Source organism: Xenopus tropicalis, chromosome 4 (assembly GCF_000004195.4).
Source record: "Xenopus tropicalis strain Nigerian chromosome 4, UCB_Xtro_10.0, whole genome shotgun sequence".
NCBI classification, from domain to species: Eukaryota; Metazoa; Chordata; class Amphibia; order Anura; family Pipidae; genus Xenopus; species Xenopus tropicalis.
Window position 1 is genome coordinate 107619844 of NC_030680.2, and position 118264 is coordinate 107738107.

At 38.2% G+C, this 118264-nt stretch overlaps 5 protein-coding genes across 7 annotated transcripts; 3 read left to right on the plus strand and 2 right to left on the minus strand.

Moving 5' to 3' along the window:
• The first annotated feature begins 7774 nt into the window (after positions 1 to 7774).
• Positions 7775 to 17675, plus strand: LOC100492603 (dimethylaniline monooxygenase [N-oxide-forming] 2-like). Its single transcript, XM_031901008.1, has 9 exons — positions 7775 to 7864; positions 9998 to 10143; positions 10951 to 11139; positions 11612 to 11774; positions 13092 to 13234; positions 13407 to 13606; positions 14957 to 15306; positions 15965 to 16037; positions 17134 to 17675. The coding sequence occupies exons 2-9, from the start codon at positions 10012 to 10014 to the stop codon at positions 17477 to 17479; spliced, it is 1596 nt and encodes a 531-aa protein (XP_031756868.1). The 5' UTR covers positions 7775 to 7864; positions 9998 to 10011; the 3' UTR covers positions 17480 to 17675.
• Positions 17676 to 25066: 7391 nt separating this feature from the next.
• Positions 25067 to 42206, plus strand: fmo1 (flavin containing monooxygenase 1). Of its 2 annotated transcripts, none has more exons than XM_012961090.3 (10): positions 25067 to 25122; positions 26324 to 26448; positions 30010 to 30147; positions 31401 to 31589; positions 31849 to 32011; positions 34538 to 34680; positions 36280 to 36479; positions 37772 to 38124; positions 39028 to 39100; positions 41491 to 42206. In XM_012961090.3, the coding sequence occupies exons 3-10, from the start codon at positions 30016 to 30018 to the stop codon at positions 41855 to 41857; spliced, it is 1620 nt and encodes a 539-aa protein (XP_012816544.1). In that variant the 5' UTR covers positions 25067 to 25122; positions 26324 to 26448; positions 30010 to 30015; the 3' UTR covers positions 41858 to 42206.
• Positions 42207 to 46073: 3867 nt separating this feature from the next.
• Positions 46074 to 61939, minus strand: fmo3 (flavin containing dimethylaniline monoxygenase 3). Its single transcript, NM_001015707.1, is given in 9 exon segments — positions 46074 to 46699; positions 47532 to 47604; positions 48478 to 48833; positions 50427 to 50626; positions 52572 to 52714; positions 54266 to 54428; positions 56268 to 56456; positions 60722 to 60866; positions 61895 to 61939. Coding segments are annotated over 8 exon segments (1605 nt in total). The 5' UTR covers positions 60860 to 60866; positions 61895 to 61939; the 3' UTR covers positions 46074 to 46356.
• Positions 61940 to 70117: 8178 nt separating this feature from the next.
• On the plus strand, positions 70118 to 90018 carry fmo2 (flavin containing dimethylaniline monooxygenase 2). 2 transcript variants are annotated; one of them, NM_001030424.1, is made up of 9 exons: positions 70144 to 70225; positions 72349 to 72487; positions 76640 to 76828; positions 79931 to 80093; positions 84955 to 85097; positions 85358 to 85554; positions 86516 to 86871; positions 87716 to 87788; positions 89573 to 90018. In NM_001030424.1, exons 2-9 carry the CDS (start codon positions 72356 to 72358, stop codon positions 89913 to 89915), a joined length of 1596 nt encoding a protein of 531 aa, NP_001025595.1. In that variant the 5' UTR covers positions 70144 to 70225; positions 72349 to 72355; the 3' UTR covers positions 89916 to 90018. The 2 variants fall into 2 exon arrangements, with proteins under 2 accessions (XP_031755987.1, NP_001025595.1); XM_031900127.1 differs by lacking the exons at positions 86516 to 86871; positions 87716 to 87788; positions 89573 to 90018 and adding an exon at positions 86400 to 86509 and having other exon boundaries at positions 70118 to 70225.
• A 4306-nt stretch (positions 90019 to 94324) lies between these two features.
• MGC89174 (protein) lies at positions 94325 to 116151 on the minus strand. The gene is given in 9 exon segments (NM_001005050.1): positions 94325 to 95340; positions 96007 to 96079; positions 99339 to 99694; positions 102654 to 102853; positions 103669 to 103811; positions 106155 to 106317; positions 110309 to 110497; positions 112809 to 112941; positions 116087 to 116151. Coding segments are annotated over 8 exon segments (1605 nt in total). The 5' UTR covers positions 112935 to 112941; positions 116087 to 116151; the 3' UTR covers positions 94325 to 94985.
• Positions 116152 to 118264: the final 2113 nt, after the last annotated feature.

The following is a 118264-nucleotide window of genomic DNA, read 5'->3' on the forward strand; positions in this document are numbered from 1 at the left end:
AAATAATTCCCTTTAAGTTTAAGTTATCAGGAAACACTCTACCAACCATTGTAATCTAAGTGAGAAAGAAACTAACACTTTATATCAGTTGAAAGCTAATGCTTATATTATTAAAGGCAGTAGCATAGTTTTTTAAGCAAATTACAATATACAGCTATTTATCCTACCCTTTAACCAAGTTTAGTCAGTAATTTGAGGGCCCTGGATGACTTTGATATTTCCTTTGGGCAGTGGATGTGGGTGATTGTCAGGATCTGTGGGGAACTGAACTTTGGACTCTGATGAACTTCATCAACCTACTAAGCCACAGGAGGCTATTTGAGCAGTGTTTGGTCAGTTGTGCATCCAGCATCTCCTGTCTTGTAAGTGCATGTGTTGTTCTAGCAATTAGGGGCTTTTATAAACTTGCTCCTTGAACTCCCAATTCCTCAATCATCTTTGCTCCTGAGCCTGATCTAGCCAATAATTCTGTGATTCATGTTTCCTGCGTGCCCTGCCTGGTTTTCATGTTCTTGCTTGGTTCCTTGCCCCTTGTTCTCCTGTCCCTAACCGGTACCCATCTTCTGTGGATTCCCTGGTTTGACCTGTTTGCTCAACCTTGCTTGCCTGCTGCCTACAGCTGACATTGGCCTGCCTTACGGACCTTGCTGTTTTTTTGCCAGAACTTACCAATTTGCCTGATACCAGACTCTGCTTCATCTACAATTTACCTCACCACAGGCTTGTATTTGAACTTATCCAGCCATTAAAGGGGTTGTTCACCTTTGTAAAATATTCAAAAATCTACTAGTTCACCCCTAGTTATCCCTTTGCTGATCCTTCACTTCTACACGGACCCTGTGCTGGGGTTGGGGGGGATCAGCGACCCCTATTAATGCTACAGTCGCTACTTCATTTCCTCATTCAATGTCACACCATCACACATAGGACTGGCAGTAATGTCTTCAAGTTGTGCACTGATTTTCACATCCTATCTCCTATTGGCTGTGCATCCTTCCTATTGGCTGTGCGGGCTGCAACAGTACTTGTGGAATTTGTACACGTTCGGTGTGTGTGGGGGTGGGGGAAGTTAGTGCGGGCGGTTTGTGTGTCCTGCCAAACTGTCTCTGATCCATCATCTGCCTTTGCTTCAATGTGCCTATGGTAGATGCTACAGTGAGGGTGCATACATTAAACTTTTGAATGTCTAAAAGCTGTTCTTTTTTTTTTTTACGATCTGCTATGGCTGCGTGTGGGGGGGTGGTCAGGGCTGGGGAAATGGGATGCAGAAGAGATAATTTTATGAGTGACGCACTTGTACACATTCAGGTGGGGGGGGGGGGGGAATGCGGGCAGGCTGTGCTGGGGAAACTTGAGGTTGTCCAGGGGAAAATTGTACATGTTGGGGGGGGGGGGTTTGCTGGCAATTCTGGCTGCACTTGTTGAGGAAGGAAATTTTACATGAAGAAGGGAAACCTGGACACGGGGGTGCAGGCAGGTCTGATTAAACTTTAGGTCCGGATGATTATACAAGCAGTTAAATTGCACAAGTAACCAATAAATTACTAGGGGAAGGGCAGTATCAATGTCCAATAGGGAAAAAGTAAGGGCAAAGCTTGGATGTGATGATGTAAGCATGTAGGATGTCAGGTTCAAAATAAGCCTCTCCCATCCCTACAGAAAACTGATCAGAGAGACAGAAGGACTGATTTAACAGGTATAAAAGTAGTTTTTACAGTGGCATTTTTACTTTTCTTTATGGAAATGGAATTTCTTACATGCTGAGAGCATTGATGGTGGTTTAATAAGATTCACTGAAGGTGAGCAACCCCTTTAATGGTAGTTCCCTGGGTTAGTCAGCATATAGGCTTCTACCTGCTGATCACTCACCCCTGGCCAGACCTGACAGTGATCTCATCTGAGCTGGTGCTTTTACATCCATTTTCCTCCACCGTCCTAAAATCCATAAGCCTTTGTATTCCCTAAAGAGCTAAGCAAAAGTGACCAGTATAGGATCCTATAGTGAGGGCCTTTCAGACTGAATCGGGTGAAGTCTTCAACCTTTAGTGAAGAATCTAGAGCCTTACTTAACATAACCATTTATTGAACAAGCATTTTTGAAATATGTCACTAATCATTATACATGTTAAATTGTCATATTCATCATTATAAAGGCATAATAGTGTTGTTAACATGTTTCTCAAAAATATCTTTTAGATTTTATCAAATCTTATACTTTAACCTTGCCCAAGTTTTTTTTATTTTGATGTCTCTTCCCCCAGAGGTGTGGGGCTAATACAGGGGCATCATTGGCACTCTTATATGCCATCTCTACATGGGTAGGTGGGATCAGTCTGGAATATATAGATATGATACAGGGCCTATATAAGCCAATACAAGGCAGGTGGTGCGAGCATGAAGGGGGGGGGGGGAGCAGTAGATGCAAGTGTAGGAGGAGCAAGCGCTGCCTTGGGGTGCACCACTTCAAAATCCATCCCTGGCCAGGCCCCCTCAGAATATTTTTTTTTTGGGGGGGGGCAGTATGCCCAAGTCACGCTACTGACTAGAGGGCAGACCCAAAATGCTGGCCACTGGCCTGCTCCTGTCTTTTAAGAATGGTTAAATAAAGTATCTTATTTCATCCTAAGTGATATTATTACTTTAATTGACACACTGCAATGACTATACAGTTACTAGTTTAGTCTTAGCATACAAGCAAATTTGTCCTTTTACGAGTGGCGTATTGCCTGTAGGCCATAAGATGAATAAAATATCATCTACTGTATAACACAGAGCCATATGTCTGTGTTGGCTGTGTAGAAAACTAAGTCCCTTGCAAACACTGCTCTCACCACCTTAGGAACAGATAAGTATAGTTGAAGGCAGATTTAGCCCACCACAGCTGTTCCTGAAACTTGAAAAAAGTTAGTTACGATGTAATATAAATGCAATAATTCAGAAAGAATCAGTTTATTTCTCTAATAATTCAAGCTTTTCATGCATTCTTTTTTATAGAAAATGCATTGTGCAAGGGGCATCTTGAAATATATTCAAATTAAGCAATTAGGCATTTTCATAGGTTTTCCTCTTTAATTGAACAGGTTTGACCATAACAATAAAGAAGAAAGAAAGTACACATTCTTATGCAATTTGTTTTGTATAGTGCACAGCTTGGAGTGGTAGGGAGAGAGCTGAAAATGCAAATAAGTCTTAAAGGCATAGTCTGCGCATGTGCTGATTACTGAAAAAAGGGGGGGTCCTCTCAGCTAGGGGTATTTTTGTGTGCTTTTTTTTTTTTAATGTAAAGGCACTCAAAGTCTTGTCCCCTAAAGTTGCTACCTTAAGCAAGGGCCCTTGGGTGCCTGTGTGGTAAATACACTCCTGTTCTTGGCTTCTTGGCTTCCCAACAAATGGAATTCTGACAAGCTAACTATATAATCAATTTGTAAATATCTATGTCTTGATATAGCTTTTAACTTAAAAGATATATATCTACTGAATAAATTTTTAAATCTTGTATATCTTATAAATTAATCTGCACCGCTTTGACCTCCCTGACATTCTCTATTTTTGACTTCTTGATTGCTGTTTTACAACATTTGTAGTAGTATTCATATAATTCATAAATAAGTATTCATAATAAGTATAGCCACATTAAGTGGTGTAACTTTGGGTTTCCAGACCTGCACAAAATCATGGGGGTCACCCACAAAGTACAACAAATAGCAGGTCAGCCACAGGGCAATATGACTTCCTCTTTAGTTACGCCACTTCTATTCCCCATTCATTAAGTAATGATTCTATTTCAGAGACAGCTACTACAACCTGAAAATCAACTCAGAGAATTTCTTCTGAAAACAATAGTGAGACAAGAATCCAGATCCACGGAAATAATAATGTTAAAATTGTATTGTGATACCTACCAGAAGGTACCTCATGTGGTTCTTGAAACTCCAAACACTCTACATTACATGTATTATTGTTGATTCACACACAATACAAAGCTTTTTCCCAGAATGCAAGCATAACTGTGGCCGCAAGCAGCTGCTGCATCTGATCCAAAATGGATGCAACTTTGCGTGTGCTTTGTCCATTCACATTAATATTTTAGAAGTCTGTCTAGTGTCATTTCCTGTGTTCGTTCAGTTCCAGTGAAATGCCTTCACCAAATTCTCTAGGCGGAACTGCACTGCAAAGGAGAAGGAAAGCTACAATCACTGGGGGTGCCAAAATGCACCCACAATGATTTTAATTACTTGCCTTATACCCGAGCTGGTGCTCCTGTTAACAGAAAACTGCATGGGTAGCTGCGAGTGAGAGATCCTCTTCCTTCTTCTGGCTTTGCACCACTTGCGCATGCACAGTAGAGTTAAAAGCCAAACTTTAACAAAAGAGTCAACTTTTTCACTTTACTGAGCATGCACTGGCCCTGGGATTCAGAAGATACACAAGAGAAGGAAGAGGATTGCTCGTTCGCAGCTACTCAATTCAAAGCACAGTGCAGAAGCCTTCAGGTATTTGTACAATGCCCTATAAGGTAAAATTAAGCACAAATATGCTACATCTATTGCTGCAACCTGCTAAGGACCCCTTGAATTACTGCCACATTTAGGGTGGTAGTAGCTTCGGGGTTCCCTAGCATCAACAGAAGACGCATTTGCACACGGTTCAGAAAAAAAATGCAAGATGTATAGCACTTTGCACACCTGTATAAAATTTAAAAGTGTTTGGACGTATGTTTAATGAACAGCATCAGTAAATGAAATATTTGTTTCCATTTCAGCATGACTGCACTTGTGGATGAGTTCTTAAATTGGGACCAATTATCCCCAACAATCAGGCAGTGGTTTAAATGGTGGTTTGAGAGACAGGAATTAGAATATAAGAAGGTCTGAGTAGAAAAATGAGTAATACAAATAATAAAATTGTAGCCTCCCAGAGCAATAGGCTAAAGCCTCAGTAACCTCCATTTGGATCTTGTGCAGAAAAACAAGACAAATGATTCTAAAACTAGAAAAAAATAAAAATGAAGACCAATTAAAACCACTCACAGTTGGGAGTGGTTGATATTTTCCCGCTCACGGCCAAACTGTTTCCCTAGTTGTTCTATATTTGTGAGGAAAGATCTGTAATAACTCACTCATGTAACATATGGGGGACACACAGGGGAACAGCTGGGGACAACTTGGGGGGAAGCTTGCTGGAGTCAATTTTCCATGGGTACATGGAATGTTAAATAGGGTCAGTCCCCTGAAACTGAAAGAGTCTTAAAGTAATCTTACTATAGCAACCAATTATTGATTAGGTTTTTGAGCCAGCAGCAGTTGAACAATCAAAAATTTGATTGGTTACCATGGGTTTCTTCTCAGGAGCCAATGTGCCTCAATATACTCCATGTGAAATGTATGGCTGCAAGTTTTACAAACACTTCAGCAAGAAAGGGCCTACATTTTTATATCTTGCATGTGAGCCACATTGCTCAGATCATTTTTCAGATTTTAAACATGAATTCTTTGCTAAAAAAGATAGGTGGCAGCAAATAACTAAAAACATACAGATATAGTTCTTATCTACAATCATTTTAAAAATAACTCCAAAGTCCAGCTTCTACTTACCCTATTATGTTTGCTTGCAGTCAAATTTATTTTAAGGCCATTTACTAGATTGGCCACAGTTTGTCTTGTAAGAAAATGCTTGTGAACATCTGACAAGCATGAATTTTCCATAGACGTCCACTGAGAATTTTTGTGATTTATAAATGAGGCAGTCAGGTAGTCTAACGTAGACCTTCATTTGGCAAATCTATTGGCTGGTGCAGGACTTTTCCAGGGAAACATAATATTTAGGTATGCTACTACAGATCATTTTGAATAACAGGAGAGATGCAGATCAATGTATATGTCTAACATAGTGTAAAATATGACATTTTATTATACTAGTGCTTTAATTTTGGGTTTGAAGTAATATACATTTTAATGTAGCAATGCAGTTCATCTAGAGAAGTGTAGGACATCATAGATTGCAATCTTTATAGTATTTACTGATTAGGTATATTACTGAGGGCAGTTCATGAGCATATTATAATGTCTGATTTGGTGTTTTTTTTAATTATGTAATTGCTTGTGGTTTGCTCACTTGTCATCAAATTTTGCTTGTACAATCTTCATTAAAGGGGTAGTTCACTTTCAAATTAGTATGATGTATACATTGATTTTCTGCTATCTGGTTGATTTTCAGCTATCTGGTTGTTAGGGTGTTATTTACCCTTAGCAACCAGGCAGTGGCTTTAATGAGAGACTAAAATATGAATAGTAGAGATCCTGCGTAGAAAGATAAGTTTTAAAGAATAATGAAACGATGCCTGGCGAATCATTTCGCCCATCACTAATGAAAACCAATTGCAAAGTGCATTTTATATACCAAATGTTAACATAAAGGTGAACTACATCTTTAAGAATTTATAAACACTAGTCCAATTTCCACATGGGCTGTAGCCCATAACAAACAATCAGTGACTGGCTTTTTTTCAGCCAGCTGCAGGCTGAACAATGAAGGATTTAATTGGTTGCCATGGGTTACTACCATGGTGCAAATTTGCCCACTGCTTATAAATAGCAAAAAAGGGTAGCACTCACCAGATGGGTTGAACTGCAACTAGGTACTCTGCAACGTCTCAAACACGCCCCCGATCCAGGCAAAGCTCAGTGAAACATAGATAAATTGTGGATGGAGCACAGGAACATCCTTCCATAAAATATCACTTTTATTCAAACGATTAAAACCATCACGGAGTTAGGCACCCACAGCTTATAAATGATCCCTAGTAATAAGAATGATACTGTTAGTATATGCTGGTGCCCCATCACAACGTTCAGTAAGAGAGGAGGAGATGGCTGATACCTGTGCACTTAAAATTGACAGCCAATAGTCAGTTGCTCTGCTAAATACTACTAGATCAGTCAAGGAACAATTGTGCATGAAAGCTTGTTTGCTCTATTAGATGTTCTTGAAACTATTACTTAGTAATTAATATAATGATATGTTCCTTTATACATAGGTAAATACATGTAAATTCTGTAGGGAAACCTTACCAAAGATTGTTCCTTCAAGAGGGGCTTAAAATTAAGTTTGGCAACCACTGTTTTAATCTGTAGACTAGTATGTTCTTCAGTGTTTAAGTGTTTTATCTTTCCCACTGTATATAACAACCCTGTTTGGTTTGGAAATTGAGCATAAGCCCCTATCATGTTTGCCCTATTTAATTTCTAGCATAGGTATAGGACCTGTTATCCAGAATGCTCGGGACCTGGGGCTTTCCAGATAAGGAATCTTTCCGTAATTTGGATCTCCATACCTTAAGTCTATTAAAAAATAATTTAAACATCATTTAAACCCAACAGGATTGTTTTGCCTCCAATAAGGTTTAATTATATCTTAGTTGGGATCAAGTACAAGGTTCTGTTTTATTACAGAGAAAAAGGAAATAATTTTTAAAAATTAGAATTATTTGCTTATAATTGAGTCTGTGGGAGATGGCCTTTCTGTAATTCAGAACATTCTGGATCACGGGTTTCCGGATAAGGGATCCTATACCTGTAATGTGATTATTATTTAAGAGCTTAATGATTTATTGTTTGATTGTTTCATTTTCTCGAATTTCTGTTGGAGCTCTTGCACCAGTATTGACATATTCTTTGTTGTTGAGGTCTGTGAAACAAGGCCATATATGGCTAAATGATTTGATTTATTCTGATAGCAAAGATAAGTTTCCTTTTACTATGCTATTACGACAGTATAAAAATTACTTATTAACATTCAGCCTGAGTGCTTCCTATTGCTGAACTAATGGAAAAGAGTAACGGAAGGGAACTCAGCATTGACAAAGGTACAGTGTTACAAATTTTAGGGACAACGTTAAATCCTATCCAGATGATTTATGTGCAGAGCATTGTTGCTTATTTATATAATGTCAGGAATAGTGCTTTAAGCTGTATCGTTACACTATTGCTAGCCAAAGATAATATCATGATGGGGTTTTATAGCACTAATGCTAGCAGAGTCTAACCATTTTCTCTTTTTTCACATAAAAATGATTACAATGAACATGAAATGGGCATGGGGCGATGAAATCTTTTTTATTTTTCTTGGTGGGTTATATCTATTTTAGGCAGTGCTTTTGACCTCTTTCTTTGTTTTTTTTTTACACTTCCATGTTAGGGATTGCAGTTTGAGTCAGTTTAGTTTAGTCAGTCATTTTGTTAAATTGTATTACCGTATCTTGTTTTGATCAAGGCTGGGTTGTATCTGCAAGTACTACAAGATCATTGTGCGCCTTTCATGAGGGCATGCCACGTGCTTTCAAAAGATTGTAGCCATGTGAAAAAAGATGAAATTGAACCACTTATTTCTGTGAACGTCTAACAGAGTCACGCACACTAGTTTATTCAATGCTATATCTGGGCATGAGTGAGAGCATGTTTTAACTTTGTTCTGACTGTAAATTATAACGCCCTGCCCCGTGCATAGGACTATAGTGTATAGAACCAGATGGTCTTCTGGGTCACTTTTCCCCTCCACATCATTGGGGTTTATTTTATGGACAATCACCAAAATAAAGAAAGAAGAAACCCGCGCACAATAATGTATTCATGGGTGCACAAAGTGTTGACAGATTAAATCAGTTAAACTACAAAGAACACATTTTTTTGATGGCACATCTACTGTTAAAAATTAACTTTTATTTGTATCTTAAAATCAACTATTAAGAACGAAAAAAAAACCCGACCTCCTAACTCCAGCCTCTCACTATAATGAGGTATAAGAAAAACCAAAGATAACAGGGTTACTTTGTAGCAGCTATGTGTCTCTTCCTCATATTTGAGGCGATGATGCTTAACTTGTTAAACAAGAAATTGTAGCATGTGTGTGGCGATTCAGTCTTTATTTGTCTGAGAAGAAGCTGGTTATTGGACTGAACTACTTCACTTAAAGAACCCCATTCTCATTCATAAATTAAACAGGTCCCCGTGGATTCAAAATTAGGTGGTTGATATCCCGATATCACAAACTGAAGTTCCTTCCTACAGGGTTTGTATCACAAAATGTTAGTTAATAGCCCAATTCATTAGCCATCTGATGTCAAAAAACCCAGAACAAGGTCACAGCTCACACTTCTGCCTATAACAGCTACCTTTTGCTTTAGGTGGAGCCCTCTGCTACTCTGGTGCCACCAGGTCTTAAAGTGAGAGGACCAGGGCAAAGGTTCTGGGTGAGCATAGGAACCAGACCGTTTGAAGAAGACTGAAGGAGCTTACTAGAATCAGAGTCAGGCAGGCCAGGTCAAGTAGTGCAGTACAAAATCAGGATCCAGAAGAGAAGTCAAACAGGCAAAAGGGTCAGTCCAGGCACAGTTCACTCAAAGTCAGGATTCAAGAAAGGGCCCGAACCAAATACACAGAATAGCAGCACACCCAGGAACTTTGCAAGAAAGACCTATAACAGTCCATGACTGAGTTATATAGGCAGGATGATGGTTAACACAGAGAACCTGTGATCAGGTGAAACTAATCATACCGACATGAATATACAAGGGTACCATACCTGCAGGTCACAGGTTCAGTTCCAGTCAGGATGTTACATCTCCCTTGCTGGATACACATAATGCATAGATCTTTATGTACTGTCTACTTCTCAGCGCCACACTTGTGTGAGACCCAGTATAATTACACTTACGCTATTCCCCATTTAATTACCTCGGTAGGGCTATCATTTTATATAATTTATAATTTTCTGTTTTTTTTTTCATTTGTAATGGTTGATTTTAAGATACAAATACAAGTTAATGTTTTACAGTAGGTGTACCATCAAGAAATGTGTTCTTTGTAGTTTAACTATTTTATGGACTATGGCATTACACTTCCCACTTGTTAAAGATTATATGGTGTAACATCCTAGGCTATAGTGAATAAATAGAATATAGCGACTGTTAGTTTTACAAATCTGCCTCTTTTATTACCAGTGTTCTAGGTGATCATGGTTAAACGAGTGGCTATAGTTGGGGCTGGCTGCAGTGGACTGACGGCAATTAAATGCTGCCTGGAAGAAGGTTTGGAGCCCACATGCTTTGAAAGAAGTGAAGACATTGGTGGACTCTGGAGGTTCACAGTAAGTATAAAACTGGATCATTCTTATAAAGATACACAGTAATCCACTTCATGGAAAGAAGCCATCAGTGCTGGAAAGAATAATCCAAGGTTTGACTTTTTATTACATGTAAATATTAAACAATTTATCACAGCAAAATACACATATAAGGACAAAGTTGAATTTTAGTTTGTATTTACATTCAGATGTGTAGTAATAGAATATTGGCCTTGTTTTACTTTAAATGGCAAAATATTATAAACATCCAAACTAAAAAAAAACAACATTCTAAGGGAATATATATATATATATATATATATATATGGAAAAACATATTAAGAAAAAACAGCATTTTTTATTGCCAAGTTGGTGAACTAACGTTTCGGCTGTTACACCAGCCTTTGTCAACGTTGCAACAACCAATGAGAAACAGCCATAAATACCGTGTATGGTGGGAAATTCAAACAAAGAAGTGAAAAAAATAAACGTGACTTTTTTTCATTTTTTTCACTTCTTTGTTTAAATTTCCCGCCATTAATGGTATTTATGGCCGTTTCTCATTGGTTGTTGCAACTTTGACAAAGGCTGGTGTAACAGCCAAAATGTTAGTTCACCTTCTTGGCAATAAAAATGCTGTTTATTCTTCATAAGACCTGAGTGTGCGGCTTCTGAGTTTTTTCCTTTCGTATTTTTTACCGAACTCTGCACCCAGGCATTCCTAATTTTTGATTTTGTGTGTGCCGGCAGTCCCTATATATATATATATATATATATATATATATATATTTAAACTCCATCACTGACAATAAAGACATGTTACTTCTGCAGAATAACACTGAAGAAGGAAGGGGAAGTATATATAAGTCTGTGGTCACTAATACTTCCAAGGAGATGATGTGCTTCAGCGACTTCCCTATGCCGGAGGAATTTCCCACATATCTGCACCATTCAAAGGTCTTAGAATACCTTCACCTATATGTAGAACATTTCAGTCTGATAAAATACATCCATTTCCAGGTAATATAAAGTTCTGAGACAACTTATTATATTTCAAACATATTTGGTGGTAAAAATATGTGTTGGGTGTGGGTCTGCCCAGCTAGAGCTGCTCAGGTCTCTGGTTCTGATTCTTGTCCTGTATCAAATGTATATACGATTAGTAATAAAGGGGTATTTTCTTACTAACACAAAAGGTATTAGTGTATGCAATGCAATAACACAATTGATATATAGCTCTTGACAAGCATTCCTTTATAATCTGCTTCCAATTTGCACACTGCACTTGCATTCTTAAAGGAGAAGGACAGTTACAATCACTGGTGGGTGCCAAAATGTTAGGCACCCCCGAGTGATTGTAATCACTTACCTGAAACCCCCGGCTGGTGCTTTTGTTAGGAGAAAATTGCATATAAATTGCTATAAAGATTGTTAAGAGTAATGATCATTTATATGATGCAGTAACGCATTTTTTTATGTTTGACCTGCTTAGACTGAAGTCTGTAGTGTGAGGAAACATCCAGATTTTAATTCCACTGGACTATGGGATGTAGTAACACAAAAACAAGGAGAAAAGACAGTGGCCATTTTTGATGCTGTACTGATCTGCAATGGGCATTTTACTGACCCTTGTTTGCCATTTGAATGTTTTCCAGGTGAGTATCTACACCCTTTAAAACTTTTTTTGGGTGAGGTGCAAATTCCAGCAAAAAGCTTCAGCATAGAATCCATGCCATATGGGCATCAGGCCGGGTTGAGCATCAAACAAGTACAATACAAGCATTAATAATGCTAAGAATAATTTTTGGTTTTATTATTTGGTTTTTCTGTCACGTTTATTTAAATGTGAAAATAGAGTTTACCACATATCACCAAATGTCAGGGAACCTGGGGCCACTATTGAACCCCTTGGTTTTGGCAAAGAAGAACAACATATCAGCAGACACAGGGTTGGGCAGAATGAAGACACTGGCACAATTAGGGCAGGCAAGACAAGATACATACTGTAATGCTATAGTAGTAAGGCAAAGCAGGGTGAAAGTACTTGCAAATGCCATACAGTCTAATGCAAAGTATAGCACAAGTTAGCAAGGCTAATAGTTCAAGCTGGGCCCTCACCCTGTTGTCTTCTTGTAGCCCCTTACTTTGTAAAATGCTGTAAGAAGCAATAGCACTATATAAATGTAATACATTTATTTATACATTTTTTTAAAATAATGCAGCCTTTTTTCCCATAGTTCAAACCTAATTGCAACTGCTCAAGGGGTTGCGCCTGATGCATCAAAATAAACACAACTGGGCATTCATGTGGTTGCTGATTGGATGGATGTTGCAGCTTACATTTTTGGGAGGTGGGATTGTGTCAGTTCTAGTACTCTGGTACTGATATTAATACATATGATTCTTTTGGCACAAGTCTGCCATGCCTATTGATGAAACCAGAGGTGGGAACTCTGGAATTGGCACCACATTCATAACGAGGGAAGCACCAGGTTTTCTCTTTATCAGTAGGTGCACATGATTCAGCAGAATAGGGATGGACACAATGGTACTTGAGGCAACTATATGGAAGTATCTTTAATAGAGTCAATAAGCCCATTATTTGCACCCATTTTAGCACTGCTACACATGTAGCTATATTTGTGAACAGAGTCAGACTGAGGCTGCCACCTCAGGACCCCACCCCATCATGAGGTCACTGTCAAGTCCTTTGAAACAATATACAACAGTGCAACCACACCTCCCTCCATCGCACATACCTTGTAATATCTGATATGGCAGTGATCTGGAGGGAGGTCAGAGGGGAGCAGGTCTGGGTCTGTGGGGCAGCCAGGGCTCAGCTGGATTTTTCCCAGTGCCATGCCGGCCCAGTGTCGGTTTGTAAACAAGGCCTATTATAATGCCTTTTCTGTTTAATTCCTCATAACTGACAACATATGTGTAATTTTGTTTGCATCCTTCTTTGTTTACAGGAATAAATAATTTCAAGGGAAGCATCATCCACAGCAGAACTTATAAGACCCCTGACAGTTATAATGGGAAGACAGTACTTGTGGTGGGAATAGGGAACTCAGCTGCAGATCTTGCTGTGGAACTTGCCCATATTGCAAAACAGGTTCAGTATAAACGTTTTACACTTGTGCATGAGATGTGTCCAATTATCATGCTTCAGATCAACTTATATTATTTAGATTTTTATTAATAATATAATAACCTTATAATGTTTTTTAGTTTTTAGGTACTCCAAGAATTTTGTTTAATAGAATGCAAATATCTTTATTGTGCAGGTTTTTCTCAGCACCCGGGAAGGCTCTTGGGTTCTCAGCAGGATCTCGCACAATGGTTTTCCTGTAGACATGGTACTATCCAGGCGCTTTACTCTCTTGGGTGTACATTTACTCCCTAAGAAACTTGCAGCCATGCTTAATGAGAAATTAATGAGCAGATGGTTTAACCATGCCAACTATGGTTTAGAGCCAAAGAACAGGTAATATTGGGTAAAAAAAACTTTCATTTTGCATATCTTTCCTAAAGCTTTTATCTTTGTTGCAGTGTTTATGATATTAAAGTAGTGTTTTATGATATTTGTTTCACAGCACAGTTTCACAGTCTTTTGAGGGAAGGGGATTTGCAAATATTATATCACATGGGGCCCTCTATATCCTGATGCCATGCCATTTAATTGCAGCCATGCAGAAATCACCCCAATCCATCCTTACAATACACTGTATTGGGCATTGGTTCCTAGGAACTCAAGCAGAAAGGAAATAGGTGGCAAATATACTGAACTGAGTTGTCTATTATACGCAGGTTTAAAACACAGGGAAACACTGCAAGAGACCCTATTTCAGTTCAATAAAAATCCAAAGTAATTCTAAACACAAGAACAAAGTAATAATGGAGTAATAATGGTCACAAAGAGGTAAATGTCGTACATTGGCAAAGTTAAAGCCTTAATCTCAGACCAATTATGCCCAAAAGCACTGACATTTTTAGTGGCAGTCAGTGACCCCCAATAGATAGCTGTAGAGTACTAAGGCAAATAATTTAAAAACTATAAAAAATAATCAAAATCAATTGCAGAGTTGCTAGGAATTGGAGATTTTATTACACAACTAATGTTAATTTATTTATGAACCACCTCTTTAAACCAATAATTTAAAGGGGTGGTTTAATAAAGAGGCATCCATCTCCTTGGACCCATATATGTGCACTGAGGTTTATTTGGGGGGTTGATCTTGATGGACTTTGGTCATTTTTCAACCCAGCTTAACACAACTTTGTAAACATGACGTATGACAGAAATGCAAAATGAATAATGTAAACATTATTTGTGAAAAGGTGCCCATACATTGGAACAAGTCAGCAGCTTACCTGCCTGTGTATGGAGCACTCCAATGGGCCTACCTGAGCCATATCTGGACCATAATCAGGCAGATATAGATCAGAAAGTTTTAAAAATCTTGTCTGACTAGCAGCTCATTAATGCGATCCTCACCCCGATGGCCTGTTTCCTGTTATTGTGATCCGATGGTTTGGCCCTAGGACTGCTATAACTTTACATCTGGAAACATTTGCCATACGGTGCAAAAACAATTTGTGTTTGTATGCAGGAAGCTTAGGAAGGCTTGGGTCTTTGATGACTGGCTCCTTCTTCCCAACTCAAATTTACAGGCATTTAAACATTTCATAAAAACATTGGGAAAATTTTTGCATGCTAGCAGCATATACAAATATTAAAGACTAATATACAGGCATGCTAAAAAATGGTAGCACCAGTATAATGTTATAGAAATAATAATAGAAAACTTGCTAATAACTCAATTCTTATTATTAGGATGAAGATTCCTATTGTGAATGATTATCTTCCAAGCCAAATCCTACAAGGAGCAATAAAAGTCAAGCCTAACATTAAGGAATTCACTGAAACCTCTGCCATATTTGAAGATGGGACAGTAGTAGACAATTTGGATGCTGTTATTTTTGCCACAGGGTACAATATGACTTTCCCCTTTCTTAATGACTTTTCCTTAGAGATGGATGAAAGCAATGCACCTTTGTATAAAAATGTCTTTCCAGTCCAGGTGGAGAAACCAACAATAGCCTTCTTGGGACTTATCCAACCTCTTGGCCCTATCATGCCAACTGTGGAGCTGCAAGCTCGATGGGCCACAAGGGTATTCAAAGGTAAGTAGGAATACAGGATCTTCTATTGAACAAATAATCAAAAAGACATGAGCTATGAGGTTGTATTGTAGTAGCCTACAAGTCAAGGCCCATTAGAAACAATTTTCAGCAATTCTGATTTGGGCACTATCTGTAAGGAGTTTGCTCTGTCTGTCTGTATTTATATCTTTATTTATAAAGCGCTACTTATGTACGCAGTACTGTACAGTAGAATATGTGGGTTTGCTCAAGCAATCATGTTCCTCACAGAGGCAGACAGAAACCTTTGTTCGTTATGCCATAATACCCAATAAAATGTTAACTGTCTTTGCTACTGTAGGTTACAGGCCCAGGAAACACCTTGTCTGTTCTTGAGTGTAACCTCCAAGAATATTCTTTTAAAATTAAGATACCTGTTTATCTGTCTGTAGCCTTTGTCAAATCCCTTCCAGGATTGTGAAAAGGAGACGCCAAAAAAACCCAAAAATAAACACAACAGTAATTTTCTTTCAAGGAATAAAAAATATGCCTCTTAACTACAGAGATCAGGCCCTAGTGTTTTAAACATTATATAACTTTGTGATATTTTGTATAGGCAAAAATCTACAATTTATAGAACAACCATTGCTGAATTGCTACAAGCAACACTAATTTCATTTTACTTCTTATTTTATAATAGGTGAAGCTCATCTGCCTCCAAAAAGAAAAATGGAAAAATATATTATAAGATCAATGAAAACAAAGAGCAAATGGTAAGAGCTAAAATGAGAAACAACAAAACTGATTTGGAGGCAGGGATATTATAATTTAAGCACTGGTGCCTTGTTTAACCCCCCCAGAGTCCCATTCCCGCTGTATACTCTATGTTGCCAGCTTTGTACTCCCTGTTTACTTTTTCCATAGCAAAAGGTCCCATGGTGGGCTACAGAGAAGCACTAATTATTAAGGATGTGCCAACTTCCATACCAAATCCAAACCCTACACAAACTTGCTTTATCTCTGAACAAAAATTTGCTGCCCTGAGCTGTCCAAAAGCTGCCAAAGACAGGGGGCACTGTATTCATGGGATTAACGTAGGTCCACACTTCCAAACAAAGCCTAGAGACCTGTGATAGTTCTGTTACTTGCAATAGCCTAACTGGATTGACCTAAATATAATTCAGGACACTATTGTTTGTCTTCCCATGTATAGAATGTGCTTAATGACCTTCCTTATATGATATTTCAAGTTCAAATTTGTCACTTACCCCATCCTGGTTTTAGTGCAGATGCAGAGATCAGCGGTAGGGAGAAAGAGTCAGTGAGGACAGACCAGCATTAAGCACTACTGTGCATGTTGATCTTTTATCATTTATTTACATAGCGCCAATCCTGTTGGCTGGCATTGTATACAAATGATTGGGGAAAAGACTGGGCATGTGGATGGTGCTGATCTTTGTGTGTGCATGACAGAGGAGGGGCTTGACAACTCCCTCATTCAGAGGGGTTACCCAAGCAGAAATATAAGGGCATATATTTTAAAAGTTTATGTGAGATAAAGCAGACATTGTGTTTATCCTGGGAAAGTGCATCTGCTGCAAAGACCAACCGTGTTGATAGTAGGTATTCATCACCTTTACAACATCTAACAGTAACTTACAGTATTTATGGAAAACCTTGCGGTGAATGGGGTCCGCAGTATATTTGGTTCCCTATATAATCTAATTGCTGTAGGTCCACTAGAGTTGATAAATCATGCAAAATCAGCTTATCTGGCAGTCTTTCCTTGCATAGCCAGCTTTAGAAACCATAGTTAGACCTATATTTTCAAAGAATAGGATTAACATTCATTTTGCTTTCTTTCTTCAGGTTTGGAATTACCAAAAGCCTGTCCCTGCAAACACATTATATTGACTACGTCAATGAGTTGTCTGTGGAAATTGGAAATTGCCCAAACCTTATGTACCTTTTCCTCACAGATCCTAAATTAGCCTGGGAAGTGGCGTTTGGTCCGTGCACACCTTTCCAGCACCGTCTGTCTGGCCCTGGCAAATGGCAAGGAGCAAGAAAAGCAATTCTCACCCAGTGGGAAAGAACACTGAAGCCAAATAGGACACGCATTGTACAGAAAAATCAGGATGCCATGCAGAGATTACCCTATAATTTGATTTTAATCTTGAGTGCTATTATTGTGGGTATCTGGTTTCGTTCATAGTATATCCCATCAACAAATTAATTTTAGGCTTATCGGTGTCCTGTGCTGATATAAATTTTACTGTAGCAATGTCTCTTATTCACAGCCTTTAGCTAGGCATTTGCTTTGTGTTCTTTGGTGTTTATCCCATACCAGGACAATAATGGAAAATATTTCTCTATGTAAGCCAAAAAAAATTTTGTAATGTAAAAAAAAAGTTTGTTGCAAGACTATTATTTATTATACACAACTTGAATTGAGTCTCTTAAAAAATACTAGTAATGTAGAGCACAATACAAGTATATGCTGTAAAAACATTTGGTCTTAAGGGGATTCTGCTACAGGAAAACATTTTTATTTTTAAAAAATACATCATTTAATAGCCCTCCTCCAGCAGTACCTGCACTGAAATCTGTATTTCAAAAGAGCAAACAGATTTTTTAATATTGAATTTTTAGATTTTTCATGGGGCTAGACATGTTGTTAGTCCAGGTGCCCACAGCCATGTGCTCTGATAAATTTCAGTCATGCTTTACTACTGTGCTGCAAAGTGGAGTGATGTCACCCCCCCCCTCCCAGCAGCCCATCAGTAGAACAATGGGAAGGTAGCAAGACAGCAGCTACTTGACACCTGCATTGCTAAACATGCTTCCATGCCCCACCTAGTGGTGGATATGAGAATAGCACTCAGTAGAAAACACTCAATTCCAGCTTATGACTCAGTTTCACTGAGTAGGAGAAACAATAGGTTACCTGAAAGCAGTTGGCTCCGTCTGAAGACACAGAATCAGACACAATGCACTGAAATGGCTGCCTACACACCAGTATTACAAGTAAAAAAATACATTTATTGGTTAAAGAATAACATTTTTAATGGTAGAATTATTTACAATATACACCGTGTAGTTTATTTATAAAAACAACATCACGACAGAATCCCTTTAAGAAAAATGGTTTGAAACCAGATGTTTTTTTGATTCAATACTTTATTGAGTTTACAAATAAAAGCAACATAAACTGGGTTGACATCTGAGTTTGTTCTGTTTATACAATGTAAAAATTGTTCGTATTTTCGAGGCACATTGCTATGTTTTTTGTATTTGCACAAAGTTTTATACATGTTTCATAAAAAGGGTCACGTAATGTAACATAGGTTGGTAATGCAAGACACCGTGGTCGTTCGGAGAGGTTTGGCTTCTATATAGTGGGTGTTTGTGCATGATAGTTCTCAGTGTGTTGTTGTTCGGGGATTTTCGAGCCATGGGCCCCAGACTTTGTCGTATTTGTCTGGGTGTCCTCTATTTTTATAGGTAATTTCTCTGTAGGGGAGTGCTTGGTTTACGAGTGTCCTCCAGCCATTTAGGGTTGGGGATTCAGTTGATAGCCATTTACTCGTTATGTGTTTGCGGGCTATGTGGAGGAGTTCAGTTATTGCTGTTCTTTTGTATGTGTTTGGATATAGGTGTTCAAGGATGGCCAGTAGGCACACCTTAGGGTCCAGTGGTACTGGGGATCCCATCACGTCATGAATGAATTGTGTTATTTGTTTCCAGTAGTCTATGAGGATTGGGCAAGACCATATTAAATGGTAGAAGTGGGGGTCATCTGAGTGACATCTGGGGCATGTTGCATTTGTGTTTTGGCGAAAGTGTTTGAGAGTTAGAGGTGTCAGATATGCTCTATGTAGTATATAGGTCTGGATTGTTCGTTCCCTTGTATATGGGGAGACATATTTAGGGGATTCTAGGGCTTCTTCCCATTCTTCCTGGTCTATCCGCCCAGTGTTGTCTTGCCAAGCTGTTCTGGAGCGGTTTGTGTGTACAATAGTATTAGGGCTAAGGAGTATATTATATAGTTTGGATATCATGCCTTTGGTGTATCCTGCTTGTATAGCAGTAAGATAGGGCTGGATTTCAAGGGTTGGGTATCCTGTAGGATATTGTGTTGAGAGAGCATGTCGTAGTTGTAGGTACCGAAATAAGTAGTGGTTGGGGAGGTTGTATTCTTGTTTTAGTTGTTCAAATGACTTGATGGTGTTGTGATCTAAAACTTGACCCAAGCACCAGATACCCTTCTCTTTCCAGAGCACAGTGTCTTGCATTGTACAGCATTCAGGTAAAGTACGATTTTCCCAGATTGGAGTGTAGTGCTCTATCACTCCTGTTTTGTGAGGCACAAGTTTGTTAGCTTTGTCCCATATTCGAAGTGCCTGTAACATGAGTGTATTAGTTTGCCTAGGGGTGGGGCAGCCCGAGTATCCTTTGAGCAAGTGGTATATCCTATCCCTTGTAGGTTCTGGGCCAGTGAATCCCATTCGTTTGGCGCTATGTTGGCTCTGTGTGTGGAACCAGTGGGAGATTTGCGTTAGTTGGGAGGAGATGTAGTATAAATGGAAGTGGGGGAGAGCTAGGCCTCCTGCTGTAGTGGGGTTCCGTAGTAGTGCTAATTTGAGTCTGGGTCTAGTTCCCTTCCAGATTAGCGTGAGGATATGAGATGTGATTATTTGGAATAGTTTTTGTGCCAAAAATGCATGATTATGTACAGTATTTTGGGGAGTAGTGACATTTTCACTAGGTTCACCCTGCCAGCAATTGTGAGAGGTAAGTTTCCCCAGGTTTTTGTTTTGTCTCTTACATATTTTATGAGGGGGTGTATATTTTCTTGTATATAGTCGCCTAGGTCTCTTGTGATGTTGATGCCTAGATACTTGAAAGTATCGACTATTATTAGTGGGTGATCTAGGGGTGGTCTATGTTCTCTGTCCCTTTTGATGTAAAAGGTATTAGACTTGGTCCAATTGATACGCAACCCGGAGTATTGGCCTATTTCTTCAATTATTGTGAGTGCTTGGTTCAGGGATCGGGTAGTGTCTTTTAGGAACAGGATCATGTCATCAGCATATAGGCCAATTTTGTCTGTGTATTCTGCCACTCTCATTCCCCCTATCTGGTTGTCTGCCCGAATTTTTATTGCCAAGGGTTCGATAGCCAAGGCATATAGGAGGGGCGAGAGTGGGCATCCTTGTCTTGTTCCTCTGCTTAGCAGAAAGGGTTCAGATGTCCACCCACTAGTGGCTATTCTGGCTTTAGGGGAGCAGTATAACAGTTTAACCCATTGCACAAATTCTGTGCCGCTGCCTATTTGTTCCAGTACCGCCCATAGGAATTTCCACTCCACAGAATCAAAGGCTTTGGCCGCGTCCAGCGAAACCAAGGCTTCGTCTTTTGCATTTACCTGGTGTGCCTGGATTATTTCATAAACCCTTCTTATATTGAGTGCCGTGGATTTTCCAGGCATAAAGCCTGTTTGATCGGGATGGATGATCCTGTGTATTACTAAGGACAGTCTTTTGGCTAGGATTTTTGCCAGGACTTTAACATCCGTGTTTAATAAAGAAATAGGTCGGTAGGAACTGCAGTCTAGTATGTCTTTTCCTGGTTTTGGTATCAGTATGATTAGTGCCTCTGCCATAGAGGGTGGTAAAATGCCTTGCATTTTGGCTGTGTTGTATGTCTCTAGGAGTTTCGGGGCCAAGTAATCTACATGTCGTTTGTATATTTCAGATGGTAGTCCATCTAGACCTGGGGTTTTCCGATTGGGCAGTAGGGATATAGCTGTCTTGACCTCTTCCAAAGTAATAGGGGCATTAAGTGTTGCCCTGTGTGCTGAGGTAAATTTCGGGATGTGTATTTCGGATAGAAAGGCCTGGGTTTCCGTTTGTGAGAAGGGGGAGTTGGTACTGTATAATTGTTGGTAGTACCGTTGAAACCGTGCATTTATATGCTGTGGATTTGTTAGTATTTGTCCTGTCTCATCCTGTATCTGAGTAATTACTGGGGGTGTACCATTTGCTTTGGCTATCTTTGCTAGCAGGGTTCCTGTGCGATCACCATGTTCTAGAAAGTTTTGTTTTGCAAAAAATAATTTGCGCTTGGCTTTTACTTGTAAATAGTTATTGTATTCTCTTTCTCGTAGCTTGAGCTGCTCGTAGTTGTGGGGGGTAGGGGTCTGAGTATGAGTCGCCTCAGCTTGGGTCACCTGGGAGCTTATATGGAGCTCTGTAGCTGTGGTAGTGCGCTTAAGAGCGGTTACTTGGGAGATTAGGGAGCCTCTCAAGTGCGCTTTAAAGGTTTTTGAAACCAGATGTTTAGATTAAAACAAAATTGATTTATTTTAAGAACATTATTATTCATATTAACATAGGTGCTCAATTGCACAAGTACAATTGCGAATAGCACCAATCAAGCATTATCTTAAAACAGTCTATGATAAGTTAGCCAAGAAAGCAAAGATCTGATTGCTTGCTATGGGGGACTGCCCTGCTGCCATTTATTACTTATGTTTGGATATCAGCCCTATGGTTTCCAACGGCTAGCTGCTGCCTTTGGTGACCTAAAGCACCCAGTCCAAAAACAATTCCTGTATCCTTGTTTATTTGCAGCAGTGTGGCTCAGCGGAGTGTTAAATGCTGAGTATAACCCCTTGATTTACTTATCTTATGGGTTACTGCAGAATGTTGCCCACTTTGTCACATGGAACAGCATGTCAGCACAATTACATTTATGTTGTATATATATACTGGGAACATATACTGTACAGGTATGGGACCCATTATCCAGAATGCTTGGGACCTGTGGTTTTCCTGCCTTAAATCTACTAAAAATATCATTTAAACATTAAATAAACCCAATAGGATTGTTTTGCTACCAATAAGGATTCATTATATCTTAGTTGGGATCAAGTACAAGGTACTGTTTTATTATTACAGAGAAAAAGGAATTCATTTTTAAAAATGTGAATTATTTGATTAAAATGGGGTCTATGGGAGATGGCCTTTCTGTAATTCAGAACTTTTTGGATACTGGGTTTCCGGATAAGGGGTGCGATACCTGTACTATGTATGTTGCAAACATATTCTACTCTGTCATGTGACAGGGACACTAGGAGCTTCTCTCCAGTGTTTGGAGCGAGACCCCAAAGCAGCACAGGATTTGGAAGACAGAATCCTGTTTATTGTATACTTTTTTTAGCATTTTCAAGAGGGGCACGCCCTTTGTCAAATCTATCAGAACGAACATTGTGAAACCCTCTGCAAGCAGAAACTAGCAAACTAGTAAGTTAAGGAGTGAAAAGAAAGTTCAGAGAGCCCTGAAAGCATAAAGAACCATAGGGAAGAAACACATTATAGGAGAGGTAGGAGAATAAGTCATATATTGGCCCAGGATCTAATATATTGTTTATTTTTTATGATTGTGGATATTCATTGGGGCCTAATGTCCTCATTCACTGTGTGGTAATTGAAATATTTGCTAGATTATTCTCTTGGGACAGAAATCTCAAATCAGAAAATTTAATCAATATGTTAAGTACCAAGTGTATTGACTGAATTGCCGGGCTCTGCTTTTGTTTTGCTTCATTTGCAGTTTTCCACAATACAAAAGTGTGGGATTCAGGAAGTACTAGAACCTATGTGGATTTAACATTCAGACTAGGTTTGGTCAGGCCCCACCAGAGTCAGTGGCGTAACAAAAGAGAAAGCAGACCTTGTGCTTCTCGGGGGGCCCGGACCGCAGGGTCTGCTTCCTCCATTTTGTCAGTAAATCTGTGCTCCACGCCCGCTCCCATCTAGGAGAGCAGGCAGGAAGTGAGGATTTATCGGCAGCTTTTATTGGCCCATGTATGGTCCCCTTTACTCTGTGCTCTCACACAGTATGTACTATATAATGGAGCATAATGTACCAAGGAGAACACACAGGAAAGCACCACTATACACATGGCATTAGTCCCTAATCTCTCCTTATGAAAGTTGCCACATCGGTTGCTGTAATATGTTTATGTATAAAATATTTCCCATGGATTTCACTGAACGGGCATTCTATAAGTCTAGCAGGCATATATTTTGGAAAACAAAATCAGTGCCTGCTTGGCTGTATGTTAAGCAGTAAATACAACAAATCTTTGAATACCAGCCTTCAGTGTTTATATAGATTCTAGTGGTTGATGGGCTCCTTGTGCCTAAGTCTGTCACAGAGGTGGGTGAAGTGCTGACCAAGAAATAGCAATATATAATCTACATGTAGTACATTTTTCATCTTCACATTAGTGTGTCATAATATGGCCCCACTTGTGCGCAATTCAACAGAAGAGAAAAGACAAACACAATAGCATTTGGTGAACCTGAAGCATTAAGAATGGTATCAATAAGGGCAACATATTTATCCATATTATCATAGCCACACTTGAGCCCCACGCAACACAGAAACCCCTAATATACCTATCACTGTAATCTGTTCCTTCCTTGGTATTTATATGAATTTTATATGCTGAAATCCAGATGCAAAATAGTTAATCTTTTTCTGCATCATTTGAAATCCTGGCAGTAGAGGAGGGACTAAAACATTGATGTTACAAATTGTAACATTATACAGACAGCACGCAGGAGCTACATACCTCACAATGCATTGCACTATGATGTTCCTTTCCTTGTTGACCTCACGTGTGCAGGAAATTGTGGGATTTGGAGGATGCAGACTGAGGACAGTCAACTACTGTTACATTTTTCTTGAGTCTGAAATTAGTCAGCCAGATCAGCAGGAGAACAGGGGGTCAGGCTTAGGTAACTCATCCAAATCATATTATTACATTAAAAATCATGAAAAGGCTGCACTTTTAAGCTGATGTATATTGCAAAGTTGCTTGAAATTATGTTTACTTTTCAAAAATCTTAAGTTGTGTTTGGGTGGCGTTCCCCTTTAAATGGCCTCTGTAGTGACTAATGTAATGATCCAAACAGCACCGAATTTCAAATGTATGCACCCCTAGGCCAGCCTGCTATTGCATACTAAAGCCCCCCCCCAAGTGTGTAAGATACAATTGGAAAGCGTGACCACAAGTTCTGGGTAAGACTCAGCAGCAAAGCATCATGTACAGGTTTGATGGTTTTCACATGCCCACTGTGTTTGCAGTGGCCGGCATTCGTTATAAAACAGTTATAAAAAATGTTGTTGCGATGTTTGGTAAAATTTTGAAATACATGGCAAGGACTATTTTTTCTGATGTTGGATTTCTCTAATAAAGCTGTACTAGTACAGTAACGCTGTCCTCAGTACTAGTAACTGATGATTCAACATACAGCTAGATCACAGGACGTTACTAAATAAAAACATATATGCATAGCGCATGGCTGCACAGGATCAGTGCAGTTTGCGGTATGCATCTACATTTAGGATTGATCGTGAATGGTTTATATTTAATATTTGTCAAGCAGGTTATAGGGATGCCAGACTGTGAATGCTGGACTGCTGAGGGCCCAGAAGCAGCCTCACTCTGAAAGAATTTAGAGGGTTTATATGGTCACCCTAATCATGAAATTTAGTCTTCCCTAATTTACATTATACGTTAGTTAGCCATGCAACATGTGGTTGATGAAAATCTGGTTTTAAGGGATTTCCACCCACTGAACATTCTGCAGGGCTAAGAACATATGATATGAGTTCCAATGCACACTACAGGCCTCATTTCAAAGTGCAGGACAGGGAGCAAAGTGCAAAAAAACTAAATCAAACAGCAGCTTTGCACTAAAGTCACATGTCTTATTGCTCCAAATTGAAAAAGTCTGCACTTCCCCTATCAATGATGGGAAGAACTGCATTCACGGGGGGCAGGTACATAGAACCCTGTACTTATTGCCTTATAGGGCTGCTCCAGGCAGAAGTGCTTGTTGAATGAGCACTATGGACTGCAGTTTTGCGCACAATCTAGTGCTCTTGTGTTTAGGGCATTAATAAATTACCCTTTACCTGTCTGTATAGAAACCTGTATTCAACAGAGAGTCATCACTGCAGGGTGGACCATCATTTAAATGGTCACACTTCCTTAGAATTATCCTTAGAATATGAGCAATATGAGAGTATTTTTTGAACGATGCATTGCTTTCAAAGGCTTAACCTCCCCTGTTATAGCTTTTTTTTCATAGGGGATAAATTTCCAAGACCGACACCCATTTTTAAAAGCACAAAAGCCCCATTAAAGGGGCAGGTGTAGCTTTGTTATACAATTTGGAAGTTAGGCCTCTTTTTGTGGATAGCTGCTAAAATGCAAAGGGACTTGGGAATGCTCTCCAAGACTAATTAAACTATAACAAACATGTCACTAATCAGTGTAGCTCACTTATACTTGATTGGCCTTCTAGTCCTCATGTCTGCACTGGGATTCTGACACTTCAAGTACACAGAGTTCTAAACAGCCCCCCACAGGTCCAATAAATAGTAACTGTCTGGAATCATACAGTAGCCCCTATAGCAGTTGCCAGAATCCACAGATTTCCGTTTCAGGTCTGCTAGAACTTATGTATTTCTGATTGCTAGTCATTTTGGATTTTTTAGGATTTTACTTATTCTCAGTTTAAAAAAAACATACTTTTAAAAGCAAAAACATGTGCCTGTTGTGCTGCAGTCTCTCTAGCCAAGTATAATCAGTTCCATATGATTCAGTTTTGCAAAGAATACATTTGCTGGAGGGCTGCAGAGACTTCCACTCACCATGTACAGCTGCTTTTACACTGCAATAGCAGCATTTGATTTTAGTGATGCAGATAATCATAGGAATTTGTGAGATAAACTGAAACAATTTCCTTGAGGTCTGAAACTGAGCACCCAGGGCCAAGCAGATAAGCAGTATTTCCACTGGCTAAAATAAGTGACCTAGCACAACCATGGGCTCTTAAATAAGTAACTAACCTGCAGGCAAGAACATAATAAAAGTTAAATCAATTTCCCCTGCAATTTGACTTTTATCCTGTGCAGTTAAAGGTTATATTTAGATGAATAAGGATTCCAAATCTGTGTTTTATTTTTCCTCCAACAGGTGGTGCTATAGTGATTAAAAAGTTAAAGAAAAACTGGGGAAAAAAGATTTGTTTTCTAGTTTGCTGTTCGGCAGGTAACTATCCAAGCTAGGATAGATCAAGATACAGAAGACACTACAGAAAGGTAAGGGAAATCAGAAACCTTACATATTATACAGCTGTGAGATTTATAGCTTATTCTCGTAGTCTCTTTGGGGAGACACCCTGAGCGGTTGACTTGGGGCTTGAAGGTTAATCAAATGCAGTCGCTGTCAGCCCATGTAGATTTAAAGGGCATATTTATAGGGTTGCCACATGACCTAAGTTTTCAAAAAGTTGGTAAAAGTTGTTTTTTCTTTTTTTGACAACTTGAAAGTATATTTAATGGAACATAGATAAAATTAATTTTAAAAAATATGATATTTTATGTGGATACATACTGGTCATGATATAAATAGGTATAAATGTCATGAAATAATTGTAAAAAATGAAGGCATGCCTTAACGCCAGAATTGCTCAGTGTTCATTTCTATACATCTCATCATTTGTAAAATTTTAGAATAAACAGATTCTGCATTCTTACCCAATTCTGTGCTCAGATAAGTTCATTTCTTATCTCACCTATCGACTCTAATGAAACTGTTCTCTCCACATATTTATGAAATGCTAGAACTGCATGTGTAAAGCAATAATATTCCCATAATGTAAGGGTTACACTGCCTGATTACAGTAAAGGAAAGCCCTGGAGCTATAAGCACAGGGGCTGCATGACAAGGGATCCGAATAACCAGCAGCCAGATTACACTGGTTTATGTTTAGAGATTGGCAGAACCAGGTGCAACTGTGATTAGGTGAGAAGGAAAGAGTTAAGGCAGGAGAAAGCCGGCCTGGGGGGAGGAGAAAGAGAGGGATGTGATGTCAGAAAAAGAACTCACTTCCTTATCTTCTGAGCAGGCAGAAACATCCCAGCCACCCTCCCCATTTTTGCATATTTTGCAAAATGTCAGTAGTTTCTCTTCCTTTTGTTCTCATATTATCTATTAATAACTGAATGTGGATGTTTTCCTGAATGCATTGTTATATTGTGTATAATATACAGTATATATTTTCTGTATCTTTATACGGTATAAACTTGAGAGTCAGCATTGTGTTTAATTCATGTTAACTACGATTACTTGATCCAGGGAATGTTTCCGATTGCCAAGGGGGTCAGGAAGGAATTTTTTCCCTCTTGAGGCATAATTGGCATTAGCTTCAGGTTGGGTTTTTTGCCTTCCTCTGGATCAAAACAGTGGATATATGATAATATATTTTATATTTTATAAGTTTTATTTGTCACAGCAGTGGTAGGACCTTGCCAGAGTACTGCACACGTAATTTTAGCAGAGGGAGAAAGGAGGTTCTCTACTGTGACTGCACTGTGGATTGATAGATACGGACTCTACTACTGCTTGTGCTAGGTGACAGCCTGCTTGGATTGCCATTGAGACACTGCAGATCCAGGACTGGCAGCAGGGCTGCTGAACTTCTCTCATGGTTGGTTATGCAGCTCCTGCTGGTGGTAGAGTTTGGGGCCATCCTCTCTGTAGGTAGAGGCAGTCTAATACTCATTCAAGTCTTCAGCAAAGAACAGCAGAGCACAGTAGCGACCTCTTATGGAATTATGGCTTTAGAATATTGCCCTGGGTTAGGCTGGCAAGGTCCTATTTATTTGATAAAATGTGTAAATGTGTTTGAATAAATGCTGTGGCCATTTTCTCCACCTCTGTCTCCTGGTGTTTCCTTAAGGTATGTAACAAGGGGGTTCAGTGGGGTGCCTCAAGGTGAAGGGTCAATTGAAGAGTCCCCTTGTCAAGAGTAACAAAAGTGGTAATATCACAGTTCAGACATGGTTCTTGGCTACAACCACCCTACAAGGAGTCTCACAGATGGAGGTATATACTAAAGTGGGGCAGCATAATTTAATTATTTAATTATGATTTAATTATAGCAATTTTGTACTTTTAGGACTTTACTACTTGCACCCAGAGCCTTAGTAAATGATTCCTATGATCAATTACGGAGCTGTTAAAGATGTAGTTTGGCCCATACTCTTTAAAGTGGACCTGTCACCCAGGCATAAAAAGCTGTATAATAAAAGCCCTTTTCAAATTAAATATGAAACCAAAAACCACTTTTTTATTAACACATCCATGCCCATTATAAAAGCATTTAAAAATCCCAACTGTCAATCATATATTGCTTACCTTGCCTCTATGCCTTAGGCATAGAGGTGGGGCAGACAGTTACTTTCACTTTCAATTCAGAACTTACTAGGTGTTGCTGTGCCCCTCACATTCCCCCTCCCTCGGCAACATGTAATTTCATAACCAGTGCATGGACATGGGTATCAGGGCCCCCCCATACTGGCACAGAAACAAGATTTTGGCAGGATTCAAAGCTTGCCTTAATTACAGTGTCCTCAAAATGGTGCCTGCCTGCTTGCTACAATTGTCAATTCCAAGGCTGAAGAAAATAAGATTCAAATAATTTCTACAGTGTAGGTGAAGTTTATTTTGCTTGACAGACACAGTAGAAAACAATTTGATTTCTTAGGGTGACAGGTCCCCTTTAAGATGTGTCACATAGACACACTGGGGGAAACAAAGGACTCCTCATGCTGAAGCTGTCTAACTACTAGTAAGATTGTGGCTGGGGGAATAGGAGTATGCTAGGAGCCACAAAAGAGTACTGGAAGACTGATACAGTGGAGGAAAAGCCCATTCTTGATGTCCCATGAGTGAGGCATAGTTGCCGCATTTTCTGGAAAAAATACAGGCATTCCTATATTTTTATCTTAGTTAATAACATTGGCATCAATCATCAACTCTACTTGCTAGGCCGGCAATATACTGGCCAGGTGGAAACCCTATCCAGAGCTCAGGCAGGAAGTTAGGCCTGCAGTTTGTTATCTAGAGCCAGAGATATTGTCATTCACAATTCTGAGTGTGTCAGTCTGAAAAGAACTCTTCAATGTAGTGTACCCCAGCTGTTTGTTATCCTGGTAAAGGCCTCTTTTATCACATCTTCATTAAAATTATACCTCTCTAGGGGACTAGTAAATGTATTTTTGCCTTAAATTTATCAGGAGAATGTAATAAAAGGAGCAACATTTGTCCAGGTGTAGTAACTGATAACAGTCAGCTGTGGCTATACCTATAGCAAACTTTGCTTCTATTATAATATTAGCCCCATAGGGTCATGCAGTTCTGTCACAGTTTTAGCCTACACTCCCATACTGTGATTAAATATACAGTATGAATAACTCGAGCATCACCAAATACCTCAATACCTTAACTCAAGGATGGTCAAGCACCACACAATTTGAAGAATAATTCTTCTCAGCCTGTTGCCCTAGTAACGTAATGTCACCTCTGGCCAGGAATACACAAGGTCAATTGTGGGGTGACTCCTGCAAGGTGGATAGGTTGGGTCATCGCGCCTACTCAACCCATGCTTGACTTGGGAATTTGTTTTACTCTGCAAGAAAATATGGAAAACATTTTTCTAAAAGGAGATGTTATTTATATAAACATGCTCCCAAACTATAATCAGTGCTTAATATTGTTTTCACAAAAAAGTTTTATTTTACAAAAGGTTTATTAGTGTGCTTCCCCATTCAACATTTTTTCCCTATTGGAAACAACATACTGTGCGCTCTTTTCAGGCCATAATGACTAAAAGGGTGGCTATAATTGGAGCTGGGTGCAGTGGACTAACAGCCATCAAATGCTGTCTAGAAGAGGGCCTGGAGCCTGTATGTTTTGAAAAGAGCAGTGACATTGGAGGACTCTGGAGGTTCACAGTATGTATCTACCTTAAAATGATATTGTGTGTGTATTTTTGCAATATTAGCTTGTTAGCCATATAATATGAATCTTTAATTGGCAAGAGCAAGCATTCAGTATTTGGAAGGTTTCTAAAACAAAAATGTAACCCTTTTATGGCTATAATACCAAACTCCAGCTGCTCTTTCTAGCTTACACTGTTTATCTTCTGACTTATAAAGTGTGCTTTAACAGGAGCTACTGTATCTGCCACTGGCTTTACCTTATACATGGGATCCCTTATCCCAGACTTCACTAAGGCCTGGCATAAGTTCGGCTAAATTCTTCTTACTTAGGTCCTCCCCTTCATAGAGAAGAGTCCAAAGAGACAGAACCATGGGAACTAGGGAACAGGAAATACACTATGCCTATGGGAACACATCCCTCAGGGTCAGACTGGAAGGTGCAGAGCCTACCGTGGCTGCCACAGGGGCCCCGCACTATGGTACCGTCAAAATTGCCCTAGTGTAGTTATCTTTAATGAACAATCAGATCTTTGCTTTCATTTTCCAACTTGTAATAGACTTATCAAACATAACTGCTGATTGGTTGCTATTGGTAACTACACTGGTGAATTTAGTAAATCAGCCCTTTTGCCCATCATGGTTTCCATCTCTAAGACAAATGTGATGGACATAAAGTAGGAAAGGTAGCCATCTGCTCTGTTTAAAACATGCTTGTGTGAAAAAGCAGAAAGCCCTGACCCATCCATGTGCACATCACTAATATAAATGATTTTTTTTTCCTTTTTCAAATGAATGGTTCTGCCACTTAGTGTTGGTTGCTGAGGTTGGATTCAGCCTGTATATACTGCAAATTATTTTTGTTGTTTGTAAATTATTCCGAACTATACCGACTGAGATCTTCTGAGCACTTTTACAATTTATATGAATGTTTTTCTTCTTTTTATTTCCATAATATAAGCAATTTTGCACTCCTAACATGAATTTGGAAGTGGAGCACCCACTACTGTTCTGTTCAGAGTGACACAAGCTTAAGATACTATAGAAGCTCTTCTCATTGTGACAGGAGGGATAGAACTGAGCAGAAAAGCATTAGGAGATGCCTCTTGCATGAGCAAGGTCCTGTAGTTCTGTATGGCTGGACAGAAGGGCAGGGGAGTTCATGTTGCAATTTTATGATGGTAGTAGTATGAAAGGCAATATATGACATGATTATATATACAAACAGTTGGAAGCAAAATATGCCCATGTAACAATTTTCTTTATAGGAATCAGTGGAGGACTGGAGAGCCAGTATATATAAGTCTGTGGTCACCAATACATCCAAGGAGATGATGTGCTATACAGACTTTCCCATGCCTGAAGACTTTCCAGCATATCTGCATAACTCCAAGGTGTTGGAATACCTAAGGCTGTATGCAAAACACTTTGACCTAATGAAATATATTCAGTTTCAGGTGAAATAAATTTCTCACTACAAACTCTTTCTACACACACAATAGGTGCATCAGACATTTATAGTGGGCTAACTTTGCCCTTTAGTTCTCTGCAAAAGACAAAGTTATGACTCTAACTATGACTAAATGTTTCCATAATGGCTGACCCTTTTGATGTCTCAATGATATACGAATGTAAAGCAATTAAATCATTTAGTAGGACCAAAAGTTATGAGATAATTTTAAATGTAATTTTGTGCCAAATTTGTTCCCTGAACAGACTGAAGTTTGCAGTGTGACAAAATGTTCAGATTTCCCCTCAACAGGTCAATGGGACATTGCTACACTGACCAATGGAATTCAAAGAAATAGTATTTTTGATACTGTTCTGATCTGTAATGGTCACCATACCAAGCATTATTTACCTCTAGACTCTTTCCCAGGTAAGTGTGAAAACAAAATAATATGTAAAACATTAGAATTGGATAAAAAATGACAACCCTTTAAAATGTCCTTTAAAGTTGGCAATATAAAAGGACAATCAGATCTCACAGTTTGGCTGGTTTCATCTGAAATAGCTAAAAACTTCTCCATAGTACTACAGTGGAGGAAATAATTATTTGACCCCTCACTGATTTTGTAAGTTTGTCCAATGACAAAGAAATGAAAAGTCTCAGAACAGTATCATTTCAATGGTAGGTTTATTTTAACAGTGGCAGATAGCACATCAAAAGGAAAATCGAAAAAATAACTTTAAATAAAAGATAGCAACTGATTTGCATTTCATTGAGTGAAATAAGTTTTTGAACCCCTACCAACCATTAAGAGTTCTTGCTCCCACAGAGTGGTTAGACACTTCTACTCAATTAGTCAACCTCATTAAGGACACCTGTCTTAACTAGTCACCTGTATAAAAGACACCTGTCCACAGAATCAATCAATCAAGCAGACTCCAAACTCTCCAACATGGGAAAGACCAAAGAGCTGTCCAAGGATGTCAGAGACAAAATTGTAGATCTGCACAAGGCTGGAATGGGCTACAAAACCATTAGCAAGAAGCTGGGAGAGAAGGTGACAACTGTTGGTGCGATTGTTCGAAAATGGGAGGAGCACAAAATGACCATCAATCAACCTCGCTCTGGGGCTCCACGCAAGATCTCACCTCGTGGGGTGTCAATGATTCTGAGAAAGGTGAAAAAGCATCCTAGAACTACACGGGAGGAGTTAGTTAATGACCTCAAATTAGCAGGGACCACAGTCACCAAGAAAACCATTGGAAACACATTACACCGCAATGGATTAAAATCCTGCAGGGCTCGCAAGGTCCCCCTGCTCAAGAAGGCACATGTGCAGGCCCGTCTGAAGTTTGCCAATGAACACCTGAATGTTTCTGTGAGTGACTGGGAGAAGGTGCTGTGGTCTGATGAGACCAAAATAGAGCTCTTTGGCATTAACTCAACTCGCTGTGTTTGGAGGAAGAAAAATGCTGCCTATGACCCCCAAAACACCGTCCCCACCGTCAAGCATGGGGGTGGAAACATTTTGCTTTGGGGGTGTTTTTCTGCTAAGGGCACAGGACAACTTATTCGCATTAACGGGAAAATGGACGGAGCCATGTATCGTGAAATCCTGAACGACAACCTCCTTCCCTCTGCCAGGAAACTGAAAATGGGTCGTGGATGGGTGTTCCAGCACGACAATGACCCAAAACATACAGCAAAGGCAACAAAGGAGTGGCTCAAGAAGAAGCACATTAAGGTCATGGAGTGGCCTAGTCAGTCTCCGGACCTTAATCCAATAGAAAACCTATGGAGGGAGCTCAAGCTCAGAGTTGCACAGAGACAGCCTCGAAACCTTAGGGATTTAGAGATGATCTGCAAAGAGGAGTGGACCAACATTCCTCCTAAAATGTGCGCAAACTTGGTCATCAATTACAAGAAACGTTTGACCTCTGTGCTTGCAAACAAGGGTTTTTCCACTAAGTATTAAGTCTTTTTTTGTTAGAGGGTTCAAAAACTTATTTCACTCAATGAAATGCAAATCAGTTGCTATCTTTTATTTAAAGTTATTTTTTCGATTTTCCTTTTGATGTGCTATCTGCCACTGTTAAAATAAACCTACCATTGAAATGATACTGTTCTGAGACTTTTCATTTCTTTGTCATTGGACAAACTTACAAAATCAGTGAGGGGTCAAATAATTATTTCCTCCACTGTAATTCAACTTTACAAATATTGTGTCATTATATTAGGTACTGTAACTGAGATGTCAGCAATGATATTTAGGCTGGCCAAGGTTACATAAAAGCAGATCTAAAGTAGCTCCTCACTGGGGCCAATAATAATAAGGTGGCCACACACGTGCCGATTTCCAATGGTCGCACGAAAGATCGTACAATCGGCCACTAACAGTTCAGGGCTGAAATGGCAGATAAGGAGGTAGAAACAATAGGATTTCTACCTCCTTCTGCCGATTCAGCCCTGAAGGCAGATTTTGATTTTGCGCCTTCTATGGCGCCCGATCAAAATCTTTTAACCCACCCGATCGGCGAGTGACCGATATCAGCAGCCTCCTGCGATATCAGTCGACTCGCCGACTTGCCATACACACACCGCATATCGTACAAAATGGGGTTTTGTGCGATATTATCGGTGCGTGTATGGCCAGCTATAGACAGTGCTGTTGAAGCAATGTTGTGCATTTTTGTGATCATGGTAAGAAGAGAAAGGAGCGGTGCCATGCAGCGTTTAATACATGGCTCCAGTTGCATCATGTTGCTGGCAAACAATCATCTAAAAGTGTCGGTTACTTATGCACCCCTAGCTATACAGCATCCCGGCACTCAATGCATATGGCTAGATTTGGATGAAGCACTTAGTATCCTGTTCAAATAAAAGAAGTGTCTTAACCCTTGCCTTTCATGGCGGTAGCAGTGGTGATGATCAGATTTTCTCTTATGTAACTTCCAGGTATTGAAAATTTTAAAGGTCATTATGTCCACAGCCGTTTCTATAAGGATTCTGCAAACTATAAAGGAAAGACTGTTTTAGTGGTGGGAATTGGTAACTCAGCTGGGGATATAGCGGTGGATATAAGCAACACAGCTAAGCAGGTAAGTATTGATGATGTAGCTTTTTTTTCTTTTTTCCCCAAATTGCTTGTTTTAATTGCCTTATATGGCCATCATAGGATTTATCTCTTCAACTTTTTGTCCAGTATTTATACTAATATCTTTGCTCTTGTTCCTTCCCACCACACTTTGCAAAGTTAGGTGAACTAAATCGGAAAAAGGACATTGTGGTAAAAATTATACTAAACAAAAGCATAACAAAAATGGCATCAATATGAGAAAAAGAGTTTGTGAGGAGCGCTCCCAACATTTTAGTGCCATGGCTACCTTGCTTTAGTGGTGAGAATCCCAGGCGTATGGCCATGTATCATGTAGTAAGTTTCTATCATCAAGATGCCCCAGCACACACCAAAAAAATATTCTGCGAGAGCCATTATTAATAGCATTTGATTTCTCTAGGGGTCTGTTGTATAACACAGAAACACATCATGGCCTAAGAATAAGCAGTTATTTGTAGCATGGATGTTGCTAAGTAAAAATGATATGTTTTATATCGGTACCTCACAATTCTTTATTGCCCTCAATAAGATATTACATATTACAACACATTTAATGTTGATTATAACAGTGATGCATTTACCGCGGTCACATGATGTGTGTGGATTTTGTACACCCACTTGTTCATCATAAGTTCAATGAGTAGGGCTTGTGCTGAACTAGATAATTCCCCTGCATAATGCACTCCTGCTTACAAACTTACTAGAGGTATAGGATCCAATATTCAGAAACCCATTATCCAGAATACTCTGAATTACGGGAAGGCCATCTCACATAGACTCCATTTTAATCAAATACAGGTATGGGACCTGAGGTTTTCCCGATAAGGGATCTTTCTGTAATTTGAATCTGCATTGCTTAAGTCTGCTAAAAATCATTTAAATATTGAATAAACCCAATAGGATTATTTTGCCTCCAGTAAGGATTAATTATATCTTTGTACAAGGTACTGTTTTATTATTACAGAGAGAAAGAAAATACATTTTCAAAAATTAATGATATTTGCTTATAATGGAGTCTATGGGAGATGGCCTTTTCGTAATTCGGAACTTTCTGGATAATGGGTTTCCGGATAAGGGATCCCATACCTGTAATTGAATTTTTCATTTAAGTGATTTCTATTTTCTCTGTAATAATAAAACAGTAGCGTGTATTTGATTTCAATGAAGATATAATTAATCCCCAATACACCTTAGCAGACTTAAACTATGGAGCTCCAAATTATCAAAAGATCCCTTATATGGAAAACCCCAGGTCCGGAGCATTCTGGATAACAGGTACCCTACCTGTACTACCGATGTTATTATGGGTGTTGCCAATTTCCAATTGTATTGACAGTAAATTTAAACAGTAATTTTACTTTTCTCCGGTCTGGTCCATTACTGGAACTTGTAACTGGGGGGGTGGTCCCTTCTTTTTTGCATCTCCATTTTGGTGTTTTTACTCCCAGTAGGGTTATTAAAGTTAAAGCTACCTAAAATTACTACTGTCTACATTGTCTTTCCATAGCTGTGAAATGCTGTTGTTAATAATGAATACATTTTTACGATTTCTGAATGCTATTTGTATAATGCTATATTCTAGGTTTATCTCAGTACTAGAGGAGGTTCATGGGTGCTCAGTCGCATTTCCAAGGGGGGATGTCCTATTGATATGATGCTCTCCACCAGATTTTTGACTTGGATCAGAAACTTATTACCAGCTAGTTTCTCAGCCAGACTAAATGAAAACTTGATGAACACTTGGTTTGACCATGCAAACTATGGCTTGGAACCTTTAGACAGGTAATAATTATTCATATTAATATCAAATTTAATTGTGAGCAGCTAATAATAATAATGATAATAGTGGATAGATAATATAATGATTGGCAAAAACCTTGTTCCTGGTCTAGGAACAACCATGTTGTTTTTTGTTTTTAGACAGCAGGGAAGCGAATGGTACCTTCTAATTGGTTATTAAGAGCAAATATTGTATCTGCGCTTACTTTTTTTGCATCTGCTACTAGATTATGGCCACCCCTAATGAGATTCCAATATTACAATACCAGTATCCAGAAAACTCCAAATTACAGGAAGGCTGTCTCTCACAGTTCATTTTAAGCATATAAGTAATTCTTTTAAAAATACAGTATTTTGATTCTCTCTGTAATACTTGCACTTGATGGTGACTCAGTTGCATAAATCCATATTGGTGGCAAAACAATTCTATTAAGTTTATTTAATATTTAAATGATTTTTAAGAGACAAGGTATGTTGATCCAAATTACAGGAAAGCTGCCTTATCCAGAAAACTCCAGGTCCCTAGCATTCCATATAATTTATGGCAAAAATAGATCTTAGTATCTGATCCAAGTAAAGACCTAATCACCTTTAGTACACCCAATTAGCAGTGGGGAGATACAAATACTATTGTTAATTTACCAATTATCCTTTGTCATGGGATATTCTATATACTGGGTTAACCCTGCCATATTGCCTATGGATTAGGTGATTGGTCAACTTTATTCCAGTTGGATGGACCATAGACTGCTGGCCAGCACCCCTCCTCAATGAGAAACGCACCAGCCCAGGGAACCTGAGCTAGGCACTTGCACAGTAAAGTAAAAGATTTTAATCTAAAAGTTTAGATTCTACTTTACTGCACATCTGCAGGACCCCAGGATAGCTGCAAGGATCCTTGGGACAAGGAAGGGTATAAGAGGCACAACACTAGAATAGTAACTAGGGCTGAAAAATATTGACAACCCCCAGTGATTAGCCCTTTTCTTTCACCTTTAGGGTAAAGACACACAGAGCTACTAGTAGCAGCTACTTGTTGTGGCTGCTAAAAAAGACAATGCTGATCATTTACTGATAATTGTCTCTGCATGTGTTTTAGTAGAGGCAATTCTCAGTATTGTCTATGGCAGGGTATTTTTTGGAGCTTAGTAGCCTTGAAAAAGTAGCTGCTACTAGTAGCCAAGTGTGTCTTCACCCTTATGGAAGCAATGCATAGTCCCTAGGTTGTACTTAAAGATTTTATTTCCTTGTACTTTGATTTTACTTATCATAATACCTTTTTAAATTTGTTGCAGAGCACAGTTAAAAGAGCCTATGGTAAATGATTACCTTCCCAGCTGTATCTTGTGTGGAGCTATTAAAGTAAAACCCCAAATTAAGACATTTACTGAATCCTCAGTCATATTTGAAGATGATACAGTGGTTGAAAACTTGGATGAGGTTATTTTTGCTACAGGGTATGTACCCTCCTTCCCCTTTCTCAAAGACCCAGAGGTCATAGATGACATAAATGCCCTTCTATATAAACAAGTCTTCCCTACTCGGATAGAAAAACCAACTTTAGCCGTTTTGGGACTTGTCAAGCCACTAGGAGCCATCTTGACTGCTGCAGAACTTCAAGCTCGCTGGGCCACTAGAATATTTAAAGGTGAGCATGTAATTAAGGAGAATAATGGAAAATAGATTGTCTACTTTTAATCTGCAATCTGGCATTTGAAAATATGAATTTCATGTTGTACAAATATGCTTGAGGCAATCATCGAATCAACTTAAAAAGTAATACAAAATACATAAAATAGTTGTGCTGTAGAACCAATATTTAATCTAGAGATGAATATGAACCTGATGCCCAAGCGGTACAGAGCATTTTATCTACAACTATAACATTCAACTGTTGGTAAAAAGGCATTTTGACAATGCAGATGCTGTGGTAGCTCTTGGGTGGATGAAAAGTTGCTTCTGTATCCAGTCTGCTCCTGATCAGCTTCCAATATGCTTATCATTCTCAATGCCCAGCTAAATGGTGTCACTGCTGAAATGACAATTATAATTACAAGTACCTGCAAGCATTATGGTCATCAAAATATTACATTGCTTTTGTTAGAAAAAGTTTGTAATTGAGCAAATGCAAGTTTTATTGTACAAAGTTAAACAATAACATTAAAAGACTCACATTTTATTTGAGATGTAGAGGAGCTCTGTGAAAAATAGTAGCTGCTAGGGATGATCAAATGTTGTCACCCGATATTGTTTTGCAGTGAAATTTACAATTTCATGAGTGGTAAGATGCCAGTGACAGTATCTGAGTCTTTGCCATGTATATTTTGCACCAGAAAAAAGCCAAAAGCATTAGAATTTCTCCATGCAATTTTTCCACCATGTTTTTTTGAGCCAGAAAAAACACCCATTGACTCCAATATCCTATGACAAAGCAATAAAAGGGTGTCAATGACTGCAAAAAAGTCAGTTTCAATAAATAATATTAGGAATAGACTGCACATAAGCAGAAGCTATGAATGTTTGAGTGTTTTAATGAAATATTGTTCTTTAGGTGTAGCTCATCTGCCAACAGCAGCCAGAATGGAGGATTATATTAAGAAGAGTATGGAGTTCAAAACAAAGGTGTAAGTAAGAATTGCCAAATCATTGATTAATGGGTGCAGTTTGAAATGAGCCGCTTGCTTTGCATGTACTCCAAGGGACACAAGCATCTCAACACATATTTTATTTACACCAGAAAACAATGGGCAATGTTGAAATATATAGCTACAGAAAAAAATATATACGTAAGGATTCTATTTGTCACTGTCATAGAATATCAAGCACAATCCATATACAGCTATGGGCTCAGTTATCCAGAAACCCATTATCCTGAACGCTTTGAATTATGGGAAGGCCATCTCCCATAGACTCTTTTTTAATCAAATTATTTTTTAGTGATTTCCTTTTTCTCAGTAATAACCCAGTACCTTGCACTTGATCCCAAATTAAGATATTTGGCATTAAGGTTGAACTTGATGGACGTGTGTCTTTTTTCAACCTAACTTACTATGATACTATGATATAATTACTCCTTATTGGAGGCAAAGCCCCTTACTGACGCTCTGCAGCTCTCGTTGCTGGGTCCTATTTAAAGTAAATCAGAAAAAGCAAATTGAAGGAGAAGTTCACATATAACTTACCCTTAGCATGTTACTAAACAGTCTGTTTAGTTTCAGTTTAAGTCCTCTTTAATTTCTCTTGAAGGCATTGTTGTCCTTCAGCAGCTTTCTTCCTTGCTTTACCTCTGAAGTCAGGACCCAGCACACTGCAAACCTCTATGTTAGAAACTCCAACACTGCAGCTCTCATTGCCGGGTCCAGCTTAAAATACATTTTAAAAAAATGTAAAAGTTAAAGGGAATGCTCATAATTACTATTTCTGAGAGTGTATATTTCAAATTATTAAACTGTTTTGACTAAATGAGAAAAAAAACAAATGATGGGGTTAGTTTACCTTTGAATTACATATAGTATGTTACAGAGCAGTCTTTTCCAGTCTTCTTCCCTTCTTAATCTCTAAGGGAAACTCAGATGCTCTGTAGCACTCTTTGCCAGCAAATTTAATAAATCAAGGATGATTGTAAGTATGATTTGTTATTTTTCAAAAGTGGAAATCTTCCGTCAATTAGAAAATGTTTCGGGTCTCACCGCCGACATGGACCCTGCATGAGCATGTGCAGTTAAAGGGACAGTAACACCAAAAAATGAAAGTGTATAAAAGTAATTACTATATAATGTAATGCTGCCCTGCACTGGTACAACTGGTGTGTTTTCCTTACAAAGACTACTATAGTTTATATAATAAAGCTTCTGGAGAAAAGGCACAGGTTAGAAGATAACAGATAAAACCCCATTATATTCTACAAAGCTTATCTGTTATCTGCTTGTAACCTGTGCCTTTTCTCCTTTTTCCCAGCTTCAATGGCTGCCCCGTGTTGACATAGCAGCTCATTTATATAAACTATAGTAGCGTTTCTGTTACAAACTTACCAGTTTTACCAGCGCAGGGCAACTGTACATTATATTTTAAGTACTTTAAAACACTTTCATTTTTTGGTGTTACTGTTCCTTTAAAGCTGATTCCCGACTAGCCCCAACTGCACATGCTCAAGCAGGGTCTGTATCAGCGGAGAGACCAATTTTCTATTGAACGGAACATGGTGCCCATGCAAGATGGGAGAGGTGAGGGGGTTGATGCAGGGCAGTTAAGGGGGAGGAGGGTTTGTTCTCCTTTAACTGTCTTCCAGAATTTGATTCTCTTCATTATTTTCAACATCTGTCTTTTTATTAATAAGCTCGGTTTTCAAAATTAGTTTTTTACAATGTACTTGCTGCAATTAAAAAGGAAAAGCTGACTGCCACATGACTGGTAGGAAATGTGATTAAACACAGTGGTATTTAGCTATTAAGTAGATGCAATGTTGGCATTAAGACAAAATGTAATGTAAAATCACTAACAAGTTGAGGCTCATTGATGTAAACCCTGAAGGAATTTTAGCACCAACTTGTGCCTAGACCTTTTGGCAATGCATTGTTAATTATAGGTACATTAAAATAATACTAATTTTGCCTATAGGTAAAGTTTCATCACCCCAAGAAGGAGATCATCAGACAACACAACATATCTATGTTCTGTTTGTATAGGGGGAGCTTGGCCCTCTTGGGAAGTCTTCAGAATACAGTGATTTTAGTACTTATCTGTTATCTGCCATGCAAATATCACTCCTTTGAAAGACTGCCCCCATGGCTAACAGCAGTTTTTCTATACAAAGTATAGTATAGTTTCTAAAGCAAACTATTTTTACCAGTGCACGATTACAGTAAGTTATATTAAATTGCATTCAAAAGTTCAATTTTTTTTGTTAGTGGCCCTTTAATAATGGTCTATCGGTAAATGTATTCATATTTTGCATTAAAAAAATAATGTTGTCTTCTGTATATTGCATGCAATTATTTGTGTTTCCTGTGTAAAGGTTTGCTGCGACCCCCAATCAGAAACTGCAGACATACTTTATAGACTATATGGATGACGTTGCTGTGGAGATTGGTGTCCGTCCCAACATCATGCATCTTTTACTTAAAGACCCTCGCCTTGCATGGACAGTCTTCTTTGGCCCTTCTACACCTTACCAGTATCGCTTAAGTGGGCCGGGAAAGTGGTTTGGTGCCAAGAAAGCCATCTTAACCCAATGGGAGCGCACGCTGAACCCAGCTAGGACTCGTCTTGTAAACAAATCTTCAGGAACTTGGCTAAACTTTAAAACTCTCTTAAGTCTTTGTGTTTTGCTGGCAGCCATTTTATTAGGATTGTACTGCATAAATGGAAAATCTTGGTCATGAAATTGATGGGTGTTTATAATGCATTGAGCGATATGGAATCATAGCTACCCTTAACAAATGAATTATTTCCTGAGTCCTGGTAATTATGCAGAAATCAAGAGAGTGTAATATTTTTGTACTGTTTGCGCTTTTAGTTATTGATTCATAGCCCAAAATATAACTGTGCAAATGAGTGTGATTCCATCTGTCTTTAGCATAGAGGAAATATTTTTATTATAAACTGGGGTGCAATGTGCATGTGATCATATGTTGACAGCACAACCCGGGCCAAAGCCAATATTAATCCTTCCCTGTAGGGAAGTCCAATTTACTGCTTTCAGAATATGCCATTAAAATAACCTTTTATTTATTTGTTGTGCTGTTTATAACAAATCTGGTACCATTTCCTAAGGAAGGAGATCCACACTATGCTTAAACACAGTGTAAAGGTGGTGTACACCTGAATTGATTACAGTTACACAATGTAGGAAGATAAGAGAACCCCTGAAAGCAATTCAGTTTTGTTGCACATTCCCACCTGTTGACTACCTAGATTCACTAAATAACTAAAACTTAACTTTTAATGGGGGGGGGGAGCCTGTCTCCCTCAAGGCTACCCATTTGTACCCAGGTATGCTTACAACCCACCCTCCCCCTAACTATTTCTAGCCATATGATGGAGGTAAAAAATAACTTTTTGCCATGGCAATTGTGTGTGAGCCACACAATTGCTCACACATACAAGGGTTCTTTTCCTCTGGACCAGTTAATCTACCAGTTTGTATTTAAATGTTTTTTTGGGTGAGATCCTATGAGACCCTTTGGGCCACAAACAATACCAGATTACTTCATTTGGCCATCAATTCTGTAGGCTTAATGGATGTGTCAGAAAAGATACAGTTCAAGGTGTTTTACTGCAGTACAATTATACTGGTTGTTTCCCTTTAGAGACCACTCACTCCAGTTTGTTTTCTGAGACTGCACAGAAGAGGGCTAGACATACAAAACATTTTTTCCTAATAAAATCGTGGGAACCACCACAAAATAGATGTTCCTTATAGCTGATAAGTCTCAATGCCACAGAATCTAAAGCTTGGGACTAGGGACTAGTAGCTCCAGAATAAACAGGATCATGCCCCTATTGGGAGAGATAGATGCAGCCTGTATTTTACTTCACACAGGACATATAGGTGTAGGCGCATTCAACATATCCTACCTAATTATTTCTTCTATTTTCCTTGGGCATTGACATGGGCTTGGAATACATTCATTAACTGTAGTCCTCCTTTTGCCCTAAAATGGGTTAATATCCTTTATATATGCTTGCTTTTGGCACAGAGAGAAAACAATCTCATCATGTGAATCAGATTCCACCCTGTTCAAATATGTTGCACAACCTTATATAACTTTCAGAGTTAAAAGTGCACTAGCATTTAGTTCATCACCCAGTAAAAATATCTGCCTACAGGTCAGACAAAATGGTAAATTCAAAGGACATAGAAAGGCCAATGCATTTGGGGTGGCAATAAGTCCAGCCCAGCATTGTTTTTCTTTTCCCTCAAGTAGTTATGATTGTTACTCCTGGAAAAGGGGGGCATTTTTGATAAGTGGACATGAACACTTACAAAATTCTGAATATCAGAAAAAAGCTTTAAAGTTTTAAACTGCTGGGAAAACACCAGGGATCCAGGAATTTGATAATTTTCTGGTAAGAAATAGGGTATTTTGTCCTACACATAAACTAAACTGATGATCAGCTGCAGTTATAAAGTGGGTTAGGTATGCTGTGTCAATGTGATTAGCCATCATTGTTAGATGTAACTAGAAGCTTTCTTGCTGGTATAGGATTGGGGTTTACAGTCAGCGAGTTTAATATTGTGATTTACAAGTCTCACCAGAAGTGACACTCCTGGATTAGAGAGCAGTGGCTCAGTGATGGTATAGAGAAGCAAGATGGACCAATGAAGAAGCAACCCTGTTAGACAGCTGGAGGATCATTAGATTAAAAGATTGTTTAGTAGAAAACCCCAAATGCTATTTAAGAGTCCCTACCCATAGAACAGAGGTCCTCAGCTGTTTTTACTCATGAGCCACACTCAGATGTAAAAAGTGTTCGTGAGCTACACAAGCATTAAAAAATTCTGTGATTGGCTATTTGGAACCCCCATGTGGACTGCTAGCCTGCAGGAGTCTCTGCTTGGAGTAAAACTGTGTCTTTGTGCTTCCAGAACTCAACTTCAAGCTAGAAATGTAGAAATGGCACCTACTTTGAGGCCACTGGGAGTAATATCAAAGGGGCAACGAGCAACATGTTGCCCCCGAGCCACTGGTTGGGGATCAATGCCCCAGACCATAATAAAAAGATCAAAGGGGTACTGTCCTTTTAGAGAGTCTTTAAAAACAAACAATTGTTTTCTATACATCAGGGAATGTTTATCGAAATTACAAAATGCTCTTCAATTTTTCTTGCTGAATTTCACATGAGAAATGTTAAGGTACAAACGAATAATCATCAATTTCCCACCTGTTCCTTGTTCAGCCTTGTTTGTGTTCTTAGTTTGTAGTTAATCCTATTGCATGTGCTTGAGTGCTTCATGTAGTTCAATCAAAATAGTGCATTCATTATAACCCTGCCTAAGTAAGTTTTTTTTTCTGTTCATTTTTAATAAGGACAAGGAGTTCAGTGGTGTGTGTGGGGCTAGGTGTGCCTCAGTTACGGCTCATTCCTACTTCATTTATCAAGACACTGTGCTTCAAAGTTTATAAATCTGTCCATTTTTTGTTCATTTAGAAAAGTCAAAATAGGGTCTGAATATAATTCTCACCAAGTGCCAGTGTCTGTCAAAGTTCTGTAGCGTAAACTGTTAAGCCCACTTATGTAATAAAAGACACATTTTTCCCAGGTGCAATAACCCATAGAAACCAATAAATGCTACCTAGTGATTAGTTGCCATTGGTATTAAGACTTGAAGCACACTATGCACTTTTTATTACATAACCCTTCAAGCACTATTGCACCCCTTTTTATGATGGTCTTAAAAATTATGTTCTGATTTCTCTGAGGTGCATCCCATTGTGAAGAACTGAGTGAATATTGTTCTCTAAACTCAGGCAACTGACAGCAGCCAGGAGCATTCTGTGAATCACAGAAAAGAACAGGGAGCTCCTGGGGTCATTGTTAGAGGCACTGATCATCATTGCTAAAGGGCTGATATTGCCTTGGGCTAGTAAAAGAAGCCCAAAACATACTGTGAAACATTTCTTGCTTTGTTATGGTTTTGTTCTTTAATAAGTGCTTTGAGCAGTAAGTGCATTGCCTGAAATATAAATTATGCTGGTCTATTGAATAATGTGCAAGACTGCAAGGAAAAGGATTGCCACTTGCCACCCCTTACATGCCTGACAGCAGTGGGTACAAATAATGTCGGACAATGGGGGCTTTTTGTGCTAATTTTTTTTTAATTAATCACTAAGCTTCCAAAAAAAATGAGCCCTTAACTATCTTATTTACATATATAACGTCAATCTCCATGAAGATAAGATTTGTGAACCTAAAATATTAGAGATCACTTCAGTTATTTTTATAAATACATACATTTGTTGTAAAGCTTTGCCTTGGCATTTTACTACATTTCTGTTGGATCATAGTCCACTCACAAAATGAACTATATATGAATAATATCAGGGTTAATATTTCATCTGCAACTCTAATCTTGGGTACAACAGTATAACCCTCCATTGAGTAAATTGTGATCCATTTCTCAACATATAACCCTAGATGTTTACAGAAATGTGTCTTCTCCTGGCTTATCCTCATTTGAAACTCTGATTGGTCTACTGAAGGTTTATTTGGTCTTAGAAATACTTTATATTAGACATTTTCCCTTTTATATAGACTTTTCAAGAATATATAAAAAGCTTTCCTTGCATCATCCCATTTCTCCCCCACATAATTGCTCCTCCTTGTGGTTGCACTGCCATATTTTCCCCTGGAACTAAAGACACTATGCAGGAACACATAGCCTTGGCTTACGTAAGGTCAGCCTTTTATGACTTTGCCTTATGTACAAGATGAATAGCAGCTGAATCCACAACTTGTATCTTCAGATACTCCAGTACTTCATCTTCCAGCATTCTTTCAAACAGCTCAAGTGAAATGTCCACTGTATTTTGTGGATTTTATTTATTTATTTATTTATTTATTTAATTTCTTGCTTAAGAATGAAGAAAATAGATATAAAGATTCAATTGATTTTATCTTGCCCTTTTAATTATAACAGCAATGCTTTTTAACAGAGTGATTTTTCTAAAAATAGAATTTACAGAACAAAGTGGAATAATTACATTTTAGGAGTCATGTACAGGATAATACTGAAAGGTCCAAGCAAGGGTTACTGATTTTAGAGTTTATACATTTCACTTAATTTTGTAGATATCACAACATTGCTTTGGCACTGGTACAAATGTATAGGGTAAAGGTAACATTAAGCACGGTCTGGTAAGAACTTATGATAAAATATCTAGTACCAGGCCAGGAAAACAGCAAAAAGAAGTAAAGGTATAAAAAGCAGCTTAAACAAAGCAGTAAATGAGGATAACCCTGTATGAGATGAAACTTCTCGCTTTTTCATAGCTTGAATTATGCGATTCCACTGATTTAGAATTGAATTTCTTGCCCCTTCCCATTTGCCTGGGCCAGTCAGTCGAAATTGGTAAGGGCTACAAGGACCAAAGAACATTTCCCAGGCCAGCCTAGGGTCAGTTACACAGAGGAGAGGAAGATTAGCTTTGCAGCCAATAGAAGAACTCAGTTCGTCCATGTAGGTGATATAATCTGTGGACAAAGTCTCACTCTGACCAAACCTTGAGAGAGAGAAATACAATATTTTTTTTATGATATCATTAGTTTGTTGCTGTATGGTGTATTCCATTAAGTCTCCCTCATATTTACTAGGGCTTATTTAACAAAACACATGCTAAATTGCAGTTGTAAGTGGTCCTATTAGCTAACAACCAATCAATAATTACCTTTCAACAGTCTACTACAAGTTAGAAAATAAAAGCACAAATATAGAAATGGTTGCTATTTGTAACTACAATCAATCTATTTGTGGTTGTACGCCATATGTAAATAAAAGTACAAAATTGGCTCAAGTGCAGTAACGATAGCAATCCTTTTAATATGAACTTCTTTTTTGTTTACTGTTTTCTAGTTAACCCCACTGGGGGGCACTATTTGTGTAATGTTAGGGGCCTATTTATGAAGCTGCAAAATAAGCAGCTGTACCATTCTGATTCACTGCCCAATAGGCCCTCTTGTAACAAGAAGGTCACACCTTCAAATTTCCCTTTATCCAGTGTTGAGTAGGTCTAAGAAAACAGTACAATGTACCATGTACACACTGAATCATGAACAATTCTCCATTACAAAAATGGATTTATTCCAACAGTTGTATCTCTAACACATTTTTTTTACAGAAAATAATATAGAAAAGACTTATCAATGAATTGAAACTTATGATTTTGCATGGTCCATATTTAAGGAGAAGTCTGAAATAAGTGTTAATGTGTTTTATACCATTGGCTACTTATGATTTATTATAATTGTCATGGTTGCACTGACTTGTAAAAATATAAAACAGGATGGGTTAGAAAGGCATGAGTGTATGGATTTACACAAATAACACAGCCTTACCAGCTCTTCTTCTCTGTTTCTTCTTCATTAAGTTCCTGCAACATACTCTCCTTGGGTGGCAACTTACATATTCCTTGCACAAGAAGAGATTAAATATGGAAAAGTTGGTCGGATGAATGGTGAAACATTTTCAAGAAACTCAAAAGTCCAGTAGCTTTAGATTATATTTTACTAGACATTGAACTTAGGACAAGGACAACAGGAGCTTGGAATTTAAGGCTGGCTTGGACACAGCAGAATGGGCCAATGATCAAGCACAGGGTGCTGTAAAAGTTGGGCTTAAATAGCCCTTAAGTGGGCTTTTGCCTGCAGATGAATTGTAGGCTTGGGACAGAAAACATTGACAGGGGGTAGATGTGAATAGATAGGAAAAAATGTAAAGGAAACTAACAAGGAGACAAAGTTATATAATAGGAGAAATCACATGACTCTTATTTTTCTCTAGGACTTCACTCTAGCAGGAGGTGGGTCTGCCCGAGGGCCTGAGGTCAGTACAGGAGTCAAGACCAAGCACTAAGTTAACCATCCCTTAGTAAAGCAAAGATCACATAGGTGAACGAGGATCAGTTAGTGACAGCCTAGTTTCCAGTCACAGTACACCCCAGCTGTATAATCGTCAGACCTGCAAGACCAATCCTTTGCTCCAACAAGAAAAATAGTGGGGTTAGAACAACCCCTTTAAGTTCATAGTAAAAAACCACTGGAGCTAATTTCTTTTATTATTTATACTGTCACAAAACTACTGTCCAAGGACCCAGGTGAGAAAGGGAGTCAAAATATAACATTTTTCTATTGTTCAATAGCTATGTTTTTTGAAGGGATGTCAATTAATTCCACCCTCTTTTTTCTTGTTAAACATTCATTAATATTGTCCTTGTCATCAGTGTTTTCCTAGTTTCAATCCACACAAAATGAAACCTGAACATACAGACGGCATTCTACTTACCTTTAAGTACTCTGAGAGCCCAGCGAGCCTGGACATCAGAAGTTGATGGGATACTGCCTAAGGACTGGAGCAATCCAATAACAGCCAGAGTTGGCTTTTCAAGCTTTGGTGGGAAGACTCCTTTATACAGTGAGACTTTATTGTTGCTGTTCTTCATGATAGAGTCATCAATGAATGGATAAGCAAAGCTATATCCAGTGGCAAATATAACAACATCCACATTTTCTGCTATAGAACCATCTTCAAAAATTGCAGACGTCTCAGTAAACTCTCTAATGTTGGGCTTCACAACAACAGTGCCACAGGTAATGCAGGCAGCTAGGTCATCATTGAAAACAGGTTCCTTCCTCAAACCCCTGAATAGTAAATTGCAATATTAGTAGATAAAAATCAGGTATTAGGTAAAAATCATATTCTGTATCCGCAGGTGTCATTCTGGTGCCAAGGGGGAGTATATAATGCACTAGCAATGCGCCCCCCACTCTAAACCTGCTCCAATGCAAAATTGGTAAACGTGGATCACAGAGTCAAATTCATTGTTGACATTATATGCCATATTAGCTACATGTCGACAGATATATTTAGACACCACTTCACTAACCACTGCTGTTAAGACCCAAATTACTAACTACCTACTAGCTATCTCCGTCTGGATGAACTGAAGGCACCTCAAACTCAACCTAGCTAAAACTAAACTCATGGTCTTCCTGCCCAAACCTAGCCCTTCTGACTTTTACAATAACTATTAATGGCATGACCATTAACCCTGTTAATTAAGCACAGTACCTGGGGGTTACCTTTGACCAGTCCCCCTCCTTCTCTAATCGGACTAAAGGAAAACTATACCCCCAGATAGTTTATATCATATTAAGTAACCTATTAAAGAATCTCGCCAAATTGGAATATATATATATATATATCAGTAAATATTGCCCTTTTACATCCTTTTCCTTGAGCCACCATTTTGTGATGGGCTGTGCAGCTCTAACTGTACCAGAAAGAAGTGTGGAAGCAAAAGGCAGAACTCTGCCCATTAATTGGCTGATGTAGCCTAGCATGTATGTGTACCTTAGCCTGTTTGTGTGAACTGTGACTCCTATAATCCCAGAAAGCGGCCCTTAATTCTTAAAATGGCAATTTTCTATTTAGGATAACCCAATAGCACATACTACTAAAAAGTTAATTTTTATGAAAATGGTTTGTTTAGATGAAGCAGGGCTTTACATATAAGCTTGTTTATGCAATATATTTTTATAGAGACCTACATTGCTTGGGGGTATAGTTTTCCTTTTTTCCTGCCAAAACCTGCCGTTTTTATGTTGCCAAAATACGCCCCATTCTTTCACTTGTAACAGTTAAAACACTTATGCATGCCTTTATCCTATGGCATTTAGGTTACTGTAATCTCCTATTAACCGATCTCCACATTTCTCTCCCTTACAATCAATCTTCTGCTAGGATCCTTCTGGTCTCTCCTAAGAGGGAACCTGTTCAGCCCCCAAGTAAAATCTTTAGCATGGCTGCCTATTAAGCAAAGGATAGTGTACAAAATTCTTTTGCTAACTTTCAAAGCCCTTCACTCCTCTGCTCCTCACTACATTTCTTCACTGGTCTCCCTGCACGTTCCTGGTCATCTCCTCCTCTCCTCTCAAAACCACCTTCTTTTTACACCATCCACGCCCATTCGTAAGGAACAATCCCTCAATCTCTTTAGGAAAAAACCCAAACACTTAGATTGGAAGCTCTATGGGACAGGGACCTCTTTCCTACTGTGTCTCATACCATTTGGCACTTAATCTGTGTATTTATACTTTTTCATTGTATTTATTATAATACGTGTCCTTCCTGTGTGTACTGTTGTACATTGTGAGATTGTACAGTGCGTATTTTTGTGGCACTTTATAAATAAAGTTATACATACAATTATATCATTTGATACAAAAACATACTTGTCCACAGGTACCAAGCCATAGTTTTCATGACTGAACCTTTTGTTCATCATTCTTTCATACAGATAGTCAGATATCGCTCTAGGTAGGATTTTATTGAGGAAGAAATGATAGCGTGTCAAGTAGACCATATCCCAGGGGTAGCCATTATCCCAGACGCGACTCATAATCCAAGAACCACTTCTAGTACTGAGCCAGACCTATCACAGATTAAAGAATAAACCAATATATAATAAATGGCAGAAGGGCAGAAGCCAAAAAAGCATTTTAAAAATATATATCACTATTATATTGACATATTCCTGTGAAGGAAGAATAATGTAACAATTTCAAACATGCCCTTATTATGGATCCAGGACTTGGTTCTGAATTCAGCTGAATGTAAATCCTGTTGAAATTATGAATTTGGCAACTTCCTAATCACATAATATATCAAGCTCTGAAAACATAAAAACTTGGGCTTGGAAATAGAAAAAGGAATAACAAAAAGAGGTTATTCTTCATAGTTTTGTTGGTTTTTGATTGTTTTTTTCTACTTTAGTTATCTACACAGACCATCAGTTCCCAAAATATAGATAATAGCATGGCCATATGTTTTCCAGCAAACTGGATCATTCAAGTATAATATATCTGAATATAGTTGAACTGTAGTTGACTTGCCAAGCCTGGAAGCCTTAACTGCATTCCATTGGCTATATTCAGTTATAAATCAGCACAGAGGAGGATCAGCCCTCAAAGCAGGAAACGCATAGTAAAAAAGAAAATAGCCACATTTTTTCAATCTCGTTTTCCAAATATAGTTTAAAAACAATTTACAGGTGAGTAAAACTCAATGGGACTTGTAACATAAGCAATTCACATGTTTTTATTACGATTGTGTCCCTGGTGACAAATAATTATGAGAATAATAACTACAGTATAATTTCAGTATAAGAAAACCTTTGCAGTCATAACCCAGGAGGAGTGTCAGGGCATTGGGGTTTTTAGTAACAGATTGTAAAAAAAAAACAAAATAATGCTGCTTGTTCATTCTTGTTTGTAAATATTTTGGAAATTTTGTATAGGGAAGCACAAAACTGCATATCAATATTTATCAGCTAAAATTGTTTTTGTCTTTTTTTAAATTCACTACTGATTGATTGATAGGGACACATGAATTCATGGAAACATGATTTTTTTTAAAATGCATCAGTTAATAGTGCCCCTCTGGCAGAATTCTGCACTGAAATCTGTTTTTTAAAAGGTACATGATATAGATATCATTTCTACAATACTCTTGTATTTGTGTTTTGTTGTTTTTTTATTATTATTTTTAAAAGAGCAAAACATTTTTTTAATATTTACTTTAGAAATTCAACATGGGTCTAGACATATTCTTAGTTTCCCAGGAACCCTCAGCCATGTGACTTGTACTCTGATGAACTTCAGTCACTTCAATCCAAGGGCTGAGGTCTGAGGGAATCGGTGTAATGCTTCACAGGGTCTTATATTCTCCAGAGCAAAAAAGGTTTGAAAACCTCTACCTTAGAAGAAATGTTGCTGCAGATCCTTATGGGACTGCAAAAAACAATAGGATTAGTTTAGGCAACTCATAGTGACTAAAATCACTGACAGTCTGTCTCAGGGCACTGCATCTCTTCTAAAATTCCCTCAGGCCCTTCTTCACCTCTTGTATTGGTTTATTGGAATAAGATGGTGCATTATGAATACATGTTAAATAACAACAACAATAATAATAATAATCACTGGAATCTTTAGATAATATTTAGACCAAATTATAAACCTATTATTACTTATGTTGTATCACTAAGTCCTGCAGAGCTTTACAGTGTAGAGGGTTACAGATGAAATGACTACACATATAAACAACCATGTAACATGGAAGCACATTCAAACATGATTATATTTTAAAGCACTGAGCGCTAATAGGCATGAGAACTCACGAAACCTAACAGCCTACTATATGTATTGTTTGCCTTTGTCCTGCACAATAAATATTAAATGCTATAATTTATTTAGCGACAAATGTTAGTGATTTTAGTGAAATATGTGATTTGTCCAAAATTCCAGTGCTGATGGTGGTGTATCAATTGTTCATGATACCTGTGTTATTTTATTACATGAATTACATTGAATGTTCTTTACCTTTTGAGCTGTATGACTTAGCTCCACAGATATGTCTGCTCCTGTATTGCCCAGGCCGACTACTAGCACACGTTTTCCAGCATACTGTAAGGGCTCTTTGTATTCTCTGTTATGCATGTACCGGCCAGTAAACCTTTCAATGCCTAAATGAGATATATAACACATACTATTATTTGTCTTGCAAATAGTGCAGCTCAGGGTCCAGAATCACAGTTAGCAAATATTAAAAGGAGAAGGAAAGGTGAAATCACGGGGGGGGGGGGGTGGAGTGCCAAAAAGTTTGGCTGAATTAATTTTGGCTGTTGAAATCTAATTGCTGATTGGTTGCCCAATCACCAGTAATGCTTTTGACACAGTATGATAACTATACCCCTTAGTCTACTAAAAAATGATTTCAATGTTAATTCAACCCAACAGGATTGTTTTGCTTCCAATAAGGATTAAGTACAAGCTACTGTTATTACAGAGAAAAAGGAAATCAATTTTAAAAAATTGATTAATTTGATTAAAATTGAGTCTATGGAAGATGGCAATCCTGTAATTCTGAGCTTTCTGGATAACAGGTTTCTGGAAAATGGATCTCATACTTGTACCAGTAATGATCTATAAGGAACATATAAGGATGCCTTTTAAGTTAATACAGGAATTAACCCATAATGGATTTGGACAGATGTTTAATCCTAACAAAGATTTTGTCACAATAATTCATTTAGAAAAACCATTCAAATAAATAAGGCAGATTCACCATAACCTAAAATGTACTAATGTTTTGTTGTTGATGGCCCAGAAATCAAAACTCTTTGCCTGAATTCTGTTATTTTGGATAGAAATGTTATGCATCTAAGACACATAAATCATTCCAAAACAGAAAATCTAGGACAAAATGTATCTCATAATGCACTCCTTTTTGAAGAACATTGATTAAGGACTATGGCATGATCGGTAATATCTTCAACTGGGCTTTGGCTACTGTTCTTTATGTATCACTTGAGGAGTCACTATGTACCTTGGAGTTTTTGGATTCAAATGCTGAATTACAGCTTTAGGAAGAAAGTTACCTCATGCCCAACAAACACATCTTGCATATGGAGTATGAATATAAGTAGAACAGATGACTTCCTGGTGGCTAGGGGCCTTCAAAAATTATAAGATTTTGTGATCTTAATTCGCTTTTCAAAGATCATGGTAGTTTAGTGGTTTAGTAGCTTTGATGATTACTGCAGTGCCTGGTCCCCCCCTTATTAAGCTTTTCTGTCAATGCCTTACTTGGGGTCTGTGCAACAACTGGAGTTTATGCAACAGCCACAAATTATATAAACATGACTTTTTGGACAAGGTGTTTTCCTCTAAAAAGCATGCATGATGTATAAATGCAACCAGACTGCTTAGTTTATGTGATGGGGGTTGAAAAAGTTTAAAGCTAAATAACACATATTGACAAGGACTTGGCAAGTTTTTCTGAGTTTGTGCATTTATGATTATTTCAAATGTTGTAACTGTTCAGTTCTCTTTAGCCAAATATTTCATCACTGTGTGTTTATATGATCTGCTAACATTTTTGTTATACTTTGCAATCTTGTCTGCACAAAGAGGAAAAATATATCCTTCTGAAACTAGAGGCCATTCTTATCATTATCAGGGGAACAAGAAGGCATAGCAGTATTTAAGAAGTCATCTTCCTATATGACACATACCCAAAAACGAATTCAGAGGAAGGTTCGGATACACATGGTGGCCAGTACATATCAGAACAGAATCAAATATGTCTGATGATCGCTCTCCATCATGCTCTGTAATAACTTCCCATCGACCTGTTACTTGAAAGTCTGGGCATTTCTGCACCCTGACAACAGCTGTCTGAAAGGGAAATATAGATATAGAAACTATATTACAGTGGTATTAGATCAGACTACCCCTTCTTTTGGATTAAGAACAATAGCATAATGTTTGCAAGACAAATATTTTGAGAATAAATAAAAAAAACCCACTATATTAATTATATCGCTGATAATATATAACAGTATGTTATACTGTTATATATTAAGAACACCCTACATCTATGTTAGTAAGGTTTAGCACATTATTAAAGGGATACTGTCATGATTTTTATGGTGCACTTTTTATTTCTAAATGACACTGTTTACATAGCAAATAATTCACTCTGCCATTTAAACTTTTATTCTTGAACCAACAAATTTTTTTTTTTTTTTAGCTGTAATATTGGTGTGTAGGTAGCCATGTCAGTGCATTGTGCCTAAGTCTGAGCTTTCAGAAACATTACCCTAAGGGGCTGATTTACTAAGACACGATTTCGAATCCGAATTGGAAAAATTCCGATTGGAAACGAACATTTTGCGACTTTTTCGTATTTTTTGCGATTTTTTTCGGCGTCTTTACGATTTTTGCGTAAAAACACGAGTTTTTCGGCGTCTTTACGAAAGTTGCGCAAAGTCGCGATTTTTTCGTAGCGTTAACACTTGCGCGCAAAGTCGCGCCTTTTTCGTAGCTTTAAAACTTAAAAGGCGCGACGTTTCACGCAAGTTTTAACGCTACGAAAAAATCGCGACTTTGCGCAACTTTCGTAAAGACGCCGAAAAACTCGCGTTTTTATGCAAAAATCGTAAAGACACCGAAAAAAATCGCAAAATTACCGATCATTACGAAAAAAAACGCAATCGGACGCAGTCGGCCCGTTCGTGGGTTAGTAAATGTGCCCCTAAGAGTAAGAACTCACGGAGTGGTTGAGTTGTTCACTATAGATCTCTGCTATTGCGGGCAAAAAACTGCATCGAAAAGGCTTTCCACTGGCAACAACAGTTGTTGCCTTTACATTGCTTCTCCTGCAGGAGGTTGAAGTGATGTGAAGGGCCTTCCGCTGGCAACTCCTATTGTTGCCAATGGAAAGCCTTTTTGAAGTGGTTTGTTGACTGCAATAGATTACTTCAGTCCATGGGTTCTTACCCTAAAGCTGTGCCGTGTTTGGTCCTTTCAGATTATAAAATTAGATTACCAGTGGACATATAATCTCCCTGTATAATGGAACTCTGCTTATCTGGAAGCACAACAAAGGGGTGAAGGTAGGTGGTACAGGTATAGGAGCCGTTATCCAGAATGCTTGGGACCAAGTGTATTCCAGATAAGGGGTCTTTCTGTAATTTGGATCTCCATACCTTAAGTCTACTAAAAATCAATAAAACATTAATTAAACCCAATAAGATTGTTTTGCATCCAATAAGGATTAATTATATCTTAGTTGGGATCAAGTACAAGGTACTGTTTTATTACTACAGAGAAAAAGGAAATCAGTTTTAAAATTCTGAATTATTTGATTAAAATGGAGTCTATGGGAGATGGGCTTTCTGTAATTCGGAGCTTTCTGATTAATGGGTTTCCGTATAAGGGATCCCATGCCTGTATTATACTCGTAATCTAATTATCTACTTTGCATCTTAACAATAGATACCCTCTAATAATTGTTTAAAGTGATTCAAATGCATATAGAGATGCAAAATTTTTATATCTTTGGTAAAAAAGCAAAATAATCAAACAAAAATATGTTGTGTTTTAGCTGCAAACAATCCAGCATTCATGTACACACACACAAATCCATTTTCTAGTAAAATTGTCACACACAAGAGAATTAAATAATGAGCACATTTGTATTACCCATTCTCTTTCTCATTCTTTTAGGCATACCTTGAACTTTATGTATCTCGCAAGGTCAAAATGTTTGACGTAGAGGCGCAGGTAGTTTAAAAACCAGGAGTTGTGCATGTAATTAGGGAATTCATCAGGAATAGGAAAGTCTGGGTAACACATCATTTCCTTGCAAGCATTGGTGCAGACTGATCGGTAGATACTGGCTCTGCCCTCTTCTGCACATTCCTTAAAAGCAATTTCAAAACTCTGTTTAGTATGAAATGGTTTAGAATAGAGTATTCATTATTTTACAACCTTTGTTTCTACCTAAAAGAAATATGGAAGATCCCACAGACATTACGGTGGTTAAAAATTCAGACAAGGAGAAACTAAAGCAGCAGCCAATTCCCCATGAGGCGGTCAATGCAAGTATTTACTTAATGCAACTTTTGTTTCAAAATGCTAAAGTCTGAGTTTCAGAACTCGTAACTGATTATGAAAGGAGGCAAAAGGGACAGAACTGGGTTCCAAGCACAGAGAGATCTTAATCTTGCTTGCTTATTCTTGCATCGATTGGAGGACTATAAAGGAAACTAACACAAAACTTCTTTTTGAATTGCTTGAAGAAGGCTATAAGGATGCACTAATTGATTATTTTGTATTTATGTCTTTATGGTGGTAGGCAGACCTGCCATTTATATATATATTAGAGTATATTAGATTTCATGTGTCAGATTTTAGAGCTGTTTTAGAGAACTAAACTTTAAAGAAGTACTAAAGCTTCAAGGGAATCTATTGCAAAAATGAAAATGTAATCTACGCTTTATCTCACCGAAATAAGAAAACTTTTTAAATATAATCAATTCAAATGTTCGTATAGTTTCTGAAATATTCAAGTTATTCTTCACTATCCCTCTCAGAAATCTGTCTCTCTCTATTTTCTCTTCATGCAGAAGGTGTAGTCAGATTTTGATTGACAGTTCTTATACATCATTTTGGGTGGTTACACCCTTTGCCTAGAAGATGTATTAGAGATGACCTCTCTACTCACCAGTTCTGATGGAAATCCTGTTTTTTTGCATGAAGCCAGAGACTGTTAGATTTTGTTTGTTTACATCTGCTAGGAAAGGGACACCCCTTTTAAAATGTATAAGACTTACCTGTCAATCAAAATTTGACCCTTACTTCTGCCTGACGAGAGAGAGAAGAGTGACAGGTTGCTGAAAGTGAGATGGAAGATAACCTTCCATCAGCCCTTTAGCAGGGAAGATCTATGCCCCCAAAGATGCCCCCAGTAGATGCCCCAAGGCTGATCAGATTAGATTATTATTACACAACAGCTCCGAAAGCAGTGCATTTTGCAACAGACTTTAATGATAAGCCCTGTAGCATCAGTTTATGGGACAGACAAAGCTGATTTTCTGCTTGATAATTTGCAACAACCACTAAGCTGAACTTTGCAACAGCTGCCCAGAGCACACTGAGCAGGTGTAGTGTCACTGACTGTCACATCTAACAAAATCCAAAATAGGGAGCTCCTGTGATAACTTTGAAGTCCTGGGTCATTACTACTATAGAGATACTGAACCTTTAAGCTGCTGCCATAAGTTCTGTATAAAAAAACCAAGGCATTTGTAGCCATATTTATATTAAGAGTTTGGTTCTCCTTTAAGTGCCTATATTAATACAAGAGTACCCTGCATTTTTGCAGTGTTTTTAAACCTCTTTAACTTCAAAGGATAATATAGTTGCTATAGTGAGGGCATAGCAATGCAATGTAACCGGTGAAGCACCGGGCCAAATTTTTTTTAACCCTAAGAAGTCTATGTGATCAGGATGTGGTCAAGATTAATAATTGTACAATACCAACTACTAATACCAAGGGCTGATTCGTTGTACAGGATACAGTGGGCATATATATTTGTATATATATGTAGCCCACTTTAGAGAATGTGCTGCTACCTGCTGAGATCTAGTGGCGCTAACAGGATCCTGAGCCCCGCTTACTTTGGGGAACAGAGGTTGCTGTACTATTTGGCGTGCCTCCACCCAGGATAGGGACAGACTGAACTGTAACTCCCCTCCTGAGAACTTGATATTGTACTTCTGCTTGGGGACTCCCAGCCCTCCTGGCACCTTGCCCCCTCCCTGGGGTAGTTGCTTACCCGGCAGTGTGGATCCTCCAGATAGTAAGACAATGCACTCAGATAGTATAATGAACTAAGTGATTTCTTTATTTGCAGAATGGATGACAGATAGACTTTGCAGGAGTTACAGAACACGTCAGGGAACACTCTTTTCCTTAGGGGACCCTCTCTCCTGGGATACCGTCAATACTCCAGCCAGATGACCCTCTTTTGGGATTCCCTCCGGTACTTCACGCCAGAAGCCCCTCTCTAGGGCACTTCCCGGTACTCCCGCCAAGCGGACACCCCCTTGAGACCTCACCCCGGAATATCACCCGGCTATCCCCCGGATTAGGCAAATCACTTATTACTACCACTTGGTTCCCTGACTCCAGCAATCAGTGCTGGGAGATCTTAATCTCATTAAATCTCCTGTAGGGGCCAAGCTGCCCAGCTAAATAGCCTATCTACCACTCCTAGAGCGGCCTATAACCTTTAGCTTACTAACTACTCCTGGCCTGTAGCTGGCCTCTTGCCAGAGGGTCCCAGGCAGGAAGACCTGGCTGCACAAGGCTGCACAAGGCTGCACAGCCTTATATACTGTGTGCACCACCCTGTGGCCATAACCCTGAACTGCAGGGATACTCCCTTTCTTAACACAAAAACAACTAGGACCACCCTTAGGTGTCCAATTCCCTAAGGCCACCCTCTAGTGCCTGTCAAAGGAGAACCCATCCTAGGGGCCCAATTTTGGAGATCCCTACATATATATATAGATACAGGTTGTCAGCAAGCTGCACACCATGAGAAGAGATGATACCCGGGTGCCAGTGCAGTAAATGTAGATATACAGGGTTGGAAATGACAGCACACGCGGGTTTTTCATGATATATAAATATATATTTTTATTTTTATTTTTTTTTCCAAAGCTGAGAGGTTTAGAGGAATGGGGTTAATAAGGGATCCCATCTTCTCCCCTACTATTTAAAAGCGATTGCACAATACCAGATGATATAGTAGCATTTCTAGCAGCTACATCTAGAAATGTAGAGGTTGCAAGATGAGTATTTAATCTGAACAATTATTGTAGGAGGAAAATAATTAATGCTGCAATCACTAAAGATATAAAATGATCTGCCCTCAGGAGCATTCATTTGTACAAACGTTGTACAAACATTTGCAAATCAAACAACTAACCAGCAGCTCTTACATTTTGTATTTTCCTTTTTAATGTGGCCATGTTATTCCAGATACAAAAACTGTGCGGTTTCTTATTTATTTCCCCGAGGTTAAAAATGTTCAAAAGTACTTTGTGTAAATACACAGATATAATAGCAACCACTCAACATCTAGAATTACCCCTTGAAGACAATTTGTTCTGTTTGATTGGGCAGATTGTTGTTCACATTTTATAGCATTAATTATGAATAGCGAGAGGGAATGGGTATTTTAAAGGATATCGTGAGAAATATTATGAATTAGCTTCACTGGTTTTACTAGGAATGTAAATTCTATAGGACAGTATTAAATGTCAGGTAACATATCTTACCTTTGAGATTGAGACCTACAAGGGCCTCCATCCATGTACCAATAATTGTACCTAACCTAATACATGATCAGCTTGAGAGAGTGCATTTCATAGAAGATATTTAGCATACAATGGTTTTGTTCCTCAACTTGTGATAAGGAGGGGAAAATCTGACTGTAAAGGTGCCCATACACTGAAAGATCCGCTTGTTTGGTGACCTTGTGTGGTGGGTGATATTGGATTGATCCAATACTTTAGCCCAAGGGATCACATTGACAGGACACAGGCCCTTTGGATGAGGGCTGCATCAAGGTGCCAATGTGATCCTTACCCCAATGAGATTTTTTAATCTGTCCTATTGACACCTGGCTAATATTTGGGCAGATATCGGTGGGGTAGGCCTTTACATGGCTTGTTACATACACTGTCTGGTCCAGCACTAACTCCGTGTATCAATTGCTTTTTTATAATAAAAAATTTCCAGGTTCATTCCACACAATCCATATATAGAAGATGACTTGGCACAGCAGGGGGCAGGTAGCAAAAGCATATGCAATTCTTTTTCATTTTAGTGAATTAAGCCAGAGTCGGACTGGGTTGCCCAGGGTTACACCACTCATTTTGGAACGCATGGTCATCTTTATTTTTTCACAGCATGTAAGCAGCGAGTGGGAGTGGCTGGGGGTGGATTGGGATGCGGGCAGGTGGCAGGGCCCAACAGGGTCAGGGCCCACCATGGTATTTCCTGGTAGCCCTGTGGCCAGTCCGACCCTGAATTTAGCATATTATTGATATTCTTTCTTAAAGCTCTCTGGCCACTTCCTATTTCATAATGCTAAAGTGAAATTATGTCTTACCGTATAGTTCCAGAGACCTCCAATACTGTCACTCTTTTCAAAACAGGTAGCCTCAAGTCCAGCTTCCAGGCTACACTTGAGAGCAGCTAGGCCACTAATTCCAGCACCAATTATTGCCACATTGCGTACCACGCTCATATTTAATCTAAAACACAGTGCAACATAAAAACATGCTGAAATGTCTTAGGCAATAGTAGTGGGCTCTATATGGAGTTTTCTTAAGTATACTTCACTGAACAACCAAGCATAAAACAAAACAAAATTTAGTTATCGTTATACAGTCAAATAAAATTGATTAAGAAAAAAAAGGGGGTTGTTCACCTTTAAATTAACGTTTAGTATGATGTAGACAATGATACGCTAAAACAATTTACAATTGGTTCTCATTTGTTATGTTAAATGGCTTTTCAGTTATTTAGCTTTTTGTTCAGCAGCTCTCCAGTTTGGTATCTCAGCAGCTATATGGTTGCTATGGCCTTATTTTCATAAGCAACCAGGCAGTGGTTTGAATAAGAGACTAAAATAAGTATTGTAGAGGGACTGAATAGGTAGATAAGTAATAAAAAGTAACAATAACAATAAAATTGTAGCCTCACAGAGCAATATAGCAGAGCAACATTTTTTTTCTTGTTGGGGTCAGTGACCCCCATCTGAAAGCTGCATAGAGGTAGAAGAGGAAGGCAAATAACTCAAAAACTATAAAGAATAAATAATGGATACCAACTTCAAAAAATACTAGGAATATGTCCTTTATATACATATAACATACTAAAAGTTAACTAAAAGGTGAACTATCCCTTTAAAGATATACAAAGTATGGAGCTCTAGAAGACACAAAGAGCCCTGTATGAAACATATAAGAAAATCACCTGCCCTACATTTATTAAATAGTTTAGTCATGTATGTGTTGCCTTGATGTCTAGCTAAGCATCCCTATATAGCCTGGATGTCTAAGCATCCCTATATAGCATGATCTTCCATAGCAGCATGAGCAGAACTCACATGCATTTAAGTTTAGCTTATATTACTGAGCCACAGACTGGCTTGTGATGGAGTACTTATTTCCTGTGGTAATAAAATACATATCTGATTGTTTGCAGCAGTTGCTGCTCTAGGGCAATTTGTCAAGTGACTGCAGTGCTGAAATAGCCAAATAGTATTACTGTTACTTACATTGTGCTGCTGATTTAGAAGGAGCTGAGCCTTTTGTATTTGCCGGATTCTCTCCTTTAGTATTGTCTATTCCAGCAAAGGGACCAGACCTGAACGTATTATGGTCATTTTATGTTGGATTATTGGACTTTGTCCTAGTCAACATGGAAGTTATCCAGACTCCTCCCCTTAGATTGTCTGATGGCCAAAGAGTTCTGCAACAGCATTTTTAATTTAGTTCATTTCATTCTTTCATTCTAGAGGGAGTTTTATTTCCCCTAACATACTGGGAAATAACCACACCAGAATTGTTAGAATTTTAACACATTTACTCATTTATAAAAGCATTTTCCCACTCCCACTACAAATTGTGCATTACATATACCGTTTTTGTTCATGTCATTGCTTGTTCTAGCTATTGAAATAATTAAGCAGAATGGAATTGGGTCTTGGCTGGAGGAGACCTGGCTTCTCTGGCTTCTTCTGGGAAAAGTTAATTTATGGTTTAATGCCAGAAAACTTGGGCAGCACTCAATTTGAAGAGAAAACCTTTCTCCTAGTTCGGTTCCAGATTTCCCCCATAGACTTCAATAGAGTTTTCATGTGATAAACAGTGAAATTAGATTTTCTTGTTGAACTGCACTTGCCTCAATGGGAAAATCTGGATCTGAATTATGAGAGAAAAGTTTTTCTCATCTGGCTCCTTGATTGAAAAGACAGAACCAGAAGTGCAGAAAACTACAAACAAATATTGCTTTCAATTACTAATAACGTAAAACCACTGAACATCTAATGAATATTTAAAGGCAGATTTATTGAAATGTGAGTTTAGAGCTCAATACATAAAAACTCACGTTCTATTCATTTCTAGGTTTTTAAAAGCATATTTATCAAATGGCAAACTCCTATTGATAAATACACTTCTAAAAATCCCATAGGAATGAACAGAATGTGCTCTAAACTCACTTTATGATATATCTACTCCTTAATGTGTATATGAAAGTTGCTTGTAATTATATCCTCCTTTAGTATGAATAAAAAACATTTTTGTCTTTAGTTCTTGATGAAACAATGTATATATAAAAAGTTTTCATTTGTACCTATTGGGCCAGATTTAATTTAATGAGAAAAGTTCATCCCCTATTTCAATTCTATATTGTCCCATAGAGCCAGATTCAATTCAATGAGAAAAACTCACTACTCACTACTACTCACAATCTCACTATTTGTCAAATGAAAACTCTATTGAAAAAATATGTCACTCAGATTTACTAATGAGTTTCCACATTACTACCAAATTACAGCTGCAGATTTACTCATTTTCTAATTCAAGCCTTCTGAAACCTGATTTGGCTAATTCGCAAAGAAAACTAGATTGCCAGAAAAATCACATAATTCCATTCATTGAAAAGTTTTAACTTTTTCTAAGAAAAAAATAGCTTAAATGCTAAAAAATACTAATGTAAAACCTCACCAGGTTTTAGTTGCCAGGTTTATTTATCTCAAATTTATAGATATATCTTCTAGAGCTAAATTTTGTAAAAAAAGACATCTGGAAAACAGAAATTGAAAAAAATGGCAGGAAATCAAACTCAAATTTGAACCAATTTGCCCTATAGTAATGCAAAAAATGATATTTGTTGATTTAGAAAGTCATTAATACAAGAGCGCTGTGTTGAATCTATAGTTATGATCTTTTGTTTTTTGCAATTGGTAAAGACGACTTGGATTGCAAATGATATGAACAGAAGATATCCCCCTGGATATTCCTGCTTGAACTTTCTTAAATGTCCCCAATTTTTTTTCTAATTTTCTTATAGACTTTCTGGGGTCTTTCTGAATCTCATGTTATCTGCACACAGCTCCTGCTAAGTTACAGAATACAGACAATACCAGAATTCTCTGAAAATGGAATTTCACCACGGTACCTCTAAGATAAAAAGCATCACAGAGTTTGCAATACAAATAGCTCTTTCTTGGTATATTCTGTCAGTCTGCAATCATGAAAGCAGAGCAAAGGCTGATCATTCCAGCTTATTCATAATCAAGTTTAAAAGCCTAACAGCTTTGATAGAATTTTACTGCTATAGCACTACTTGTTTATAAGGCTTCTGAAAACCAGTCTGCATTACTCACTGCAGTATGTGCACAGCAGGGGCATAGCCAAAAACGTTAGCAAGTATTCATATATGAGCGGGCTGTTTAATTAGTGCTACTGTAACTTTGCTACTGCAAGTGAAATGATTTGACTAAATAAAACGCAGGCATGTAGATAAAGCCAAATGGGGACAAGACCCTGTGTTTACTTGAATCAAACAACAAGCAACAACATTTTGGGGAACTTGCCCCTTTCTCAGGCATACCCCAAAACTTTTACACTTGTTTTACACAAGTTAATACAGGGGCTTGTCTCTGTGTGGAAAATGTTTTTGCATACCTGTGTTTTATTTTTCCATAGATGTTGTTGGTACCTTCCACTTTCATTTATGAGCACTGGAGTTTCACTTATAGGAGAAGCCAGGTGTGCATTTGAATTTGTTAAAATTTTATTCAGTATATTTTAATCCTTTCAAGGTTAGAATAAGTGCTCTCGTGGCCTTTTTCTGCCTTGTGGGGTGACTACAATATCCTGCTTCTAAATATAGGGGACTTTGAGGTAAGCTGACAATATTTAATTTGAATACATTCTAATATCCTACACTGGTACAGTCTCACATGGATTAATATTAGATTTTAATGAGATTTTTAGTCAGTATTCTGGGTCTGTGTTGTGTTCTTATAGCTGCAAATAACTGAATGTACTGTGGGTAACAGCATATGAACTGCATACAACAGTGAGGTGAAACAACTGTCGGTTGAATCAATGTTGGATGAGTAAATGTTAGGATAACCTAGACATGAGAACAATAGGTATTGCCAAAATCAGTGTACCTTTGCACATTTTCATATTGTTGATCATCTTATAATGTATCTTTTAGATATTATAGTATCTCTGCTTCCCTCACTTTCTCATGTTATTATTTGTATTGCTAGCTTCTATTCTCATATTCACTAAGGTGCAGATTTATCGAAATGTGAGTTTAGAGCTTATTACATAAAAAACCATTGAGAAATATCCTTCTAAAAATCCCAAGGTACATGATACATTCTTTTACTTCAACTTGTTTATATGTTTTTACTATACCAACTCGTTGGTTACTACTGGGGCTTGCATTCCATTGTCCTCCTTTGTTCATAGCAGAGATCCCCAACCTTTTTTTTACTTGTGAGCCACACTCAAAGCCAGATAAAAAGTGTTGGAGAGCCACACAAGCATGAAAAAAGTTATTTGGGGTTGCCTAATAAGGACTGTGATTGGCTGTTTGGTAGCCCAATGTGGCCTGCTACCATGCAGGAGGTCCTGCTTGGAGTAAAACTGTGTCTCTGTGCTTCCACAACTTTCCACCAAGCCACAAATGTACAAATTTTCACTTATTTTGAGGCCACAGGGAGCAACATCAAAGGGGGTGGTAAGCTCACGAATCACTGGTTTAGAACATCTCAAGTTAGGGGTGAGAAAGTGTGCTATCCACAGACCACCCACTTTAAACATTACTATTTTGTGCCTAACATCACAATTCTTGAACAGCTTATGCTATTTGTGCACACCTTGTAGATCAATTACCTTGTAGATCTAGAGGCAAAGCAGAGCCATATTAGTCTTAGTATGTTGTCAGGAAATCATGGCAATGGTATTTTGCAGTACCTGCAGGTGTTCGGAGTTTTTGCTTTGCAGGTTTTTCGTGATATAGATGTATTATGTATTTGCAATCATGTCATTTCCATTGCAGAAATCCAAAAAATAGGAAAAAAGCTTCAGCAGGTTTACTGCAAAACATTTATTGTGGGTAGTGGTAACACAACATGTTTCGGGTCAATACCCTTTATCAAGCGTACACTTGATAAAGGGTATTGACCCGAAACATGTTGTGTTACCACTACCCACAATAAATGTTTTGCAGTAAACCTGCTGAAGCTTTTTTCCTATTTTTTGGATTTCTACAATTGTATTTGGTTGCAGCACAGAGCAACAACTAGGAGCAAAAGTTTTTGTTCGCAAGTATTCTATACAAAGTTCACCAATCATTTTTTATTTTTGTCATTTCCATTGCCTAGCCTAGCTATGTTTTTTTTGTAATATTGAGAGTTAAAGGGAAGAGGTTGGTCCCTGCAACATTTCTAAATTTACAGAAAGTATTCAGACTCTTGGCCAATTACAGTTGCGGCTACAAATATTGGCACTTACTTCAAGTAATGGATCAGTTCTGCCAATCTCCCTGGATGTAGACCAAGAAAAACATTGATCAAGGAATGCAGAGGAGGCTTTATGAATTCTGATGAAATATTGACGGACAAATATGTGTAAAATGCATAATAACAAGCACAATCTGAGTAACAAACAAATTCAGGAGCGAAATGCATGTCAGGCACTGAGATGCAGGGGCATTGTGTGTGTGCATTGATAGCTTTTAAACAATCTATTACACAAGTTTTTCTTAAGAAGAATAAACATGAAATATGCTCTGTACATAAAAATGTAATCCCAACACTTTTTTATTTTGTAGTACCTTTGTGTGCTGTAATAACAGTATCTACCAGCTTTATGCTAAGTATCTACCAGTATCTACCAACTTTATGCTACGTATCTACCAGTATCTACCAGCTTTATGCTAAGTATCTACCAGTATCTACCAGATTTATGCTAAGTATCTACCAGTATCTACCAGATTTATGCTAAGTATCTACCAGTATCTACCAGCTTTATGCTAAGTATCTACCAGTATCTACCAGATTTATGCTAAGTATCTACCAGTATCTACCAGATTTATGCTAAGTATCTACCAGTATCTACCAGATTTATGCTAAGTATCTACCAGTATCTACCAACTTTATACATGTGGGTCCATTCTTTAAGAAAGACTTTCTCCTGGTTAGTTGCATGACTCTTTTTTCAATTATTACCAAAGATTCTCAGTTGCAATTGAATCAAAGCTCTGCAGTATGATAATTCTGCTGCCACTATTAGTCTGTATTTTTGAATGATTTAAATGTACATTTTCATCATGACATGACTACTGATCAAAAAATAATGTGACAAAAAGGAACAGATTTATCAAAATTCTGTTCATTATGGGGATTTTTAGAAGCGTATTTATCAAGGGGTGAAAATTTGAACTCGCCATTTGATAAATACCCTTCTAAAAATCCCATAGGAATGAACAGAACGTGGGCGGGATTTTATGTATTAAGCTCTAAACTCACATTTTGATAAATCTGCCCCTAAGGGGCTGATTTACTAACCCACGAATCCGACCTGAATTGGAAAAGTTCCGACTTGAAAACGAACATTTTGCGACTTTTTCGTATGTTTTGCGATTTTTTCGGATTCTGTACGAATTTTTCGGATCCAATACGATTTTTGCGTAAAAACGCGAGTTTTTCGTATCCATTACGAAAGTTGCGTAAAAAGTTGCGCATTTTGCGTAGCGTTAAAACTTACGCGAAAAGTTGCGCATTTTTCGTAGCGTTAAAACTTAACGCTACGAAAAATGCGCAACTTTTCGCGTAAGTTTTAACGCTACGCAAAATGCGCAACTTTTTACGCAACTTTCGTAATGGATAGGAAAACTCGCGTTTTTACGCAAAAATCGTATTGGATCCGAAAAATTCTTACAGAATCCGAAAAAATCGCAAAACATACGAAAAAATCGCAAAGTACCGATCATTACGAAAAAAACGCAATCGGACTCCATTCGACCCGTTCGTGGGTAAGTAAATCAGCCCCTAAGTGTTGGAACAATATAATCTTATTATTTAATTAATAATAATATATAATTAATATTTATACTGTATTAAGTGCCAAACATTAATAGTATAAAGAGACATTAATGGAGATATTCAGAAACATTGTGATTTACATCTGAAATACTTTCAGTATTACAATTAGGAAATGGATCACTATTTAAAGGACATTTAGGAGATTATTTATTGAGCTGCAGAAATTCTGTGCAATGAAAATGCTGATGTCCTCTATCATGATACATAGCATTAATGCATGGGTAAGGTCAAAAGCATAAATTACATAATAAAGATTTAAAAATGTGCCTTTTTGTGTTAGTATTTATACCAGTGATCCCCAACCAGTGGATCATGAGCAACATGTTACTCACCAATCCCTTGGATGTTGCTCCCAGTGGCCTCAAAGCAGGGGCTTATTTTTGAATTCTTGGCTTGGATGCAAGTTTTCGAGGCATAAAGACCATGTGTACTGACAAACAACACCGCCTATAGGCTGCCAGTCCAGGGACTACCAAATAGCTAATCACAGCCCTTTCTTGGCACACCAGGAACTTTTTTTCACTTATATTGCTCCCCAACTCTTTTTACAGTACATTTGAATGTCGCTCTTGGGTAAAAAGGTTAGGGAACTCTGATTTATACTATGGTAAGAACCGAAATAGAAAATGATCACTAACTTGAGGGTTGAGGCTGTTAAATGACTTACCAAAATGACCTTTTGTACCATTTTTTTTGATAATTTTCACATTTGTAGTAAAATGACCTTAACTGTCTTGCTGGTTCATTTGAGGATACTCAAACAGTATTTATATAATCACTGAAATGTTAACAGAAAGTTAATTGCTTTCTAAAAAAGCTCTTTTGAATGAAGCAGATACAGCAAAATGTTTACTATAGTACATAAGAAATTGGATATAAAAGCGTTAGACCAGGGATCCCCAACCTTTAATACCCGTGATCCACATTCAAATGGAAAAAGTTTTGGAGAGCAACACAAGCATGAAAAAAGTTCCAGGAGGTGCCAATGAGCTATAATTGGCAATTTGGTAGCCCCTGCATTGACTGGAAGCCTACAGAAGCATCTGTTTGGCTTTACACTGGGTTTTTATGCAATCAAAGCTTGCCTCCAAACCAGAAATTCAAAAATAAGCACCTGCTTTCAGGCCTCTGGGAGCAATATCCAAGGGGTTGGGGAGCAATATGTTGCTCACGAGCCACTGGTTGGGGATCTCTGCATTAGACTGTGGTTTTGGGAGAGTCTGCTTCCTGGTGATGACTACACTTGTTCAGAGGAGTCTGACGATCCCTAACTCCATGTCCTGAGGAAGTCCAGCTGTTTTCCTAGGCTCCATGTTGGGAGTAGTAGAGAACTTTGGGGGGGGATCAGGGGCAAGACACCACCCAGGGCCTTCAACAAAGTTAATCTGCTCCTGGCTACAAAGTCACAGGTTTCCCAGTATTTTCGGCCACCAATGAGGGTTTCCAGATTTACCTGATTGCCAGCAGGTAGGTGCTCTTTGTATACTCATTATGATCCTGCTCTAGAAGGGTGTGGCAGGAATGTGTTACATTTGGGCATGTCACATGGTTATTTAAGAAGGAATATGTACTTTAAACTTTTTTTTGGCTGGGGGGGGGTACAGATTTGATGAATATGCTAGCAGTAGAGAAAACACACTGCTTAATCATGTTTAATGGATTTTTTACAAATAAATTTAGAAAGATCTATATAACTATAGTTTGAAAATGAATAAATCAGCCGCTTTGTGTTCAAACCATTGACAGGGGATAGTGAAAAAAAACTTCAGAAACTTTATAGTGTTTTTTTCACAATTTTTTTCTTCTTGAACACTAGCATCTTCATGAAAAACTTGAATCAGAAAAACTCTCTGATGTTGTGGAAAAATATTTGATCTAAAAAAAAAATCACCCTGTTCTACTCATTTTAAATGTCTGTATAACATATTTTAAAAGTCTATAAAAATAAAAAATTGCTCGACAGGTTTTATCTTCCAAATGATTTCATTTGAGTTTTCAATTGATAAATCTCAAAAATTTGAGTTACAAAATCTTTAAAAATATTTGCGATTGCCTTGATTTTCTCGGTGGCTGGAAAAAACCCACAATCTCAAATTATAATAAATTTGCCTCGTGTATAAATGTCAAAACAAAGTATTTTTTTGAAAATGATGCTGTAATAAATCATTTCTGTTTAATTCTGTTCCAGAGATCAACATCTCCAAACCATTGGCATGTTCTTATATTATAATTTTGGTTATGGAAAGCGTATCTTTGCAAAGAAGCCAGCCCTGTGAGACGTGTGCTGCATGTGGCACGAGTCCAAAATTGTTTAAAAAAATCTAAAGGTCGGGTGTAATTTATGTAATCCTTAATCTGTAATACCTCCCTCCTCATAACCCATTCAGCATCAACAACTTTCCAGAAAGCCTGATAGCACCTGTATCAGAATATAGCTATCACACAGAGGGAAACTAACAGTTACTTGGGACTACTGTAAGTACCATTTGCTTAATGTTTTATCATTATCTGTATTATGTGCACTTATCTTTCTAAATGTATCATCCTATTTCCATTTTTGTCTGTCAAATTATTTTACACTTGTATGTCTTGTATATTTGTATATATTTCAAAGCACGAGGCTATTTTCCTTAGCATTTGGGAATGTTTTCCAGAAACAATGTAAATAAAACAATATTCAAAGTAGCAAAATACATTGCTATGTGCGAACTTGGAAACCTGGAAAAACTGGTTTACCACTACAGGTTTGGAACCTGTTATCTAGAATGCTTGGGACCTGGGGTCTTAGGATAAGGATAAGGGATCTTTCTCTAAATTGGATTTCTATATTTTTAAAGAAAACATCTAAATAATAAATAAACCCAATAGGATTGTTTTGCCTCCAATAAGGATTAATATTTTAGTTTTGATCAAATACAATGTGCTGTTTTATTACTACAGATAAAACCGAAAAAAAAAAAAGTATTGGATTAAAATAGACTTTATGGGAGATGACCTTCCTGTAGATTAGTGCTTTCTGGATAAGGGGTTTCCAGATAACAGATCCCATAACTGTATAATTTATGCTATATCTGTATAACTGTACAGATAAGTTTATTTGATGAGTGCACACACATTTCTTGCAATACATAATTATATTAGGCAGGAGGGCAACACTGGGTCAAAACACATATACACATATATAAATATATACATCTATGCTTGTTTCCATGTAGTATTTAGTAGTGCTTAGCAACTGGACTGTTAAGCTGAAGAAGCTGCTTGGGTGCATAATTCACCCTTAGGGGCATATTTATTATGCTGTGTAAAAAACAGCAAGAAAATTCACCACACATCACCAGGCTTTGCTGTGTAAAAAGCGGTGTAAAATCAGCGTCATTTTTACATGTTTTTCTTCCGCCAGAACTTATGTAAAATAATGGTGTAAAATCTGGCATTCAGACAGCAATGTGCTCCATTTATTTTACACAGCTTTTTACGCCGTTTTTTTCAGCGAATTCGTTTTACACAGCTTAATAAATATGCCCCTTATTGTACATTATATTTAAACATATGCCTTTATGTATATTTGCAACATACATACACCAATTGTAATTTCTATACATGCATTGTAATTGAAGGGAGCTGAAATAAGGGACAGCATCCTTAGAAAGTAAATCTTTTCAGTGTAAATGTAATAATATTGCTCTGGACTTGTATATTCTGTGTATATATTTTTTTTTCTCAGAATACCCTAAATAATATAAACATGGTATAGACTTTCTGAATTTTAGGTTGAATGAGCAGTTAGGAAGGCTTTTGCTTATTGGCAGTTAAGCTCCGCAACTGCTAGCAAAATCCACTCTTATCTAATCTGTTAATAAATGATGTAAAGTCGTTGACCTGTATTTACATCACTTTATGAGAAAGACTTTTAAATAGACTATGAGTGACCTGCTGAATAACATTGCCCAATATCAGACTCCAAAGTTATGCAACTGAATAGCTGGCATCCCTTATAAAGTTAAAGTTAATGAATGGATGCTGTCTGTGTTAGGTGTATTTTTCCCAATAACCTAACAGGTATTTTGTGCTTGAAGCACTAGTGCCTGGTATTTAACTTTAATTTCTTATCCATGCTATACAAGGTTTTGACACCTGTACACCTGTACTGCTCCCATTTTCCATTTAAAATTTATTATGACGGATTAATGGACCAGAGCACATTGGGATATTTTTGTGAAAGGAAACTCAAGATGGGGTGTTATAACTGCTACTGAATAGCACACAAACCTGGGTTAATATAATACTGTGGGTCCGTGTGGGAAAGTGCACTAAATAAAACCAAACAATAAACCATTCATTTATAATTAGTACATTTACCAACACTCCCATTCTCACAGTTCCTTGCATGTTCTGTGCTTACCACACCTGTGAAGGAGAATCACACAAGAGTGCAAGGCATTGTAGTCAATGGAGCTTTGGCTGAAGGGTGTTGATAGCAAAGAACAGACAGATGCTTATTTCAATAGTAATTTTATTAGCATATAACTTTATGATTGACACTGATAATGTATTATAAATGTCAGCAATTACATACGTGTTCCTTAATTCTGCAGGGGAAAGATGGTCAAGAATGTTGCAGTGATTGGAGCGGGTATCAGTGGTTTGGTTGCTATCAAATCCTGCCTGGAAGAAGGTCTGGAGCCGATATGCTTTGAAAGAAGTGATGATATCGGAGGGCTCTGGAGATTTTCAGTATGTTTTATTGCTATGTACAATATACATAAGAATAGCAAATGGTCCAAATAATGTAATACTTTTAAAGACTATTTGTTCTTTTCTGCTTTTCTAAAAATAATAGTATACATGTGTTAAACACCCTATAGGGCTTACTTGTGGGGAACAAAGCACCATGCCCACAATGCACCTGCCCCCCAGGGAGATGAACTAGCCATTGACAAGTTCCTAGAATACTGGACTGTATACAGTTCTGCTTGCACCTGCTAATTCTGCATACAGGGGGAATGTCATTTGGTGGGACATTGCCATCCCCTGGCACATGACTTACATGAGTACAAGCAAAGTCCTGTATTTAATACTTGCCCAGGGCATGACTTAAGTATAGAGCCCTAGTATATAATCCCTTCCACGTGAGCACTGTGTATTGACATTTTCACCAAATGTGTTATTAAAAGTGCAAAAGCACAAGGCCTTAAAGGAACAGTAACACTAAAACACTAAAATAAAATTAAAGAGTATCAAACATCAAACTAATTAAATATATCATGTACTATTGCCCTGCACTGGTAAATGTTGTGTTTTTGCTTCTGATACACTACTATAGTTTATATAATGTAGCTGCTTTGTAGCCATGGGGGCAGCTATACAAACTGAAAAAAGAAAAAAAGGTACAAGTTACATAGCAGATAAGCTGTGTAGATTCCCATTGCATGACAAGGGGACTCCTCAATTGACCCTTCGCCTTGAGACCGCTGAACCCCCTTGTTACATACCTTAATGAAACACCAGGAGACAGAGGTGGAGAAAATGGCCACAGCATTTATTCACATTTTATCAAATAAACAGGACCTTGCCAGCCTAACCCAAGGCAATATTCTAAAGCCATAATTCCATAAGAGGTCGCTATGGCCCCTAAACTCTGCTACCAGCAGGAGCTGCATTACCAACCATGAGAGACGTTCAGCAGCCCTGCTGCCGGTCCTGGATCTGCAGTGTCTCGAAGATAGGAAATCCAAGCAGGCTGTCACCTAGCACAAGCAGTAGTAGCGTCTGTATCTATCAATGCACCATGCAGTCACAGGAGAGAACCTCCTTTCTCCCTCTGCTAAAATGACCTGTGCAGTACTCTGGCAAGGTCCTACCGCTGCTGTGACAAATAAAACTTAAAATATATTATCATATATCCACTGTTTTGATCCAGAGGAAGGCAAAAAACCCAACCTGAAGCTAATGCCAATTATGCTTCAAGAGGGAAAAAATTCCTTCCTGACCCCCTTGGCGATCGGAAACATTCCCTGGATCAAGCAATCGTAGTTAACATGAATTAAATACAATGCTGACCATGGGCGTCCACAGAAGGGGGCAAGAGGGGGCACTTGCCCCCCCCTGGAAAAGTAGCAAAAAAAACAAAAACCTTACTCCGTTTCTGCACTTTCCCCTCAAGCCCGTTTTTGCTGTGCTCCGATTGGATCTTTCTTCTTGTGGATTCACCAATCAGAGCACAGCTTCCTTGACAGACAGTAAAATTGACCAATCAGAGCACAGATGCACACAGGGATCGGGAGATTTTGCAAACTGGAAACAGAAATAAAGACTGAAAAGATGAATCTGCAGCTGTAACTTTACCTGAGAACCAACTCTCAACTTTTGCTGCAGTTTTCATCCCACAGGTACTATACAGTTCTAAAGAATCACTAGCTGACATTAAATTGTTTAATTTATAATCTATCCCCTACCCTAACACATGGAGGGTAAGTTAACTCTTTCCCTCTGAAAAAGCTCATTGTGAGTTTATATATGTGTTGTTGTTTTTTGCACTTACTATTTTTTTTTTTTTTTTGTCATTGTTTTGTTCATTTATAGTAAGTTACAGTGGGGTCAATGTTGTGTATCAGTGCCAGTGTTATAGTGCCAGGGCCTGAATATCTGCCATCAGTACCCACTGCTCCTCATGGCATATAATGTGCTGGTTTTGTAAATACAGACTGCATCTCACTGTATATAATGGGGAGTCAGTATCCACTGCCTTTCTTGCTATAAAACTAACATAAACACATCTAAAGGGGTGGTTCACTTTTAAGTTAACCTTTAGTATGTTATAAAATGGCCTATTCCTAGCAACTTTGCAATTGGTCTTCCTAATTAATTTTTTTGAATAATTTGCCTTTCTCTTCTGCCTCTATACAGATTTCAAATGGGGGCCAAAAAATATTGCTCTGCGAGGCTACAATTTTATTATTATTATAATTTTGTATTACTTATTTTTCCAAGTAGGCCCCTTAACTATTCATATTCCCATCTCTTGTTTAAATCACTACCTGGTTGCTAGGGTAAATAAGACCCTAGCAACCAGATAGCTGCTGAAATACCAAATGGAGAGCTGCTGAACAAAAAGCTAAATAACTGAAAAACCATTAAAAATAAAAGTGAATTCGAATGCGAACTACCCCTTTAAGCTAACTGATCCCAAACACAAATGTTTGCAGATCCCCTAACAGAAGTGCGCGTATGAATACTTTTACTACTAATACTAAACATTTTAGGGTAAAAAAAAAAAAGCACCCCCACCCGCACTTTTGTACAGTATCCCTGGGAGTCAGTGGGAACGGCAAGAGGTAGTTGGGAGGTTAACTTTTTACGTCAGCAGTGAATCCACTAAGTGTCACATTAGCTGTAGGTCAGTCTGTGTATGGGCCATATTTAGCCTCCCCTAGTATCATCCTGCAAAAAAAAATATATATATATATATATTTATCTGTTGCAGGATGATGCTAGCTTACTTGCCCCCCCTTGGAAAATTTTCTGCGGACGCCCATGATGCTGACATTCAAGTTTATACCGTATAAAGATACAGAAAGCACAATATAACAATGCATTCAGGAAAACATCCACATTCAGTTATTAATAGATAATATGAAAACAAAAAGAAGAGAAACTCCTGACATTTTGCAAAATTTGCAAAATATGCAAAAAGGGGGAGGGTGGGTGGGATGTTTCTACCTGCTCAGAAGATAAGGAAGTGAGTGCTTCTTTTTTCTGACATCACATCCCTCTCATTTTCTCCACCCCCCAGGCCGGCTTTCTCCTGCCTTAACTCTTTCCTTCTCACCTAATCACAGTTGCACCTGGTTCTGCCAATCTCTAAACATAAACCAGTGTAATCTGGCTGCTGGGCATTCGGATCCCTTGTCATGCAGCCCCTGTGCTTATAGCTCCAGGGCTTTCCTTTCTAAAGAGCAAATTAGTAGTCTTTCCAAAGCAAACACATAATTTTTACCGGTGCAGGGTAACAGTACATTATATTTTAATTACTTTAAAACATTTTCACATTTTGGTGTTACTGTTACTTTAAAGTTTAGCTGCTCTGTACCAGTACCAGACGAGGCAAGAGTAAAGTGTTAAAAAGGATTTATAATTGGGCATGTACTGATGCCATTCATAAACGCAGTTCTACCCATACATTTGCTTAAACCTGCTGGATGCTCACAACAGGCCTGTTACATTAAAAAAAAACAAAAAACAGGCATGGTAATTTGTGTCCTAATACTGCATTTTGCACTATGCACTGCGTTCATAAAGGAGACTTTATATGTTCTGCATTAATCGCAAATCTCGCTTTAATGCAACAGTAACACAACATTTTATTGTTATTTTCTATTACTTATATTTCTATTCAGGCCCTCTGCTATTAATATTCCACTCTCTTATTCAAACCACTGCCTGGTTGCTAGGGTAATTTAGAACCTAGAAACCAGCTAGGTGCTGAAATTTCAAACTGGAGAATTGAACAAAAAGTTAAATAACTGAAAAACCACGAATAAATAAAAAAAAAGTAGCCCAACTGCAAATTGTCTCAGAATATCACTCTCAACATCATACTAAAAGCTTCCCGTAAGATGAACAGCCCTCTTTGCCTTTGAAATATTTCACATTTATAAAACTTTCCTTTCCTAACACTCTAAAACATTTCACAACTTTTGTTCTAGATTTAACTGTTACCATTTATTGGGACAGTTCCCAACAACTTTTATATTTATTTTTTACTGGGGAGAGAATTTGAAAAAAATGTTACTAACTCCCTTAGAATAATGGGGATACTCGTATTATGTGTTTTTATTTCATGAATTAGATCTGCATTGATGTCATTGTGCTACAATTTCTCCCCAGGACAACATGGAGGATGGTAGAGCCAGTATCTACAAGTCTTTGGTCACCAATGTTTGCAAGGAAATAATGTGTCTCAGTGACTTTCCCATGCCAGAGGATTTTCCCAACTTTCTACCCCATCACAAATTCTTTGAGTATTGCAGAATGTATGCAGAACATTTCAAATTGGTCAAATATATCAGATTTAAGGTGAGTGGTACACATAACTGTAGTGTGTGTAGTGTTCTATTATTTAGAGAACAAAAAATCATGTTAAAAATTTTGATTATTTGATTAAAGTGGACTCTGCAGCACCAGTAATTGATTAAAATAGACTATGGGATAAACACCTGTGCTTGCAATAGCTTCATAGTATTTAATAAGACAGAGATTCTTCTTCACAGCCAAGTGATAGCCAGTGGGGAGGGACAAACCTGGGACAATCTGGCGCTCATAATTCACACGCAAATTTTTGTCTTGTCTGTAAAATAATGGGTGTAAAATGAGGGATCAGGTTGTTATTCCTATTTATATATTGTAAGGCCAGGGCATGGTTGTAAGGCCAGGGTATGGTTGTTTTACATTTTCTTTTATTAGTTCCCCATTATATTTTGGAAACAAAGAGGATAAAGGGGCTTCCACTGGTTATGCCAAATAACCCCTTATAAGGTAAAATATTTACTATTTCCTTAAAACTGTGCTCTTTTCCACATAGTGGGATAATGATGGTCTAACTTATATATAAAAGATGATGTCGTTCCAAGACTTCTATGGTAGAATATCATCCTTGCCATTCTCCATAGTGAGGAGAACAGGGGGCATCCAATAGTTCCCTTTTGTTGAGTTCCCACTACCCCCTGCACAGCACTTCTGTAATTGCACATGAAGGAAATTAAATTAAAAACTTTTAAAAGGGGATCCAGGGTCCCCCTGCCTATTTTATTTAATTTCAACCACCCCACATAGCATGAGCATTTGAGCATTATTCCTTCCAAAACTGCCAGATTTTACACTGTTGGAGGGCACTTCTCTAAAAAAATAAGGGAGCATTTACCATTTCCCCAGATGCACTAGGAGGTGCAAACTAGCAGCCCTTAGTGCTCATTCAAGAAGCACTTGTGTCCAGGGCCATGCTGCTTTCTGCACCTCTTGCTGGACTAAAAGTCTGGTGTGAGGCACAGAGTGCAATGGCAGTGGATGCAAGGCAGCCCTGGCCTTGCCATATGCCTTTTGGGGCTTGCCCCCTAAAAGTTAGAGGTTGGGTAGGGAGTAGGAGGGGTTATACCTACATGTCTCCGCCTCTCATTAATACAGCACTGCTGAAGGCAAGCTAATCTGTTTTCATATGAGAAATGTAAGTCTTGCACTCCATTCTGAAGCACAAGAAAATATATACTCCTGCCTTCCTTTAGTAAAAATGATTTGTTTGCTTCAAAAACATTACTACAGTTTATATAAATAAGCTATTGTGTAGTCATTGAAGTTAAAAAAGGCAAATGTTCTACACAGCAGATAACAAATAAGCTCTGTACAATACAATGGGTTTTGTTTTTACACAGAAAGATAAAAAGGGGTCAAATTGTACTTATTTCTGAAATAAGCCTGTAGAAGTTTACATTGCCAACTTTTACTCTGTTATTTTCCCTTATACAGTGAAACATGGATGGAGGCTATGTTTATTTGATTATGTTCTCAATGAAATGATTTAGACATAAGGAATCATTTTTTTGTTTATACTATATGTATTTACTGAATACAAGAGAGAAAACTAGGTTGGTTTGGAAGTAACTGTAAATGACTGCATCTGTTTCTCGTTTATACTCTATTATCTCACTGCAGTTTTTGGCATTAACTAGGTCCAAACAAACTTAGGCTTCATGAAAAGTGATCTCTTAATAAGCAAGAGCATACACAAATTAGTTCCTTCTGAATGGTTTCATAACTTGTTTTTGAGACCATTCCTTAAGCTGAATCTGCACTCATAATCTATACCAAATGCTTGAAATGTTCCTTCAGTATCAAGTATTTTAAAAAGCTCCCTGAACTGTTTACTGGAACAGTAAGAACTGTAACAAACTAAGCACCTTATATTTTTGTAAACCTAGCAGTAATAGATATTTTAAAAGATATTCACAGGATTGTGAAATGGCACCCCTATCAGCAGGTCTGAGCCTCCACTTATTATGGGAGTACGGAATGCTCTGTGAATGTAGTACTAATGCTTCCACTTAGTACAGGATTGTGCATTGCAGTTATTTTTAATAAGGTAAATCAGTACTCAAATAAATCCACAGCACAGCACAGCTGTGTGCAGTGCAATTTAGCAAAGATGGACGCCAGAAGGTTCTTGCAGTTGAACTATAGCACAAATTTATTGTCAGAGACAAGTAGCAATGCAGGGCTATACTCACAATGCAGATACAGTTGCATGATACAGTTAAATGATAGTAGGAGGACAACAAGAGAGGATGCACACTGGTTTATCCCTGGTTACAAGAGTAACTATCTAACTGGTCCTCGTTCATGGGGTCCCTGTCCCCGACTTCTCTAGAGTCTAAGGTGGTAACTCTAGGGCAATAAGGCTTTACTGGGGCCTTGTCCTGCTCCCAGGCTCAGTGACCTGTTCCTGAGACACAGAGGCAGCCAAAGAGGAAGCCACACCTCCTTGCTAAACACTATATTGGAGTGCAAGGGGTGTGATCAACCAAATAAACCAATAGGCACAATATGTAAATCGTAAACTAGATACATGGGACTTTGCCCAGTAACAGTGTAAATCAGGAAGTAGAGCCATAGGGGCAGATTAACCCTATGGTTCCCTACATGTATATTTGCCCAGTGCTTATTAATAAGCTCCACTAAGTTTGTCCAGGTGCAACAGGTAGCATTTACAGGTCATCTGTTTAAAAACAAATATCAGATAAAAAGTTGTCCCTTTTCTCAGCTATGGGGACAGGTGTTTCTGTGAGAATATTTCAGCCCACGAGGAAGCTCCTAAAGTTTCCCCTGCTGCTTGCCATTAACTTTAGTTGGAAATTGTTTCTGGATTATAAAATATTGGATACTCTGCAGACATTCCCAATAACGGACATGTTTTTCTAATACACTGTTCTGGTTATGAAATTCCCTCATTTATAAGTATTTTATGTTATTATGTATGCCTTTTGATCATTAATATGCTGAGAAGAAACTGTACAGCAGAACAATGTCAATACAAAAATATATGGAGAGGTAAAGCCAAATGACTGACTTTCCATTCATCTAGTGCATGAAGCATTAAGCAGCTAATTATGTTTCTTTGTTTTTGCTCAGACAAAGGTTATCAATGTACAGCGAAAATCAGATTTTTCTGTGACAGGACAATGGGTCATAGAAACCAATTGTGATGGGAAAACAGAGTCTGCAATCTTTGATGCTGTTATGATATGTACTGGTCAGCATGAACAACCCGTGTTTCCTTTGGATTCTTTCTCAGGTACTGTAATTATGTTGGGATGAATAACCCCACCCTACTGTTCTTCCACTTCAGCTTATTCTTCCTTTTCCTCTTCTTCTTCTTCGCACCCCCCATTTTCTAAACGCTACTCCTCCTACAGTTTTAGGGGTATAACACCCAAACTCTCCACACTTCTTCGCCCTATAGCGGAGCAGGTTGCTTGTGCTTTTCTAAGCGATCCTGCCCCCTGTCTTTTTGTGGCGCCGCTCCGAACCCCCAAATTTTCCCATTGACTTTGACAGGGAAGATTTTCAAACTGCTGCCACTCTTACAGATTTGAAGCTACACCCCCCAAACTTGAATAGCATAATCATGGGGTCACCCCAAATAAAACAGCGACATTTGTTGGATGACCCAAAGTGGGAGGGGCCAATCAAATTTCACCCATTGACTTTAATGGGGAAATTGAAACTGCTGCCAATCTTACAGCTTTGAGGCTACACTCCCCACATAGTCATGGGGTCAGCCTGAATGAAAATATGATGATTGTTGGATGCACAAAAGTGGGCGAAGCTGTGAACAGCCAATCAGATTTCACCTATTGAATTTTGTTGGTTTGATGCCAGGGTTCCCAAACTTGTCAAAGTCTGTCACCGGGTGACTACGTACTCAAGGTTAGAAAAAGTGGTTGGGGCCACCAAAAGCCAATCAGATTTCATCCATTGAATTTCATTGGCTTAAATATAAAAAGCTGTAATTCTCACACTATTTATGCCAAGGTGCCCAAACTTTGCAGTTTGTCACTGGGTGACTTCAACTTCACACATTGACTTTAATTAGTCACTGGGTAATTGCAGTTTCAGGTTATAAAAAGTGGGTGGGGCCACCAACCACCAATTAGATGTCACTCATTGATTTTCAGTGGGGAAATTTAAATTGCTGCCATTCAGACACTATTAGGGTCCCTAAACTTTGCACATTGGTTTTTACTATATAATTGTGATCCAACATTAGAAAAACTGGGTGGAGCCAATCAGATTTCATTCAGTGACTTCATGTTTTTCAAACCAACATGAAGTTTTTTCTCAAACTTCCCTTTCTAGTTCATTTATTGTAAATAAAGTTTATCTGGTACCTTTTAGCTAGACCATGAAAACAGTGTCCTGTATTCCTTATAATTTAAAGTGTAATTTAAGAAAGCATTATATATATATTACACTGTTTATTTACTTAAACTGTTTATACTTAAAATTTTCTTAAACTGTATCTTTATGCTTACTGACAGATGAATTGCAGTAGCAAATTTCATAGAAATAATTGGATTTTTCACAACACAAACTGTCCCAGTGTAGCAATATATAATCAATGATATAATGACTACCATTCACTTTTTCAAAAGCAACTTCTTTTGAGAAAGTGGTTGGTAGCCTTGAAACACGTCAAGTGTGTGGTTATGGGGAAGGTACCTCCTCATTTTTATAAAATTAATAATGAATTGCTTTAAATGATCTGTCCCGCTGGTGCTCCATGCTACAAGCTGCTGACTCTCAGTTACTGCATTTGACAAAGCGGTCATTTGGCAGACTTTCATTTCTCTGGAATGCTCTCTGCCTGTAGAGCTGAAAACAGGAATGTCCTAAATTGCCCTCTATCCTGAAGCAAATGCCTGGCTGGCTTAAGAACTATGACTGTTTTAGTAGAGGTCAGTTTTGGGAGGAAGTTGCCTAGTTCAGGGCAATATTAGTACAAATGAATAGAACACAAAAATACATTATGCTGGGGGAAAAAGGGAACTCCCTAGAAAACACTAATACATAAAAAATATTTTACATTGAAATTTAAAATTGATACAAAAGCAGGAAATAAAATGAAATAAAAATAATGAATATCTGACGCGAGTCGCTTGTTTTGATGTGACCGCAACTTTTTCCTCACTCGCAAAATTTGTCACAGCAATTTTTTGTGAAGGTTTCTCGAAAAAATTTGCCAATGTTGAAATGTGGAATTTTGCAGGGAATCCATGACTGGCAAAAAAAATTGGTCATCACTAGTTACTGAACCTGGGCAAAATTTTTGCCTTTTATTACATAAAGTATCTTCTATGTTTGCATAATTCTAACCTAACTGGAGCAGCAAGGGGAGGTGCAATTTGGGTCAATAGGAAAAATAGTTTTATATTTATTGTGATGTTCTTTTCCTAGATGAACTCCATGTCAGTACTCAGGATAGCCCCTCCCATCTGCTCCCATCAGAAGGACCCTCATCAAATCTTTAAAAGACCAATCTCGTGATCTTCCTTTCCTAGACAAACGCTATGTCAGTACGTCAGTGGTTGGTCTTTTAAAGACTTGATGAGGGTCCTTCTGATGGGAGCAGATGGGAGGGGCTATAGTGAGTACTGACATGGAGTTCATCTAAGAAAAGAATATCACAATAAATATAAAATTATTTAGTATGAAACAACTTTCCTTTCCCCATGTCAGTAGTCTCCGGGACGTAGCAAGCTACTCTTTCCCAATGGGAGGGTAATAGGCTGTATCAGAAACCTAATAAGGAATACTCTGATATTAAGGAGAAAGCCCACAAACATGTAACCAGATAAAAATGGTCAATACACCGTATCATAACAATACGCTTAACAGTAGTATGCATAATAAATAACCCTGTAAAGAAAAATGCCCCTCTAAAGTTACATTTAAATGTAGGGTTATCCCATCCAAGAATTAATAGTTAGAACCTGCAACGCTTCAAGTCAACAGTGAGAAAAACACACATACTGTAACATCCATATATGCATATAAATACAAATCAGTATATAAATAAATACATATATACACATACACACATCTATGTGCTAGTTTGGTAAGGATCTTTGATAGTTTAACTATTACGTGGAAGTGTCCTATTGGATTTGGATTTTTATTCTGAAGGCATATACCTCCTTAGGATAAGTATAGGTATACCTGTACATTCTGAAGGCTGTAGACCCCTAACCATATTAGGGCAACAACGAAAGGGGATCCTTTTGAACCCACATACAGGAGGTGGAGCTATGGTGATAGCACGTGCTAAACAACATGCTTTATGTTAGAGGATTCAGGTGAGCAAGCAATTGGCTAGAGCTTGGCACACTGCAGAGCAGCACAGAGTACACTGCCTGCAAGTTCACTTACCTATAATCCTCAGGGCTCCTGGATTCAGGTAAACAAGTAATTAGCCAGAGCTCAGCATGCTCCAGAGCAGCACAGGAACACATTGTCTGCAGGTCCAGTTACCTATTCATTAGGGCTACTGGATTCAGGTGATCAAGCAAATAGCCAAGACCCAACACACTGCTGGTCAGCTTAGGAACACATTGCCTGCAGGTCCAGTTACCTATTCATTAGGGCTACTGGATTCAGGTGATCAAGCAAATAGCCAAGACCCAACACACTGCTGGTCAGCATAGGAACACATTGCCTTCAAAACCAGTTACCTATTCATTAGGACTACTGGCTTTAGTTGAGCAAACAATTCAGCACACTCCAGATCTGAATAGGAACACATACCTTATCTGTTGCTTAATAAATCAGATTGAACCGGCCCTTAAGTCAGAATATTGCAGCACACCAGGCCTTAACCCAAAAAGACAGCCTGTCTTACTATGAACAGCAGTACTTGCCTGTGGCTCCTGGATCAGGATCTTGGGCTGCTGAGTGGGTGAAACCACCTCCAGCACAGCCAGAGGAATCACATGATCACCTGATCACACTGGGATCTGCACAGACAAGTAACAACAAAAAACTGCTGAGGTTACACAGGGGCAAATTGTATAATTGGAGTGCCTCCCGAAGGCCTAAATCTGCAGCCATTTCTAGTTGAAAGGTTTATATAAAACTTTTTGCTAATACTGTAGCCTTAGGAAGTTTTTTGAGGGAGGAAGTTAGCCATGAACCTTTCCTGCAATGGGAACAAAGAAAAGTAACAGGAGGCAATAAGGCTCAGGCCCCTAACTAATTATGTCTAAGTATTGCTAACTGCCACCTCCCTCGCCCATTCGCAAAAACAAAAAGATGTAGGGGCCACATATACCACAGCCACTGGATATCTTATGGGCAGGTCAGGAGGGCACAAGCACTTGCCACCAAAAACTATGATGGCAACACAGGAAGGCCACTGAAATACAGGCAGGCATGGCTACCAAACATTGCACAGCAGATCCAGGAGCTGGAACCCAAGTTATGAGGTAATGTGATGGGAAACAAAAAAGGTCCCATGGACTAGAAACCCCTGTCCCTTGGATGCCTTATGGGAAGTTCCAATGCTTTTCTAAGAATAAAAAATAAAACAGAAATTGGTAGGTGGGTGTGGTTGGTCTTTTAAAGACTTGAATCCTTCTGCTGGGAGCAGGTGAGAGGGGCTATCCCGGTCAGTACTGACATGGAGCGAGTCTAGGAAATGTGATAACGCCCACAATTTTGGACAAAGTACATTTAATAAATGCTGTCAATGTGTGCAACAACTCGGCTGTAACTGACCTCTATATTGTATTCTAGCAATAATTCTGACCCGGTGGGAGGACAACTTCATGTGTAGTATCACTGCTGAACCATCGCTGCAGAAAAACTTCCATTCAATAATTGTGACACCTCACTTTAATGTTGTTCGGAGGTTGTATTCATTTAGCTTTAGCAAATAAAGGAAAAACAGGCCATTATGCCCTTGGAGCTCTTCACTCACATGAAGGCAGGGGTCCAAAATATAGGGTGAAACGTGCTTAGATTTTAAAGTAAGTTTGGCAGGATTTTAAAAGGGGGTTGAGTAATGCTTCATTTAAGAAATACAAACAAAAGATGTTGTTTAAGAAAAATATGATTTTGGATTTTTTTTTTTAAATATGTTAACATTTTTTTCTATTCAGGCATTAAGAAGTTTAAGGGGCAGATTATGCATTGCCGAGAATACAAGAGACCGGTTGGTTTCGATGGGAAACAAGTGCTGATTGTAGGAATGGGTAACAGTGGAGTTGACATTGCTACAGAGCTCTGTACCAAAGCTGCAAAGGTACTCTGCTTTAACTAACTGCATTTAGTCTACTTACATGGCTTTTTAGTTAAAAACATGTGCTTCTTTTACCCACCATTGGCATAGCATTTGATTTGTCATGAGGTATAATACATTACACTACCATGGGTTTTTGGGCTTATATATAAGGAATTGGAACTTTTCTACATACAACTGCCATTATATTTATCCTGCAAGGTGTTCTGGGTAAAATTTTACATGACATTGCAACTTTGGTTATAAAATATTCCATAATACAGGTATATCTTAGCACAAGAAGTGGTGTCTGGGTACTCCGTCGACTTGGAGAAGGTGGATATCCTTGGGATTTACATTTCATCACACGATTCAAAAGTTGGATTAGAACCACAGCACCGCCATCAATAGCACGTTGGCTTCTTAAGAAGTATATGAATGAACAATTTAACCATCATTTCTATGGAATACAGCCTGAAGGGTAAATTGAGCATGATTATATTACTGACAGGTACTGCAATAGCAATTGTACAATTCAATGCTGAAGACCAATGTGATTCTGGAGCAAACTGTTTCCATGTACACTAAGGGGCTAACAAACATATCATAATAATATCAGACCCCTCACAAAAGATCACTTGTTTCACTATAGGACTCAGTGAAGACATATGACTAGTGCCCAATGGCTTTAAAACATCAGTGACTGAGGTTAAGGCTACCTGAAGCACCGGGGGCAGTAACCCTGCACAGAGCCTGATATGTCTGTCACCCCCAGAGATTACCCATGGAAAATTGTCTCCCAGTGAGACACAAAACATACCTTAGTACTGCCAGCTACAGGAATCACAGTGTTCAAAGCAATCCAATTGTGTAATCATGCAGAAGGAACCATTTTCATGTGATTGGACTTAGAACATGACACTTTCCATAGCCTGCAATACTAAAGGTGTTTTGTCACCTGTGGGAACAAGATTTCTTGTGGGCAACAAAATGATTGCCTTGCCCAAACACATAAAATTAGAGTATACATACATATGCATCTATCTATCTATCTATCTATCTCCATATATAATATATAGGATAGAATTAGGATTGCTATTAAATGTGTTTGTGGTCACATGGTGGTCAAAATGTGTAGGGCTGTAGTATGTTTCTGATTTTGTAAGTTAATATAAAAATAAATATATTGATTTTTAAGAGTGTGCGGTCCTCTTTAATAATTGTTACTAGTGACTAGGGGACTTTTCTTTGGGCGCATCCCTAAGGAATAGCACCTCTTTATATTCATTTAAGGGTGTGCACTTTCTACTTTTCTTTTGTCCACAGTTTGTGAAACACTGATTGAGAGAGTGTCCTAAAAATGTGTCTACAAAACATGCTGCATATTGCTACAGAGAAATATTCTACTAATGGCATTGAAAATCCTGTTATGTAATTGGCAGCATTATGTGGAAGGAGCCTTTGGTGAATGAGGAGCTCCCAAGTCGCATTCTTACTGGAACTATTGTGATAAAACCAGGAGTGAAAGAGTTTACAGAGACGTCAGTCTGTTTTGAAGACGGCACCAGAGTAGATAACCTTGATGTTGTGATCTTTGCCACTGGGTATCAATTCTCCTTTCCTTTTCTGGAGAAATCTGTTATTAAGGTGGATGACAGCAAAGGATTTTTGTACAAAAAAGTAATTCCAGTTAATCTCCAAAAGCCAACACTTGCTGTTATTGGTCTTGTTTTGCCTATTGGACCAATCATGGTGCTTGCTGAATTACAGAGTCGATGGGCGACCAGACTTTTTAAAGGTAAGGAGAGTAATCATAACAAAAACATGGTTTACATCATACAAAAACAAACTTTTTTTTTTTTAAATTTTCCAAATAATGGAAATTTCTCTCATTTGGATTATAACCAAAAAAGAATTTAATAATAATTTAAATGTTAAATAAATCCAATGGGATTGTTTTGCGATTGATGATATTTTAGTCAGGATCAAGTAGAAAAAAAAATTTGAATTATTTGATTAAAATTGAGTCTATGGCAGATGGCCTTCCCATAATTCAGGGCTTTCTGGATAACGGGTTTTTAAATAACTAGAAGTAGTGATTGGGAGACTGAGATAAACTGCAACATGCAATTTATTCGAATATATATGTTTCGAGCTTCACAAGCCCTTTATTGCGTTTTTTTCTGTAAAAAATAGGAAGGTTAGTTAATAGGACCCTTAGTATGCAATTTTAACCAAGCATTTCTAACCTACTGCAAACATCTCAACCATACGCTTTGTGTGTCAGTAGTGCATCCCAAATAACCAGTTCATGCTGGAATCAGCCAATTATAGCACGTGGAATCTGTTAGCTCACATTCACAGTATGAGTATGAGGAACTTTGTAAGCAACTTACAAATACATTATGAATATATACTATTCTTATAATATTAATATAACTATTTTTCTAATAGTAACAGTTCCTCTTCAATGAATTGGTATGGGGGTTATATTACCACCTGGAAGCTTGGCCTGCCTTCCTACAAAACCATACTCATAATCTCTTGTATAGTTACATGAAAAAAATGGGTCTACACATCATTAATGGCAGTCTACTGCTTTCCAATGAAAATGTCTCAACTTTCAATGCAATATTTTCCAGGATTAATCAAGATGCCTACAGACAAGGACAAGAGCCAAGATTTGGCTAGGGATGAAAAACTCAGACGCAAATGGTAAGATGACATCTGTGACTTGCATAAATTTTATCATGCAGAAATGCAGAGCAAGTGTGATATACTGGGTATCATTAACAGACTTTGTAACTAGGGATTCACTGAATCCACTATTTTAGGATCCGGCCAAACGCTGAATCCTTTGCAAAAGATTTGGCTGAATACTGAACCAAATCCGAAATAAGAAAGACTAAAGAGAATTGCACACTTTGCACGAGGTGAAAAATGTTCCACTTCCGTGTTTATGTGACAAAAAGCCACATGATTTTGAGGATTCGTATTCGGTTGGGCCAAAGGCATGGATTCGCCGTATCCAGATCTTGCTGAAAAAAGCTGAATCTTGGCCGAATCCCAAACTGAATCCTGGATTTGGTGCATCCCTAGTTGCAACTGGGCTTGTCAGCCCTAATTAGATAAGAAGGCAATGAAGTTTCTTTCAGAGCATTAACCTGAGTAAGTAAGAAAGCTTTAGGGCAGGGGTCAGGAACCTTTTTGGCTGAGAGAGCCATAAACACCACATATTTCAAAATGTTATTCCGTGAGAGCCATACAATATGTTTGGCCGCGGATGCTGCGGGGCAAGGTAGGGCGTGGCCTGCGCTCGGCGGATAGAAGACGTGTTCTAAGTTTTAGAACACGTTTTCTATCCGCCGAGCACAGGGGCAATGTAGGGTGGGTCCCAAGGATGCCGGCTGCGATGCGGAGGAGGGCGTGGCCTGCGCTCGGCGGATAGAAGATGTGTTCTAAGGCTTAGAACACGTCTTCTATCTGTAGAGCACAGGCCACGCCCCCTGTTATTTTTTTTATTAAAGATTTGGCAAAGAGCCAGATGCAGCCATCAAAAGAGCCACATCTGGCTCCAGAGCCATAGGTTCCCTACCCCTGCTTTAGGGTAACCTCACTATGACCTGCTAAAGTCATTGGGCTGCAACAGTTTCTGTGTCCAACTTGCCACTAAGCGCTACTACACAGGAGATTGTGTAGGAAGGTGTTGGATCGACAGATTGAAAAATCTGATGTGTGAACTACAGTACATGGAAGTGTTGCCATCAGACATGGCACGCCTGTCAGAAAAGAAAGCTGAATGCTGCATTCACATGCATTCACAATGCATTATTAAAATGTATTGACTGAATATAAATGCAGGAGCGAAACCCACAATCTGACTTTATCTGATCTGACTTACATAACAACAAGGGCTGTAATATCCAACAATCTTGTTCTCTTGCACGATAAAGTCTGACCCACAAAATCTTTTCAAAATCTCTCATGTAGTTTAGGCCTAAGGGACTTTCTGGTCCATGCTGCTTTAAAGGGCAACTAAACCCAAAAAGGAAAGTGATGCAACTTAGGGTGCTGCTCTAAGCATTTTTTGCTACTTACATTTATTTTTTATTTTTAGAACAGTAATAGCAGGCTTTTAGATCAAAGTCAGAAACACAAAGGTAAGGTTACCATCCGTCCCCGTGTGGCAAGATCTACCCTGTTCACATCCACTCACTGGCAGATAGTATTTCCAGCACCTTAAAGTTGAGACCCTATTGGTTTAGAACGATAGAAGAACTGTTCTGTATTTTAGAGCAGTGCAGGGATTGGGGACTTTCGCCTCTGGTAAACTTTACTGAGCAGGACTCTCCTTATATCTTGTTATATTTGGTTATATTTGTTTAAGTAAATCTGTATGTAAATCTGTTGTACAGCACTGTGGGATATATTGATGCTATAACATAATTGTTATTATTATATTCAGTAATATTGTGGTTAATCCCATGTTTACCCATTAGGTTTGCAACAGCTAAAGATAATTCTCGACGTACTGAATATACTAAATATTTGGATGACTTGGCTTCGCAGATTGGGGCAAAGCCAAATATATTTAAGATGTTTCTCACAGATCCAGTTCTGGCCACAAAAGTCTTGTTTGGACCCTGCAATTCTTACCAGTACCGTCTAACTGGACCTGGGATGTGGCCTGGGGCCAGAGAAGCAATAATAACCCAGTGGAAGAGAATTAAGAAACCCTTGCTGACCAGAGTTGTAGAAGATGATTCTCATTTGCCACTGACATTGCATCGTTGGTTTATTTGGTTTGTGGTTTTGCTTGGAGCTGTTTGGGTAATGGCCTGAACAAGCAGTATCAAAGCTGTAAAAATCCAATATCAATACTAAATTAGCCCATTATATTAACTAATAAAGTATCTAAAATCCCTTTGTTTAGCTGCTCATAAAATGTCACAAATAGTGTCTTGTTGTATAATCAAGCAGTTTCAGTGCTCTAAACACATACCCAGCAGCAAATGAACATTCACTACCTTTGCTTGTGAACAAAGGGCTACATACATGTTAGATATAGCCAAAAGTGGCATCTGTTAAAATGCACCAGAGAACTGAGCACGTGGGAAATGTGTAACACATTTTTAAAGGGGCAGCACATTGTTTTTTTCAACATGAATTAAAAAAAAGCAAGTAGGGCTTTTACAGAACATACTTATTGCCTATTGTTTTAATACAAATGTGTATGTTTTTGTACAAACAACACCCTCCCTTTACCCAGCTCCAGCCTTTACCAAGGAGCAGATCAGTATACAAGAGCTTCTCTGTAAACTGCTAATTTTGAGCATGAAATGCACAAAACATGTTTGTTTCACTCATTTCTTGTCCTCAAGTTTATATATCCTAATAACAAACTGGAATATTAGATACTACAATTGCTAAAGAACCTAAATGCTACTATAGGTGATTCTATAGTGGTTTTGGTAGATAAGCACTTAGACTTAGGTCTTATTGATCATATTCCCCTTTATCCACTGTTTGGGTCATGGCACACAATCATTGTTAATTAACAGATTCTTCTGATGAATGCAGGTGTAAAGTTTAGTTATTTATTTTCATTTGGTTTTACAGAGTTTTACTGTGTTGTTAGTTCAATATAGGTCATATCCGGGGAGGTGGCAACCCTAGTATGATTGTTCGTCAAGCGAATGTCACAAGGAAAGGTGGAATGACTAAGAGATAGTCATCTGACTAGTAATAAACTAGTAATAAACAATGATGGTGTCCTTATGAACCAGACTAAAGGTGGCCATACACGTGGCGATCTGACGATGTTTCGTACGACCATCGGTCACACGAAACATCGTAAGATCCGCCATACACCATTCAGGGCTGAATCGGCAGGTAAGGAGGTAGAAACAATAGGATTTCTACCCCCTTCTGCCGATTCAGCTCTGAAGGGAGAATTTTGGTCAGGCGCCTTCTATGGCGCCCGATCAAAATTTTCAAACTGGTCCGATCGGCGAGTCGTCCGATATCAGCAGCTTCCTGCGATATCGGTCGACTCGCCGACATGCCATACACGCACCGAATATCGTACGAAACGAGGTTTCGTACGATAATATCGGTGCGTGTATGGCCACCTTTAGGGTTGTAGTATAATGTCTTTTAAATATTCATTACAGATGCTAAACTGATCTATTTTGTTTATATATTCTATACATTTTAATTGCTTGTCACTTATAATTTGTGCTGCGTAACCATAAAAAAAATAGTTCTCAGCATTTTGTAAACATTGCCTCAATGAAATGAAATTGGCAAAAATAAGAATGTAGTATTTGTATGTTCTAAATATAATCAGTTAAACAATCTAATACATTTTCAAAATAAAAAAAAGTGTATCTTCAATGTCTCCTTCTCAGCACCTGTCACTCTTTCTTTATGCAGGAGCTGGCAGTCTGATTTTGAATCAGACTCTCTTTGAATGACAGTTAGGTCTAATGCAGCATTTGGGGGGTGCCCTTTTGGCTAGAAGATGTATTAGGGATCACTCTTTCAAAATCACCAGAAATCCTGTCTCTCCACATGTGGGATATGTGCCAAAGTCAGTTATTTTGTTTTGCTTGTGTTGAAATCAGTTATTTAAGAGAATCTGATAGGAAAGAGAGCCCCCCTAAAACACATATTAGATCTAACTGACAATGAAGAGTAACCTGATTATTTCAGATATGGTACAGAATTTTTAATTGTTTATGTTTAGAAAGTTTCTTATTTTAGTATAATGAATGTTATATTACATTTTCAATTGGTGATAAAATTAGTTCCCCTTTAAGTAATGGTGGGGCACGGAACAAAGTCTGCTCTGCTTTCTTTTACAATTTCTTACAACTATTGGAAGCACCACATAGGAGCCTAATATATACACCCATTTCATCATCTGCTGCATCATTGAACACACTTTTTATATACCCATCTAATGGGCACCATTCTGACACTGTTCTGCACTGAGCACCAAATTTACATAGAGCATTATTGCCGGAGTGCGTGTGCAAGGTAGGTGAGCACTAATGAGCATGCTCTTGTATCCCTTAGCGCTGCAGCACTTGTACCCCATTGAGTAATAAATAACCCCCAATATCCAGGGATTGAAAATCTCCTATGATGGAACCTTTCACAAGCAAGATTAAGAAAACACTTAAGAAAGTTAATAGCTCATCTACCTTTCCATGTGAGTAGAGGGTTTTGATAAACTGCGCAGGGTGAAGAATTTAGTGACTATAGAGGAGAATGTTGTATTCGTTTCTGCAATATTCTATATACTATTCTATATACTATTCATTAAGTATATGTTATTCATTATGTTCTTTTCCTGATATTTAGGGGAACAACACAGTCTTTTAAGAGAAAAGACTTACTTTGCCCCCACACCCAGATTCACCAGTAAAGGTTCTCAGTTCTCAAGAGTTGTTCAACTTAAAAGTAACTTTAAATATGATGTAGAGAGTGATATTCTGTGACTATTTGCAATTGGTCTTTATTTTTTATTATTAACATAAAGGTGAATTACCCCAGGTAAAGGTGAATTTAACAAATGTCAAATGTTCCCTCTGGCAAAGAACTTGGATTATTTTTTCTCATGAAAACACTGACTGTAATGGGTGGCAGAAAAATTATAATAGAGACAATATAAAGCAAGCTAAAAATATTATGCTTGACATTGTGAATTACGCTCATATAAGGGAAATGAGTCCAAAAATCCACTTGTAAACACAGGCAGATTTACTTACATTTACATTTTTATGACTTTTTTTCCAAAAAAATGTACTAAAAAATCTGAAGTAAAAAAGCATGTGTGGCAAAAAGTTGTGCGAGAGCTGTGACTTTTTTGAATTGTCGCACAATAACCACAACTTTTTCATATTGTCTCACCAAAAAACAGCGCCAAAAACCTCTAAAGATTTGAAGCAAAGAAAGGGAAGGGACATCTGCCATTGACTTCTACATGATCTCAACAAGTTTTAGATATTTTTTTTTTGAATTGTTGCAGTTTTGTCGCATGCCCAGGCTACACAATTATAGACTGTAAGGAGAGTGGGGGATTGTGAGGAGCGCAGTGACATGTACTGTAGGAAGTGCAGAATGGGAAGTGATTGCTGTGCCTTAGGCACAGAGATGGGCCAGGCAATATATGAGTCACAGCTCAGATTATTAAATTTGTTTATAATGAGTTTACATTGAATGGTTTAATATAAAAATAATTTGTGTATTGATAAGGGAGAATTTACAGACAAACAGAAACTCCAAGCAATCAAACCATTTTCAAGCATAGACCACCTGAATATGCACAGATAAAACACTATTATCAAAGCCTGGGAGGCACATCTACATTGGGTAGATCTCTATCCACCTTTGAAACATTAACTGCTATGTCATTACCACCCACACACACCATCTCCCAGTTGTACAAAAACCTTAGACAATCTCATACATTCATAAAACCTGCGTTTCTTGAATCTTGGTCCAAAGATACAGGCATACAGTTTCAGGAAGAACATTTTAGCAACTTAATGAACTACTCAAAAGTTCCAGATGTAGCAGAATTCAAGAAACAAATTACAAAATTGCCACAAGATGGTACTATACTCCATCCAAACTGAAAATAATTTACAAACATACTAGCGATCTCTGTTGGAGATGCAATAAAGAAAAAGGCTCATTGCTACACATATTCTGGACGTGTCCACTTATCCAACCCTACAAAACATCATAAAAGCAATATACCATAATATAAATATTGACGTACCTAATGTTCCTGAATATGTCCTACTATTTCACATGGAAAAACCATTGTCTACCTTTAAAAACTCACTTGAACCGCATCTACTAAACACAGCCAAAATACTGATACCACAAAGATGGAAGCAAACTACTACCCCAACATTACAAGACTGGTACAAGAAAGTTGAAGAAATACACAAATTTGAAGAAATGTGTCTTTCATCTCCAGAACACTACAATGCTTACAGCACAACATGGCTCCACTGGCTATCCTTTAAAGAATCGGACTTCTACAAACAATCCATAAGTTAGCCCGCTAGAGGGACACTCCCCTCCCCCTTCCCCTCATGGTTTCCCTTCCCACATCCGCCTCCCCTTCCCTTCCCCTCATGGTTTAACCTAACAATTTAAACATTGTATAATTTAAATGAATACAATATGTAAGAAGCAAAAAAAAAAAAAAAAAAAAGAATTTGTGGTTCTTGTTTATTTTGCAAAGGACTTTTATTATACAGGTTTTTGTGTGTGGGTGTCTCTTTAATGAATCATCAAACCATCACTTGCATTTTGTGGTCCATGCACATTATTGTAGAGCAGGTTAGTTGACTCCTGGTGTAAATAACCAAAGTGCATGTACAGTATGTTGAGTGATTATGATAAAGAGCTAAAATTGGAAGTTCCACTGGGGTAAGAATGGAGGTGATAAAGAACTAACCCATTTTTAAATGAAGAACTTGTTTTTCCCAGAGGTAAAAATATGGACACCTATTGATTTCTTTTATAAAATAGAAACGGCTGGCAAGAATCGATTAGTGTAGAAAGATTATGTATTTGTGCATTGACAACTTAATTGAAAGAAATTGATTCCTTTGTAGTTATTACTATCATTTGAGAAGCGGCTTTCTAATGGAGCTTTGTTCCATTTTATTTTGCTTGTTTCTTACTATTTGTGGATAAACACAACCCCACTGAGAGCAAAAGCATATTTTTTGCATCTAAATCAAAGATTTTTGTACTTGCGTATTTCATGCATTAGTAGTCCCCTGTAATAGCTCATGAATTTTAGTAGTTAATAAAATGTAATGTCTGTAATTAAAAACAGTTTTATGGTCTTAAATATATATATATTAATAAACACTGTATACCTTATTTAGATTGGTAAACGAAAATAGACAACAGCAGAACTACAAGGCAAAGAGCAGCCAGCAATCGAGTGGCAGTCACAAATCTAGGCCCTTTGCTTTTCACAGTTCGTGTCTTTGTTGACTTTATAATACGATCCCACGTGGTCATGACTTGCTTTCTGGCCTGTGGCCATTTTCCTGGGCCTGTCAGGCGAAACTGAGCTGGTGTGCATGGTCCAAAGCAGAGAGCCATAGCTAGCAATGGATCAGTTAGAAACAAATACCAGATATTGGGCTTTACACCAATATCAGAGGCCAAGCTGTCCAGGTATTCAATGAACTCCACTTGTAACCGATTCTCTCTTGTGGTGCCATATCTGTTGGTAACAAGGGAAGAGTCAGTTGACATGTTTCTTATATGGTAAGAAACAAATATTTTGCCAGGTGTTTTTTAATAAGCCATTCCTTTGGGTAGAAATCTATGATGAATTTTATATGTTGCAATTAAAGATGAGCGAAATTTTTCGCCAGGAATGGATTTGAGGTCAAATTTGGCACTTAGCAATGGCAGACTTTATCGCAAAATCTGCACAAATTCGGAGAATGAGGAAAAAGACGCAGGCAGGTCCAAAAAATGTGAATGCATCACCAAAAATCATAAAAAGTCACGGTCATGTCAAAAATTTCCACCGAAATTGGACAGATTCGCTCATCAATAGTTGCAATCATTCTGTACATTTGTCCTAAAGTTCTACATTAAATCACTGGATGATAACTATGTACCACAAAGGTAAGGTTTTGTCTACTGAATATGCTTCAATTTTCAGAACCATAAGTAATTCCTGTAAAGCACTTTCTCTTACTTCCTGGTTGTGCTGATTTACTGTTTGTTTTGTAGCGCTACTGAAACAATTGACCAGTCCACAGATCAGCCCTCAGTGCAAAGAGCTGTTTTTTTTCAACTCAAAGCCAAAAGCTGACCATACGGGTTCAGATTTTAGCCTTCCTCCAACAAACCTTTGGATAGTGCATACTGTATATACCTTTTGATAAAGATTTTTCTGTCCTTTTCAATATCATCCATCACCTCATTTTTCGGAGGAAACCTGCAAAGCCCTACAACGATAGAATTTATCCATCACATTACAAAATATGGTAGCACTTGATACAGCTGTTTTAATGAAAATATACATTGCAAGATATTTGAAAAATGTTGACTTTTTTTTAATGTTTTTATTAAACCCAGACAAAATTACTAGGAAGTCCACCTGGTGTCATTTCTGGTGATTGGCAATTAAATGACATTGGTGCCTGATTCTTTAGACACAAGCGTGCTGCACCTATTAATGCCGGACACTAAGGGGCTGATTTACTTACCCACGAACGGGTCGAATGGAGTCCGATTGCGTTTTTTTCGTAATGATCGGTACTTTGCGAATTTTTCGTATGTTTTGCGATTTTTTCGGATTCTGTACGAATTTTTCGGATCCAATACGATTTTTGCGTAAAAACGCGAGTTTTCCTATCCATTACGAAAGTTGCGTAAAAAGTTGCGCATTTTGCGTAGCGTTAAAACTTACGCGAAAAGTTGCGCATTTTTCCGCGTAAGTTTTAACGCTACGCAAAATGCGCAACTTTTTACGCAACTTTCGTAATGGATACGAAAAACTCGCGTTTTTACGCAAAAATCGTATTGGATCCGAAAAATTCGTACAGAATCCGAAAAAATCGCAAAACATACGAAAAAGTCGCAAAATATTCGTTTTCAAGTCGGAACTTTTCCAATTCGGGTCGGATTCGTGGGTTAGTAAATCAGCCCCTAAGGGGCTGATTTACTAAGACACGAATTCGAATCTGAATTGGAAAAATTCCGATTGGAAAACGAACATTTTGCGTCTTTTTCGTATTTTTTGCGATTTTTCAGCGCCTTTACGACTTTTCGGAAATTGTTGCGACTTTTTCGTTACCAATACGATTTTCGCGAAAAAACGCGAGTTTTTCGTAGCCATTACGATTCGCTCGTATCTTGTCGCGACTTTTTCGTATTGAGCGCTCGTAAGCGGCGGCCGAAACTTTCAGACTTAGCATGATTTTGAAAGCCTCCCATAGGACTCAATGGCACCCTGCAGCTCCAACCTGGCCCAAGAAAAGTCACCATACTGAAGCTTGAATGAATCCGAACGCTACAAAAAAATCGCAACATTTTGCGCAACTTTCGGAATGGCTACGAAAAAGGCGCGACTTTTCGCGCAAGTTTTAACGCTACGAAAAAATTGCCAGATTTTACGCAACATTCGGATGGCAATGAAAAAGTCGCGATAATTTTCCGAAAAAATCGCCAAATACCGATCATTACGAAAAAAACGCAATCGGACGCATTCGGCCGGTTCGTGAGTAAGTAAATGGGCCCCTAAGGGAACCCTGGTTGTGAGGTGATGGTATCTACTGGTTCCGACTGTGTCAACAAGCACAGCAACGCTAGATTCAGAACAGACGGCAGGATGGGTTGAGCGGCACTGAGAGCAACTATACAGAAGTGCAAAGAGCACATTTTAAAGTAAGTAACTTTAATAAATGGGGTTTAATGCACAACTTACTGTGGGGAAAAGTGCAGCAGTGCACTCATTTATTTCTTAAAAATTGTTAGAAATGAGATTCATTTTCTTTTGGGGTAGATTCTTTATGAAAAATGACGTCCGCGGGAAATGTATGGAGGAGATGACATAGATAATAATATAAATGGCTGCTCTGTCTTTATAATGGTAATTTGCCAGCCTGCACCTAAAGAATGTTATTCTTGGGTTCTTGGTAAATTGGCAAATATTCACGGAGAAAGTTCATTCTGATTGTTCACCAATGTAACGAGAAGTTTCACCAATTAATTCACCAGTTAATTCTCCAAAAATTTTTGTGCTCGCCTTTTAGTATATTGGTGATCTTCTGGAAATTTTTATTCTGGTAAAAATACTCCATATTTTAACTTTTGACCCTTTAGTACCTTAGAAGACATGATACAACTTGTCCTGATATACCCTGAAATCCACCTTTTATTTGCACAGTCAAGGTTTTGCCACTAATTCCTAAAGCTATCACTCATCTGGTTAAAGGCAAGGTGTTTTTACCTTCAGTACTAAGATATTATTTTTTTTTAGATGCTTCTTTAATTTTTACTTTTGATTTCCCTCCAAAAACATTTTATTGGCCAAAGAGTTATAATTAATACATTATGATCATTTAGAATCACTGGGACGATTTTGACCGATTAATAGGTTGCGTAAACTTAAGGCACTACCATAAGCTACACCTACACCAAAACCTTTTCCGGAATGTGACTATTTCTCTCAGCCTTTGCCTATGGTGGGGGCTAAGGTGAAGTGCAACTATAACTCTCACAGAGAAGGGCGCCAGTGGTTCATGAGCTTAACCATGGAGTGATTAATTTAACTCAATCAACATAGGAGTAATAACAAACACCAATGCAGGATTCAGTCATTGCACACATTAGGTATATACTCACAATATTTGATCAATAAGACTCTTATCCCTGCAGGGTCAATGAAGGCACAATATTTAGGAACAAAGGAACAATGGGTTACCCCCAGTTTTCAGGAATCTCATTCCAAGTGAAACCCAGGCAGTTCTCTATCTAGCCCTGAGTCTGAACAATTGTTCCTTGGAAATAGTATTCCTGGGATCTCTAATACCACAATCCTTGTCGGAGAAAAGAATTGCTCAACTAGCTAGCTCTATTGGTCACTCCTAGTGTGACCTATTACAAAGTACATCCTGATCTTTCTAGACCTAAACCTTTGCCTAGGTTCCACAGTATCCTACTTGCCTGCTCATGTGGGCTTCTACACAAAATGGACCCAAACATTTAACTGCTCTGTAGGGTTGCCACCTGTTTTGACCTGGACAGTCTGGTTTCGGAAGGCCTGTCCAAGTTAAAATCTCCTGCCTGGTTTTCCAAATTATGAAAACCGAGCAGGACTCACAGAGATTGATGCAGTGATCGGCCAATCACCCCTTGTGACATCACTGCCCACCCCCTGCCCAGAGAAAAAAGCCAGCATAGGTGGCAACCCTACTACTCTGCTTATATATTATTACATACTCCATCCATGTTATTACACACTGCCTAGTGGCCAAACCAGGAAAAGGGACTTACTTCACCATCTGGAATAAGGACCCCCCCTTAGGTGTTACTAGGGGATGGCCAGGGAAAAGGGGCAACCATTTTCCCAGTCCTTTACATTTGCTTTATATTTATTGGTATTTTTTTAGGACCTATTTATTGTCATTTCGTGTTTCTTTAATTGGTTTAAGTAAGCCAAGTAATCGTGCCATTCCTATATGTGTATTTCAATGAGTTTACCTTTGAAAATTCTGGTAATCCATCGAGCCTGCAGCTCTGCAGTTGGCATAATAGGTCCAAGAGGCTGAATAAGTCCAAGTATGCCAAGTGTGGCCTTCTCCAAGTTTGGAGGGATGATATTTTTGTATAAATATGTTCTACTACTGTCTATTTTTATAACAGATGCATCCAAAAAGGGGAAGGAATAATTATATCCTGTGGCAAAGATGATTACATCGATATTTTCTTCCACAGTTCCATCCTCAAACTGCACTGCTGTTTCAGTTATTTTTCTCACTGATGTCTTCACCAACACAGATCCACAAGTTATACGGCTTGGCAAGTCATCATTAAATAGTGGCTCTTTGAACTGGGTTCTACATAAAATCATAAGACACAATAATAAAAATATCATATGACATATAGATTAGTTTTTTTTAACAATTTAAAAAAGATTGCTCTGTAAAGGCACAACTTTATTTTATTATTGTTTATATTACTTATCTATTTATTTTTTCAGTCTCTCTTATTCATATTCCACTTTCTTATGCAAGCTATGTCTGGTTGCTAGGGTAAACCAAACTCTAGCAACCAGATATTTGTTGAAATTCCAAACTGAAGAGCTGCTAAACACTAAGCAAAATACAGTAATTAGGCATCCGTAGTAGTAGTAGTAGTATTTCTTTCAACAGATCAACATAGGACATACAGTGGCTTGCAAAAGTATTCGGCCCCCTTGAACTTTTCCACATTTTGTCACATTACAGCCACAAACATGAATCAATTTTATTGGAATTCCACGTGAAAGACCAATACAAAGTGGTGTACACGTGAGAAGTGGAAGGAAAATCATACATGATTCCAAACATTTTTTACAAATAAATAACTGCAAAGTGGGGTGTGCATAATTATTCAGCCCCCTGAGTCAATACTTTGTAGAACCACCTTTTGCTGCAATTACAGCTGCCAGGCTTTTAGGGTATGTCTCTACCAGCTTTGCACATCTAGAGACTGAAATCCTTGCCCATTCTTCTTTGCAAAACAGCTCCAGCTCAGTCAGATTAGATGGACATCGTTTGGGAACAGCAGTTTTCAGATCTTGCCACAGACTCTCGATTGGATTTAGATCTGGACTTTGACTGGGCCATTCTAACACATGGATATGTTTTGTTTTAAACCATTCCATTGTTGCCCTGGCTTTATGTTTAGGGTCGTTGTCCTGCTGGAAGGTGAACCTCCGCCCCAGTCTCAAGTCTTTTGCAGACTCCAAGAGGTTTTCTTCCAAGATTGCCCTGTATTTGGCTCCATCCATCTTCCCATCAACTCTGACCAGCTTCCCTGTCCCTGCTGAAGAGAAGCCCCCCCAGAGCATGATGCTGCCCCCCCATATGTGACAGTGGGGATGGTGTGTTCAGAGTGATGTGCAGTGTTAGTTTTCCGCCACACATAGCGTTTTACATTTTGGCCAAAAAGTTCCATTTTGGTCTCATCTGACCAGAGCACCTTCTTCCACATGTTTGCTGTGTCCCCCACATGGCTTGTGGCAAACTGCAAACGGGACTTCTTATGGTTTTCTGTTAACAATGGCTTTCTTCTTGTCACTCTTCCATAAAGGCCAACTTTGTGCAGTGCACGACAAATAGTTGTCCTATGGACAGATTCCCCCACCTGAGCTGTAGATCTCTGCAGCTCGTCCAGAGTCACCATGGGCCTCTTGGCTGCATTTCTGATCATCGCTCTCCTTGTTCGGCCTGTGAGTTTAGGTGGACGGCCTTGTCTTGGTAGGTTTACAGTTGTGCCATACTCCTTCCATTTCTGAATGATGGCTTAAACAGTGCTCCGTGGGATGTTCAAGGCTTTGGAAATCTTTTTGTAGCCTAAGCGTGCTTTAAATTTCTCAATAACTTTATCCCTGACCTGTTTGGTGTGTTCTTTGGACTTCATGGTGTTGTTGCTCCCAATATTCTCTTAGACAACCTCTGAGGCCGTCACAGAGCAGCTGTATTTGTACTGACATTAGATTACACACAGTTGCACTCTATTTAGTCATTAGCACTCATCAGGCAATGTCTATGGGCAACTGACTGCACTCAGACCAAAGGGGGCTGAATAATTACGCACACCCCACTTTGCAGTTATTTATTTGTAAAAAATGTTTGGAATCATGTATGATTTTCGTTCCACTTCTCACGTGTACACTACTTTGTATTGGTCTTTCACGTGGAATTTCAATAAAATTGATTCATGTTTGTGGCTGTAATGTGGCAAAATGTGGAAAAGTTCAAGGGGGCCGAATACTTTTGCAAGCCACTGTACTGACATGACCTCTCCAAGGTAAAATAAGGGCATAACTTTTGCTTTGTTAATATGTCACTATGACATGAATAGCCTTTATAGTGGCTCTGGGTGATCACAAATCATTTAGGACAAGAAAATGTCTTTACATGGATGTATGGGCAATATGGTTGCTCAGTGGGTAGTACGACTACCTTGCAGTGCTGGGGTTCTGTTTGATTCCAACAGGGGGTGAGACTGAAGTTAATGATGTATAATCTCTGTAAAGGTCTTTAGAAATGTGTCCATGCAATATAAATACAAGTACATAAATGAATACCATGCTATTTAAAAAGGATAATAGTCTATCTATGAGTCAGAAGGCACCTTCTTGTTTTTTCTGGGAGTTATGAAAATGACTATTGCTTATCTGGCTTCCACTTGATACTGTCCTGCACACTAACGGGCATATTTATGATGAGCTCACCACAGTCTGCCACTCTCTGTTCACTTATATGGGATATTTAGGGACATATTTATCAAAGGGTGAAAGTGACAGTTTAAACTTTAAACTTATATGCTCCTAAAATCCCATACAAGTAAATAGAGATCTGCAGAATTTCACTCCCTCACAACCTATAAGCTCTTTAAAAAGAATGCATGATTTAGGACTCAAAGGTGTCAATAAAGGGACACAATTATGTTAATGGTGAAAACTTGTGTGAAGGAAAGGTAGTGAGGGTTTTGTCTGTCACCTTGCCACAAATCTGGGCCTGGTTATGCTGCACACAGATGGACAGTACAACCTTTACCTAACTACCATATTTGTTTATACTGATCTGAAATTGACACCCCTAACAGCATGTTAACACAATGGAGCCGATTCAGAAAAGAGTAAAGAAATAACTGGAAGCAGGCTAATAAAATAACTGTTTTTCAGCATTCTGTAGGATTTAGCCAACAAAATTAGGCCTATTAATTGTTCTCCAGTTTCTTTATTTTCCAAGCGTTCAGCTAGTCTTTAACACTACATTTTCTTATTTAACAAATACCACAGTTTACCTGTCAGTTGGCTGCAGGCCATAGTTAGCATGGTCAAACCACTGATTAAATTTTTTCTCTGTAATCCACATGACCAGATCTGATGGCAGAGTGTTCCTCATCCAGATATAAAAGCGCCTATTATGTAGGATATCCGAAGGGTAACCATTATCAGACACGCGCCTTATTACCCATGCTCCTCTTTTTGTGCTGAGAAACACCTGCAGAGTAACAGTGTGGAAAGCAAATTGTTGTTGTGTAACAAGCGCAGTATACAGAACATTGATTTATAGAATCATTTAGCTTTTCCTCTGATTCCACATTTCAACCCCTGTGATCCATTTCACATGGGTTGATGCCCCGAGTCTGGACAGGCTATGCGCTGATTACTGATAAAATGCATGAGGAGAATTACCTAAACTAAACTGAACTGTATATGTTTGGTATTTTATAAATAAAGGTGTTACTCTGTATGGATTCAGAACAGTATAACTACATGACTTAAAGGGTTAGTGTACCTTTAAGATAAGTTTTAGTAAGTTATAGATTGATCAATTTCAAAAGCAATGTTTTCATTTTTTCATTAATTTTTCATTCATTTTTATATATTATAGTTTTTGAATTATCTTCCTTCTTCTTTTCCCTTTTTCCAGCTTTCAAATAGGGGTTGCTGACCAAGGCAGTGACATTCCAAACAAGAGAGAACAAAAAAGCTAAAGACCTTAAATAATAGCAAATTGAAAGCAATACAGAATGCACAGAGGTTCCATGCAGGAATCAAGGGCATAGCTTTTCATTCACACATGACCCCAAGGAGCTGTCTTTTTTCCAGCTTGCCGGGTACTAGTGAACCTTAGTTGGTGAGACAAAAATAGAAGTATAATAGTGTCTTTGTGCATCACCCATTTCTGTGCTACAGAAATTCTAAAGTGTATAAACTGCGTAAACTGATGGCGCTATATAAATAATTATAATAGTAACCAGTAATAATCAAATCAATAAGAAGTATCAGTTATCATAAGGCCTGCATAATTACCTGTGCTGCAGTCCGGCTGAGCTCCACAGCAATATCAGATGCTGAATTTCCCATTCCTATTATTACAACTCGTTTTCCTTTGTATTCCGTAGGGTTCTTATATTCTTGACTGTGGAAATATTGGCCTTTAAACTGTTTTATACCTAGAAATACAGGAAGGTTTAAGATTTAAGGTTTTTTTTTATTATATAATCAGTTTGCTTTAGATTGCATAATATCCTGTCTGCATTTAAACCAGGGACCTGCATCTTACTTTGCATCTGTAATACCTCTATATATAATATTTGACTTAATGAAATATTTAACATTTTTAACATGCTATAACGCTCGTTTTATCGACCTTTAGTGAATCGGCTCCTAAAGGTTTGGAAAACTTTTACCCTCCTACACCTGTAAAATCCCTATCTTAGACCTCTCTTACTGCCTATTGTAGGTAAGTAAGCATGTTCCTGGGTGATCCTGCTGCTGGTTCCTATTTCCTGCTATGCCCTGGTCCTATTTATCGCACTGATTTTCTGGTTTTCACCTGACTTATTACTTGTTACAAGTTTGTCTCACAGTTGTTTGGTTGGTTAAGTGGTCTGTCCCAGTCTGTCTGTATATGCCTAGCTCTAGCCATACCAACTCCTTCCCTGAGTTATACCTTTGGATTCCTCGCTTGCCCAAGTGGGACACTCTTTTTTCTGTGGCACCTAAATAGCTGAGGGCCAAGCTCAGAGCCAGAAGACAGAAGAGCATGCCTACAGTAAAATTCTATTACTCCCCTGGGGTTTGTTTTAAGTAATTTGGGACAGGACCATTATTGTTTTTTGTTTATTTTTGCAGTTCCCATACAGTTATTTCACTCTGTGTATCCCAACCTTTAATGTATAAATTATTATATCCTCAGCATTATATCTACTCACAGTTTCCTGCTTATACTAGTTTCTTCTTGCTATATTAGATTGGAAAAGGCTGGTGAGCTGCCATCTGTGTTGCCTTGATCATTGACTTGCTTTTAAAGGAAAGCTAAGCAAATTGCTTCTAAAATGTTATTTCCTTAAAACAGGATAGAAGTATCCATTTCTCATAATAAACATACTAAAGGGACACAAAGAACTGTGCCAGCTGACAATAGCTGCGTATGAGTATAGTGCTCTATTGTCAAGGTGGTATCACAGACACATGTTCAGGGAAAGGGTCTAAAGCTGGCCATTCGGTGTGTGTATGGCGGCTCGACGAGGCAGCCGATATCGCAAAAAGCTGTGGATATCAGTCGACTCGTCGATTGGCCAGGTTAAAAGATTTTGATCAGGCGCCCGAGCAAAATATACATTTAGGGCTGAATCGGCAGAAGGAGGTATTTCTATTGTTTCTACCTCCATATCTGACCATTCAGCCCTGGATATCAGTAGAGGGTAGGAACCATCATTCATGGTTCCAATTAGTCGCACAAAGGATCGAAAATTGCAATGTGTATGGCCACCTTAAGAAAAGTTGTGTCAGGGAAAGATTCTAAAACAGTTTTCTGTCAGTGACTTGTCCCTAAAGGCTCTCATGTCTATTTTAGATTTGAAAATAGAATTAAATTAGATTATGTAGGGACCCATAGGGTTAAGCTCCCTATGGCTTTACCCCTACTTCTTCACAAGCTTTACTGTTATTGGGCAGAGTCCTTATACTCAGGTTCAGTTCTGTAACTGTACCCCTTATAGGTTAGTACAGGTTGACCACTCCCCCTACAGACTGATTTAGTGTCTTGCAAAGAGGAGTGTCTTCCTCTTTTGGCTGCATGCTGTGTCCTAGGCAGAGCTCCATCTGAGCCTGGGTGCAGTTAGGCCCCAGTAACACTACTGGAACAACTAAAGTCGGGGACAGGGCCCCGTGAATGAGAACTAGTAAGCACAGCAGAACTATTTAATAGCACTCTCTAGGAGAGGTGAGCACAGTCAGTCTAGCTAGAAAGGGCAGCCATTAGCCCCACCAAAGGAGACTCTAAGGGTTTAGCCTACCCCAGGCTCTGTATGCCTTGCTGTAGGGACCACAGTTAAGACAAAGGCTCAGGCAGTACTTACCCCTGAACCACCGTTGGCTGGAAGGGATCCGTTCCAGTAAAGGGCATCCATCTTGGGCTCTCAGCTAATACTCTGCACATCTCCATGCTGGGCTAAACTGTTCCTTAAGGTCACAACTGCTGTTTATCACTGTGACATTCCATATCTACTGCTTGTGAGTATATGACAACCCTGCATAACATCTGTGTCTTGGACAATAAATCTGTATTATAGTTTGCCATAAGAATCCTCTGGCGTCCATTTATAGTTGTAGTTCAACTACACCCTCGCTCCATAGTAAATCTCCCACTTAGCGGAGGCCCATGCCTAAGTATTAAGGGTCGCATGTAACACATGCTCTACACTACGCTACTAGCCTGGATTTGCCTTATTTAAGTCAAAATAGTGTTACAATTATAATGACCTAAAAGTGACATTTTACTTGCAACATACCTGGATAACTATCCAGTGGAAAATGTGGCTCAGAATGATGCCCAGAGCAAACCATAACAGCATCAAAGATGACATTTTCCTGCGTGCCTTCTTTCTCTGTTGTGACACTCCAACGCCCAGTACTTGCAAAATCAGAGCATTTCTGAACACTGAGCACCACTGTCTAAGACAAAATACTTTCCCATTATCTCCAACACTTAGTTGCACTGAAAACATTGATTTTTAGAGACTTAGACTATACAGTTGTGTTATACATAATAATATTTTCAGCAGTTATTATGTATATTTGATGTCACTCCAAATCTTAGTACTTATATGACCTAAACCAATGTACCGTAGGATTCAGAATGCCATGAAGAAACAAAAACATATATCTGACTGTCTGGAACTGAAACAGAGGTTTCAAGTTAGGGCTAGTGGGCTGTTCAGTCCTTAGTCATCTGATCTTGTTCCTGTGAAGCAAGCTGAAAAGAATAATAGTATAAGAGTATATTGAAGATGCAATTAGTAACTTGATGGCAACACCCTAAAGGAAAACAATTTAACAGCAGTAATTGAAATCTTTATTTATTGCTGAACTATCTATAATGCATTCATTTATTGCAAGCAGGCTGTGTTTCTAATTGTCCATCAACCTGCGAAATTGCTTGGATTACCCCACTTTAAAAACATTGTATCTTTCCAGTAGAGAAGGGGTGCATCTGCCAGTAGGTCTTCATTTGGCAGAAGATCTTTAGCAAAGCACTGCCCATAATTTTTTCAATCAGACTAAAATCCTAATTGTTCTTATTATGCTGATTTCCTAAGTGCTTGAGCAATTGGTGCTGTTTGTTGTTTTTTTTTTTTCAATCTTCTTTATTAATATGGGTTTGCCTCTGCAAATGATCATCCAGCTCCTGAATGCAAATCATTAAGTTCCAATGTCACTTGGTGCTGTCCCCTAGAGCAGAACTAAATAGCTGAATGATCTGTTTTCGTACAAAAGAAGCCAAACAGGAAGAAAAAACACTGAGCTGTGTAAAGAAAGTTCCCATAATGCCTCACTCCTGCACAGACACCCAGACCAAGTGAACATGCTCAGTTAGTTAGACTACGGGGCAGATTTACTTATCCACGAATCCGAATCCCGAAAGGGAAAAAATCGTATTGTAAACAAAAATTTTGTGACTTTTTCGTTGCCGTAGCGATTTTTCGTATTTGTCGCGACTTTTTCGTTGCCGTTGCGACTTTATCGTACTTTGCGCGACTTTTTCGTCGCAGTCACAATTTTTTCGTATTGAGCGATAGTAAACGGCGGAAAAACCAATCCGATTTTTTCGTGGCGGCAACGAAAAAGCAGCGGAAAATATCCAAAAAAGTTGCGACGGCGATGAAAAAATCGTGGGACATACGAAAAAGTCGCGACGGTGATGAAAAAGTCACAAAAATACCGATCATTACTAAAAAAATGCCTTCGGACCGTTCATGGATTAGTAAATCTCCCCCTAAGAGTCAGCTTCCTGCTGATTGGCTCAGATCCACATTCCTAAGGGGGGGGGTTGAGTTCTTAGCATTCTTGAGGGAGGGGGGAACAGGAGAGAGCAGAGAACTGTGTGTCTGTGGCACAGGAATTACAGACACAAGAAATCTTTTTTCAGAGAAGCCAGTGCAGCTTTTCTGTGAGTGCTTATGGCTGTATTTAGATAGACCTTTCTGATAAAGCTTTTAAAGGAGAAGAAAATGCATTTTGTTATTTAATTAGATCAGTCACAATAGTGCAAGATAGAACACCTTAGTATACCTGAATAAACAGCCCAAGATGCTCTCTCTTTGTTTAAGGTAGGAGCTGCCATTTATCTTGGTTTTACTAGCTTCCGTGCTTCAGCTCTGACTGCTGGTAGCTGAGATTACATAGCACAGTTGGGTCTGACACAGAAGAACATGTGTACATAAAAAGAAAATACAACCTTTGCTGATAAAGGTTCTACAGCAACATATATTATGGTGTTATACAAAGCTCAGTGACTTTTAATGTGGCACCATCATAGAATGTTACTTTCAGGGAGCAACAACAGCATTTTTAATGTCTTAGCTCACACAAACTCACAGAGGAGCCAAAAAGTACTGAAGTTTGTCTTCAATTGAAACACATATGGACATGTTCCAGGCTGTCTCTGAAAGCAGCATCAAAACAATTTATTAGCTAAGCAACATTGATCACCATGCATAATGACAAGCATTGTCTAGAGTAGTGCTGTCCAACTTCTGTGGTACCGAGGGCCGGAATTTTTCTTGCCTACATGGTGGAGGGCCGATAATGGAAGCCAGTTTTGACCACTCCCCTTTTTTAAACCACACCCACTTCAAACTACATCCATGCTATCACAAGAGCTTTTAAGACCATCCCCACATTAATGGTGGCAACACAGCAAAAACCCAATGGTTGGTGCTCACTGAAGGGATATCACCCTTCATTTATATATGAAAGAATTATATTATGTCATACACTTAAATCGATATGCCCCCTCCTCTTCTGTGGATAGCACAGCAAGCCCCCAGCATATAATTATACCCCTTGGGGACCATATAATGACTATTTCCAAATGCCAAACTCAGGAACAAACCCCTGCCAGGTTCACCTTCCACAGGCAGCATAGGGCAGGGAGAGTATGGCACACACAGGCAGCATAGGAAAGGCAGAGTATGGCACACACAGGCAGCATAGGGAAGGCAGAGTATGGCACACACAGGCAGCATAGGGGAGGCATAGAGCAGGCAGAGTACTGCTTGCCCTACCCCTCCTGTGTGTGCCATACTCTGCCTGCCCTCCCCTGCCTATGTGTGCCATACTATGCTTGCCCTCCCCTTCCTATGTGTGCCATACTATGCTTGCCCTCCCCTGCCTATGTGTGCCATACTATGCTTGCCCTCCCCTGCCTATGTGTGCCATACTATGCTTGCCCTCCCCTGCCTATATGTGCCATACTATGCCTGCCCCCCTGCCTATGTGTGCCATACTATTCCTGCCCACCCCTGCCTATGTGTGCCATACTATTCCTGCCCACCCCTGCCTATGGGGCTGATTTACTAACCCACGAATCCGACCCGAATTGGAAAAGTTCCGACTTGAAAACGAACATTTTGCGACTTTTTCGTATGTTTTGCGATTTTTTCGGATTCTGTACGAATTTTTCGTTACCAATACGATTTTTGCGTAAAAACGCGAGTTTTTCGTATCCATTACGAAAGTTGCGTAAAAAGTTGCGAATTTTTCGTAGCGTTAAAACTTACGCGAAAAGTTGCGCATTTTTCGCGTAAGTTTTAACGCTACGCAAAATGCGCAACTTTTTACGCAACTTTCGTAATGGATAGGAAAACTCGCGTTTTTACGCAAAAATCGTATTGGATCCGAAAAATTCGTAAAGAATCCGAAAAAATCGCAAAACATACGAAAAAATCGCAAAGTACCGATCATTACGAAAAAAACGCAATCGGACTCCATTCGACCCGTTCGTGGGTAAGTAAATCAGCCCCTATGTGTGCCATACTATGCCTGCCCTATTGCACACACAGGCAGCATACAGTGACACAATGCTGGATGTGTCAGAGGGAATGTCTGAGGTGTGAACACTGCAGGGGGAAAACAATGAAGGCATTAAAAGGTGTGAACAGTACAGGGGATTACATGATTAAACAATACAGGGGGATTACAGCCTGAATCTGAGGTGAGCAATGCAGGGGGGCAGTTAATCTCAGTACTGATACCATTTAAAGGTAATACACAAAGGTAAGCCATCAAAGCAGCCAGACAGGTGGGGGGCCACACAGAGGGGGGTCGCAGGCCGCCAGTTGGACAGCCCTGGTCTAGAGTGTTGGAAAGGTAAAAATAACTGGACGGCCTGTGCAGCCTCCTGAACTAAACCCAACCGAATACTAGGATGAATTAAATCCATTTAAACACTAGGATGAATTAGAAAACTGAATGTGAGCCTGGTCAACATCAGTGCCCAAATTCAATAATGCTCTTGTGGATGAATGGAAGCAAATCCCACCAACATGTTGCAACCTTAAAGCCTCCCCAGAAGCTAGCTGTACAATGTACAATAAGACATTAAACGGTTAGGTGTGCAGACGGGTTTGCCATATGCAATATTTGGACTGGATATCACAGTTACCTTGAATTGGATATATTTTAGAAGACCAAAATGATCCACATACATCCTGTAATACTCCAGCATCTTAGAGTTGTGAAGGTAGTTAGGAAAGTTCTCTGGATAGGGGAAGTCACTGTAGCACATCAATTCTTTACTGGTGTTGCTGACCACAGATTCATAGATACTGGCTCTACCATCTTCCACCTCATGCTAAAAAAAAATTTTGTATATGTATTAAGGAAAAGTGTGGCTACTGGAATAGTATAGCAATAAATAAAGATGGTCGTGATAAATGGTCGTGATAAAAAAAAATGGTTGGAAGACTCAATCTCATATTGTTACAATGGCACTTAAGACTTAAGTAAATATGTAGGGTGTAATTTAAAGTGGAACTGTTATGAAAGCAAACATAATATATGCTTGTGTAAGTAAGAATTGTTTTATATTATTATATATATATATACATTTTATTATTATAGCATTTCCAAAATAATCAAGTTGCTCTTTGCTAATTTCAATCAGAAATCTGTCTCTCTTTATACAATCTTTATGTCAGAGTCATTTTTTGGAAAAACAGTTAACTCTGGTCTGTGATCCCTTTGCCTGAATTATGTAATAAAAGTCTTTATAAAACAGATTCTGACCTAAAACTCCATGTAGAGAGAGAGAGAGAGATTGCCAAGAGATGCTAAAGAAGAACTAAGTTTTGTTTTTAAAAATGTACATAATTTTTCATTGGTTATATTTATATAGTGAATAAAGTACCCCCTATTGTAAAAAATAGGGATATTATATGTCGCTGAGGGGTTCCATGACCATGTATTATATATTATACAGGTCATGGAACTCCAAGGTGACTTCTAATATCCTCATAATATACAACAGGGGATACTTTATTAATTATAATAAACAAGTTTTAGTGAGTCATGTGACAGAAATTACATCACTAAGCTCTGATTATAACTGATGACATCAACAAGAAACATTTATAAGGATATCATTTATGGTTTGGTCCCATAGGGAAATAACCAAACTGTGTATTATAAAGTTTCTTATTTCTATGGGATGTTTATTTGAAGGTATATTTTTCATGATGGTTCACCTTAAAGGGAATGATAGGGCTCTGTAAGACATATAAACCCACCCTGTGCTATGGTAGGAGATCATTCAAATGACCCTACCCTCATACCAGAGTATGGCAGGGAATAAAAAAATTATTGTGAGGGCAGCCTTTAAAAACATAAGCATGAGTGACTAAACAAGGGAAGGGGGCTCATATAACAGATTCACCTTATATATTCTAGATATGACTCTATTTTTTTACCTATGCCCCGTCCTCTAAAACTCATTGAAGTCTCAAACCGTGAACCAAGCAAGACAGCCCACAGTAAGCTATGCCCTCAAACATTACTCAATATTAAAAGACAAAATATGTATATTTATCTTTAAAACCCCATTAATAGGCAATTACATGTTTTTCGAGTTTATGCTCAATGTATGAATGGTTAATAAATAGTTTTGAATTAAATCACAGTAAAATACCATTTTTTATTTCTTGGTTCCATTAACACCTAATAGAACAAACCAAAAGGTTTAAATATACCGAGTGAAACTAGTGTTCTATGAACTAACATGTTTTTTTGTTATTGTAACACATTCTTAATTCTTTAACACTGTTCTATCATTGGGAAATATTTTAATTACCCCAAAAATCTATTTATTTTCTTTTTTGGATGTGGTTTCCAGCCCTGATTCAATAGAGGTTGATTAATATACTGAAAGATTAAAAAAAACAGATAATTCCCTCCAACAAACAGAATAGAATAGGAAACTTCTTCAGGGTTTACATATTTTATTATATGGGTGGTGGGTTTATGGTCCCATAGATTTTATTTAGGAATTCAGGGAAGGAAGGCTCTGGGGTTTAAAAAAGTACCATATTTACAGGTATGAGTTCTGTTATCTGGAAACCCATTATCTAGATTACATGAAGGCCATCTCCCATAGACCCCAATTTAATCAAATAATTCACATTTTTTTACATTTTCGTTTTCCTCTGCAATAATAAAACAGTACCTTTTATTTGATCCCAACTAAGATATAATGAATCCTTATTGGAGGCAAAGCAATCCTATTGGGTGTATTTAATGTTTGCAGCATATTTTAGTAGACCAAGTATGGTGATTCAAATAACAGAAAGGCCCCATACTCGGAAAAGCCCAGGTCCTGAGTATTCTGGATAACACATCCTATACTTGTAGTGAGGTTTAGCTAGTGAACGTATTAATGCATTTATTTGGTACCTACCTATTTTTAGAACTTTCAAGCTCAAGTAAAAAGTATGACCAATACACCTAAAAGTTTTGCAAACAGAAGACTCTTTGCCTGTCTTTGGACTAAGGCAGTCACGTGGGTAAAAGAACAGCACGCTTCTTAGACATTTAAATATTTATTATTGCTGTATTTACTATTACTATATAATGGTCTTCTTTACTATGGTTTTTGTCCTGTAAGTACTTACTGTAAATCTCCAGACCCCACCAATATCATTACTCCTTTCAAAACAGGTGGGTTCCAAACCTTCATCAAGACAGCATTTGATAGAAGTCAGGCCACTACTTCCTGCTCCAATAATGGCAATCTTCATTCTGAAGCTGTAATTTATCAAAGGAAGTATGATTTATAGCTAAATATTTCTTAACTTTCATGCTTTAACTGGTAACTTGAGCCTAACTTATGCTGCATTAGATAAGTTTGCTGCTGGGGCACATTAATACTATTTTGTGTCAGATGTGAATGGGGAAAAACCTTATCTAATGAATTTGAAAAAGAAGATTCAGTGAATTATAATGTAAGGAAGGATGCCTCCACAATACAGAATAGGGGATCAAACCTGAAATAACAAAAACAGGCTCTTTAGAAGGGAAAATTATGTACTATGTACAAAATGGATTTGTGGTGTGAATAAGATAGATAGGGAATTGACAAAAATGTAAACTCTACGGAATCCTATTATATCTGCATTGTATTATCAGTTATAAGTTGATCCAGGGTGTCAATTTTATTGTATACTAATAATTATAAATGGGGAGTTTTTGAGTGCTAGGCACCATAGAATAACAGGAGTTTGACAGAGAAAACAGTTTGTTTTTCATACTGGATTGTGAAATTTCTACAAACAAACTTTGATTCCTTTCCTTATATGAACTCTCCATGTCCTGAGATCCTCAGGTTCATGTTGTACGCTACATAGAATCATTAGCTAAGTAGTAGACTAACATATGAGACGACAAAGGGGATTAAAAGATTGTAAGAAAAAGCAATAGAAGAATAAATCTGATTATTAATACGGTGCTCTCATTTGTCATTATTATATGATTATAGCTGAGCTCATGTACTGTGGCTGGTTTCCAAATCCATGTTTGTTATGGTACAGTTCCAAATGTTTAAACATTGCAAAAGAACAATGTGTACACTGTGTGTACTATCTGAACGTATGATATTGGACAGGCCAACAAAAAGACACAAAATTACATTAGGTAACTGTACAATTTTTAGGGTAATTCTTGGGGGGAGGGGAACAAAGCTGCAAACATAAAATATAGCAACTATGTGCAATTTGTAGTATCCTCCCTTTGGAAGGTCTAATGTTGTAACTGCAGAACTGGTATAAGCATTGCAAAGTGCACCTCACTGTGTGGCTAAAGTATTTTCTTGTATTTGAGATTTCTAAAGGTCAGTGCCACCCTAATGAAAATATATATACTGACTGGCGGTATTCAGTAGTTGGTACAAATATTGCAACACCTGTCCCTCAATTTCTAACATTTTTTTAGAGTGGCAGTCATGGCCATTTTATTTACAACTTTCTAACATAATATTTTTCTTAAATAAAATTAATTATGGTCTGTGAAGTGCACCCTAGTGGAAGTATTAATACACCTAAGATTGCCTTTTTTTTTAATATGATTTAGTTGCAAAATTAGTATTTGAAATAAATCTGTACAGAGAGCAAACACTCTTATTATCCTTTGCCAACTTTATCCCTGAACTGACTTTTTTTTAAATTCCAAAAATAGACTAGGCTCCTGCTTGCAACGGTATACTCTGATTGTAAATTCAAAAAAAATAAAGAAACAGACAAGATTTAAATCATTCATTGCAAATAAATTTATTTTGCTTGCCACCTAACAAAATGATAAAATAGGATTTAGAATTAATGCTTTGGGTGACAGGTCCCTCTTAAGAAAACAATATCTTATAAATAAGGGAAAAAAGTTCATGGAGAGAGATGATGACATTGAGAAATGCAAACAAGTGCAAAAAAACCCGAAAACCTGAATATAAAACTTCAACATCTAAAAGCCAAAAGTAAAAGTAAAGTCAAGCCATATTTTAAATAAGTTTTTCGAGTTTTGTAAACTCGCAATTTGAGTTATTCAAGTTTTTGAACAAGTTTTCCATATTAATAAAGAAGCAAGCATTCGAAATGCAAGTTCATTCGAATTAGAAAAACACTCTTGAATTTACAAACTCAAAAATTGATAAATAAGCCCATAGGTTTTCATTTAAAGAGGCACCTTTATAAAGAAGAATGCTATATTTTATATGCTGAACTTACTGCACAAGCCTAAAGGTTCAGCATCTTTATAGCAGCAATGATATAGACCTTTAAAGTTGTTATAGGAGCTCCCCTTGGATCTTCCAAGAATCCTCTTGGATTCTGTTAGAAGTGTCAGTGACACTCACATGCTCAGTGTGCTCTGAGTAGCTGTTGGGAAGCTAAGCTTAGGGGTCACTGATAATCGTGAAGCTGAAAATAAATTTGGCTTGTTAATTTGGCATATAAGCTGAAGCTACTGGACTGATTACTAAATTCTGGTGCTAATTGCACTGGTTTCAGAGCTGCCGTGAAGGAATTATCTGTATTAATTACTAATCAACCTTGTATTGTGAGCTTTATATTCTGTATATAGAGAATATTGTGAGTTGGTCCCTAAACTCAGTAAGTGACAGCAGCACAGAGCATGTGCAGTGAATTGGAAAAGAAGATGGGGAGCTACTGGGGCATCTCCAGAGGCACAGAGGCTGGGGTTGCCTTGGGCTGGTACAGACCTCAGAACATCTTTAATTAAGCTTTAGTTCTTCTTTAACTTAAGTTCAATGAACAGAGTTTGGGATGAACATACTTTTTGCCTATTGTTTTTATTACAGAAAGTCTATATTTTTTGAAATTTCTTGAGCTAAACATGGCACAAAATTAATGCTATTCCATGTTTTGCCATTGCAAGGCAGATAATTAGATTATTAGTATACAGTGTTCAGCTCTTGTTTTGTTAGCAGTCCATTGTGCAGGGGGTATCTGAGTACTAGAAATATAATGATCCACCTTGCGAGAATCAGAACAGAGCTTCACTCTCCTGTTTGCCCTATTTAGCTCAAGAAATAACAACAATTATATATTTTTTTATGATAGTGCACAAGCCCTATTTCCCTTGAAAAGGGGCTATACTGTCCCAGTACAACTACATGCAGAATTGGTCTTCACATCTACTGCAGCTAATGTTTTATTTTCCAGCTGTAAATGTTGATTATTGCTTGTCATTAAATCAGGTAGAATTTGAACAGAGCAGCTAATGAACACATTGTATGTAAAGTGTAAACATACATCCCTTTACTTTGTTTAAACAAAAGATAAAAAAAAAACTTTTAAGTTCAATATATTCCATGTATTAATTGATGTAGAAAATGAATTTGCCAAAACAGACATAATCTCTTGAAAACACAAAAAATACTTACTCCTCTGGAATCAGCAATTAGATGTGTCGCTCTCGGTGCTCAGAATGTTTCAGCCACAGGTTTTCTCAGACTTCTAGTTTCTCTCTGCAGCTTACCTCTTTATATAAGGATTAGAAATATCTTGCTCCACCCCACACACAGAAGGGATGTAGAGCAGCTGGATATTTATCTCTCACTATTTCTGAACCTAAAATCTTGGGCAAATAATGCACACACACATAACCCCAGAATAGCTCTAAGGAACTATTGAAATTCTATTTTTCTGCATGTTTAAACAAATGATAAAAAAAAATTAAAACAAATACAAGGCTCTGATTTTTATCTCTGGACATTGCATTTGCAATTCCAATTTTTGTAACATACTTTAGCTGCATTATAAATTGAGTCATTTATAGTGATGAGTGAATTTTTTCGCCAGGCATGGATTCACGGTGAATTTCAGCATTTCGCTATTGGCGAATTGTTTCCACGAAAATTTATCTCAGAAAAATTCGTAGCACATCAAAAAATGTTGCGTCAAAATAGACATGGTCGCAACAAAAAAACGCAAAAAAAAAAAGCAAAACAGTTTGGTAAACAGTAGAAGTTATTACATTTCCTGATTAAATCCAATATTGGTCCCCAACCCTTTTCTACCTATGAGTCTAATCCAAATGTAAAAACTTTTGGGGAGCATAAAAACATTTCCTGAGAGGTAACCAGATAAGTACTGCGATTATTTGGTAGCTCCATGTAGACTGCCAGTGTGCAGCCTACAGTTGTTTTAGTAAGCTTCTGTCTTTATACCTCCAACGCTTGACTCGGAGGCAGAAATTCAAAAATGAGCACCTAGTTTTAGGCCACTGTGAGCTACATCAAATAGTAAAGCTTGCGAACCATTGGTTGGGGATCACTTTCCAACAATATTGTTTAAAGGTGAAGGTAAGAAGGAAAACATCACCTTGGTTAGGCTAGGCTAGACAGAGCATCTGGGGCATTTTAATAAATAGGAGAAGGTGAAATTTGCCTACGGCTCCCCCAGGACATGATAAGCTTTAAATGAAGAATACCCCACTATGCTTTATATCAACTGGAAGATGCTTGTTTCTTTTGGAGGGAATTCACAAAAGTGGAGATAGCCATTTTTTGGAGTAAAAGTGGTGGAAAAACGGGTGGAAAACACTTTCTCCAGATTCACAAACAGAAATCCGCCTAAATTCCGACTCAACTGCCACTTTTCCATTTTTGGTGAAAGAAAGACAGTTAACAGACACTTTTGTGAATTTGTCGTTTGAATGACGTTTTAACGACATTTTTTCCCAACATTTTCCCCCGTCATTTTCAAAATGGAGTAAAGCTCAGTGTAACTGTCAGACCAATTCTAAGCTCTTGTGTTTTGTTTGGTTTACATGCTTGATAAAGGGGTCACATTGCCCCGAAACGTTGCACCTCCGCAATAAACTTTTAAAAGGGTATTACCCTTGTTTGTAGTCCTGAGTGCCATTTGCTTTTTTCTTGCTATAGTGTATTTGGAGGGTGCCGATCCCTCTAGCAGTGTGCACCGGACAAAATAATTTTTGGAGAGTGAGGGTGTGCGGATAAGGTCTCTGTGGTTTTGTTTGGTTTACCCCAGTCTCCATTTCACACCTAAGGTAGGGAGTCATTAACATATTAATGGGGATTAGCAGCCTATTGTTAGGGGACAAGTTTTTGTCTAACCCTAGAACAATAGGTGCAACAAATAACATTTTATAAACAATTAAAACACTGATTAAAAAAAGGTTAATTTATATCTTATATATAAAAAGTTTTCCCCTCAAATTTGCATTGTTATGCTAGTTTTAGCTTAATGAATGAGGCAATAATAATATTTTGAGTGAATATATTGTAAACATTTTTATTTAAAGGAAAAGTAAAGCCTCGCAGGCAAATGTTTAGTTTTAGCAGCAGTGCCCCCTCTGTAATAACTTCACTGACATTTGCCCCAACTTAACTGTGCCCCCATAGCCTGCCCAGAACTACAGAGCTGCCTGACAGCATTGATCCCCCACCTGTTCCCAGCCGCCATATTGGTGATTAGCAAACAGCACATACACACTGGCACCCAAACTGGGATATTGGGGTACAGAGTTGGACTGGCCCAACAGGGCACTGCATAAACCTGGTGGGTCCTAGTCCTGTTGGACCTCTTTTTACTGG

Bases quoted from the DNA above. Each gene is read 5' to 3' on its own strand.
- LOC100492603 (XM_031901008.1), top strand. From the start codon at position 10,012: ATGGTTAAACGAGTGGCTATAGTTGGGGCTGGCTGCAGTGGACTGACG. The intron at 10,144-10,950 runs GTAAGTATAAAA...TTACTTCTGCAG, and splicing joins GTGGACTCTGGAGGTTCACA to AATAACACTGAAGAAGGAAG. The intron at 15,307-15,964 runs GTAAGTAGGAAT...ATTTTATAATAG, and splicing joins GGCCACAAGGGTATTCAAAG to GTGAAGCTCATCTGCCTCCA.
- fmo1 (XM_012961090.3), top strand. From the start codon at position 30,016: ATGACTAAAAGGGTGGCTATAATTGGAGCTGGGTGCAGTGGACTAACA. The intron at 32,012-34,537 runs GTAAGTGTGAAA...TGTAACTTCCAG, and splicing joins ACCTCTAGACTCTTTCCCAG to GTATTGAAAATTTTAAAGGT. The intron at 34,681-36,279 runs GTAAGTATTGAT...GCTATATTCTAG, and splicing joins TAAGCAACACAGCTAAGCAG to GTTTATCTCAGTACTAGAGG.
- fmo2 (NM_001030424.1), top strand. From the start codon at position 72,356: ATGGTCAAGAATGTTGCAGTGATTGGAGCGGGTATCAGTGGTTTGGTT. The intron at 86,872-87,715 runs GTAAGGAGAGTA...AATATTTTCCAG, and splicing joins GGCGACCAGACTTTTTAAAG to GATTAATCAAGATGCCTACA. The intron at 87,789-89,572 runs GTAAGATGACAT...TTTACCCATTAG, and splicing joins GAAAAACTCAGACGCAAATG to GTTTGCAACAGCTAAAGATA.